At 43.6% G+C, this 144179-nt stretch overlaps 1 protein-coding gene across 1 annotated transcript; it reads left to right on the top strand.

Annotated features, from left to right (window-relative positions):
* Positions 1-27619: 27619 nt before the first annotated feature.
* Positions 27620-115333, top strand: bnc2 (basonuclin 2). Its single transcript, XM_034545444.1, has 6 exons — positions 27620-27920; positions 28844-29200; positions 75855-75957; positions 77264-77499; positions 105213-107614; positions 113983-115333. Exons 1-6 carry the CDS (start codon positions 27654-27656, stop codon positions 114809-114811), a joined length of 4194 nt encoding a protein of 1397 aa, XP_034401335.1. The 5' UTR covers positions 27620-27653; the 3' UTR covers positions 114812-115333.
* The last annotated feature ends 28846 nt before the right edge of the window (positions 115334-144179 follow it).

Below are 144179 nucleotides of genomic sequence, written 5' to 3'. Positions count from 1 at the left end.
TTGTGTCTCCAAGTTGAGAGCTGCTGGCACTTGGACTACATTCTGGACATTGTCTTTTCTTACTCAACCCTGCCTGACATGTCGGTCCCATGGTCCCATGGTCTGTGTGCATTAATTTATTTGCAAATGTGAATATGTTTGTGTATATGAGTGTAAGTGTGTGTGTGTGTGTGTGTGTGTGCCAAGCCCCTGTGCCCTCCCCTGTCTCCACGCGTGGATGCTAACCGCTAGTGAAGGCTAGCCAATTATCCCCAATCAAGCTACCCTCTCTGGAACTGGCGCGAGAGGAAGCTCCCACTAGAGCTTATACTAGTCATTATGGGGCACATCCTGACATTAACTTTCTTCGTTTTCCTCCTTGACTACATCTCTCCTTTTTTTCTTTCTTTCTTTTTTTTTCTTTCTTCTCTCATCCCCTCCTGCTTTGTCCCTCACTTCCTCCAGCCCCTAACTGAAGGCCTGATGCGGCCATGGCTGAAGCGAAGCAGCAATCAAACACACAAACTGAAAGCACATGGGTGCTAATTCATGCACTCCTAATAATGCATTAAGGAAATTTGGGGGGTTGATGATGGAGGGAAGAAGCGTAGGCCATGTGTGACGTAAGTCTAAGGCAAAAGAAGAATCTGTGTTTTTAGTGTTTCAACTGGAGATGCAGAATTCCTGTTATTGCTTGAAAGAATCTGACTGTGTGTGTGACTGTGTTTGTGTACGTACAGGAAATAGGGCAGGGAGGCAGTGAATTCTGGGAAATGTCACCCCCACACACATTATCCTCCCTTCTAGATACTAAGAGACAGATTGGACTGAAATCAACTCAGGTAATTCCCCCGCATGGAGTCAGTGATTACCTCTTTTCTTCTCCCTGTTCACTTATTTTTTTATACTATTTCAGGTCCTTCAAACTTTCTAAAATCTTTGCTCCGGGACCTAATTTGCAGTCCTCAGTGCTGTTCAGTGAGAGAGCTCCACATGTTTGATGTGAACTGTAGGGTGACATTGCCTGGTCTGTGCACAGCCAGATCAGCAGGCAGAGAGAGAGAGAAAGAGAGAGAGAGAGAAAGAGACCAGGTGAGGTGTGGTGCCTCTAGGTGATCCACTTCATTCTGCTCCTGTCTTGTCGTGACAGGACCGGCATTAAATGGAAGGAGTCAGTGACGGAGCAGTGACAGGCCCAACCCTCCACCCTCCACCCTCCTCTGGGTGTATGTGTGTGTGTGTGTGTGTACAAGCCAGCATACAAGCCTCCATATGCATTTTTCTGTCTGTCATTGTGGATCTTTCAACCGAGAGGTACGTGAATGGCACTTTTTGCCACTGCTCATCAAGTGGTGGCCATGTTGAGTTAATGACAGTTCTATCTACTCGCAGTAACATCAACTTTCATTTAATTTCCATATATAGTACTTGGTGTGTCAAAGAGCAGGAGGTCGTGTGCAAAGCTACACTTGAGATCCGCTTATCAATCATCACATCATTTCTGAAATTTTCCCCACGTGTAAATGTCATGGAGGGTTATATTTCACACGCGAGATCAATGAAGAGGTGAGAGCCATCGAAGCAGATGAGAGCTGATAAAAACACCTCCGCTTCTATGCGTGCTGTTCAATAAGCACTTCGTAGCCTCTTTCCTCACAGTGATTGTATATGTGTATTTGTAGTTGGTATGCAGCACGTTTGAAGATATACTTTTCTTTCTGCTCCCTCCTCTTGCTCTCTGTCTCTGTTTCAAGCCAATTAGGTGTGTCTTTTAGCAGAGAGTTGGAGTATAAGTTGAACATCAACACTCTTCATTGTTGAAAAGCACATCTCAAATTAGTGAGCACCATAACACCCCCCCCTCCCCCTTCTGCCTAGCCTATCCCCATCCTTCCCTCCTTTGCTCCTGTGAAGACACAGAGGCCCCCGGGGCCCTGAAATGTCTCCACACGCTGGAAATTGAATCAAACGGCATCAATCAGGACACTCTTTTTTCTCCCCCCCCCCCCACCCCTTCACTCCTTACTCTCCCCTATTTGGGTCTGTGTTTGGTGTCTCTTATCAGTCAGCTAGGGCAGAGGATAAACAGCACCACTAGGAAGCACGATTGCATATGAACTGAAACAGAAAGAACCATAAAGGATATTCTTTGAGCCTGCTGATGCTTTGAATTAGTGTTCGTTCATGTAAGTCATGTTGCAGACGGCACTCTTTTATTTTGTCGACCCAATGTCTTATAAACACCATTCTGCACACACACACACACACAGACACACACACAGACACACACACACACACACACACACACACACACACACACACACACACACACACACACCGTGATATTATTATCCACCTCTTCTGTGGCTCTGCTGTAAAATGAGTTTGCCCCAACTCCATTAAAACCCGCGCCAGCCGCTCCCCTGACGCTGCTGCCCTATTTGCATGTGCTAGTGAGCCACTCCACGGAACAAAGGATCTCCTCTCTTCCTCCTCTCCTCCTTCACTCGGTCCCACTGGAATGCGTGATAAGTGGGCAGATGACATTCACGGGGAAAGACTGCAATAAAGTGACTCTCCATCTCTTCCGTTCCCCTTTTCTCTTCCTCTATCACTCCCTCCTCTCTGCGCCATCCCATCAGAGGCGGGAAGGAGATATTGCAAATGACACGGGCAAATCAGCAGTAAATGGGCTCTAATTTGATTGACATCTGGGCTGCTGTCACCGAGGTGGGCGAGGACGGGCCCCAGCCGGCAGACAGGCAGCGGTGTTTACCCAGTGCACAAAAAGCCAGCTTTCAACTAAATCACTTCTTGTCCGGTGGGCCCTGCCACCTCGCTCCGCTCTCCCTTTTCTTTCGCTTCTCCTGTATCTCCCTCCCCGCCACCCACCACCAGATTCTAATTGCGTGTGTCCTTCCTCTCAGTGCAATTTTCCCATTACCGCCACAAGAGCAGCCGCACAGCTCATCTGAAGCGAGGTTGTCTCTGAAATATGTACCTCCAAGTTAACCCTTCGCGAGCATGACAGCCTCCTGCAGGCACTGGCTGCACGGTGGAGGGGACAGTGTGTGATTGTGTGTTTATGGTTTAGGCTTTAATGACATAAATGACATAAATGTCATAAATGTTTGTTTTTTTTGTGAACAAAATGAGTTAAAATAAAAGTCTAACTTCTCTGTTTTCTTTCTTCTATGTGCATCTGCCGCGGTCTCCCCTTTTACAAAGGTACGTTTCTTTTATCTGTTTTTGTTCTCCCAACAGGCGAGAACCACTGTTAGCTGTCATGTGACATTCAGCATGGCTCAAAGGTGCAACGGTGCATGTTGACTTACACACAACCATCTCCAATCACAATCAAAGCATGTTTAATTCAGACCCTCATGTCGCTCTCTCTCTAATTCCCCTCTTCTCTTTCTCTTAGTCCCCCCTCCCCCTACTTCTTTATTTATTTCTGTGATGTTTGAATTGTGCCACCAGCAATGCCCAGGGCAAACAGCAGAGGCACCGATGCAATGAAATGCTAATACGTGCTGTGTCATTTCACACAATTTACAACGGTTTTTTGTGTGTGTGCATGCACAGGTATGTGAGTTACATTTTCCCGTGCATGTGCACGGGGTTGTGTATTAGATAAATGTCATTGTGTAAGTATACAATATTTTCTTTAAATTTGCCACAAATGTCAACTTGGACTCAAGGATGACCTGATTAGATTATGGCGGTCAAAGGGCAAGGACCTCACAAAACACGTACATGGCCTCAATGCATTCACGATAATTGTACATAAATGTCTCATAGGATAAAATAATAAAGGAACAGAGATAGATGTAAACTGCAACTTGACTGACTAGCGAAGGCGTACAACCCGGCGCAGTAATTCTAGTCCCATCACTTGCCATATAGAAGGGAACAGAACGTTTTTGCAGAGAAGTGGACTGTTTCCCACACTGTCAGATATTGGAGGGCTGGAGACATTTTAGTACCGCTTTGAACACGCGCTTTTTTTTCAGAGCCATAAAAATGCTGAAGACAATTAAAACTTCTCTCAGTTCTACATCAGTGGACTTCCTCAGGACCACCTATCCCCACATATCCTCTGCCCGTATCTTTATCCCAAAACAGCAAGTTAGCGGAGTGAGAAGGAGAGGAAGCTTCATGCTTCACCAGCCTCTTTCCAACATATCTGGCAAAAGTTGGACGGGAAGCGGCATTCTTCTATTACAACAGTAGAAGTGAAGTCGAAATAACAGACCCGATGTATTAGTATGGCTGATTAAAATACTATACATTTCATACAGCCTTCACCAGAAACTAAACTAAGTGATCTTAAACTCATAAACTTAATGTTTGTGGACCATAATAAGAATTGTCAGTTTATGCACACGGTTTTGTTAGATTTAGACACATCCAGAATGTTCAGGTTAGGGTTACTAGCATCAGCACCAGCCTTATTTATTAACTAAATTAACTAAAATAATAATATGTGCAGTGAACTGTGGCCTAACTAATCGTTGGTTTAACTTTTAGAGTACCTGCACTCAGTAAATAATGTCCTTTGACTCCTGTGACATGTTGATTTATGTAACAAAGAATCTCTTCCCTACTGGAACACATAAACACGGCTCCCGGCTGCAGAAACATTTTGTGGTATGTTTTTCGGCGTAAGAGGGTGAATCACACTCTCTCAACAGTATCTGTATTTTAGAGCTTACTTATTTTGGATGTTTGCAGTTCCTGATTTTCTTTTTTGTGGACCTATCCATACAGATTTATATACAAAATTACTTATTTGCTCATTGTCAGGCAGTGTTGTCCGCGTAGACCAAACACTGTCACGTGTGTGGCGTAAGCTCTGAAAGCTCAGCCTTCTTCATTAGTGGACTAGCGCACTTTTTGCAATACATAAAGCGCATGTCTTGTGTGTCCTGGGGAAGTGTTGCAGGGGGAGGAAAAGAATGGGGGCGGCATTGGGGACGCATTGCCCTGGGGCCAAACCTGCACTAGATGGAGGAAAGAAACAACTGTACACACACATGTACACACACACACTCACATGCCATTAAAGGAGAAAAAAAGTATATTGAATACTTGAGAGCTTGTACAGATAAATTCAGGATGTGAGCGAGCGAGGAACAAGGTTGTCCATTAGTCAGCGGCTGTGATCGTCTAAAGAAGCCACCCCTGGCCCTTAATGGCTTCTCAGCAATAATTGCTACACTATCTCCTCTGTTCCTTTTCACCACTCCGTGACATACTTTTGCTGGAGCCACTGCTGCACATGTCCGCACGCCAGTTCTCGTCAAAGCATCTCCGAGGAGCATTGTGCTTTACAAGTATTGCTCTTAGAGAGAGGGTCCAGGTAAAGATGCGACTCTGAAAAGAGAGGGCTTTTTCTTTTTGAAGCCTCAGTCTCTTTCCTGCCCTCTACTGCATTTACTTAGCTCTCTCATGTAGTCTCTTGGCTGCAAGCTGTATTGATGGAGAAAGTTAGAGGCTCTCAACGTGTGAAGGGCCACATTTCCCATGTCTACTCAGGTGAACCCGATGGTTTGGGTATGCTAACTGTTTCTGGGTCTCTTCAGGGTTCTTCATGAAGTTCTGACCCTTTTGCCCATCGTCACACAATGAAACAGCCTACTTCTCTTGCAGCTTGTGTCACTACACGGTACTTATGTGATGTGTGTGTGTGTGTGATAGAGAGAGAGAGAGAAAGAGAAAGAGAAAGAGAAAGAGAAAGAGAAAGAGAAAGAGAGAGACAGGACTGAATGGAGAGTCTCACAGGTCCTCCAACTCAGCCCAGGTTAATGGAAACCATTATCACACACAGCCACTCTGTCTGTACAATCAGAGCCTCTCTCTCTGAGGGAGGCACTTTGTCACGCACTCAGACACACACAAACACACAGCATATATTTGTGCCGTATTCTTCAGCCTTCCTTACTTGTTTAGCTTCCTACTGTACAAGATGCTGATGATGACTGTGCAGGAGAGGCTCATTGTTGTAGCATGTAGCTGCCACTCTTATTTTGAGCACTAAGGAACACTCAGGGTCATTTTCACTGAGATGAGTCAGTCACTGTTCCGCTAGCAGGCCTGACTCAAATCTCCCCGCTTTCTCTTTTGTTCTGTTCAGCAGCCTTTTTTTTCTCCAGCTTCCTGAACCAGAAAAAGCTTTCATATCAAGCAGCAAATGTGGCCCAACAAACAGTTTTTCTTATGAAAAAAGAAAAGAAATAAACGCTGCTGTGACATAGATTTTACATTTGCTGCAAGGCACAAGGCAGCATCAAACATTTAGCAATAGTTGAGGCACACTTAAAAGAGCCTAACAGTTGTTTGCTGTTGGAGATTTTGGTTTTGGTTTTCTATATTTGTGCCACTGAGCAAAAGGTGTAAAAAAGAAAAGAAAGGCTGATTCTTTTGAAAAAGAAACATGCTATCCTCGGGCTTGATTGCTGAAGGCACAGAGAGGTGGAATGTCATATCCAGTCCAACTTTGAATATGCCATCTTAAGAATATCTGCATGGCATTGAATCAGGTATTCACTGTATAAAGCTACAATGGAACTCCAAAAGGTTCTGCAAGAAAATGTAACTCAAAATTCTTATGAATATTTTTTGTGGGGGCAGAGGAGCATTATCGATCACCCTTATATCTATGGCAACAATAGAGAGGTGACAGGAAATGAGGTGACAGAGAGGAAAGATGAAACTAAAACATTTTAATTGCATGGTCAGTGTTGTCGACCCTTAACAGCCCTAGTTCACTCTATTTGTCCAGGGAGGTATGGTAAATCAAATATCACATCGTCATTGTTTGCTTAGTGTTTATGCTTTGAGCACCCTATAATGAACCTCATTTGCCACAAGCTCAAGAACGTTGTGGATTAACTGTCACCATCTTGACAGACTGAGCCCAGTTGAGTGACGAGCTATGAGCTGGATTACCAACCCCAGCAAATTGTGCACCTGCCTTAGGGTCCCAGGACCCTAGGGTCCCGGTTAGGAAAACAAAACTGTATGTCTGCTAGTTTGTGGTAATTTGATTATTGGGAAAATATTGAGATTATGTTCCACAAAAGCACAACATCAGATGATATGAAGAGGGCCCTTACGGTTGGGTCTTGCTTTAATTTCTTATCTTGAGGCCCTATCTTGTCCTTGTCTTCCTGTTGTGTTTAATCAAATTACCACACAACAAACCTGGGGCCAGGTAGTATTCCAGTATGAGGACAGAGTGGGAGGAATGGGGGATTCACGCAGCCCAGCAGCTAATTATTGCCTCGAGGCTAAAACAGGCCATGAAAGGGTAGTGCACGTGTTATTAGACAGCAGAGATAACAACAATACATAGGAAAGATGACATTAAAATAAGTTGTTTGAGGATAACTTTGCTAAGTGTGAAAGTTATGATGATGTATAATACACACCGTGCAGCTCGAAACACGTTTCCTAAAAGCTAACAAATCAATATGTTAGTCACACAGGGTTACAGAAATACCACTAAGTTCTGAGTGTATTCTTTATCTTAGAATGGACTGTAAATTTCCGTTTTCCCTTTTTAAAACTGATGAAAGAAAGCCTCAGTGAGAGGTCACGTGACTCGCACGTGACACACGAGTTACACAAGCTCTCTGTAGGTGTGCGTGCTGAATACAGTTGTGTTCGCTTCAGTGTCCAGCTCCCTAACTGTGAGCAGCATGTATATTTGTGTATGGACACTGTCTCTTTGTTGATCCTGTCTCAATCAGAGAGGAGTCGACTCCTCATAAAAAGCCACATCATTGTGTTGTAAACACACACACACATATGGAGCAGTAACCCCGCGTTCCCCTGTAAACAGTTTACAGTGCCTTCTCTCTCCCTTATGCAGACACAGGCCAAAGCGTCAGTGTTGTGTTCAGCTAATCCCACTGTTTAGGCTTTGTTGGCGGCCTCTAGCTAGGACTACGCATGACCTAGGGGGGGAAAAGTGCTTCATCTGTGTGTATGTGTGTGTGTGTGTGTGTGTGTGTGAGAGTGTTTATTTATGTCACATACATGAAGGACCCCCTCTTTATACCCTCCCCCCACCCCCCCATCCTGCACTTATCTTCATCTATATCAATCTTATAGTTTGTTTGGGTTCTGTCACTCCTCTGTGAATCTCTCTTCCTCACCCCGACCCCATTTGTTTAGCTGAGCTTGTGCTTGTTTTCTTGTCGTTCTCCCCTTGATTGAGGTTGACCCAGCCATCTTCACAACCTCACAGTATATAGACATATATACACACACACACACACACACACACAAACACACACACGAACACACACACACACACTATGTGGTTTTGGCTTTGTGTAGCAACAGCCCAAGGTAGGAAATGCTGTTTGGATTAGTAAGTGTGTTCTGATGTCCTCTCCAGCCTCGTTCCTGCTGGATCAAGACCCGTTTGTACCACAAACCTCTCTAACACTACATGCGGAAACACCGGTGGTTTTTGGCTTAGGCATAGGACAGTGGAGGTTTCTGTTATAGGATTTTACCAACTTCTCACCACATCCTCTGTGTGACTCTGGGACTTTGAGCAAAGGAAAAATGATCTGACCTTTGCTGGAGAATGCATTATTCAGAGACAAATAATTCCTGTTTTTGTGTGCCTATTAACTCTCTTGTTTATCTCTTGTTGTAGATGTTTCTACTCCCATACATTTAATGTCTCCTCAATTTGTACTTAGTTTTCATGTTGCACCATACACAGATCAAATACAATCTTGTCTTATATACGTGCAGGTTTTGAACCAGATTCTTCACTTGATTCCTTTGAGGTGCTAACGACTGCCAAACACTGAAGTCCAGCCAACTAGGGCACCTAAATAGCAGCTATCAGAAATAAAGAGCCGACATCTGATGCCTGCTCTTTGTTTTAATAGTGGAGAAAAGGAGGAACAAAATCCTATCCTTAAAGTCAACTGTGGTCTCCTTATTTTCTCTCACCAGGCAATCCTTAGCTGTGAATCTTTCCATTTACCGGTAATCATCTCTGCTTGTGGAAAATTACTTGAACTAATACATGTTTTATTATTATTATTATTATTATTATTAGTAGTAGTAGTAGAAGTAGAACTAATACTAATAATATACTAAATAATGTTGTGATTGTTCTAGTTGTTGTTTTACCCTGAATTAAAAAATATTTTGAAAGTTACCACATTTAATAATTTAAATAAAACTTGTCAAACACCCAATTTGCATTAGATTATTTAATTTATTTCAAGAAAACTTCATTTTCAAGTAGAGCTGACAAGAAACACGTGTGAAAAGCAAATGCATTGTCACAATAATATCCCAGACATGAACAATAAGAGAACACAAGATGTTTTTTTCTTATTTGAAAAAAGATCAGACCAATCTTAAAGGAGCACTGCAGAGATTTAGTTCTAACTAAAAGTTACCACTTTTGTCAGCACACACACTTTTTTTCTTTTGTGTGTGAGGAAGTTGTTGTTTAGTGAGAAAAGTGTGTGATGTGAGGTGATGAGATCAGCAAGAAGCATCAGAGACGAGGTACACTTGTCTCAGTGGTCCCAGCATCATTACCAGCACCACCGCGGTACACTGCCTTATCTACTGTGGCAACTGATACAGTGACAGCCACTCCTCCAGGACACACACACACACACACACACACACACACACACACACACACACACACACACACACACCAATCTATCGCAGTCCTCCCTATGGGTCCTGCAGTCTACAATGTGTGTGGTGGCAGAGGGAAGGATAGTTATTTATGATATCAAATCTGCTGTAATGTTTAATGTTTGAAATCAGATAATGAAACATTATGCCACCTTTGAGCTTCCATATATGATGAAGTCAGGAGAGAGCAGTCAAGCCTTTCGGTTTTGTAATTTACACACACACACACTTGCACAGCATAAATTCATGCAGACTTATGTTCTGCCACTTCATTGGAACTCTTCAACTAACCCCATGTGCCTTTGATATGTGAGCTCAGCCAATTCAGTCACACGGACTCACGGTCATTTTAAATGACTTGATGTGTGCGTGTGTGTGTGTGTGTGTGTGTGTGTGTGTGTGTGTGCGTAAGGCATGTTGGTGACTTCATTCATTTAAGAGGCTTAAAACTGAGCACACACCTGTTCACCTTCTCATGCTAACACTCCCAAGTGATCTTTGTCACATTAACGCTGTGAACCTCAAACACACACACACACACACACAGTCACACAGTCCATCTGCTATTTAAACTCCAGTAGAACCCAGTAAAGTTAAGATTCATTTTTAATGCAGTTGGCTCCTTTGTTTAGCTGTTCGAAGCCTCTACGCTTGAGCTTTTGCACTTGGTTAAGTGGCTGTAACTGGTTTAAATGGCAAAACGGATTTCCTCTCCTCAGATTGAAAATATCTCCCTCCCTGAATACCTGCTTCTTCCATCTCAACCCTCCTATTGAATTATTTCTTTCCTTTCCTGACTTCATGTCTGTCTCCTTCATTCTCCTGTCTCTGTTTGCACATGGAGTTATGTGAGTCGATTCATGATATGTATGCGGAAATGGGAAAAATATAATTTTTTTCTTTGTTGTTGACATGAGAGGTAGTGCATGACAGCCTAATGTAGCCACAACCACATGTGGTTACATGTGCCTTATACTGTATGCTTTCTTTTGGCAGCGGAGCAGAGGATGACTATTGTTGCCCCTCTCAGACCCACTCCTATTAATCATGAGTATGCGTGTCTGTGGGTGTGTTACTGAGAAAGAGTGTGCGTAATACTAACTGTAAATACATCAAACTAGAGCCTACACTGTCTATGTACTGAAATATACACATTCACAGTGATACAAGAGGACAGGGAATAAGAAAACAGATCTGTAACTGAGCTACTGCTCTGCTCTGTGCCAGTGAAACATATTTGAAATGTCTGTACAATGGTTGAGCATCTCTTGAAAAGTCCTCCATAAAGACATGGATTTGAAGGATTATTTTCATTTTGCTTCTATTATTTAATATCGTAATGTTTAACTATTTCATATATTACATAAATACATTAATCTACACCTGCTGAGGTTAACCGTTGCCATAGCAACAACCGCCGTAAGCAACAGGAGACAGAAAAGCTCTGAAAAGAGAGACGTTGACTGGCGGAGGAGAATGTTTGAGAAAAGTTGAGCTTCTGTCTTTGGTTTGAGTTTACATCCCATAAAGACAAGAACATCACTGCAGGTCATGTTTTGTTCAGTGTTTAATTTTGATCCACTGGTACATTTGTTTTAGACTTAGAAAATGAAATAGAAAGTAATAAGTACCGAATGTTGTTATGGTTTTGAGAAAGAACTTCGACACTCTTTAGCTTCATTATTATCATTATTATCAAACTCAAATTTGGTTTACAGGTAGGCACTAGACCAAACAGATCACAGGCAAACACTGGTGACCATGAACAGCAACTATATAGCCAAGGACACCAAGCCAGATTCAATATTCTTCATACAAAATGTAAAATATATATGTATCAATAATCTCTGTTGATTGACTTAATGTCAGGGGAATTTAATGCTCTATTGTCCCATCTCATACTGGTAATCTGTTACGGTGCCTCATCACCTCCTGCAGCAGCTCCGTGGCCTCCACTTCATTCATTTCATGACTCATTCTATGACAACCGGATCCAGTGATTAAATAAACGCAAACTTTTAGTGTACTTTCACGTACCGTAAATTACAGTTTTATCATTTCTTTCCGATCGGTGGATATTTATAGATAAGTATCTGCTTGTACATTTTGGACTGTGTATGCGTGCACATGTGTGTGTGTATGTGTGTGACCATGGCTGGGTCCTATATGGAAGCAATTACTTGCAGCGAGGGCCCTCAGACACCCACAGTGCCTCTCACTCTGGGCCAAACGGAATGCATCTCCCTCCTCCCCCTTTCCCTTTCTGTCTCTCCATGTCTCTTTTTCTCCCTCTGTCTTTTTTACTACCTCTCTCTGGACTAAATTACTTTAGTGTGAGCCCCAACAAAGGGACAAGGTGAAATCCCCATTCCATTTTTTTATTGGGAACAAAAACCCCAGCCATATTTGAATTCACATCACACAATTCCAATTTGTGCAAACAAGCCCTGAAAATACCAGCGCTAATTAGACTAAACCTCATGTCTGTCTGTGCTTACATGTGTGCATGCTCTCATGAAAAGAGAGGCCATCTCCAGTTGCATTACTGTACCCCCTTTGGGTGCTGCGCTGGCTAGTTAGTATGCGTAGCCAGAGCTGTGTAGGATATGGCTTTTTGGGGGGTCCTCGCATCATGTGGTTTGTGGGGAGGCGAGCTGCTACGGTGGCCGCTGTCCTCCTCATACACACTGCGTGTGTGTGTGTGTGTGTGTAAGTGTGTGCATGCGACTTTGTTTGATAAGGTAAGCTTGCTTTTTCAGGACATCCTGATTTAGAATGTAATGCTTGAAACACCAGAAGAAATTGAATTAGTGGTAAAGCATCCAGTGAAAAAGAAGGGAAAAAAAGCCTGCAGAGAAACTGGCAGCGAGCAGTGACAGGATTGCAGTTGTCAGGGTTTGGCAAACCGTTGTCACCCCCTCTCTTGTTACAGTAAAGAAAAGCTCAATGGAGGAATATCGTCAGCGCTGCCAGCGGTCTCTCGTCCACCGTCTGTGGGAACTGAGAAGTCGGCATTTGCCATGTGTATAACCCTCCAAACTGACTCTAAATGAGATAAATAAGTTCAGACTAAATTGGCAGCTTGCGTCCAAAATGATTACTCTTGCCTTAATGTCTCCTCGTTGGAACGGGAGAAGACTTGGCCTGTACGGCTTATACTGCGGGGTGTGGCAAGGCGGTCTTTTTCCAACACAAAGAAGTGACGAGTGACGGCAGCCAGAGTTTACTCGTCAAGGTTTTTTTTTTTTTACACACGCACACACGCAGCGCTCTCATGTGCTAAACCCCGTCCTCTTCAAACAGTTTGTCTCTCACTCCACACTCCTCCAAACTTGGCCGGGGACGGGGGTCTTGCATTCCCTTCCCATGAGTCCTAGCGTGGCCAGTCAGCAGAAGGACCCCAGATTGTGCCGGCTGCGTCGCCGCCTGCCTCGTTTTGGGAGCGTGCCTGGACCCTCTGTCTCGGTAACCTTGGTTTGCCCCCTCTGTTTGTGGATTCCTGCCGCTCCAGCAGGACCACACTGTCCCCCAGAAAAAGGCTCTCTGGTAGCTAGACCGCTGGGAAATTGAAGGGAACGCTATGATTGTCTTTCAGGCAAATAAATAAAGCATGGTTGTAGCGTTTAACCTCAGAGTCATTTAGTCAGATTGCTGGACAAAAATGGAGAGCTGGAGTGTCTCTGTTATGTATAACGCACATAAGAGCCACGAGCATGTGGCGTTTGATGTTAAATAATCTGTCACAGTGTTAGATATATATCACAGGTCAAGCTTATCTCATCAGATCAGTACTTATCTCCTTACTGTATGATGCTGGTTAGGATTGGTGCTTAAAGTTGAGCTGAGACTCGTGATTGGTGATTCAAGTCCTGCCCAGGGTTGCGATTGGTACATTTTGAAGCTTCAGATTTCACGCTGTGGCGGTGTTTTGTGTCTGCCAACACCCAGACTCCGGAGTGTTTAGCCTTCACTGCTAGTTCTGCCGTCTGAGGAATTTCACAGGCTTGAGGAATTCTCAGTTTTGTCTCTCCATCTCTGTATACTCCTTCTCTCTCTTTCACTCGATTCTGACTGAAATCATAGCTATTTGTGGTGCGGCGCTGGATAGTTTGTGGTTTTCAGAGCGGCTGTATTATTCCAGTATTAGGCAGCTAGTATTTCACCATAATGTCATAAGAGGCTTCCTTGGATTACAATATCAGATAACCTGAAATAGTATACATATTGGTATCCTCCCATGTATTTCATGAAGTCATTTCAATAGAGTTACAGTTTTGGAGCTTCTATTGTAAAACGTTCATTTTTTTGAAGGGGAATTGCGCTGATTTAACACATCGAAGTCTGTTTTCCGGTCTTGGGGAGTAAATCTGCATAAGTGAAAATAATTAGAATAAAGCCTTTTGTGGCTCCAGGGGGAGCTGTGCAATGTAAATCCTGTCGGCTGGATTGCCCCGTAGAAAGCTCTTTCGCGGCGTGCAGTCCGCAGAGCCCGGTGCCAGGGTGATTATGCAATAGCCTCAGAAACGGTACATAAATTGCTAATTTAATTTTAGCCTATCTATATATACAAGAATCACATTTTTCTGAATATATGTAATATTTCAAAATCAACTTTGTCACCTGTTAATATGCAAATGTTCTAAATCAATTAGTGGAAACTCAGAAAATGTATCATCATAAGTATTGATAATCAATTCATCAAATTTATCGAAGTAAAAAACACTTCTTAGACTTAATGAGGAATCGATCACTAGTAAAAAAAAAGAAAAAGAAGATAATTAATGAAAGCAATCGCTAGTGTAATTTCAACCTGTAAACCGATTCATCTGTTCTCCTGCCTGCATGTGGGCCCACCTCCACTCCGGTTACTCCGCCCGTCTATCTGTTTGCTTGACGGTCCACTGTGTCACTGCGCTACTAATGGCCATTGCTGAGCCAGCCACTTTCTAAATGACACCCTCCTCCGCTCAATACAGCTGCACTCACTCCTTCTTCCACCACTTCCTCTCATGCACAGCACAGTGGCTTCCCTCCCTCGTGTGAAAGAAAAGCAGTTTCTTGTCAATTTTCCCCTCAATATTTTTCACTCAACGTGCCTCTTGATAAAAGAACCGTGTCTTGTATGACACACATACCCTTTCATACATCACATTTTACCGGCTGAATGACTGACTGACAGCGTATGACTGGAGCATCTTCTGCCCGCTGTTAGCAGCGCTCTAACCATCAGGATGATTTGTTCATTCATCATTCATTCCGCTCCCCCTTCTCTCGCTCTACCTGTCTTTTAATCTTTTTCTCCCTCTTCTCACCACCTCCCTTCCTCACCTTTTTAATCATCTTTATCTTGTTGTGTGCGTTTGTGTGCCTGTGTGAGTGTTAGCACCAGAGGGTAGCGTATTGTAAGACAGCTGTAGGAAAAACACAAGGAAGCCAAATTAAGTTTGGCCTTAGTTTGACTACTAGCATGCCAGACTAAATCCTGGATGAAAACACTCTCCTGATCACTCTCATCCTGCACACACATCAGCTCTCCAACCTCTGCATACCCGAGGTGCCACTTGCACTTAAAGTAGTTCACCTGACTTGATTTATTCTCAGAGGGAACACACTTACACTCGTCATCACCGGATGTTGGTCTCGTCTTTCCTCTGCACTTTTGTCCTTGGACACACACTCACTCACAAACTTCCCCCTCAAAGTTCATTGGTTAATCAACCAGGGGGGTCCAGCATCCTAAAAGATGGTGGTGGCAACATTTTGGCAGTGGCAGCTCATAACTGGATTGCTGTAATTATTCATTGAGAGAGTGATGCCTTCCAGGGGCTGAAGATTGATTAGGTTTGATATGCGACTTAGTGTAATCTGTCTTTGACCAGGGCGCCTGTCCAAATTGGCAGGAATAATAAAAAGAGAGGAAGTTCTTTTTAAAGAGAGAGGAGAAACGAGTGAGCAAATGAAGACGGGAGGTGGGTGGACAAAGGGAAGAGAGAAAGATTGAGGCATATCCTGTGTCATGTCTCTTGTGGCATCCATTGCCATACACAAACCACCAGTCTGCAAACAACAACGGCAGGGCAACCATCTTGTTTACAGTTGAGCAAAGCCATTACAACCTTAAAACACAGCACTTGTTATTGTCAGCGGTACTGTGTACTTAGTTCAAAGTGTTAGTTTTATAAGCACATTTGAGTTTTTTTATTTATTTTTTTTATGCCGTGCTTGTTTTGTCAGCCAGACCAACACGATCCTCGGTTGTCTCATTTTCCACGACTAAAGTGTGTCTTCAGTTAATCCTCCAGTGTAAGCATGGCAGAACTTAAAAGGCTCTGATTAGGCTGTTGTGTCCCACAAGTTGGCTCGATATAAACTCGTGACACACTCACAGTGCCCATACGTACCCCGGAGACCTCTCTTTGTGTTAATTAAAGGAGTCTCAACTGCAATTAGCCGGCTTTACAATGAGCGTACCGTACCCACAGATAGACACGCGTGCACACACATACACAAACACACACAGAAACAGATACATTCAGACTGTGAGCACATTTATGGGCCCACAAACTCTCTTTACAGTTGCTTAAGTATCACTGTGCCGGTGCATTGAGATGTTAGGTCAGACTGCCTGCGCTGTCTGCTGGTGGTCGCTGTCATTTAGCCAAATGATGGCATGAAGATTGAATGCTATAAAGAACAATCTTAATTTGTTCCATTACTGTCTTATTATCCGAAAAACAGACAGCAAAACACATTTGTTTTTAAGAATGTTCTCGCTTCAAGTAATACATGTTTGTGTACTTATGGGTCTGCCTCATTGTGTTGTTTTAGAAGTGCTGCTGGGAAGAAGTACACTCACCTCACTCCTTAAAGGATAGGTTTACCCAAATAACAATGATACAAAAACCTAAAACTATTATTTGTGTACATTGCAATGTAGAGAGTTTTGGTTTTATTTGTCCAAGGGTTTAAATATCCATCACACTTCCAATACAATGGAGGCCATTCATTTGTTTGAGCTATTGTATACTGTACAAAATAGTTGCTTTGAACCTTTGACAGGGCTCAATACTGTTAAACTAAATGATATTCAACTCTATCATGACATTCTTTTTGACATTGTACCGCAGATGCATTGAATGCCAACGTTTCTGGAGCAAAAATAAGGTTCATATCAGCCTCTTGTCACGCTTGCAGAAATGCACGATGCACAACGCCGCGTGGTTAACATTGTGAAACGATTGGTTCGGTTTAGGCAACAAAAGTACTTTGTTAAGGTAAGACAAAAAGGTCACCGGTTGTGTTCAAATAATGACGTAATGAAGTAACGTAACAATTATAACGTGAATAAATAACAACCGCCCAAAGCAGACTTTCTTACGTAACGTTACATAACAAGTATTACAACGTAAAATCGCTATGTAATAAGTCTAAATTAACCGTTGCATGTTTTACTCAGGGCTTAAAGAGTGTCCACCAGCCTCCCACCTGCCCTGAGTGGTCTCGCTTGCTAAACTTGTTTTCATATCACATAACTTTCAATAACGGTCACTCAATATAATACTAGGTCACTTGCTATGACCGAATATAAAAACGTCGATATTCAACGTATCCTTGATTTGCAGCAACGTGCAAAGACATATTTCTTTCCTGCCGACAGGAATGTAGTTTTCTTTCTTCTATTTTTGCAACAAACTAATGTGTAATATCCCGTGTCTTGTATCCGAAAGAGACAATTACACTTGAAGAGTGAACCTGGATAGAGGAACTCAGCTGCGTAATTCTGCTGCCCCCTCCCCCCAAACAAAGAACTTAGTGGCTGGGCTCCTCTCCCTGTTAGACCTAACCATAGAGCCTGGGTCCATGGTGGCCAAATGGCCCATCATCCTGTCTTCTTATGTGCCAAATTAGACCAAACTGTCCCAGTGTGCTCCAGGCTTGTCTACAGGAAATCAAGGCCAGTTGGAATTTAAGTGAATGAAGCCCCACTTTGGCACATTCTAGCTGGGGAGATGGTGGCGAGAGCGAGCCCCCCCCCTGGAGCTGGTCAGAGGTTGGGAAAGGACACGCACAGGTGCGAATACCTCCTCGCTGGTGTTCACACAGGGGCACAAACTCACAGTGAATGGGTGCTGTCAACTCTGCGGCATCGCTACTTAGCCACTCCACTCCCATATTTACTTATTTATTGGCAGCGATGGCTGCGATGACAGGGCCACTCACTCTCAGAAAGCCTCCGAGGCTTCGCTCCACGACGTCCCTTCAAGCGGTAGCGTAAAAATTTTAAGAGCCCCGGGCCTGGTTTGATGATTTTGACGTGAATTAGCGTGTAGTCGAGTTGTCGGGTGCATTCAGGGGGCTAACTGTTCTAATGCGTTCACCCGCTTGCCTTTCGAGTGTGTCTGTGAGTCTCAAAGCGAAGCAAAATGTCACTTAATAATTTAGTCGTTGGTTTCGTCCCGCTTCGCCATCCATCCATCCATTCACAGCCCTTTATGTCTTGCCTCTGGAAATGCGGTGGCCATCGCTCTGCCTCTCAGGGAGTGAGAGAACGAGCAGACACAGGTGACAGAACCCGGTGTGGTGGTTAGTGAGGACAAAGTGAGAGCGAGAGACTGACTGCGAGAGGACAGCTGAGTGAACGTAAACGCTCACAAACGGACAAGAACTGTAAGAGCATGAGGTGATTTATGAGTGACTGCAAGATAATGAAACAGCATCCAATATTTTTTTAATCAACATTTTTACAATGCTGGTTTGTTACGCAGAACCTTACTATCGTCCTGTCATGAAATCTGTCTTCTGTATTGAAGCAATGCCACGCAGACACGTGAGATGGAATATACGCCCATGCTTTACACACACACACACACACACACACACACACACACACACACACACACACACACACACACAGCTGGGTTTCTGGCCCCTGTGCATGCCAGATGTAGACATTTCTTTTTTTCTCTCTCATCACAGTTTTCAGACTAATAGGTTCTTGTTCTCTGTGGAAGTGGTTCTATGGCGAGAGGGGGAACTCAAAGCCTGCACGCCAAACCTGTGGCTACGGGTTGTAATAATCAAATAATGTAACTTGGCCACGTGTAAGAATGTGTGTTAATACACAAGAGCTTTCAATGCCAGTGGCCTCCTATATACTTTAATATGACTTGATGTTCACTTAACCCCCCCCCCCCCCTCTTCTTTGTAATTGATACCCGATGGTGGAATAATAATCATTTCTTCATATATTTTGTTTCTGCTTTCTGCATTCACTAAGCATATTTGTGCCTGTGCTGTTGGATAGTGTTCAATTACAAGAAGTGTGGAGGAGGGCATTGCACTTACAACCTCTCCTTGGGCTCACTGGAAAAGAAGATACTATGACTTTAAAAAAAAAACTTTTTTAGATTCGGTGCATGCAGAAGTTAAAGAATAAAAAAAAAAATAGATTGAATTATTTTTCCTTGCAAGTGAAGTCCCAATCGGAAAACTTTGTTGCGTGTTCGCTAAGTGGTTTTACTACCATGGGGTGATTTGTGTTACATTTATTTGTGAGTTTTGTTTGGCAGGCGAGAGTCACAAGTGTTTGTGTGTTTGTCGTGTTGTTAGCGGTTAGGCTTCTTGTCATGTGTGTGCCATGAATAAAAGACTCCCCTGGCTAATGTAACCCACATGTTTTTGGGGATTTTTTTTTTGTTCCCACCTCCCTCTCAGCTCAGCATTTGTTTTCGATGGTACACACGCCTCTCAACTTTTTGTGAGATCATTCAACTTTTAATTTCTTTATCAAAAGCAGTCGTGTACTTCCTTGTTACTCACAGAGGATTGCCATTACTTCACTACCTCACCACTGAGCAGAGACACAGCTGGTTACTGATGACCTCTCTGGGAACATTTAGACACACAGTCATATCCAGACTGCTACATCCCTGTTTGGTTGGATTTGGTCTCAATTAAACATAAATTAGTAATTTCACATGCCGTATTAGACCAAATTTAAGATGACCTCCGACCATAAGACAACTCCCCTTTTTCCAACATCTGGTTTTGGAAAAAAGCTTATCCTCTTGGGAATGTTTCCCTGAGAGGGCTCGAGCTTATTCTCTTCTTTTCTTGTAAAAAATGTCAAACTTAAAAAAATGTGTAGCTGCTTAATTTATTTCAGACTGTCCTTTTGAGCTTAAATTGTGTGACACAAGTACTTCCTGGCTGCACGACAGACGGTTTGGTCCCAAGCTTTGGAATTGATTTCCTACTTGGCGACTCAGCAAGTTACGTAAGCCCACACAAGCCTGTCTCTGAGAAATTAGAGCAATACAGCAACAGCAAATATGTTTTTAAGGAGACGTAATGCCGGCCAGTTTACATTTTTTAATAGCATAGTGAAGAAATCTTCATGACAAAATGTTGTTACTAAATTTATCAGAAAAGTATTCACGGACAAATTTCGTTAGTTTTCTGCCAAAATATGTGGTCTTGCAATACAATGTCAGCTTGAATAGTTTTTTATGTTTCAGCTCTATACTTGAGTGAGGTTAGGGAAAGATCATGCCGTGGTTCAATACTGAAAAGTGGGCAGCAACTTAACATTAAACTGAAATCACACCTTTACTAAACGTAATCAAAGTGTGTTTGCCAGAGCCTGGATTCAGACTGGAGTCAAAGTTCTGCTCTTTTTGTAATATATAAATGTAATGGTTAAGCGAGATGTTTGGCCATCAGAAACTCCCTTAGTTTAAAGCAGGCCACAAAAACACTTTAGGGATGACTAACTCTAAAAGACACAGTAAGGATCAGAAGAAAACCTATTAACCGAGCAACATTAAAGCTACAAACAACCCATAATGCGGCACTCTCTGTCCTCGAATATAATACAACATAATACTCACATTATCAAATGTAATTTCCACAAATAAATGTCTGCTTTTTGAGCCGCAACGGTCAATTTTCCTGGTGATGTATTTCCTGTCAGTATTTTGCCCCACCACAACACAAACAGCAATCCTCAAGCCAACAGTTCTGGAGGGGGGGGGGGGGAGGGTGGGGGGGGGGGGGGGGGGGCGTCGTGAGACACGAAGAGTAAAAACAAAATAATGAGAGACGTAGGGATGGGAAGTTAGCAAAGAGAGGAGAAGGACTTTGTCAAACTCTCTGTGCTGAGTTTGGTGTAGATGGGGTTGGTGGTGGGCGGGGGGGCCTTTACAATGGGGGCGCTGGCAGGGTTGCCACAGCAGCGTTCCGGATGGGCAGGCGGTCTCCTCTCAGGGGGTGAGGGGGGGACGTGGGGCTGTCAGGGAGCCTGGCAGGTAGAGACACAACGCCCTGTGACTGGGGGGGAGCACGGGTCAGTGAGAGAGGACAGGAGCGAGGGGATGGAGGCAGCGGAGGGGTGAGGTGGAGGCCTGTCTGATGAGGTGAGGCGAGAGAGAGCGTAGAAGGGGAGGGAGACATGAGGGAAGTAAATGAGGGTGGAAGAGCAGGAGAACTAGAGATGATTAGAAGAGAATTATCCAAGTGTGAGTGTGGATGTATATGGAGTTAGAGGAGGAAATAAGAGGGAGAAAAAGCAATAGACACTTGACGGAACTGAACCACTTCTTTCACGTCTTCCTCTTCTCGCACGATATCCCTCCACCTCCAGGCTCAAACGCTTTGTAACCCTTTCCCTGATGCTCCACACCTTTACTGGGGTTTCACACAGTAACTTTGAACCAGGGAGAGCAGAAAATGAAGAGCAGCGAGCGAGGATTCTACAGACTGAAGCAGAATGTAAACAATGCCGATATTAATTTCCTCTCCTCCGAAATGTTCTGCCATGTTTAAAATCTTCCTCTCAAGTCCTGGTGGGATCTGGAGTCAAGTTACAGAACTCCTGAAATTCAGAGATGCAGAAATGAACTTTAACTCCATTCTACTGTGCCGTAAAATTGTCTCCATCATAAAGCCCACCTCCTATTGATGTCAGAATCCCATTGTGGGGGTCAGTGTATTTGGGTTAAAGTTACATTTCGTCAAACTTTAGCTGTAAAACCTAGTGGGAAAATCAGGATTCTGTAGTGGTCTTAAAACTTTTGCTGAGTAAAGGTCAGTCTGTGGAGTCCATGTTGGATTGACTGGCAATACGCAAACATATCTTCGGAGATGTCTATATTTAGCTTCGTACTGTAAATGCTGCCAGTAAAATTAAAACACTGAAAGGCACTTTTATTAAGACTGTTTTTATTTCATGGGGACTTATAACAAGCTGCACAACATATTTCGGTTATTTGCAGGCTGTAAATTGAGAAGCTACCTTCTTCAGGTATACAATTAAGTTGAACAATCAATTGTGGACATTATTTTTTAAGCAGCTATTCCAATTATTCACTGTTTCCAGCTTCTGATTTTTGCTGGCCAAATATTTCCCGTCTAGTAAATTAGATGTCTATGTGCTTTGGACTGGGGGAGGACAAAACCTTGGGCTCTGGGTTTTTTTGTGATGTGATCTTTAATAATTGTCTGACATTTTATAAAAGAAACGATTGTACCAATAATTGAGAAAATATTCAGTTGCAGCCCGATTCAATTCTCTACAAGATTCACGTGAAATATGTTATGGGACGTGTTATTTTGGGAGTAACGGATAGCCTGTGTGTGTGTGTGTGTGTGTGTGTGTGTGTGTGTGTGTGTGTGTGTGTGTGTGTGTGTGTGTGTGTGTGTGTGTGTGTGTGTGTGTGTGTGTGTGTGTGTGTGTGAGTGAGTGTAGTGAAAATGGAGTGCAGTAAAGGTAAAGTAAGGGAGGCCAGTCGGTTGCTGTAGGATTTGCTGTAATTTGGAGTGAAGAACAATGATCTGGTCAGCTCGGTGCCTGCAGGGTCAGAGGTGCTGATGTGTAGTGTGTGTGTTTGTGTGTGTGTGTGTGTGTGTGTGTGTGTGTGTGTGTGTGTGTGTGTGTGTGTGTGTGCATGGCTAGACAGCGTCTGTGTTAAAAAAAAAAAAAAAAAAGTACTTTTGTCTCCTAACCTCCCATGAGTGGAGTCTTCACCTCTTGGCAGAAACAAACCCAGCATGTGGAGCACTTTATACACAACATGTGTCATTAGGTCATGAATTGACAAATAGGCATAAGCAGATTGGGCTCTCAGTCATTAACCTTCGTTACCACAGATACAGTTCAAAATGTTTAAATAACTCCTGAGACTTGAGGAAAAAGCAAATGCCGCTGTCTTTTTTTTTTTTTTGCCCTTCTTGTCTTCTCACAAAGGTGCACTTATTAGCGGAGGCCAGCTTGCAGTGATCAGTGACCCAGACCATCATGTGGCTCTCTCTCGTTTCCTCTAAGACCTTTCGGTGCCCCCCCCCCCCCAACCCGACTGTCTCTCTGTGTGTCTCTCTGCTGTTATCACAAGTGGAGGGCTGTTCCTGTCCGTGTCATATGATGTCTTGTGGCCCTTCAGTGGAGGCAGAACAGTGACAGTTCTATCCCTGTGCCATCTGATCGACACGCCATTCCTTGTCACATGCAGACTGTGAACTCTGGATGTTCCTTTTTTCGCGTTGCAACCCAAAGTGAACCAGTGTTCTCTCGCTGCGTTCGGGGAGCATCCTCCCCAGCAGAGAGAAACTCACTCAACCTTTTTCTACTGGCCTTAATCATTTGTTTTCTGCTGGCACATAATCACTATCACTGCACACATTATGTTGTTCCACTCTCTTCTCCGCCTGCTTCTGTCCTCGATTTGCCCTTGTTTTAGTGTCTAAAAGGCCAATTTCAGTTCGATTTTTGCTCAGGTGTGAGTTCATTCCACGGAAAAAAGAACAGAAGTGAAAACGCAGAACGCTAGCACAAAAGTCAATCATCTTAATTATGACTTGTTGATGATTTTTGCATCTTTTTTGTACTCGCTGTTTCTCACTTTACATAGAAAGTGAAAAGTAAGGTACTTTTCCTCCCAAGAATTAGGAGCGCGTAGAGAGGGGAATTGGTTCTCTTGAGAACAGTCTAACAACTCAGAGCGGTCGCACCTAATTTCTGGGCTATTGGACCCATTAGATGTCAAAGTTTGGGAAAAAACAGGCAGTGCTAAGAGGTTTGATGGGTAGAATAATATGGGCTAAGTGACGGAGGAGGGCGCCTTCTGAAACACGCTCACAGGTTTTTCTTGTATGACTTGTATACTTAAAGAAATACTTCACCCACAAAATGACCACTTGCTTATCAATTACTCGCCTTGAATTCTTGAAGAAAACTTTTTTTTTCTTGCTGCCGCCACGAAGGAAAGAATATTTGAAAACTGAATGAATCCATGATGCATTGAAGTATATGGGATCCGGGTTTAACAACGGCAAAATTATATTAAAAAATGTTTATAAAAGTCCCACAAGCTTTTTTTATAGCAATTACTCTTTTCGACACTGGCGCCACTATTCTTGAAGATAAAATGCATGAGAACCGCGTGCATGAAACGGTTCTTCAAGAATTTAAGGAAACAGACAGTAAGTAATTGATATACAATGGTCATTTTAAGTATAGGAAATTCCTTTGAGTGACGCATATTATATCCATTCACACCAAATTAGCAAAAATATTTTGTATTTAATTATTAGGATTGTTAAAAATTAAAGTTTAAAGATTCATCATCCTATGCCCAGAGGAGAAGTTGTTCTCATATTGTACACATATACAGAGCTCATTGTATTGTACAATCAGATTTTAAAGCAAGTTTTCTGTTCTGGAAAGAACCACAATATATGAAGGGAAGGAAGGAAGGCAGCAAGGAAGGAAGGATTTACTCATTAACTCCTATATGTTTTATCTCCCCGAATGGGAGGTGAAAAAATATTTTTACTTCACTCTTTTACAAACAAATATAGTGATAGCCACTTCAGAGGATCTCTCGAGATTATTTTTTAATAAAAATCATTTTAAAAATGTGTGAAATCTCAAGTCGTCATTCAGTGCAGAATTGATTATTCAACATACTTTTGTCAAAGCATCGAGTACTGTACTGTGCACCTGTGCGCTGGATCATGCTGCATGTCTTACGGACAGTCTGACAGTTTCTTGTCCCCTTATTGTAACGATTTGTTGATCTTTTTTTAAAAAAATGTTTATGTCTTGTGAATATTTGGACAAATGTGTAGTGCGTATGTCTTTAACAGAATCAAATCAAATGAACTATACCTATCTCTTTTCACATATCTGCTCTCTACAGAGCCATGGAATAATCTCACAGACATCAGCATTTCCCAGATGAGGGTAATTTATACATTTAGGTAACATATTCCTCCAATTCTGACTCTGGCTTTGCTCTGCGACTCTTCAATCTGAACAATCCACTTCTGACTGCTTGGATTGTGCCCCAGACTGAACGTGTGAGTCGCCGGGGAATAAGGATGCAATGGCGGAGCTTTAACCTCGTGCACACACATGTATTGATCCATACAAGCCTCAGTGACTATTGCTACAGAGCAGACTGCCCCTTGTCACTGGTCACAGGCTGCTAAGAAGGACTACAGCACATCACACCATCACACACCAGTATCCAACCCACAGCCGTCAGCCTTTGGGGCAAACAAACTGCCACCGACCCTGACCTCCCCTCTTACACCCCCCCACACACACACGCACACCTTTTTTCCTTTCGCTCTTTCTCTACCTCACTTTTCCTCTAATGAGTTGCAACACTGATAACGAGCCTGATGATCTTCCATTGATTCGGCTATCACTTGCTTGTCTGGTAATTGATCCGTAGCTGAGCCTCTAGTTAATTATATGGGCTTCGACATGGACCCCTGGCCCGGGGGGAATTCTAAAGTCCTGCGCAATAATAGTTTTAATAAAGCAGCCTGCAAATCTCCTGCATCAATTTTTGTTCTACCCTCATTCTTACTTCCTAGCATTTATTTTTATCTTTCTATTTCCTTCTTTCCCTTTAAAATGTCTCCATCTCCGTATTTTTACTTCTGTGTCTCCATCTCGTTTCCTCTGTCATCACGGCCATTACCATCAGCAGAGGTGTGTGTGTGTGGTGGGTGGGGGTGGGGGGGTGGGGGGGGGAGAAGAAAAAGAGGCAGCCTGAGCAATATTGGCAGAGTCCATTCCTCCCTCCCACAAATAACAGCCATTAACCAGCCGGGTCAGAAGCTGAGCCACCAGCTTGACTTGAAACACTGAGTGCCACTCGAAGAAACCCACAGACTCGCACATTTACAGGCAAGAGGGAGGGAGGAAGCGAGCGAGGGAGGGGAGGAAGCAGGAGCTGGATAACAAAAAAGAACCGTAGCCGCTAAATTGTCCCTTTAATATAATTAGCCTAAGCCTCGTGCATTACCTTTTCAATAAGTTGCTAAGCGGCGTGTACAGTACATGGAAAGGAGGTGACACATTACGCCTTTTACGACAAGGCTGCTTCTGGCTTCTGACAAGGCGCAGGCCACTATGCCACAGATATATAAAAAGGGGAGGGGGGGGGGGGGGGGGGGGACAGCAAGGTAAAGAGACCTAGAAGAGTAGAAAAAACAGCACAGGAGACAAAAGCAAAGGACTAAGATGTAGGCATGGGAGGAGATGTAAATTGAGCTTGAGACAAAAACACAATTACACATTTTCAAAGTGGTAGGACACACAGTGTGTACTTTTCTCTCAGAAATCCCATGAACATCACAGCACCGGTGTGATAAATTCAGCAAAGGTTAACAGTATACTGCCATTAGTACATCGTACAAAAGGCTTTTAACAGAAAAACCAAGCACCTGTCTGCAGCAATTTACCACAAGATGTGAAGTGACTTAATTCATCAGAAGCCATTTAATGTAGAAGTTCTCTCTCTGTCGCGCTCTCTTTTGTTCCTCGGCAGCGGAGAGAGTGACATCTCCCGCTCGCTGTGGACTGGGGCACCTGGTCTGTCATTCCTCTAATGATGGTGGTGAGGAGACTCGTGGAGAGGAGGAGATGGGAGATTTAAAAGGAGGTGTGGGGGGGGGGGGGGGGGCTGTCTTCATTGTTTGAGACATGTCCTGTGCTGTGTCAAAGGGAGCATAGATCTCCTTCCTCTTTTTTTTTCTTTTTTAGTTTTATCCTCCTGTGTGTCTTTTTCTCTATGTCTACCTCCCTTTACTCCTCCATCCCTCATTTTATTCCCTTACCTTTGCGGCTGTGGGGACCAATTTGGCTAAAATGGAACCTCTTCCTCATTTTTTTCTTAATTAAAATCTGAGAGCCTCCGCGGGAGGGGGTTTCCTGTGTGTGTGCGTGTGTGTGTGTGTGTGTGTGTGTGTGTGTGTGTGTGTGTGTTCGTATGCATGCTGGTGGCAGATTGCCTGCGTTCCATTAGTCTTTCATTAGAGTGGGAGAAAATCAAACAAAGGCACCAGATTTTTTTGCCGATGAATTGATATTTTCTTGTTTATTTTTGTTTGTTTATTTTCTATTGCTGTCAAGCTATTTTCACTAGTTATTACAGAACATGTCTGCTTTTCCTCATTTTTTAAACAAAGAAACAAATACTTAACAACGTGCTTGTAACGTTTATGCTTTTTGTTCAAGATATATATATATTTTTCAAAGTAAAATGCTCTTTTGCTGCTAAGCACCGTGTGTGCAAGTGTTTGTTTCTGTGTGTGTGTGTGTGTGTGCGCGCGCGCGTGCGTGTACGTGTGGACACGTGTGTGCGTGTGTGTGTGTGTGTAGCGGGATGGTCCCTCAGGGGAAGTAAGTTGCTCTGAGACGTGCCGGCCGCTTGAAGCGCAAATGGTAATAAGGCAGGGGGACAAACGCTCCCCCCACCTTCTCCTGCTCTGCGATGGCGCTTGCCCCCACCTTCCTCCCCTTAGCAGAGGAGGGGTGTGTGTGTGTGCGCGCGCGCGCGCGTGTGTGTGTGTGTGTGTGAGGAAGCGTGCAGCGCGATGTCACTGAGCATCTCAGAGTGGAGCGGCACAGTTGACTCAGTTGAGCCTGCACCGGCCCGACACACACACTCGCTCGCTCGCTCGCTCGCTCCCACATGCTCTCGCTCTCGCTCTCTCGCGCACACACACATAGGCGCTCAGTCCAGTTCCTCAGCGGCGGCAGCGGAGTACAGAGAGAGAGAGAGAGGGAGAGAGGGAGAGAGGAAAAGAGAGAGGACCGGCGGCACGGACGTCGAGAGAGGGACACGATCTCCGAGAGGGAGAGAGAGAGAGAGAGAGAGAGAGAAGAGCGAGGCAGGGATAGCTGGTGGCTCACTCCCACACCTCATCTTCACTTTGCTGGGACAGGCACAGAATTGATGGTAAGAGACATTCATGCATTTTATGCGCTCTTGCCTTAGCTGTGTGGCGCTTTTCATGGGACTTTTTTGTATTTAGATGATCTTTTTTTGTTTGTTTACTTTTTAAAAAAAATTCTTTAAAAAAAAAATGTTAACACAGATTTTGTGTGAAACTGTTTCACATTTGGTTTCTGTTTCAATATAGTATACATTTTATATTCAAGCTTAATTTATGATATGAGAAAAAAAAATACATGGATTTTTAAAAATGTTTTTGATGTCCTTATGTGTACATGTGTTTAGTGCTGAGTGCTGATGGCAGCTCCCAGGTTCTTCAACTTTTTTCTCCCCTATTCTTTGGAAATGTCTTTAATATTAGAGGTATTGTAGGGCAATGTGTTAGATTGTGTGTTTGCATGTAGGTGTTTGCATTTGTGTTGAGTCCATGTCCAACGCAATGACTGACAGATGGATTAAAGCAAAAACTGAGGCCACGGGAAACATCTAATTCCCATACACCCCGTCTTTTTTAAAATTTTACTCCATTCTTGCTCTCCTTCTCATCAGCCCCCCTCCTCACCTCCATCCTTCTCCTCATCCTCATCCTTCCTCACCTCCAGTTCTCCGCTCATCTTGCCCTGTCCAAGACGAGGCCCCCAAGGAAATTCAGTGCAAGCCCTTTTTTCTTTCTCTCTTCTTGAGAATTAACTCCACACACACTAGTCTGCCATCAAAGCTGCCAAGAAACCTCACACACACATCTACTCCCTCAACTCTCCTCTCACTGTTATCCTTCTGGGGAAGCAGGACAGAGTGAGACCAAAAAAAAGAAAGCAAGACAACCCCAAAGAACTCATGCACCTTCACTAAATTTTTTTCTTCTTCTTCTCTCCTCCTTCACACTCCCTGCCCTCCCACTCTGTCTCTCCCTCTCTCGGTCTAAGTCCAAGGAGGCAGAGTTGGATGTGAGAGGCAGTGAGTGCGACGACACCGTCCCACAAGAGCCAAGCACAGACCCGGAGCCGCCCGGGCCATCTCCAGCTAAGGCTAACGGACCCACCACCACCGCCACTGCTGGCGTTTGCACGAGCATCCCCGCCAGTAGCCACAGTAGCAGCAGCAGCAGCAGCAGGAGAAGTGGTCTGGGTGGCATTAGCATCGTTAGCAGCAGCGCTGAGGGAGCAGGCGAAAGCTCCATGCAGTTCAGCACCAGACCGCCTAGTGCTGAGCAGCCGGGCTTCATGGGGACATGGCAGCAGCAGAGCACTGACAGCAACCTCCTCTACAGAATGTCCCAGCAGGTACGTCAGCTCCGCCTCACCCCTTCATCCTCTCCCTCTCGGCCTCCTCTCCGGTTCACTCGCTCCACATGTGCAGCCAAGGACTAAACTTTTATGTTTCTTATCTGGCTTTATGATCAAACATTGGCTTTTGTGATTCTTACTTGGTCAAGAGAATGTTTGTTTGTGTGTCAGTGTGTGTGTGTGTGTGTGTGTGTGTTTGTAATCTATAGGTGGTAATGGGGGGATGTGGGAAATGTTTTGTTATTTGATATTTCGAAATAAGAATCCTTACATGCAATTGCATTTTTGCAACTTTTTCACACTTTTGGAACACATCAGGTTTGATGTTGTGTCTTAATGTCGTTGTTCCACACAGTGTTTTCATTCATGTATGTTTGCTGTGTGTATGTGTGTGTGTGTGTGTGTATGATTGTGTAGTTTTTATTTTTATTTGAGTCATTTTCTGCCCCATGAAAAAAAAAAAATTCCACATTTTGTGTATTTTTTTTAGAACACACATTTTAATGCAAAATGTGCACAATATCAGATAGGCCGAATTCATTTATTTCAGCATTTTATGGATTATCGCATGTCCCGATTTGTTACATACATGCTTAAGTCTCCGTAATTGGTCCATGAGCGGTGTGGAGTTTTAAAGCAAGCAATAGCAGTGTTTTGGTAACCCCAGTGCCGATAAAGACTCGGGAAGGGGCACCCCTCTGGGACCGGATAATTGACTTCATGTGGCCGAGGCAGGAAGCCCATCGCGCGGCTACAGAACTGCAGAGGAGCCGCGAATGAAAACAGGCTCGTCTGGAAAAGTAATGATGATAACAGATCGCCTCCACCGGCTGAGGGAAAGTTCACAATTCATCCCGACATTTATCGCCTGTTATCGTGGATGTTACACTGAATTTCTCTCTTGTTTATTTGATTTTTTAAAAATTATTTTAAAGTTATTTTTACGGGACGGGGGGATGTTGTGGTTTCGTGGGATAAATGTCAGGTAAGGAGAGTGGAAGAGGAGTTTGTGCAAGCGTGTGTGTGTGTGTGTGTGTGCGTGTGTGTGTGTGTGTGTGCGCACGTGTGTGAGGGGGAGACACAGATAGAGGACGGTTGTTAGGTCGCAGTTAATCATAGCGGGACCTGCAGGCTCTCCGTACCATACACATGCTGTTACACACCCAGACCACAGCGGCTCTTGCGCAACAGCCGCGGCTCCTGGTTGTAAATGATGAGAAACTTATTCTGTCACTTTGACGATAAATATAGTTGTTGTTGTTGTTGTTGTTGTTTTTTATCCCAGAGGTGTAATCATGAAGGTGAAACCGCTGTGTTGATATTAACATATCCCCTATGTAAGTTATCAAACATCAAATTTCTGAAAGCACCTTTTCCCGATATTGTTCTTTTTTTGCTTTTCACTCATCCGAATATACCAAACAATACATTTCTTTCGATGACTAGCATCCCTGCACTTTTCATTCAAATCGTAATTTTTTTCTTCTTCTTCTTCTTCACAAATCCCTATCCTTACATTGCCCTGAAGAAACTGCTAGGTGACGTGAAAGAGCCGCACAGAGAGGAGAGGAGAGGGCTCCTCCTCTCTCTCTCCGGTGTGAAGCAGGTGGATGGGCCCCACGCGCTCATCATCTGCTGGGACCCCATGTTTGCATCCCCAATCCTTTTTACAAATGCGCACCGTTGTTTCAATATAATCAGCCGAGGGACTCGCTGTTATTTATCCTTCCTCGCACCACTTATAAGACATCTTCCCATGTTTAGTAGGCATGACATAAATTCTCCGAAGGAAGCCTGTTCCTTGACAGACTCGCCTTCTTGGAATCTAACCGATAATGACTTTGTGTTTGCCGAGGTTGGCGCACCCTGGGGTGTTGGAGGAGAGAAATGCGGTATGGGCTTGTGTTTCTAAATCTCCACTCTCTCCCTTAAAGATCAATCAGGTGACACGAGGGATGCGCTAGTTGATCGTTGTTAGCCCAAATTATATTTCTATCGGATCGATGGAGACGCGAAACAGCTGCGCGCGCGGTGCGTTGAGGACAGCCGCGGCATGTGGAGACGAGCAGGGCATCGCCAAGCCCACACGTTTGGCAAGACTTCGGACGTTTCTTGTAACACACACGCACGCACGCACGCACACACACGCACACACACACACACACACACACACACACACACACACACACACACACACACACACACACAAGGCAAGACCTTAGAACATGTCAAATTAAATGCAGGTATTTTCGTTCCACGATCGTAATAAGGCCATGCTTTACAGCAGGTGTCTGAACATATCGGTGCATAAAACATCAGCTGACCGATGAAAGCAAAAGTCTCTTCGATGTGTTTTTATAACACAATCAATCAACAACAACAACAACAAAAAAAAAGCAGCACTTGTCTTCTCCAGCGTGAATAAATAAATAAATAAATATTGATGTCAATTCGAGAACGAATTTCACCTCAGAATTTATTGATTTCCTTTTTTGATTGATTCCTGAACTCAAGACATGTTCTTGTATTTTAAATTAAAGTCCTGACTTCGAACTATTTCAGATTTAATAAATTAATCCATTTCCATATTTACGTTTTTAAGACTATGAAATATCCCCCCTCCCCCCGAATATTTTGCTAGAGGGGATACTGTTACAAATGAAAAATAAAGGTGAATTAAATGCCTTTTATTATGTTTAATCTAGTAAAGATTGCATATTGATAAACTATCTACATTCAATCGCATTTTATTATTGCGGGTTTTTCTAAACTAACGAAAGTAACAACCGTCGCGATTATGGCACAACTGCAAGCCAATAATTTACACCTTCCATAAGAGGCCTTAATATAGCAGGAGATTCTCAAGCTTCATAATCCATGCGAGTGTCAACAGGAAACAACACGAACTGCATGCAATTTAAATGAAATCAATGAAATGGATTCGATAAATACTGCCTGTTTTCTCAGCTTCCTAATGCTCAGAAATCGGTGCACATTTTACAAAACAATGCAAGAGGGAACTTTCATAATTGTTTTTATGGAGAAAAAAAGAAAAAGAAAAGACAAACATTAATTAGGAGTTGCATCATTTCCCAGGCATTACGGAGTGATAATATTGTGCGCCTTAATTGACCCGCTGCTGTACATGCGTGGCTATGAATATCGACCCTCGCAAGTTAAAAACCCCGGAGTTAAGTGATGCTACGAGCCTAATTGGTTCATCAGGGATAATTCCTCCACAATACAGCAGCCGCGTGCCGCGTCTCTTTTTAGATTCATATTTTCTTCTCTGCTTCAAGTCGCAGGAACGAAGGAGCAACACAAGGATTAGAAAAGCTCGTAAAATAGAAGTGCCTTAAACTCCACCTGAGGATCTGGTTTGGCCACCCAGGCTCACAGAAGAGAGAGGAGGGGTGAAGAGAGAGAGAGAGAGAGAGAGAGAGAGAGAGAGAGAGAGAGAGAGAGAGAGAGAGAGAGAGAGAGAGAGAGAGAGTACAAAAAGAATGTATTCCAGCTAAATCTCTAAAATCGCCTTTTCCTTTCCTTTTCTTTTCACTGTGCTGTAGCGCGGCTTCCTTTGAAGTGCAACAGGTCGACGATGGGCCGAGACCTGGAAGAGGTGCAGCGGCTTTACTGCTCTTGCATCCACATATCAATACCAGGGTTTACAATGTGGAAATATTCATTAGAAATAAATGCAGATTTTGAAATGAGAATAATATTAAGAATAATAGGAATATACATTTAATAATAATAATAATAAACTGTTTCTCATATTTGTTTATTTTGAGTTGTTGCATTCTTCCATGCATTTCACATGCATTTGGCAAATAAAAAAATAAAAATCTTTGCCTGCACAATTGTCCTTTCTCGCACATCATGCATTTGCAAATTTAAGATCCTGAAAAAGAAAACTTTAATAATTCAAAACTGTAAGGGACTGTTACACAAATCCTATTTATATATTTCAGTCGGTGATGCAATTTTTCCCCCTCCATAGTAAAAAGAAAAACTGTGCTGTGATTAGTTAAAAATATCTGTTTTTATTAAAGAAACAAATCATTGGCAAAAAAAAACCACCCTGTATATAGCTATACTCTGATTTTCTAAAATCTGTCTTCGGGCCTTCCATTTCGTTTTTTCTTTAATATCTTCTGGTGTATTCATGTCGTGTGTGACATTTAAACTTTTTGTTTGGATCAATTTTACAATTATACTGGTTGGTTTATTATTGTGCAGTGCAGCCTATACACACCTCTGCATGCTGTTAGCTGTGAGGACATGATGACAGACGTATTAGTGGAATAACATGCTCGGCTTTGTTTTGTCTGACTGAAGAAATGAGGTTGATATTATCGTCTTCAGTGCATATCACAGAACGCGCTAATCTGCCTATTAACACAGTGATACTCTTACAGTGGTGAGTGTGTGTGTGTGTGTGTGTGTGTGTGTGTGCACCGGTTGTTTTACACAGTGGGGTACAGGCGTGTTGCATATGTGGTGCACATGCATTGCTTCTTACCATCGTGTGTGACTGGGAGGCAGTGATTTGATACATATGTGTAAAATTATCCACAGTCAGTGAACGTGTATGTGTGTCGTTACACTCGACTGTTATTATTTCCATGTCTGTCTTTGATGGGTCGTTGCACACAGAGCATATGGATGCCTATACGTCCATGTATCTGGTGTCAAACGTGCATGTGCTCTGACACTGAAGTTATGTGCATGTGTGCGTTAGGCGTGCATGTCTGTGCTTTTGCCATTTATTTTTCTGAGTGGGTGGCTAAATACTCATATTCCAGTTGTGTGAGTGTGTGCGTGCGTGCGGGAGAGAGAGAGAGAGAGAGAGAGAGAGAGCGTTTCTGTGTGTGTGTGTTGGCTCTGCCTCCATGTGTGTGTGGGTGCGAGGTGAAGTGTCTCTTGGCTGGCCTTGGCTGGAGAGCTGGAGGAGAGCAGAGGTGAAAGAGGAGATTTGCAGAAAAGACATGCACCACTTCCCCCATTACTACTTTTTCTTTTTCTTCTTCTACGATGTCTTTGTGTCTCACGGCCTCTTCTTCTCTCACTCGCATTTCCTTACTCGTCTTCTCGCTCCCCACAACTCAACCCCCTCTTTTCCTCGACTATCTTTCCTAAAACTCCGTCTCCACCAGCAGTCCCCCCCCACATGCTAAATCAGAGTGTTTTATGAGACATTGAATGTGTGTAACAAAGGGCCACGTTGGGCGTTAGGATTACCGCTTTGAATGAGGCACAAGGACAAGTGTCAGAAGGAGCACAATGTTTCTTCAATAAGAGGAAGTGGCTGGGTGTGCCTCTCAATCAGCCTGATTTAAGGAGGTTTAAAGCTACGTCTTCACCAGAACAGATCCAACCTGCAGTAATGGTCCCTCACTGTAAAGTGGTGGCTGGCTCTTATATTGTTTAATGCATTTATTGCACTGTAACTGGCCTTTTTTGAGGGTCCAGATAACATAAGCAGCACTGAGAAAGGCCACTGGGGCATTCAGTCAGCGGGCATCTCTCTCTGTCTTTTTGCATATGCAGTGATGATGATATGAGTGTTTCCTGAGCATTATTTCTACAAGAGAGAGCACAGAAATGGGAGAATAAGATTGAGTGGGAAGGTGACTGCAGCTACTTGTATATTTACTGTGTGTGTGTGTGTGTGTGTGTGTGTGTGTGTGTGTGTTCTATTAAGAAGCCATCTAGTTTGACGGAGTAGGAGGATGTACAAGGTCCCATTCATGCTGTGGTCCCCACTATATTTACCCAGGCACCAACCAGGGAGATATGACGTCCACAACATTTTTACTTTTAACTTGTTTCAACAGGCTTTTAAAATGTTCTTTTTTTCTTTCTTCACATGTCCTTTCATTTGTATCAAAACCTGAAGATAGATTTGTATTTTTTGTTTTCTTATTATGCCATTTGATAAACGTTTTTTTTCTGTTGCATCTACGGTGCACGTTAACAGTATATTTTTAAGTGGATGAAAATCAATATCCATGATATTATTTCCAAATCTTTTTGTCAGACTGTTGAGGAAATCCGTCAATAAGACTCCTCATGCAGACGCCCCCATTTTGCTTTTTTTAATGCTCGCTATCTCTTACTGTTATAGCCTGAAAAATAAAATTAAAAAAAAAAATGTACTCTTTTATTTTTATAGTACATGCACTGATCTTGCCAAAAAATAAATCAGCTTCACACATGGCCGTGATCATGTGTGTCCCGGGTCATACAATAACCTCTGTTGCCGCGTAGTAATGCCCTGCAGGACAAGCGTTATGGGTAAGCACCGACCCTGACTCTGTGTGCGAGACCCGGGGCATCCAGCGATCAATAAGCATCATATGAGCATCACTCACGGGTTCTATGTCAGCTGTTTCCTGTTTTTTCCTGAGGAGACGGCCGCCTCACAACTATGGTGAATGCCCGAATAATAAGGATGAATACAGAACGTAGAGAAGCTATCATGGAAGTCAAAAGGCTTTCTATATCATATGTCTGGCAGGGCAGTGTGTTGTGCGTTTTGTGTGTTTGTGTGTGTGTGTGTGTGTGTGTGTGTGTGTGTGTGTGTGTGTGTGTGTGTGTGTGTGTGTGAGAGAGTGTTGAGGAACGATAGAAATGCAAAGCCATCGCCTCTGCTCTTATCAGAGGGCCGATTGGTGAAATCTACGATGCTTGAGTCTTTCCCAGGGACTTCTTTTCGCCCCGTGTGGGCATGTGCATGAACAAGGAGAGCAATACAATATTGTTGCTCTTTAATTACTGTTATTATGTGAGCTGCTTTTACAAAATAATCAATGAAGTAGCGGTAATGTGAATAGAAATCTCAACATGTAACATTAAGGAGATTCATGTGGTATTTAAGGTAGTAAACATAGTGCTGAATATAGTATTCAGTATGGCAGTGGCATGTGGGGTTTAATAAACCCAGCCATGGCATGTGATTAGCACCTTACTGCACTGAAAAAAAATATTTTTACAAATACAAGAAATACATATTTATTGTATGGAAAAGTGTAAAAATTATTTGAATTTTTGCACATCTTTTTGCATTTTTGAAGAATCATTGGATCAATATTTTAGTTGATCAAATATATAAATATAAATATATATATATATATTTTTTTCTTTTTTCTCACAACAATTTTTTCCCTTTCCCTGCTGATGTCTGTTTAAGCAACTGAACGCCATTCTTTTCACTCTCTTTTTCCTTTTTTAATTTTCTACATTTCTCCTTTCAAAAGTGGGCTGTTGGGTATTTGTCTTTGGGTAGTTTCCTGCAGTGGGGAGATGTCGCCGGTGTGAAGAGGAAGTGTGTGTGTGTTTGAAGGGCCAGTCGCTCAGGATGTCACCACCCCGCCACTGGCTAATGAGGGGGACAGAAGCACAGGGCCAGGGCAACACACACGCACACACACACACACACACACACACACACACACACACACACACACACACACACACACACACACACACACACACACACACACACACACACACACACACACACACACACACACACACACACACACACACACAAAGACAGTGACACTCTGACACGGCAAGAATGCAGCAGCTGTCACCAAGGTCCAGGCAGTTATGAAAAGGTTGAAGTATAATTGTGTCTTCTGTATGTGTGTGTGTGTGTGTGTGTTTGTGTGAAGTGGCAGTACCAGGGGTCACAAGGGTGTTGAGAGCTGGGAGGGGCTCATGTTGGCTCTGGTAGCCCAGAGATCACCAGCAGCGAGGATCATCACACATATTGACTCAAGTGAAAAGAGAAGGACTGAGTCGGAGGAAACATCTATGTGTATATATAAATATATATATATATATATATATATATATATATATATATATATATATATATATATTGCTGTAGTATTTTAAGACATGACCAGATGGCAGAGACATTGTTGTCAGAGGCTGTTCTTTCCCGTCCTGTATCCAGAGGAAGGTGACATTAGGAGTGACCTGTGCTAAGTGACAGGAACTTGGGCATACTTTCACCGTGGCTTCTCCCTTTTCCTGTTATTCCTCAACTCCTGTTATTTTGTTTTCCTTGGAGCCGCGCCAGCACAACGGGCAAATCAAACAGCCTACTATTTTTACATCTGTCTTAAGGACCCCTGTCTGCTCGCTCTGCCTGCCAATTTGCCCCATCAGCAGTGGCAGCGAAGACGAGCTCTCAAGGCGCTGAGCCTTTCATTTTTCTGTTGGCAGTGTGGCTAATGCTGTCACTGTTATTTGAAAAAAGCACTCAATGTGAATTGCTATTATTATTGTGAAAACCATCATCATCATCATCAGGCTTATTTATGGCTATGGATAATTATGGTAATTTTGTTCGGGGCTCACAGTTGACTCTTTCCGCTGCTAATCCGTACTGTTGCGTGTGTGTGTTTATTTGTACTGTACATTTCCGATGTGCTGGCAAATTACCAAAGTTGTTGTGCAGAGAAAATGTTTTTCCAACAGGTAACAGTGATTTTTCATGTCTGCGGTTCACATGTGAGGTGAGGCGAACACAGGCAAGAATAAATGTGGTACATCTCTTAATGCATATAGGTTGAACTCTGTGGCTTATGTGTTTGTGTGTGTGAAGGCGAGAGAGGCTTTTCTCCCCACTATTTTCTGTTTCATTCCCAGTGCTATTCTCCGTTCTGTTCTATCTCCAGCTTACCATGGAGATTTGATTGCTAGAGGCCCAGGGAGGATTTTAGGGAGGTTCTGGAGAAGGGAGGCTAGTGGTACAGGCTGTGGTAGGCTTGTAGCCAACATACACACACACACACCCACACACCCACACACCCACACACACACACACACACACACACACACACACACACACACACACACACACACACACACACACACACACACACACACACACAAGCTCAAGATATTCAGTCCCAGACTTAGATACATGCTTTCACACACTCCTATTATGTATTTTCTTTATACTTATTTAAGTGTTAATTGCTTCCTCTCTATGCTGTCATTTTAACCCTATGAAAAAACTTGAGTCTAAACTCATTAGCTACTTTTTGTTGTGAGCAAAGTGTTAAAGCAACATGTGTAAGCGTTTGTTTGTGCTCTCTGCTGACTTTGTAAAGATGTTTGCGCTGTTGGATTAATAACATTTAATGGCCACTGTTAAATGCAGCTGCCTTGGCATCCCACAGCTCGTGTTTTTCTGGCACACTGAGACTCTGGGTGGCTTTTTGTGTGTGTGTGTGTGTGTGTATATATACGCAGTGCAATGAAATACCACAATGTGTGTGGCCTGGATGGCAGAGGCATTGTGTGTGTTGTCACTGGGCATACCTGTTAACACTGCTGAATCCAAACTGCTTGTGAGCCGATCACATATTGAGCAGCATTCCGTTTCGCTTTCTAACAATCTATAATATCAATTAAGTCACAAATAATCTAATTAGCCGACTGTGACACACATGAATTGGTCTGACCCTGTATCCCTGGCAACCAACTGAGAGGGGTGTCCACCATGCATGGTCTCTGGACCCCACGCATTGTTGCCCGTCCACCTCTTGTGAAATTCATTGTGCGATTGAAGCGACGGCTTCAGTCTTTCAGAATGCGACAAAGTGAGAATTCTTGTAAAGAAGAAAGCTGTTTTTCTGTGTGTGTTAAAAGATATATTTTCTGTTATCGGGACTGACACACACACACACACACACACACACACACACACACACACACTTGCTTTCTATGTTGATGTTTACTTGTAAATGGCTTGAGCCGCTTCTTCCATTGTCGGGAAACGCACTCAGCGATAAGTGCTTTGTTGGAGCACCATTCGCAGCATGATGCGTGTGACTCTGACTGGCATTTAATATTTCATGGCATTTAATCCATTTGATATGTTTCCTCCAAATACAAAAAAAACCCATAACAATCTGGAGCTTTTGTTTCCCTTATCCAGGCTATTACTTCACAGCTTGTTGATCAGTTTAGATGTGTAAAGGGGTGGCAACATGGGATTAATCACCCAGATTTACATGCATTTTTCTGGACCACCATAAAGCTGATAAATTTAGCCTCTTGATTGTGGCTAAAACGGGGCCTCATAAGGGCAAAGGTGATCCTTTAAGCCCAATCAATGGCTGACCAGATACAACTCAATAACATGAATAGGACAAGTATCGTAAACAAATGGCTGTGAGATTTATTGCAGTAAAACGGTGAAATGAGAGCACTTAAAGTTGGATGTAGCAGAAAGAAAGATATAGCGCATTATGACAAAGAGGAGCAAGAGGATCCGGCAGCTTGTGCATCATTCAGAAGGTGAGGAGGAGGCTCTCGTTGAGATCAATTGGTAATAGGCTGAAGTCACAGAGGCGATTAGAGGCGTCGACTTGCCTGTGTTGTAAATGCTGTCAGATCTGTTAAAGGAAGCCTAATACCTCTCAGGTTGAAAGCTGTAATAACATCAACTGTAACTGGATCTGCGGGGAAGTGCAAGTGAGTCTGCGTGAGTGGAAAAGGAACGGGAGGAAGACGAAAGTGTTTCATTGTGTGTGTAACGTCTAGGTGTGTTTGTGTGTTAATGCGCGGTGTCGAGCAGCAGCACGCACAAAGGCGAGAGCCGCGGGGTTGCTCCTGGCATTTTTTCGGCCACCAGATGCCTGTCACTGCTTTCAGAGGGGAAAAAAAAGAGCAGGAGACGAGGACAAAGAGGAGGGAGGGGAGGCAAAATGGGGGGGGGGGGGGTGTACCGCTGTTCAAATCATGTCACGTCGCGCTAATTCATCCAGCCTCATTAGAGAGAGGGAAGGGACCAGAGGGCCTCTCTTAGGACAGGGCCCGGGCTCAAACACACACACACACACACACACACACACACACACGCAGATATATGCATATGCTCATTGTCTCAATTTTTTCTCTGGCACATACTTACACACAGATGCAATTTCTCTCTTCCACACACACACACACACAAACACACACACACACACACATATACATACATACACAGATGACACTGGCACATGGCGCAGTGCGGGGGCAGTTTGGGGAATAGAAAATTGCCTTCTCAGGAAGGCCCCGGCCAATTAAGGACCTGACCGTATTGAATGTCAAGTGTTAATTTAGCCCCCCCCCCCCCCTCCACCTCCCACCCTCCCTCCGACCCCACCCTCACCCTTCAATTTCCCAGCAGCGGTGGGGGGAGAGTGTGCGTGTGTGTCCCAGAGATGAGCAAATACATGTCAAGCCAAAGTTGATTGCCTGCTCCGTATTATGTGTCGCAGGCAAGTGGCAAATGTGCTCACTCCTTTTAGCCTCCCGCGTACCCCCTGAGGGATGCCACGATGGTAGGAGGAGGAGAGAGGGAGGATTAACTGTACCGCAGTGATAAGAATGGGGGGGGTTTACACTGGGGAAGAAGGGGAAGAGGGGGGAGAGCAAAGGGGACAGGCAGGGAGAGAAGTAGAAAGAGGGCACAGGGTTTGTTTGATCTCACAGGACTGGGCGGTGACTTTGATAGTCTTTTAATTGCCTTCATTTTCGCAGAGGTGATGTCCCTGGCAGACACTCGCAGGGTACATAGTTTTAAATAGAGAACGAGTAAATTTACGTGAGAGTTTAGAGAGCCGTTTATAGAAAGAGAAAAGGAGCTCTATTAACTTTAAGAGAAACTTTAAATGATGTCAACGCGATGGCTCTGCATTGCACTCCCGGCTGTTGGCATGGTCCAGGGGCAGACAAGGTTGTTTGCGAGTCGGACTGATGGTAAATGCCCACCTCCTTACCTCCATGATCTAATAGACATCCACTTAGTCTTAATGGGCAGATTCCCTTTCTCCTCTCGTGATGACTGTTGCACTCTTTAAAGGTGGAATTGCCTGATTGTCTTTCCTATCCCCCCCCCCCACCTCCTGTAGCCTCTGTATCACATGTTCACTGCCTCTCTCCTAGGATAGAGGGGAGTATTTTTTAACAAAATACATATTAATGCATTGCTCGCATTCACACCAAAGCCAATTCTCCTGCTTTAGCCAGCCCTCTGGCTACATCTGTTAGTCAAAGGCTCTTTGTTTTACATTCTGTGTTGTATGTCGACATGTGTGCCCGAGTCCCTGTGCGTGTTGGTGTGTGTCCGGTGATAGTAGTGATGTTGTGAAATTGAATAGAGAGGGTGAGTATTGATCATTTCCCCCTGTGTGTTATTAGTGCCTGCTGCTACTGACGAAGAGAGCATGAGCCACCCGCACAAACACAAAACTGATAAACACATACGTGCAATCTCACTCACACACACACACACACACACACACGCACACACACACACGCAAGAGCCATGTTTACTCAAGAAATACAGTGTGTTGTTTGCATGTTTTGACAACTGTAATGCATTGCTTCAACAGGAGAAAAGTATTCTTTCCGGCAACATATTATTTTATGGAAATATCAACATTATTGCCCAGAGGTGGCGGTGGAAATCTGTAAAAATATAGCTCTTGCAGTGTTATGACAAATTGGGTAATGTGTCACTGACTTATATGCGTCAAGGGTCTTTTCAAATAAAGATAATTTTAGTCCTTCCAGCTCACACACAAAGTTACATTCTTTATCATCACACTTTTGTCATTCTGCTGAAAGGGATGACACATTTTAAGGTTAACAAAGGTCATGGTGAAGTGTAATCCAATCTCTGATCACTGATATCAAAAGAGCCCCCTGTACAGGCCTCCGGGGCCAGGGGGGGGGAAGAGGGTGTTACAGCCCAGTATAAGTGCTTCGTCTATGGGTAGATAGTGATGTCTGCTGGGCCTCTGGAGCTCCAGTGGTCAGCCAGGACTGAGAAGTCTGTCATGTCAAGCCCTAATTGATCACCCTGACCTGGGGAGCTGAGGATAAAAGGAGCGGGGTGTGGAAGGATGCAATAGATAAGACTAAAGGGAAAAGAAGGAAGGGGAAAAAAAGAAGAAATTGTGCGACCGGTGGCTTAATCTCTCTGGACTGTTCATTTTTCCCCTCTGGATGATAGATATGGTAGGCCTAGCATGTGACACAGATGGATAATGCAGGCGTCTGGGGTGATAGAGTTATAAATTAACACATTACTGGACCTTAATGTGGACTACTGTGGATGACCCCACACCAACATCATCAACCCTGAAGGCACACACACACACGCACACACGCACACACACAAACACGCCTACAGTCTCACTGATGCCTCTAGCTGAGCTCAGGGTGCGGATTGTACTCCTCAAGTGGCATTGATTTGTTAAAGTGCTGAATTAGCAGAAGTCCAGCTGCTCGCGCTTCTGTACTTTTTTTTTTCTTTCTTTCCTTTTTTTTTCCTGTATTTTACAATTTTCCTCTCTTGGCTTCTCCTTTTTGCACTCTTTCACTCCCTCGTTGTTGCTTACTTCTACATGCCGAATTGTTGATTTGTCCACTCTTTCTATTAATTTCTAGCCTCCTCTCTCCGTATGATTGACTCCTTCCTTTACCCAACAACACACCTTTCGTTCAGTCACAAGTGCTACTTCAAGCACTTTTGCTCTCCTTGGTTTCTACTTTCCCCTTCTTCTCCAGCTGGAAGGTTTCCCTGAAAAGAACAGTTGTTTTTTCTCTCCTTCTTCTTGTGGCCCACACAATACTGCCAGCCAAAACTGTTATGTCCCTGACTTTGAGACTGGAAGGGAAGTGGTATGTGTGTGTGTGTGGCTGGGGATTGGTATTTAATAGCCAGACATACAGAAGAACTAATATCCAGAGCTGCAGTAGCCTGCACATTGTAAGGCCACACACAGTGACAAACTCCTGCACAGCTCGCTGTATTTAAAACCACCCGACTCCTGTAGTGCAAAGCAATGACTTATATATCTACAAGCTAACCGCAGTGAATTCCACTGGTGTAAATGTCATTTAAAAACAAATGAGTGCTTCTGGAGACAGCAGCGTACAGAAAGGGTCATTGGTGCCTCTGTCTGCTGAGCATGTAGTGGTGTGTTGTACTTGGGCTTGTGACTTGGACAGACTGTCTGGCTTTTTGAGTCCGAGTCAAGGTCCCAAGCCAAGAGGTGCAGAATTGTTAGTGTCTGCTCCATTATCACCCATCACTCTCATGGTCTGTTGTGTGTGTGTGTGTGTGTGAGCATGTGAGAAAGGGAGAGAGAGAGAAGGGGAGAGTAAAGAGACTGTCCCCCTCTTTATCTAGCTTGCTGTGGTCCAGCCCAAACAGTTACCATCTGGTGACCAGTGACTGACCCTTTTTTGTGACACACACACACACACACACACACATAGAGTGCGGGACTTTATCCAAGTGATGAGTGAGTGACCACCCGACTCCCGTGCCGAGTGTCCTTCTCTGCCAGACCTCCCAGGTCCCTCCCCTCACTGCACATGATTGGTCGATGAAAGGTTGATGGGTGACTGATCTGTCCACAGCTCCAATAAAATGCTCAATAAAGCACAGATCCCGGCCCTGACAGGGCTAATAGAAAAACACCTAAAACGAAAAAGCACCTAAACATACATTCAGCTCACACAAGTGCACGGATACACACATAATTGAGGCCAGAAATAAGCACATATCTCCTGGCTAGTTTAAACAACATTGGTGTTTTTCTGCTTTTTTTGTGTTTATTTGAATTAGGCCCCCTTGTGCTACTGTCAGTGTGACATCTAGTGCTTTTATTTCATTATATTTTAATCTCAAGATTAATCAAAAATAAGTTTAGAAATATATATATATATATATCTTAAACGGCGGGTTTGTGACATGGAAAAATGCCCCAAAAGGTTTGTATAGACACAGTATTTTTTGTGGTTTTGGATGGTTGGTCGGTATTTTATAGATCAAGTGATTAATTGCTGAATTAGGAAAGTAATCACAAGATTATTCGATCGTGAAAGTAATTGTTTGTAGCAGCCCTATTCCACATATGCTTATATAGTGGCCTTAAAAACACTAACTTGGAATCGGAAGTCTGTGGTTGAGAGGAAAGACCAGGTTTTTTTTTTGTGTAGTGAGGCGCAAGAAGAGTAACAAGGGTGTGTGTGTCTACTCTGCCTGGGTGACAGAGACGTGAGCACCAAGGTCAGAGGCAGAGAAGAAGTGACACATGCATCACAGGGTTGTGACATGCCAGGGTCACGACAAAGGTCACGCTGGCTGTCCAGAGAACACACATCTCCTTTCGCTCCTCTCTTGATGCATGTGTGTAGCTGTGTGTAAATGCGTGTCAAGAAGTGACCGTCCCTTCAAAGGAAACGGGAAGTAGAAACAAACTCAACCTCTGCTTCTCCTGGGCAGTGTAGTCAGGGGAACAAGGGTTGAGCGGAGAGCAGGTCGGAGGCAGGGCCTAAACGCAGTGTGACGCTGTGACGTTGTCCCTTCAGTTTAAATACAGAGGGGACAGAGAGAAAGAAAGAGTGAAAGAAGGATGAAGTGGAGGTTGTTGGGAGATGGAACGATGGGGGAAAATAGAGTGAGAGTCCAAGTGGAGCATCTCAGCAAGAAAAACACTTAAAGTGAGGGATAGTAAGCGGAGAATGAGGGGACGCAGCCGGGGGACTGAAGTGGGGAGGAGGAGGACGAGGAGGAAGAGGAAGGGCGGGGGAGCGGGTGGGTGTGTGTCCCTTGCCTGAGGCTGATGCATTGTGACAGTCACTTAGAAGGATTTCACTTCCCTTAAACTGTGGCTTGCAGGAAGAAGCACCATAAGTTTGGACAATTATGGGCTGAAGGAGATATGACAGGACGCATGCAGAGTGAGCCGCAGAGGGAGGGAGGAAGTAAAGCGAGGGGGGGGAGTGGGGTGGGTGAGGGGGGATGCAAAGGCTGTGTGTGTACATGTGCGTGTACACAATCATATCTGCTTGCATTTGGCAGATTGGTCTGTATATGTGCAGACCAAATACTGTGTGTGTGTGTGTGTGTGTGTGTGTGTGCGTGTGCGTGCGTGCGTGTGTGTGTGTGTGTGCTGGCCTGTGGGGGCCAGGCTCGGTGCACGCCATGTCAGGGAGGGCCGGCGTCTCGCTCCTCATGGTACCGTATGTTACCACTCTGCCTCCCTCATTCCTGCGCCTCATGTCTGTAACTTAACCTGGTGACGGAGGGTAGGAGGGAGAAGAAGATGGAAGAAAAAAAAATAAAGTTTGATTTAGTCGCTGCCAAGAAACATTCCCTATTTCTTTTCTAATCTTTGGTTGATTTCATTCCTTCCTGGGATTTTTCATTTCTGCATGTTAATAGTTTTTTGGTGCCCTTATAAGTGTCTGTCTTGCTACACAGTACAGTGTATGTGCGTGAGCTACTGCAAGCTCGGCCAAGAATGTCACTGCAATTTGAGTGTAAGGGGATTCCAAAAAGTAGACTTTTCCTGTTTCATGGAGTCGTTTTGCTCTCAGCGCTAATGTGTCCTTCGTGCGAGGGAGGTGCTGGTGAAATTGTCTCTCGCTTTTTCTCTGGTTTGTGTCTTTCCGCGTGGCACCTACAGTTACAGTCCACCTTCTGTTCTCTTAATTCTCTTCATACTTGTGTCCGTCTGTGTGTGTGTGTGCACAGTGCGATGAATAATGACGACAGCAAAAAGGGCTTTCATTTTGAAAGATATACTACAATCGACCGCTCTGTGAAAACCATCTATTCAAACATAAGCAGATAGATGCCTTTCTCCCTCTGTCTTTGTCTCTTTTTTTTTTCCTCTTCCGTTTTGTATGTCTCCTAAATGATTTTCATGTAAGTAAGGCTAACCAGACACCGTGTTTTTTTACAGGCCTTATTACTGGCATTTTATGGATTTAAAATCACAGGCATAGATTTATCTTTGGGATCTGTCCGCTTTATTAGCAGGTAACAAGGCCTGCAGATTCTTAGAATTTGAAATAAATTATAGTCTTCTCAAATGCATTTTGATGGCCAAACAGCACTCTGTATCAGGTAGTAAGTTCATTTGGACATATGGATGAAGATATGTTGAAGATGATGACACACTGCAGTGAAAAACACACAGTTTTCCCTGAAGTGATGTGTACACTAAGATTTAGTCCTCTGTCCTCGCCACGTTCCCTCGCTGCTCTGCTCCCTCCTCATCAGTATGGAAGTTGTGTTTGCTGAGCTGGCTTTTGATAGACTTTCGTTTGGTTTGGTCATCGGAGATTTGGTATTAGCTCTCTTCTTTTCTCTCTCTTCCCTCTTTCACACCTCTCTCCTGTGGGTTTCAGTCAGATTCACCTCCAGGCTGGCTGTGTGAGGGAGTGACGAAGGGATGGATGGAGGAAAGAAGTAGGGAGGGGCACACTGGGACAGAGGTTCAGGGGTATTAGACCCCTGAGCACAGCTGGGACCCCTACTATCAAAGAGATGGTAATGACCGTCTGCTAGCATTAGAGAAGCTGGGATGAAAGAATGGCCGACGTGCCCACTGAGAAGGGAGAGTTTGGCACTTTGAGCACATAACCAATGCTGCCACCTCTGCCTGTCCTATTTAGGGGACTATTGAGTGACAGTAAATGTTGACGGATTTCACTTTCCAAACAATTTAAAAGTCCGGAGTAAAATGAAAGTAGGTTAGAGTCCAAACATATTGATGAATGCTTTCATGGAGATCTTCTCTCAGGCCCCCAAAACAGTGTCTTGTTGTGTTTTGACAAAAAAAAATGACCCTGTCAAAAATACATCCCCCTTATTCATTTCAATGAGATCCCTGTATCGGCGCAGTAGGGGTCCAAACCCACCTCTTGCTGAACTTCATCTTGCGTGGCCATTCAAATACGCAGCAGATAGAACTATGGTCACACAAGATAAGCTTTCACAGTCAAACTGCACTTTCTGGATTGTATTTAATTTTCTCACCAGTATCCATAGCAACACGTCTACGCCAACACAGCCTGCCTGCCTTCTTTTTTTTTTAACACTGCTGTTTTTGGTCTGAACCCCAGCTTAGAACGTCCTTAAACAAACAAAAAGATGGCAGACAATCCCAAAAGTTGTGCAAGTAGTTATGTTTGTGTTTAATCACTGTAGTTTAGACCCACCCCTGTTGAACCACATCATGGTCGTAGGTTAAAAAAAAGAAGATGGGCTGCGTCCAACTTCTTAGCGCCTTTAACCCATACCCCCTTGCAGCGGTCATTAACCATGACAGGGGTCAAGAAGGTCGTGGGCTAAGCACTCCATTGGCTATAGAGTCAATAAAGGGCCTCATGTCTGTCCCCAATAAACCTTATAGTGATCTATTTAAGCAAGAAAGCAATGTGCATTTGTATGTTGGTGTTTGAGAGGAGATTACTCATCAGCAGATCATGCACCCATGTTGTGACTTGCTTAAGCTTCTCCCAAAGAGGTCTGAAGTGAAGTGAGATCTCTTTACAGTGAATCGATACACAAAAATAATAATAATAACACGTTTATTTAGAAAGACGCAACATTGACTGAAGAGCACACTTTTTTCTGCCCCTAAGTCCATTTTTACCACTGGTAGCTGCGGCTCTCCATACGGCCCATGCAGGTTTAAATAATTAATAAACTCCTGCTCTCGCTCGATGTTGCACTCTCTCTCTCTCTCTCTCTCTCTCCATGTCGCTCGCTTTCGCCTCCCCCCCCCCCCGTTCCTCTTAGCAGTTGCTTCATTTATTTGCTTTGAGGAGCTAAATCTTGTTTGCGCGTATTAATAAGTCAAGGCGGATTATCTCCCCCCACCCTCTACCACAGGCCCCCGTAGCATCCTAGCCCGCTCCGCTTACACTGTGTTTGCGGCCGGGTGGCTCTGTTTGCAGAATCCCCCCCCCCCCCCCATACCAGAGAGGCATAGTGCGCTAGGCCTAATTAGATTAATTCCGATGCCTGTAATGATTGCTCGCCATCTATTTTTAATGACTGGTGCATATCAAAGAGTAGTAAAGCATGCTACCAGCGAAGCCTGCTCCCACTCCCCCAGTGTGTCAGGCCCTGTAGGGGGCACTGGCTTAGTGGTAGTGTTAGCATATTGCAATTGTGTGTTTGTGTGTGTGTGTGTGTGTGTGTGTGTGTGTGTGTGTGTGTTCAATTGTGTCACTGCGGGCTAAGAAGGAACATGTGTTCAGTTTGGCCTCTGTCTGGCCTCCTCAAAAAAAAAAAAAAAAAAAAAATATAAAACAAATAAATAAATTAGCATTCACTCGATGAGATGACATTGTGATCTTTTTTGTGGTTGTGATATAAACGCTTCCAGCTGTTGTTGTCTCCCGATGATGCGCATACACATTTTTTAAATTTGATTTAGGAGGGAGTGGAAAATGTAATAGAAGACCGAGGTTAGGATATGCAGTAAAAAAAAATAATAATATCAAATCTAAATAAAGTCTACAGTAATAGCTTTTTTTCTCTTCTCTATTACTCCCATCTGATGTTTTATTTCCTCTTTCGAAACACATCGTGTTTTCTCTGCTTCCTCTCTCTTGTAGTAAATCAAAAAGCAAACCTTCTTCATAGTGTGTCATTGAGCATTAAACCACGGCTTACACCTCGCCATCCTCGAGCAAGTGTGTTCATCACCCCTCTTTATGCATTTGAGATGCTGCTCATCTTTAATAGATAGATCTTAGTCTCTTCCCTCTTTCTTCACCCCTCTGTCTCTTGGCCGTGTAAAAGGGAGTATAAATATTTGAGAGGCAAGAGGTTTAAAAGTGGGGAAAAGAGGGGCGTTTAGCGAAGCCATTTGGAAACACAAATCTGAAATGAGAGACTGTGAAGAGTAAAGGAGGGAAGACAGGAAGGGTGCAAGAAGCCAAGGTCCTTCAGAACAAACCCTGCATATACATCTCTCTTTTCTTCTTCTGTTCCTCTCTCACGCTAAATAAATATGTGCAACTTACAACTCTCTCTCTCTCACACACAGGGTAGATTTCCATAAAATATTAAAGAAGGTGTTTCCTGTAATTATAGCACTGTTTGCCTCTGCCTCAAAGCCTGATCTGTAATTAAACAGGATTGCACACGCATATGCCAAAGTAAAGCACGCTCAAACACACCTCCACGCCCCCCAGACACACACACACACACACACACACACACAGACACACACATATATATATACAGAGCGAGGTGCAGATTTGTGAGTAGATCTCTGTAATTCATACTCTCTCATAACACATGCTCAAATTTGTACACACACATTCAATGGACTCATTCATAGACAAGTCCTCATACACATCAAAACTTGGGTAAACACACATCCTCTACTTCCTCACTCCCTCTCTCTCGCTCTCACTCTCTCTCTAAAACACACACATGCTTTTTTTTTAACCTCATTTCCACAAGGAAAGGGAAAATCAAGAGTATGTAATATGCTATCTCTCCCACACACCCTATTGTGATGTTATCTCCATAACTATCCATATATTGATCCGCCTTCCTCTTTAATTCTCTCTCCATCTGCCCCCCCTCCCTCCCGCCCTTCACCCACCCAGCCCTTATCTAATCTGGCTATGCCACTAATGGCGGCCATTCCCAGCCATGAACAAGTGCCATAATGTTCTCTGGTAAGCCGTTATGATGTGAAATGACCCTATTGATTGGCTTGCATCCCCACTGACAAAAAAAGAAGTGGTGGCAGTCACTTATTACTGTTAATGAGCTGTGGGATGGGCCCTAAGTGGCACACACACACACACACACACACACACACGCGCACACACAAACGCATACACTTGCGTACAGACTCGCGCCCTTTGCATAATTGTAGAGGCATTACTCCTACCTGTCTGCGTCCCGCCACATTTCAGCTCGTTAGCGATGGGAGGTCCCACCGTGTGGGCTAGTGACGAGCTTTTAATGGCCGCCACTTGGCATTATCATGTCGCGTTTTCGATGACTTTTGCATCCGTTTCAATTTTTACTTTTGCGTCTGTAGTACACACCTCGTGTTTCCGTAATGAAAAAAAAAGCAAAAGGCTGCCACTTTTCTGAATGAAACACGCTTTTGCTTTTTGATTAAAGCGTGTTTTAGCACAGAAGCCCAGATGCGAGTTGATGTCGGCAGTGTAATGGGAGCCGAAGCAGCGGTAAGTGTAATGATGGCCAAAACAAAACTGGGAGGTTTGGTTAGACAGCAGTGTGTCGAGGCCACAGGCGTAGATCTGACTCTGACACTGTGCTGTGTAGACAGAGGAAGGGTGTGCACGCCAAGCTGCTTTATGAGTGAGGGGAATCTTCTTCTTGCTTGTGTGTGTGTGTGTGTGTGTGTGTGTGTGTGTACGTAGAAGGCCGCTGTGTGTCTTCCAAGCTGGCAGCGCCTCCCGGGAATAATCCATGGGACACATCCAATCAGCCGCAGTGTATGTGCGACACATGTTTTTTTTATTCAATCTTCTTGTCTTTTCATCTTCCGCCACCACCAGAACGCTTCCTGCTATTTTCTTCCCAGCTCGGGACAAATGAATACCAGATGGGAGAGTTTGGAACGTACCCTCCGCTCCACATCTTCCCTTCCTCCTGCGCTGTGACTAGTCTGTGACAACCTTTGCACTCTCACTCTCTCTTGCTCTTTCTTTCTTCCCAGAAGCCTGCCTATCCCTTGTCCGCTATGTGTGGGACATAAAGCTGCACCCATCTCCCACCCGCTCCACTCTGGATGACTCTCATTCTGAGACTGTTTGCCTCTTTTGTGTCTGTTGTGTGTGACTTGGATCCGTTTAGTGTACATGTGGAGATGGCTCTTGCCTCCTCGGGGTCCCCCAGTTGACGCAGTGAATCAGAGATTTATTTAATTTATGGGTATGACAGCACGGATACTAAGAACAACTGTCATACAGTTGCTTTGATATTTAATTGAGACACATTATTCATTTCTGTGGAACTCAGAAGGGGAACATTTACAGGAAATGTTGTGGGAAGGGAAATAAAAATGCGGAAAAGTGGAGTCACCTTGAGATTTTATGTAATTGTGTTTTTTGCACTCCGAAAGTTTGGAAACATTTTTAAAATCAAGGTTTCTAGTTTTGCCATTGAAGTTTTTTACGGATCTTGTAGCTTATAGTGGGATTTTCTGCTATATGGCACATACAACGCTCACATTTTCCCATATAAATCAATCAAGAACTTTAATAACTAAACTCTAATCCAATACATTTGCTTATTTATTAGCCCCTCAAACGAATAAATCAATGGCCTATCAATGTTGCATACTTGAAAAGATTTATTTATGCAAGGCTGCGGCTGGAACAGAGGATATAGTGGGGTGTCTGGGAAGAGTCAATATTTTCATATGTAAGCCTGTGAAATTAATGACCTAATATCTGCAATGAGAAAGCTCGTTTTAAAGGCATAATCCTCTCCCTGTTTCTTGGGAAGATATGAGCAACTGAATCAATGAAGGTTTAGGCTCTGGGAAATTAATACTGCATACACACACGCACATGTATGGAGTCGCATGGTTATATCCAAGACAACACACACACACACAAACACATACACACATTGGTTTATTCTATCTGGTACGCCGGCCTCACTGAAAGAGAGTGTACACAATTTTGTTCACAATGAAAATGCTTCAAAATCAAAATGCTTTTAATGATCTTTAATTTCAGGTGAATGGAACGTATTCAATATACTTCTGTGTGCAACAAAAAGCAGTGCATTTGCACATTTGGCAGTTCTCAAAAGTAGCAATCAGTTACTGTATTAAATCCGAAGGCCAAATACGAGGGGGAACTGTACCTGCACTTTACATAGTGAAAACACATGTTGAAGGAGTGATTTCTAATTTTACTGAAATATGCTCCAGTGCACAAACTGTACACTTTGAGAATTCACTCTCAGATTATCTAGCAGACCTTGTTTTCCTTTTAGTTCTGAGGGATCATTTATTTTGGGTTGTGCAATTTGTTCACTTGTAACCCGTACCAAGCTTTTTAGTTACAATGCCCGGAAAGACAAAAGCTCTTTTGCATTCACCAAAGAGCAGCAGTTTCCTGTGCACACACTCAGACATTTAGAATTAAAATGTCATTACTTAGCTGTAATGCAGGAGCTCAACAAGACAGAGGAGACGGGGAAAGGGAGAAAAAGAGAGACCAAAATGGTACTTAATTCTTTCATTATCCAAATGAATGAAAATCACATCCATGAATCAAGACAAGGCTGTGCATCTGTCTCAAAATTAACTCACCAATTACGTGCGGAAGCTAATGAAGGCGGGGGCTCAGTGTGGCGATAGTTCGCAGCCGTCAAAAGGCCTTTGATTCCATTTGGAGGAAAGACCTCCGAGGGCAGTCTGGTCCGGTGCCAGCTGACCTTCTTTATCTGACCTCTGACCTCCGTAGTGGCTCGGGAACTGGGCTGATAGCGGATTTGTTGGCTCGCCTGATAGCCCAGAGAAAGAGAGAGAGAGAGAGAGAGGGAGTGTGTGTGTGTTGTTTTTGCTTAACTTCTCTGTATTTGGTATATATATTCATGACAATTACTTGCTGGCTGGATGACATTGTAACAGTGTTGCAGCCCTGCAGCACTCTAACCCAGCATTCATGCAATGTGAGTGCCAATACTGTGTCTCTACACTATGTTTTAGTATCCAAAGGAGGCCACAGCGGCCAAGGAAAGTAGGAGGAATAGAATGGTAGGGGGCATGTAGAGGACAATCATTAGACTGCACAGAAGGAGGGATGAGGAGAGGCTGCTAGGTGTGAGAGGATGAGAGCGGGAAGCTCAGCGGTCCCCGAGCATCTGGCAACGCGTCACGGGGTGCCACGGTCCCTGTCATTAATAGTGATGAAATCATTTAAGCCATCAGGACTAAACGAGCCAGTTAAGAGACACTCAACGCTACACTTCTATCTTGAGACAGAGAGGCATCGCCTGTGTGCGCTGCTGGCATTGACACACGGCGAGAGAAAACAGATGTGTGTGTGGAAGCTGAAAGTACATCATCTATGTATTTTTTATTTTTTTTTTTGCTTAGCTGTGTTTGTGATGAACGCAACAGGGTGTCTAAATGAGGGTGGTTCCCCCTGCTATTTATGGGATTAAAATAATGCCACTGCCAAATTAATTTCAATTCCTGTAATGCTTTGAATTTGAATTAGTGCTTATGGGAAACTATGTTAAGTAAGTTGTCTGTATTTTGTATTTGTGAAATTCTTGTTTTATAAAATGCAGTTTCAAGGAATCAAATTTATTGTCGTAGAAATTGAAATACCACACGAGCCATAATAACTTTTAATTCAACATTCAACATCTGGTCACCGTGAATGACAGTACACATTAGGCAATAGACAGATAATTGTAATGATAATAGTAATAATACATGTTAATAGTAATATTGACACAGTTCAAACTCAACAATCCCTAAAGTTCAAATTCAGAACACATCGTTGACGTTCATTTGGTCTACGCCACAACTCTTAAACCTTGTGGTGTTCTTTTGCTAAAAACTGTGTATGTTGGTTAAATGGAGACCCATTACGTTGACATGAGGACCAGAGGGCTGAAAAACATTATGAGCTCACCACTAAATGAGTAGAACATTAGATGTGGTCCTTTTTAATATCAAGTCCCAGCCTCAGCAACAGCAGCTCTGCTGAAACAGTTTGGACAACAAACAGGTCAATTATCTCATCCAAGCACTACCTTTACATTAACTCCATGCTCTCCACTGTATGCGCAATATCTCAGTGAATACCTCTTTTTGTTTCCACGGTGAGAGGAGCATAAACTGTGTACTGTATGTCTCCGTATGATGAAAGTTGGTGGAATCAAGCAACAGACTGTATTACTGGTGTGCCACAATTTACAAGGGATGTGCCATCATTAGAGCCGTAGCGAGAAGAGAACCAAACCACTGGCTAAATCTGCCATGAAATACTAGACTGCAGCAATAAAACCTGAGCATCTGCACCAAACTGGAAACAGATGAACCCTGTCAAGGATACATTGTGCTTTTCCCCCCTCCTTGTTTCCTACGAGGCTGCGGGTCTTCTCTGGATGAGCGGTGAGAATAGCGATTTTGTGCATAATTACGTGTGTTGATGTGCGTGCACAGTGCGCAGCATTCGCAGATTGCGTGTGGTTGTGAGTGTGTGCACACTGGTGTACTCTTGTCGGCCTTTGTGTGTATCATGTTATGGCCTACACAAGTACTGAGGCCACAAAGGAAATCCATTGCCAACAACAGCACAGCTACTGGCAAGGAGCCATACCACCCCAGAGGCTTATGGGGTAGGGTTTACAACCAGAGACGTAGTGTAGGAGGGTGAAATCTGTACGGGTCACCCTTTGTTGTACTGTATATAGTGTCCAGTTATTCCTCAGGAAACTGTCAGATGCCTTCCTAGAATTCCATATTTCTCCCATTTCTCAATAATGATGTTGAACATGTGGAGATAAAAGGCTACGCTCAGCCTATAGGCTGCTCCGCACTCGATGTACAAATCAGGATATTAATACCAGGTATTACATTGATGTAGAGCAGAGTACCAGAGATTTATAGCATACATTAAGAGTCAGATGAGAACATTACGGTGCTTATTGTGAATTAGGGCATGGGCTTTCTACCTTGTTTGCTCCTGGGGAGGGGTCGTGATATCCCATTACTTCCTCAAACTCCTCACTCAGAGGGGACAGTGTGCTTTTTCCATCATCTTTTTCCATCTCTTAATCAGTAGAAGGCCATGCTCGGTGGCTGGTTATACTATACAGATGGACAATGGTGATTGGTTTATTAACTCTAAAAGCATAAGGATGTGGTGTGTTACTAAAGTAACTGCAAGATGGCCATGTTGGGCCTCCTTGTTCTCCTGGTGGATCAGTTAGATGATGTGTTATGTTTGTGGTAATTTATCTGAGTCAGTGTTAATAGAAAACATACTTTTTTTTTAATGGCATAATGTAGAACAAACAGCCAGAAACCACCACGCTCACCACTAAGCTAGCCTCTCTCCCTCTCCTTTGTCTTGTCATCCGTTTCTTCGCCTTCTCTCCAGTGAGCATCAGTTCTGCCTTTCGTCAGTGGCGGTGCACTCTATTGACAAACCAGTACATTCTTGACATATCTGGGGGATTAAGTTGCAAATTTAAGCAATGGGAAAATCAATAGGTTCCTCTTTTAATTCATGAGAAAGGCTGTCACTGTGAAAAAACAGCAGGGAGATGTGGCTGTTTAGATCACATTCATCCAGGGACAAGCAGAGATGGAGGAGGAGAGAGTGAGGACAGCTTCCTCTAAATCTTTCCATCAAATGGGGGAAAGGCCGATGGTTGCTTGCCAAAGATAAGATAAAAAAATAGAAAAAACACTGGAGAAAAAATAGATCCTTTGTTTCTACCTTTATCAGCGGTCTATGAAGCCATTTGTTTAACTGGTCTTCCATAGGCTAACCGCTGAATAATTGAACGTGATAGACCCTTTATTTTTCTTAATCAGAAAAAAATGCCCTCTGGTTTGAGAGCAAGAGTATGTGTCTTGTCCTTTAAATCCAAGTAGAAACAATAGTCAGCGGTGTTGGGAAAGACTGCAAACGCTTTAAGTACTACCTGGCCTATCAGCCAATAAAAACAGGTATATGCATGCACAGATATATACTTTCACTCTTGTCTCTTGCCAGGGACTTATTTTCACATAAAGCTGAAAAGTCACCCGGCTCTTTTGTTTTCATCCGCAGAGATTCCAATCACAGCGCTTTGTGTTTTGGATTTTCCGCCAGAAAGTAGGACACACTGTGATAGAAGAGAGAAGAGGAAGAAAATCTACCTCGCCATGATTGCAGAAAAAAAAGCATTGTTTGTGTTTTCTTAAACAGAAGTCACCTAATTCCTGAGTCGTTTCTGGGGAACATTTAGTCAAGTCATCAGATCCCTGTGTTTTATGACTCCTCTTTAACAAGTCGCGTTTATCCCCAGGTTACACTCTGGTACTGTGTTTCCCCTGCTGACTTCAGGGAATTTGATCTTTTTTAATGAACAGCTCAATATCTAATTCATTAAAGTGGCTGTTGTATCTGATGCATTTTCCTTACTACAGCGGAATCAAGGGAGCAAGCCGGGGGGATGAGGGGAGATGGCCTGTTGATGGACGTCTAGTTGCACACACAAAATGTGCCGAGTGCGTGCCTGCTCGTGTCCCTCGGAGACTCTGGGACTTCGGTCGATTGTGGCTCTTCTCCACAGCGACTGGGAGTGGGAGTTTTACTCCGTTTGACTGCTGAAGGACGGGAGCTGTAATTGGCCTTGCGCACACTCTCTCTCGTCATTAGAGGCAGGCCAATAGAGAGGCTTAACAATCGGTGTGGGGCGCACTGCCAGGGCTTTCTCTTTTTCTCCGAGCGTCTATCTGGCAGTGAAAAAGCATAAGGAGGCATGTTAGGCTTTAGAGCTGTATTAAAAATGTCGCCCATGGCTCCACTTTGTGTGTGTTGTGACTGAGCAAGACATTTCCCCTTAACACCAGTAAGGGGGTAGAGATCTCACAGTTTATTGGCCCCTCCTCACACTTACTTCAGATGCTTTTTTATCCATTGGCTTGACTGGATGAGGGGGTTGGTGTGTGAGACAGGTGGCATCGGGAGAACTGAAAACACCTGTGGATCTGTAGGAAAATGAAGGCGGCTTAAGTGTCGATTGATGGACTCATGCAACGCTTCTGATCTTCTCTGAACTTTACTCATAAACTGGAATGCTGAACCTGAGGCCGTGCTGTTTCCGTGTTTGGGCTCGCCATGAAAACGGCGGGAGCAGATGGAAGCGCCAGCGTTTTGCGGCTCTCTTCACCACCCTGGTAAACCCACATACCCGCTCCTCCGTTTGGTCCAACCTGATTTCCACCACCGTCTGATCTTTGTAGGTCCGGTCTGTGTACGTCCCAGTATCCTCCACTGGTTTGTAATCAGCACGTCTCTCGTTCAGCAGCTCCTCCGTCGTCCTCTCTTGATCAACTTTCTGGTCTCTGTCTAGATCACACTCTCTCAGCAGATAATCATCTCTCTCCAAGACACATGCACAGTAGCAACAGAGGCGTCGTTCATAGAAACATGCATTGCATAATATAAAAATCAGGGAATCTGATATACAGCAGGTTGGAGGGCCTGAAGAGAAAACAGTATAGTGAGAAAAGGTGTAAAGTGAAACAGAGGGCCTTGGTGGAAACATGAAGGGGTCAGAATAAGAGTGGAAGGGGCTCCCTGGTGAGGGCCTGCGGGGACGGCTGGGGATGTGTCAGGTGCCTGAGCCGCGCTCTGCGCTGGCCAGTGTTGTTGTTACACCGAGGGCAGCGCCACAAGTCCGAAAGTATTGATTTCCCGCCTTGTCGAGAGGCAGATAACTGTCATGTGGAGAGCACTGACCTTGGTACACACACTAAGACAACTATTCCCCTCGGCCCCCCACAGCACGGCATGGAGAGGAGAGGAGAGAGGAGCAGACTCGAGACACAGCAGCGCCATCCAACAAACAACAATAAGCTACTGAGCCTCCTGGGGGGGGGGGGGGGGGCTTTCATAATAAAAGCAGGAGCAGGAAGCGAGAGAAAGAGAGGGAGAGAGAGAGAGAAAGAGAAGGAGAGAAAGGAGCTAACAGTCAAAGTCAGGGCCAGTTCCCTTGAGTTGACAGTGGGCAGCCCAGTGTCTGGTTATCACGTGGTTTGAAATGACAATGGCTTGACTTGTATGTTCCTCCGGAGACCCAACTCAGATCTCCAAGCCAGAGGGAGGGGGGCAGGACGGGTGGGTTAAAGGAGCAGAGAAAAGAAAAGGCTGGTCAGAAAAGGAGACGATAGAAAAGCGAGAGGGAGGTATGAAAGAGTATGAGAAAAAGGGCTGACAAAAAAAAAAGTGATGTGGGAGAGAGTAAGAGATTGACTCTTTTTGCCTCTGTATCACTGGGGCAGTTGTAGCCTTTGACGGCTACAGTGAGAGACAGAGGAAGGAAAAGAAGGAAGGCAGCAGAAGCTGATGTGAAATGTTTTTCATGTGGAAGCTCCATCAGGATTTGACAACAAAAAAGGGCTCCCTGTCACCTGCAGCAACACAGCGGGGCTCATCCCCCGTCACTCCGGAGCAGAGAGCAGCGAGACAGACAGAGGAAACAAAGCCTACAAAGAGCTCTCCTCGGGTTAGATGAGGGTGACAGACACTTAAGAGACCCAGCTTTAGTCACACATCTCTTGCCTCAGATCAGGGTGTTTTGCTAACAAGCTCCGCAGGAAGTTCCCTCTCTTGTACTCTGAAGCTTATGAATAAAGGACACTTCTTCATGATGAAGAGTTCTGTGTAGAGTTGTGAGCTATTCACCAAGTCTCTTTTTTGTGTGAATCTCAAAGATGTGGAGTCCTAATTGAATTAGCTGGCTTATTAGTGTTTGACATCGTAAGCTTGGCTATAAGTAAGGAAGTGGGGACTTGGGAAGTGGATTTAAAGAGCAGTGTTGGTTTTGGTTCTAATTTTACACTCTCCTGACACACATTATTCCCCTCAGCTGCAGTTAGGCCCAGATATGGTAATGCTAATAATATGTGTGCAAGGGGGTTTAAGTGGCTCTCTTACCTAAATTGCCAAGCCTGGGAATCACAGTCCTCTGTAAACCGAGTGGCTAAATCATTGTCAGTGGTGAGGATGCAGAAATAGGGAAATGGGAGTGATTAAAAAAAACTATTCATAAGCAGTAGAAAGGGACAAAAACATGTAGATACTGAGTTATTATTTCAAAGATTAGAACAAGCAACTTTCCTCATCCTCCTTTCAGCATGTATTCAAGGGGGAAAGCGCAGTAAAGCACTTTTGGCCGTAATTCTGTTTGGTAGCCTTGATGCTGTTTTTTTGCCTCTGTTAGTCTGCTTTAATTTGGTAAAATCTGATTCCTAATTACACTTACTTTCATGATCTCAGTTAGTTAAATCCAATGGCTTTATCAGTATTATCTTTACTCACCGAAAGACAGAAAGAACCTTTGATCAAGATTAACAGCATATACTCTCTTTTGGTCTGTGCAAAGACACACATACACACAAACACACAAACGCATACTGCACAAACTTAATGAATCTGTTTCATCTGTCTTTTCGACTTTCTCTCTCTGTGTGTTGTCAATATTCACCTCCCCGTGCCCTGAGAACACAATTTCTTGAAAGTACAACTTCATGCTTTTGGAGACACATATTGAATGACACACAATCCCAATGGATCCTTATTAATCAACTTTCAGTCAAAAGTAGTCTATTATTTATGTTTTCACTAATGTTTTCAGTAAAGTGTTAAAAATGACTGGGGCAGTGGTTAACTTCTTAATCATTTGTTAATTGTCAGCTTCCTTTGGGAGCACAAAAGGAACGTTGTGGCTCTTTACCACATCACCACAAGTGCTCTGACCATTTAAAAATAAACAAACACAAACATTGGCATTCATTGCTCCTCCCCAAAAATATAGCGGGACAACTGGCAGCAAGCAAATTAATAAATGTGAGCCTCCACAATTAGCCCTTGCTCTCAGTGGATGCATAATGGATCTTGCTACATAAAACGATTACGTGCCACTTGAGATAATGACAGATTGGGCTAAAAGGAGCTACTTTACCCACTTAGTCAACCCTCTTTGGGGGTATCAGGCCATTTGTGTCTGTGGTGAAAAGTGACGTGCCAGTGAGGCCTGCAGGGCCCTCAGCCTCCCTCGGTGCCAGAGGGCATAAAGCCAAGCGAATGCCCTGCCTGACACATTATAAACTTAGGGACAGGTGACCAAAGCGAAGCACGGCATTCCTTGCGTTCCACACAAGTTTGCGACTAATGACATGCCAACATGTCATTTTCGCCTCTCGTAAATCCTACAGGGGAAACCAAAAAAACAGGTCAAAACTCTCACTGGTGTCAACAGGTACAATGAATAGAGGGAGCACCAAGGTTGGACATATTGACAATATATTGGCTACTGTTTTTCTCTTCGAGCTTAGCTCAGAGAGAGCTTCATTGTACTCATTTCAACAGGAAATTTGAAGCGTTCTCAACGGCTACAAAATATAGTGTTGAGTGCAAATGCCAGTAGACTATACAGCGACTCCCACGTCACAGTTTCGTCACAGTCTGCCTGCAAAATCCCAAAAAAGAAAAGGCCAGGTTGATTTGAAGTTACAGATTCTAATCCAGGATGAAGAAGATTATATGGGACCAGAACTGGCACTGTTTTAATAGTAAGACACAATGTGTATTCCATGATATTGGGTGTGAGAAGGAACACCTATTTTTTTATTTAAAGTGTATTGTTGCCAATAAATACCTATACAGAGGCAGCAGACTTTAAAATAGAGAGTAAGGAAGAGAAACAAATGAAAAGACTAAGAGATTGGTGTTTGAAAAAATAATTGCCTCAGCACGCACCATAACTGCATTGCTTTTCATCTCCATCCTTGCTTGTCTCTTTTTTTTTGGGCCCTGGTCTTGTATTTATCCCACGTATTCCCCACTGCCCATGACATACTGGAAATGCCTGGTTAAGTGCTGTTCTGACATTAGCTGAGTGTAGTCACAGCATTTGGCCTGGGGACAAATGCTAGAAAAGCCCTATAAATATGGATGCCACCCACCCCTCCTCTTTTCTTCCGCTTTCTCCGGGCTCCCCGGTGAGTTTGCATGTGTCTGTGTGGCACGCCGTTTGCTCTGTCACACCATGTCCCCACTGTTTGTTTACTCACACTGACAGAGATACCCTCGCTTTCCCGTTGGTGCTCACCACCTACGCCTGCTAAACAAGTGCCAAAGAGCTCGCAAATGATCCAGCCCCTCCTGTAAATAATGCATCTGCCAATGCGAGGCAGCTAGCTACCTAGCGCCCCGGCCCCAGCTGTCTGAACTATTTCATAGGCTGGTGAATCCGTTAGCCTCCGCGTCACTCTTCGCTTGCCCGCGTGCACATGTGCGTTAGCGAGTGTCGTTGTCGCCTGCTGTTGCGTCGCAGAACATCACACCCAGAGAGCTTCGCGCTGCATGAAAATGATGCCAACCGGGGCCAGGCGTCGTCCTCTGTGCCCACCTTTGCCCCCGGTGCTGTGGCGGCCATGTGGCTGCCCGGGGCTGCACTGATGCCAGCGCGTTCGGAGCTGCAGGAAGGGTCCCCGTGGGGAGGAAGTGGGCCATTAGTACAGTCCTTGCCCCGGCGTTTTACTCCACTTCAGTACACATCACAGAGGGCCGCCCTCTCACTAACTAGCTAACACATGCTAATTAGTCTGGCGACAGAGCCAGTTCCCTCCTTGCTTTGGGAGCATATGTGTAGCTTCAGAGCAAAAGCTGGCTGCTGCTTCGTTAATTTTTATTTTGTATAACTTTATTGCAGCTCAAATATACTAGGAATGTAGGACAGACGCTTTGAGTTTTAGAGTCGCCTGAACAATATGATTGATGGGGAAAATACAAGGGTCAGGGTTCAGTCTTATCTTAAAACTGGTGTGGGTAACTGACAACTCACTGCTTCAATCAGGCCTCTCAGCTAAATGAACTGCTGTGCTTTCTCACTTTCATTACCTTCCAGATTAGTGTGGTCGTGCCGTCTGCTCTCCAACCAGCTCGCCTCAATCCTGCAACGTCTTCATTTTCTGGAAACAAGAACAACCACAGCCTTAATGAAACTTAATGATGATAGTCATAACACAACAATAATCCAGTGGTCTGGAAAATGAATCAATGCGTCTTCTCTCCTTCCCCCAATGACCTGTGAAAACAAAGCAATAAAAAGGCGGCGTGTGTTTATTTTGGCCAAAGCAACAGGCTGATAAGAGCGTCTGGCTGATTAGCGCACCACACAAAGCTAATGTCACCACGCGAGGTAAAGGTGCGTGCATGTGCATTTCAGAAACTTTCCTCTCGATGGTCTGCGTGACAATTTTCATTTCTCATCCACTCTACTTATCTGTGGGTTGGATGATCATTTCCGGTTTCATGTCCATACACGTTCTTGTTTCTGTAACTGTAGTCAGTGGGGGGTAGTTTGTCATCCCAGTAGTACAATGATGAACACATGTTGTTTTCCTTGTCCTCTGTGAAGTGGCTGACCGGTTGAGCTTTCGTTTTAGCACGCCTCTTGTCTCTGGGTCGCCGTCTGATTCCTCCCAGACTTTGGCCCTTCACCGCAAATCACTGCGGTGTGTTGTGTACAGCTTCACATGTGGACCCACATGTGGCCCTAAAATGGCAGAAAAACACCGGCCTACAGATTGATCTTTCCCTTTTTTCCAGTAAGAAATACAAATCCAATGCATCTTTTTTTTAAACAAGCTTGTGATTACCACAATTACTTTACAGTTGATGTTGTTTGAGTGACCACTTTCATTTTGTAAGAAGGAAAAATATATCGTCACGTGTCAGTGGATGCGTAAAAGCACACCGGCACACTCGTTTTAGCAGTTTTGATCAGCAGCAGTAACCATTTTTGCCACCCCATGCTTGAGCATAGTATCTGCATCTTGCCACTAGAAATAAGGGCCAGTCAGTACATCATTTACATCAGTGGAAATCATGATATGTACATCTGATACATAAACACACAGAGGAAAAGACCATGTTTACACCGTTCTCCGGGGTCCAAACCAAACACATCATATGAATATTGTAGTAGGACACCCAGAGTTTTTTTTTATTCTCAGAATTAAAATGATCCAACAAGCCCTGTAATAAATGTATTTCTTATTCCCTGACCAGATCATACGAATACCTAAACACACAACACATTTCACATGACAACATGGGAGATCAGTGTCAGGTGGATTACATTGAATCATGGGGTGATGGGTCTTTTTTTCCTGCTTGCTGAAGAGCCTGGTGTCCTGATTAAAAATTTCAGCTCTACTGCCTTTCTAATTAATTAGCGAGGCCACTCAGAGGAGCGCTGTGGACCAATTAGTCTCTAGCAAGCCGATGATGCCTATCGCTACAGCATCACTGTACAGCTGTCGCTCCCCGCTCCGAGGACGGCTGGGGATTGACCCTCAGGTGCTCGCACAGGTTCAAACAGCAGTGTGCGTGCATGCATACCACATCAGATGAATGCATTCATTCACACAGTGTAATAATGATAGAAATAAAAAATAACAGAGGAGATAAACAAAATATACATGTATTGATACACTCATGAACACAAGATCACAATCATAAAATTAGCTGATTATTGTCAATCAACAGAAAATTCATCTGTGGAAATGTGGGTAATTTATCAACTGAAAATACATGTTGAGCTATATATAAACAAGTGAATTTGGTTTAAGCTACAGTAGCTGACCTTGTGAGCTGCATGGCTTTGACAAAAGGACAAAAGTCACTTGAAGACACTGAAGTGGCACCTCTTGCATCCTGATGGAACAAGAACAAAAGCGTATGAAATAAGGAGGACCTGTATCCGTTTCTCAGGTCTTGATGATGAGGAATTCATCCTGCATGCGGACCACAGGGCTGGGCGGGGAGGTGTCTGCATTTCTTTAGGGGGGGGGGGGGGGGGGGGGGGGGCGGGGCAGAGTTTGCTGACTTTGTGAGAACGGACTACTTATAAGACCGAGGAAGCTCATTTCCACTTCAAGGGGTCGTCTGGAACATGGCATCAGCAGGCCTCTCTGTTAGCTCTTGCCCGCCACGCACTTGCACGTGTATGTGTGTACTAGCGTATGTGTGTACTAGCGTATGTGTGTACTAGCGTATGTGTGTACTAGCGTATGTGTGTACTAATGCATGTGCGTGCCCTTGCACAAACACACACACACACACACACACACACACACATCATCTGATCGTCTCACATTCTCATAATGTCTCCCCATCGCCTCCTCTCCGAAAGTCTAATGTTTATTCGTACTTGACGAAAATGCGCTGATACAGTTTTTCTTCAAGACTGAAAAACAGCCAAAAGCAAAAAAAAAAAATGGAACTTCAAAGCCCCCAATGGTTAATGAACACATCACATACACTTCACACACACAAACAACCGGCATAACGTCTTGCAAAAAATGCACTTTCTCTTATAAGTTTTATTATAAAATGGAGCGTGGATTGGCATAAGAAAATGTGTGTGTGTGTGTGTGTGTGTGTGTGTGTGTGTGTGTGTGTTTGCACAACGTAGACACACACTAACACGAGTCACTTTGCAAGCACAAACAGTCAATACTGTAGTGGCTGATTAGTATGAGAAGAGGGAATGAATATTGGAGAAGGGCTCTCTAGAGCCACCCATGAAACATGGAGAGGATGTCAAAGCATTTTGTTCCCATTTCGTTCATTAGATCTAACTCAGGCTAGTTGGACGCTGAGAGTGTTTCCAAGTGCATTCACACACACACACACACACAAACACACACACACACACACACACACACACACACACACACACACACACACACACACACAAAAAAAACCCTGTTGGAAACAGTTGTAGTTATTAGATCGGCGTTGTGTCTGACATTTTGTCGAGATAAGTAATTAATTTTGCCTTTCTATTGGGAAAGTCCAAAGAGCCCAATTAACATGGCTAATATTGCTGCATCGTGGAAAAAACAACCTTTTTTTTTTTTAAATACAGAGGGAATATTCAAATGACTTGCCTTCATTATTCAAATGTATAAGCAAAGTCATCACTGGGGAAAGAGACAAGATGGGATTCACACTCGCAGGAGGAAGAAAATGATAATCAATCTTTTATTTCTGCAAAGCAATCAAATAAACAGCATATGTGATTTTCCTTTATCTTGGTTGTATTCGTGTCATCGGAAATCTGAGGGTTTCTTTCAATTATTATCATTGTTTTTCACAAGGAATTCAGAGGATTTTTTTTGTTTGTATTGACTAAGTGCCATGTTGCAGTGATAATTGTTAATTATTCAATTTAAAATATAACAGATTTGGATATCTTCACGGCATGTTCACATGAGCCTAGAAGCAGTTTAGTATTGGTAATGAAATTATACAGTAAGTCAAGTCTTTGGTGAAAAAGGATCTTTGACTTTTACAGTTGGTCCAGTACACATGCTCAAATGAGAAGGCCGGGCCAAGACTCACTCAGTGGCCAAATCCTACGGCTTTGTAAGCAACATGCTGCAGAAATGGAATCAAACAAATAATATTCTTAATTTAGAGAGTGAAACTTAAAAGGTCAGAGGCAGGAGTGAGGGACGTTTTATAGTTTACTTGAAATCTGTTTTTATAGATTGCTATTGTGGTACTGTGTTTTCTATTTTCACGGCTCGTTGGGGTATTTGTTTTCTAGTGAACTCGGGGGCCCCACTACTGCAAGGCCCAGGCTCTTGGCTCCACTCTCCCACTCGTATAGCTATAACAAAGTCAATATTACAAAGAGGTAACACATGTCGAGGTATGCTTCAGGCCTGCCCTGGTGCTGTGATCCTGGATTGGGACACACACACACACACACACACACACGTGAAGCACGGACACACACACACACACACACACACACGTGAAGCACGGACACACACACACACACACACACACACACACGCACTGTAAAAGAATGCATGCCTTCAAAAGTAGGCTTCCTTCGTCCATGAAGAAAAAATGTATGCCACTTTTTTCATCTCTTTGCAAATTTGTTCTCTGGTTGAAAGCTGGTATTTTGGCTTTCACACATGTGAAATTGTTCATGTGTGTGTGTGTGTGTGTGTGGGAGTGTGTGTGAACTTCCTACACAGTGTTATGTGTGAGCGAAAAGTACTCGGTTGGTGTCTGCGCGTCCACATACATTTGGAGTGTGTGTGTGTGTGTGTGTGTGTGTGTGTGAGGGCCAGTTTGTTTTGTTTTTCCCTTACTTCAGCACATCTGAGAGAGCTTTTCTGGAACTCCTGAGCCCTGTCCAAACAAAGATGGCCGAATGTGAGGGATGGAGGGGAGGTGGATCAGGGTGTGCGTGCGTGTGTCTGTGTGTGTGTGTGTGTGTGTGTGTGTGTGTGTGTGTGTGTGTATGTGTGTTTGTGATTTTTCAAGTAATCCGGGACCAGAAGGGCCTTGCAAAAAACCAAAAGGAGGGCGGGAGGGAGGGAGAAAACCGAGCCCCTGAGAAAGGCAGCTGGAAACACGGAGACTTGCGGTCTTTCTCCCCCTCATCCCCCACCTCTCTCTCCCTGGTCCAGCTGCACTCAGATGTGTCTGCCTGGCCCCCCCTCCCAAATACCCCACCACCCACCCACCCCTGCGCTCCCAAGCTCAATGCCACTGCCAAGGAGGGAGAGAAAGAGGGAGAGTGTCGCAGCTGGTAATACTTACTGGCCATTTTGCCGCGGTAGAGGCATGAGATTCATTAGGCCAGGGCCCGCGTGTTATGTGCTGAGTACCGGCCGTGTTATTGTTAGGATGTGGTAAAATTATAAATATGGAGGGGTGAGGGGGATTTGGGGGTGCAGGAATCTAAGTGGAAGGGCTGGAGAGGAGCGAGAGAGAGCGAGGTGGTGGTGGCGGAGGTTCAGTGTGTGGGGGGATGGGGGGCAGAGGAGAAACATGCCAGTCATTAAATCCTCTGCCACAGTCTTGTTTCTCATGATTGGGTGGCGATAAAAAAAGTCTGTCACAATTTGTCAAAGTTAATGACTCAATGGCACACCAGCACGCACCCGCTGGAAGACACGCTAACATATGTCGAATTAGTCAATAGCTTTATAATTGAAGAAATAAGGATTCCGGCTTTAGCCAAATGAAGCGGACTTAGAGGGCCCTGAGAGGGAACTTGCAATTTGGTCAGGTCGATTGCAGAATGGCAATCACCGAGGCTTAGTTAGCACTTCTTTCCTCACGCAACTGTACGTTTCTTTCTTTCTTTTGCTTTCTTTCTTTCTTTCCTCCCTCCCTCCCACTTACATGAGCTGCTCTGTGTCTTCTTTGTGACCTGAGACTCTGGAACAGCGTCTGCCTCCACTTCAGCTCCTCTATCTGTGAACTTTGTAAGACTGATAAAGACACTCAGATGGACTCCTTTGGTCCCCCTCCTTCTCTCATTGTCCCACCACACACACACACACACACACACACACACACACACACACACACACACACACACACACACACACACACACACACACCAAAGACACTCCTCACTACTCTCCCTCATTGCGTGGCTTTGGGAGTGACACACTTGTCATTGCAGTAATGTAGCCATTGGTTAACCGTCTCTCTTCCTCTCCCTCCCCTCTCCTCTCCGTCCGTATCTCCGTCTTGTGTCCTATCTTTCTGTGTCATTTGCCGACTGACACTGTAAATACTAATAAAAGTTTAAGCTGTTTTCTTGGAGTGTTGTTTGGCGTTAACTACAAAACTGAATCAGGAGTCTTCTAACTATGCTGGCTGAGGTAAATGACTGCACACATCTGTAAATAACAACAATCTGGGCATTGATTTTTCTTTGTGGCATATTCTATAATGTCGGTGGATGTAGCACTTGGTTGCAAATAATGTGACGAGAGCAATTATCTCGGTTCAGCATAGATATACATAGTTTAGTACTTCTGCAGCTGTTGGATTTGCAGGCCCAGGTGTTTACAAGTAAACCACCATGCCGACACACTGTTTGAACAAAACTCTGAGGAAAGAAACAAATATTATTGCCCAGTCGTGTGTCTTGAAAACCAGCCAATATGTCTACAGTAGTGTTCGGTTTAGTTGAAAAAACACATATACATAATTTGTAGATTGCTTACACACAATTAGTGCAGCCGTTGTTACATTAAAAATGGTCAAAGAAAATAAAGAGCTATTGGCAAGATTACATCTAGGAACTCTTCCAAGAATTATCTGGCTGCTAGCTAGTTTGAGTAGGGGAATTCACTGAGCATGTGTATGTGTGTGTGTGTGCACGATTGCATGAGAGGGAATGTGGGAGAGTGTGTGGGCGTTTGTATGTGTGTAGTTCAGGAGGTAGAGTCCCACCCCGTAGACTAGTGTGATAACTAAATGTCAATTTGAGGGAGTCTCAGCAGTGCTGGCCTCCTGTCGTCACGCTGCTTTCAAGTCTGCACCGTTTGTGTGCGTGTGCATGCGTGTGTGCGTGCGTGTGTGTGTGTGTGTGAGTGTGTGTGTGGTGTGTGTACCGTCGCCCACGCCAACCAATGATCGCCATGGAGATGTCCCCTCGCAGAGAGGGGTCGGCAATATGTCTGGGTTCTGACTAATACTTTCTGTTTGTGTTCGGGTGTAGATGGGAAGGGAAGTAAAGAGCAGAAGCTGTTGGTCATCTTCTCTCCCCTCTCTCTATTTCAACCAGACCAACCCCCTCCACCACTCCTTCCATTTTTCTTCTGTCCCCTTCCCTTTTACTCCCTTTTTCCTCTCTCAAGCATGTGTCTGGTCGCACTGTGTGGTCATGTCACTCCCTCAAGTCTCCAGGCAGAAAATAAACATGCTGGTCCTCAGTGAGATATTTGCATTCAGCGGGGGCGATCAGTGGGCCAGCGAGTGCAGGTGTCAAGTCGGTCAGGGAGTTGTCCTTATCTGGCAGAGGTCGCTCCTTCTGATAGGCTGAAGGTCAGAGCAGATCTAGGATGCATTGACGACAACAGCCTCTTTCATTTTTGTTCCTTCTTTCCTGTCCACACAATGGCCAGTGATAAGGAAGCGTGAAATCTGGCTTTTTTGTTTTACTTCCTTGCCAAAGCATTTAGGGGGACATTTTAATTAAGTGACATTTGGAATATGTATTCATTGTGGAAGTAATATACAAAGCAAACATATTTGGTTGCAGTCGCTCAATAATATGTCCTGACATATGTGCTGAACAGGCCATCCAGAGTTGAAAAATAAACTTTAAAACCCTCTCCGGTAAACAAACTATAAACCTCAAACATATCTTCGGAATTGTACTGCCCTCTGTTATTTACTCTGTCGACATATACGTTGACATCGATATAAAACGCCATTGATATTGGTCAGGCAGTATAGATCAGTTGGATATTAGGTTGAACTGTAACACTAACATAGAGTTCAGTTTATCATGTAAAATGTGTATACAAACTTTCAATTAGTTAACCTTTACTTCCCCTCATGAGCTTTCCTCTGCCTCCCCCACCTTTGCTACAGCACCTCTTCCCCACCTTTCCGATACAGCAGCTTGCCTGACCCCCTCCTTCTCAAACCTCCCCCCACTGCTCCCCTTGCTATCTCACTTCTCTTCCTTTTCGCCAACTTTCCCTTCTTTCTCTCTCTTTCTCTCCCTCCATCCTCCTCCCTGCCTCCCCAAGCACCCTTCTTTGAACCTGGCCTCGTGTCTGTGGACCCAGAGGTCTGTCACTGGGCAGATGGTTTGATCTCTGGCTGGGGAAATGCTTTGAGGAGAGCTGAGAGGGGCCAGGGGCCTGGACTGGGGGCCTCCGCCTGGACCCGCTGTCTTCACAAAAGATGGGAGAAACTGCTGCTCCCTTGATGCTTGGGTATTTGAACTGACAGTGTAGTCCAGTGTTAGCAGTGAGGTGCAGCGCTCCATCTATACAGGCTGCACTGACTGAGAGCATGGCATATGATAGCGAGATCACTGGGATATGTTTCTGTCCAGTATTGGAACATTATTCCCCTTCTCCTTCTCGGTTTCACAATATCAAAACCAGCTGGGTCCTTTTACCGTCCACTTCATAAACAAGCATGACTGTCCTGAAGTACACGCACAGCTATTCATCATGTGAGTGAGTCAGACGGAGAGTTGATCTGATTTGAAATGTTTCGGGGTGATTCTGTGACCGAGTCAATCCACACAGAAACGGGCAGGAATGTTGGAAGCAGAAATGTTGCCGGTTGGATTGTGCAGTAATAAGATGGGTGTTGTGCCTGTGTATGTGAGTGGGGAGCTTGAGTCACATCTGACGGCTGACAAACATAAAACGACAGGACTGGACCCCAAATTTGAAAGTGGACGTCATCTGGAATGACAGATATCATCACCACTCACAGTCCAGTTGTTTGGATTGTCCAGTTATGAACTTCAGATTTATGTTCCCGATTAGTGATTCTTATCAATGACGGCTGTATTGCAATTTCATTACGAGCAGGCAGCAATCCCACATGTTGCGTGTGCTCACGGAAAGGTAGAAGAAAGGGTTTGATGTGTCAGATGGCATCACAAACAGGCTGAGGTCCAGAGTCCTGCCAAACTGGGACTTTATCTCTCAACAGTAATCTTGTAATCTATTACATTTCAACCAGACTTGTTATTTTTGTATTACTTCTTCCCAAATGAGTAGTTAGGAACCTTTATTCTTTGGATCAGCAGGACCTAACATGGCTACATCAAGAGCAAACCGTGTTGCATTAATAGCAGGTGAAGCGCAACACAATCTGAGAGGCACTGCCAAACATCTGAAACTTGTTTTTCTTAGACACAACATGTTCACAGATTAATTTTATCATTCCGTAGTCTTTGTTTATTTGTCCATGCTCACTTCATTTCCAAACTTCATTTTCAAATTTGGCTCTTTTCAATGTTAGTCTACGTAATTCACAGTAAGTTACTAACATGCCTTTAAATAGCGCTAAATCCAAACATTGTAATAGCTCTTTATGTTTAATGAGATTTGAGGCGCATTGCTGATTGACAAAGAATGTCAAAATCTGTCAAGTGACAAAGAGTATTAATTAAGGGTGCGTGCAAACAACCGACATGGCTGCGTCCATTTGTTTGGCTTAGAGACAGGGGAAAGAAAGGAAGAAAAGAGAGGGGTCCCAGGTCTCCACATGAATACATGAAAACACATGCTTCTCTTCTCCTTCTGTAATCCACCGGGGACTCACGCCCCATTTGGTTTCCATTAGCATAGCTCTGGTCGCTCTGCCCCGTGTCAAAGCCCAGATGCACAGCTGCACAGAGGACAGGGACCTCTGGCTCCGTGACTGCCAGCCGCCAGGCTGAAAAACCAGAACTGACACGGAGGACGGGCCTCACACTGTGGGGATTTCAGAGGGAAGACGCTCGTCTTCCCTGTCGACTACAGTACAGTACAACAGTTTTACACTGAAGGCAGTGCACAAGTGATTAATCGTTGTTTATTCTGTCGCACTTTGTGAGGCGAGAAAGCTCCGCTTCAAGTCAAATCCACTGTATGAAATCAAACAAGCAAAAATTAGCCACGGCATGAAGTATTTGCTCCCCTGTATTTTGTGGCGTGCTGTGTCTGACTACAAAGACTTTCTTTACTCGCCGTGTTTTATTTGTCACCTGTTTCCAATATGGACATCGTGAAGTCCTGATCTATCTGATGGAGCCAGAGCCTTGTTTTATGACACGCAAAGCTGCTGTGCCTCTTTTCTATACACACGTTGGCTGCACATTTCTGGCAGGAAATTGACGGCATTTCAGCAGCTAACTCATGGATGAGATAATATCTTGTGGGTGGGAGAGAGGACAAGATGCTCCCAGTGTTTTACAGTGACCCTAAGCAGAAACAAATTTAAATCCGAAGCTGCTGCTGCAAAGACACACACACACATGCGCATGCACACACGGGGTTTTCATTTAAATCTCGGGCTTTGCTTAACTCACCAAACAAGAGATGTGGTCTGTGGCTGTGTGTTGAACATGGTAAAGGTTTCAATTAAAGTAGGAGGAACAATACCCGACCAGCATCTAGCAGCTGTCTGGGTTGGCTTCTCCACTGTACGCTGTCAAGGGAGGATACAGAAAGGCTGAAAAAGACTAGTGGTGTTTTAGTGGTGTTTTCGGTGGCATAATGTTACAACGTCAACTTTAAAGTATGACACAGGGTAGTAAAACAGTTGTACAGGATAGTAGTGATATGGTTTCATAGTCTCTGTCTTTGTTGACCTCTACATATGCTGCTCGGGACTCATTTGCATGCATCGTCTGTTTAAAATCCTTATTGGACCCGACTATAGGAGTCCAGGCTGAACCCATCTTGTTCTGCAGCTCCTCTTTCCTGCAGTTCTTCAGTCCATCTGTCCCACTAACAGTTTTTTAATTGAGAGTCCTCCCCAGTCTGATGCTGGCCATTGCTGACTGTCAGTGTTTATACAATTGGGCTGGGACAGGGACCGCGAGCCAAGCAAAACATCCATGAAACATCAAGCCTCCAGCTAAACAAAATCCAGCAGTGAAACACACACACTTGAGCCAGATAAGGGCCGAAACTGATGCTTTCTGAACGCAGCTAGGTTAAGCTGTTGACCATATCGGTAACACGGCAGCTGTGGGAGAGTGTGTTGACTGTTGTCTGGGTCTAATTGCTACAGCATTGTGGGATTTTTCTCCACTCGCTGACAGCTTTCCCTTTTCGAGCTGCTCATTTTTCTAGTGATTTACAAAGTCAAACACACTCGTTCACACACATCCCTCTGTCCTTTCCCTCGCCGTCGTCCTCTTTTGTTGTGAGCCAAAGAGGAAACCCTGGCGAGACGCTAGCACAGTGACTAATGCTGTGTATCTGGCCGGGCCTCAGATAGCACAGCCTCCTCCCCTGCCTGCTGTGACAAATATGTGCGAGTGTAGCGGTGGGATCCGGGCCCAAGCATGTCCCTGACCCGGCCCAGGACAGACACAGGTTAAACCACGGCCAAATGCAGCCCAGATCCAAGCTGGCAACAGAAGCAGAGTTTTTTGAGTACGTGAGAATCATTTATGATTCTGTCTTACTCGTTTCCTCTGACAAGCCACACACGCAGGCAAACTCACATCCTTGAAGATGTTGCTTTTGATGGCCTTCTTTGACACATCCATCAGCTGCCTCTCTTTAAAAAAAAAAAAAACACGTCTGTAATCAGTCTGTAATCTTTCATCTTATTGCGTATGATCAATTCTGATGCCGTCATATCACAAACATCTCCTGTGTTGCGCTTCTCTTCTCAAGTTCCCCAACTGAACATGGAACATTGCACGAATGAATCCCAAGAACATAACAGGCACAGTACGTCCTCTCCTTTCCTTTTCCTCCCGTCAGTGCCTCCTCAGTTGAGGGGGCTTGCTGCTTTAATGCTCCTTAATGCTGCTGTCTGCTTAATGGGCCAGATATGAGAGGTGATGCTCGCCAGCGTAATAAGTCAGTGATTAGAGGGCGCCTTGTCACAGCAGCAGCCCCGCAGACAGTGGCACGCTCTAATTGCCGTATTAGACGCCCCTTAACTATCTTGTCAGCTGTCAGACCCCGACTCATAAACAGCAGAGGTGCATTTGATATTTCCAATTGTTTATTTCCATCTGCTGCACAGAGAAGTAATTAGAAAGGGGTTGTGTTGGGTGATATCGCCGGGCTAAATTTAGGTTCTCTATATGAGAGTTTGCTAAATCGTTATACAAGAAGAGTTATATAAAGGGGAAATTCTTCTGAGGCATAATGTCTGACGTGGAATCGCACAAACAACCTTTAAGGTCAAACAAGTGGACAATAGTGGCCCGTGTGAGACATGATTTCTGTTCCTGCTCTATGAACTCAATGATAATGTTTATTGCATTTCCCAGAGCCGAAAGTGAAGTCTTCATATATTGCACATGTTGTCGGACCGACAGTCTAATAGTAACTATTTACATTTTCGCTGAGAAAGATTATCAAAATTGTTGGCGATTAAGTTTCCATCAGTCAACTAATAAAAATGAATCGACATGCATTTGAAAGTGAAGAACAGTATAATAACAAATCTTTCTGAGTCAAATTCTGTATCTGAAAGGTCACGGGGTCGACCCATCCCCGGCCAATGGATGTCTGCTACATAAGTGTCCTTGAGTTGAACGCTGAACTCACTTATTGCACGTTGCTCTGGATAAGAACGTCAGCTCAGGACATAATTTATGTACACTCAAACTGACACATGGTGTGTAATCCTCACACACGGTGAGGATTGCCGTGCCTGCACCTGGAGAGCTTAAAAATGGTGTAAAGTCAAATAATCTCAGCCCGTGTCAAACGGTGAGGTGACATGGTTAGAAGTGGGGTTATTTTGTGTTTAATCTTGGATTAGCCCATGTTCACTTTGACACCTCCAGTTACTAATCTGGTTTACGACACTTTAGGGCGCGCAAGAGGGAGGGGGGGATTCTGATAAATGTTATGGTCCCTTAGTAGATTATCAGTGAGCTGAGCTTTATATCCTGAATTACAGGATATTGGTCTAATCCACAGAGTTGGTAACATCATTTCCTCCCGCTGAACACCAGAACGTGCTCTTGGTTCAATACAGATGCACATAAGGAAAGAGCACAAATATTCTGTCCCCTGTAATCGTGCATTGACGTCGGCCGTGTGACTGAAAGGAGGATCTATCTATCTGTGCTGCGGATCCTTTTCTATCTGGAAGTGCTGATCGACTGTTTCAGACATTGTGAAATATAGGTTTGCTGGCGCAGACATGGACTCCAACCTACGACCCTTTGTGTCACGTCTGTGTCACATTATTGTCACACTGTTGCCTTATAATAATACCCGTGGGACAATATGTGATAGCATATTTAGGGCAGATTGTAAATTCATAAAGATCCATGCTCTGATAAGTAGCTTTGGTGTGAGGGCCTTCCCGTTTTGAAGTGACAAGTTTGCTCAGGACTGGATTATTCAAAAGAAATTAGTCCCAAAAAATAGGCAACCACTCACAGTAGTCCCCTGTACACTACACCCAACCTCCTTTCATAACAAAATGTTCCTGTCATTTTTGTGATTACAGATTTCTTTATTTTTTGCCTAAAGAACTAACACCCCTAAGTCATTCGCCACTGACTCCACACCATATGTACCAAATGTACAATACATGATCCTTTTTTTGTGTGCAATTGCTGTTTTTTAAATATTAAGCTATTAACTACAGACTTACATTACAAGGAAATACTGTATTTGATTTAAAAAAAAGAGATATGTGTTTTAAGAGGGAAACGGGGCCAATGTTTTTTTATCCATAAGCACGGTTTGTCCTCCTACATCTGCAGATTCCTTTTGAGGCAGTTTAGGTTGCAGGAGTGTCACTATCTTTATCCATCAATTCATTGTGATCATATACAAAAAAATGTCTGATAAACAGAGGGGCTGCCAGTGCTTATTTTAGATTCATGTTTCTAAATCCTTTTTTTCTCTTTTGACTCCTTTTATTCTGTCTTCTTGTTCCTCCATGTCAGTGAGAAGTTTACAGCTTGCAGCTGCTGCACTTGTGATGATAGAGCTGTATTCATTTGTGTGCATTTCTGTCTACATCGTACATGTTCTCCCCGCTGTACAACCTCTTTATTGTTTGAAGAATGTGAAACATCTTACCGGATCAAATGACCTCGCTGAAAAATGCACCTGGATTTCTGTTGGAGTTTTTAACAGCCATTGATGAAGGCCGAGGCAGACGATGCATTGTGCTGTACTGAGTTGCCCTCGTCAAGTCTGGACACTTAACCTCTCACTACTAAAAGCTTCCCGGGGTCAGACTAAGTGCAGCTCCAGTGTTGAGTAATGGAGCCTCAGTCAAAACAAGTTACATTTCTGTGTTTTCAGGAAAGGAAGTCCTTTGTCGGTTCTCATGAACTCTGGGAGATTACAGTATGGAGCGGCATAGTCATCGTAGTCGGGATATTGTCGGGTGGTTTGATGGCTGCAACTGCAGATATGCATTTTTAAGGAAGAGTTTGGCGGAGTGATATTTTTTCCCTGTGCTTTTTTGTTGTATTTATGACTGCGGGCTGATAACTGTCCTGTCTTTATCATCTCGAGCTGTGATTGATGGGGATGTGTCTCTGTTTCTGTCTCTGCAGGCCATTCGCTGCACACTGGTGAACTGCACATGTGAGTGTTTCCAGCCAGGGAAGATTCACCTACGGACATGTGACCAGTGCAAACATGGCTGGGTAGCTCACGGTGAGTCAACTCTTTGTTATGGTGGCAGGTTCATCTGAATATGGTTTCAATAAAAATGAAAAATAAATATACCACCTCTTGCTTCTCTCGGTCTGTGGTCGTGAACGTACTAAAATTCATTTTCCTTAGTAGAAGAAACTTTGATTTCATTGCTTTGTTTTTGCACCTCTTTTTGCAAAAACAACAACAACAACAACAACAAAAGAAAAGAAGACAACCAAAAGACAGATAAAGAAGCGAGAGACCACACCTCATGAGTTTTTCATGCGGGTGTAAGAAAAAAGGGAGAGGAGGCAAGAAAGTACAAAGAGAAGGGGGAGGGGGAAAAAAGAAAACACCTGTTTGGCTTGCGTCTGCCACAAGAGCGAGCCATGGGCCCTTCAGCGGATCGCACAAGACCCCATTGACTATTTTTTAATCTCTCCCTCTGAACTGTCAGGCGCCCATCTCTCCTCTCCCCCACTTTTCATTTCATGTCGGCATTGGCAGGGACTCTGACAAGTAGTTCTTCATTTTTTATTATGTTCGTGTCTGGCTGCGCTGTGTTGTCAGGCAAAGCACTCGTCAGCAGGAAAAGCCCGTCCCAGGATCAGAGAGAGACCCAACCAGGTGTCACCCAGACAGACAGAGAAAGGGGGGGGGGAGGCGAGAGGTATGAGGGAAGGAGAGAGGGAGGGATTGAAACAGAGAAAAAGAAAGAGAGATTCGACCAGGTGTCGCACAGACAGCCAGAGAGGAGAAAGAGGTGACTGAGGTTGCAATAGAGGGGGCAATAACAAAACCCGACAAGGACTCACGATCAAGCTTTTTTGTAAACCTTTGACTTTACTGTGCCCCCACCCACCACTTCTGAAACCAAACCTACACGCTTGAATTCATAGTACATAAACCATTTGAGCAGAATAAATACATAGGATCAAATAAGTGAGGCAACAAGAAATGCAACTCCAGCCACAAACAGAGAGGATTAAGATTGACAACAGTTTGGTTGTAATGGAGGTTGGGGTCGAGATGGAGACAGAAGAAGTGAATAAAAGGGAGCTTTAAGAAAAGCATGAATGTGAAAGAGAAAGAGATTAGATTAAATAAAAAGAATGGCAGATAATTACATTAATGTCATGTGCTTTTATCTGATTGATATCTTCTTATCAGCTAGTGCTGACCGCGCAGTATCCTCCAAAGGAGGATTTGAGATGAGAAGGAAACGTGATAGTCATTGACCGAGCCTGTCTGCCTATGTGAGTGTGTGAGCGTGTGGTGTGCATTTTCTCTTGTTTCTCATCTTGTCACCCGGTGATTCACGCAGCTCTGGACAAGCTCAGCACCCAGCACCTCTACCACCCGACCCAGGTGGAGATCGTTCAGTCCAACGTGGTGTTCGACATCAGCAGCCTGATGCTGTACGGCACCCAAGCCGTACCCGTCAGGCTCAAGATCCTTCTCGATCGCCTCTTCTCCGTGCTGAAGCAGGAGGAGGTGCTACACATCCTGCACGGCCTGGGCTGGACCCTCCGAGACTACGTCAGGGGCTACATACTGCAGGTCAGTGACCAGCAACGAACACATGCAAAGCATCATATAGGGTTAGTTTATATGTCAAGGCCAAATATTAGCGGCACTTACTCTATACTTGCTCAAATGCGTCCCTGCCCATGCTTTTATTTGCTGCCCATTTGCAATGTTTTTTCAAAGTGGGAATAATGTACACAGTGATCCACTACCATTACTTATCACAAGTGCATCGGAAATTTCTTCTGCACTGCAGTTATTTTGAGAGGTATTGATCACAAGCACAATAGTGACAATCCAAGCCACTTCAGTCCCATTGCCCATCCATTTTCCTCACATTTCCCCCGCTGTTACTTCTACTTCAGTCTGCCCTGTAAACACTGGTCCGCTCGAAAAAGGGAAAGGAATTTATAAAAAAAGGAGAAAAAATGTCATGCCAGCAAACTATAAAACCACTGTAGTGCGTTTCCACTCCCCATCTATCCTTCCTTCCAACACTCCCTCCCAAATAATTGCAGTCAGACACATTTCTCAATCAAAGGTACGGAGGTTTTGGTGTTGAAACCCAAACCAAAGTGTTCCTGAATGAATTAGTTAAGAGCAAGTGAACATGTGTATGTGGTTAGTGTGTGTGTGTGTGTGTGTGTGTGTGTGTGTGTGTGTGTGTGTGTGTGTGTGTGTGTATGTGTGTGTCTGTTGTGTGCACATGTGCTTATCTGTATGTGTATATGGTTTAGTGTTCCAAGAGTGTAAGTGGAACAGCATGGTGAGGAGAGGGTGGTTTGTATGTGGAAACGGCTTCTGTGAGTAAAGCGCTCGCAGACCCAGTCCCTTTTTCTTAAGAAATACACACGCACACACACACACACACACACACACACACACACACACACACACACACACACACACACAATAAACAATAGCAGCCCAGCAGTGATATGGAACTACATTTATATATAAAATATGGTTTGCCATATGAGATTACAATTTACAGTAAAAAAAATACACTTATATTTATACAAATATAAATATCGGAAAATTTGGGAAATTAAAGAAATAGAATATAATGTAATATCATATAATAATATAAGTTATTATTTTATATTCTTCAGTAATATTAACTAGTTTGCTACATTTTTACATTCCAATTACATTTGATGAATTTTCCTAATTCAAACATAAACATATTTAATCATCAATAACTCTAACGGAGATGACCTCCTCAAATGTCTTGCGAATCTTAAACCCCAAAATAGTACATGTGAAATAATATGAAATACAGACAAGCAGGAAGTCTCCATAGAATGATTAAATTGTTTGCTTTATTAAACAACTGAAACGATAATCAACTATTATTGCTGGATTGATCATTTTTGACAACCAAAACATTTTTTTCCTCACAACATTTTTTAAATTAAAATATTTTCCCTATGACTAAACTAAATGCGCCAAATCTCCACTGATACGGCTTTGTATTGAGCAACCATCAGAGCACTGTGAGTCTCATAGTCGCAGCCTCTGTGTTTATCTCAGCTGGCTCTAATAGTCAGCTGGTGGGAGCACCATTGCTCAGCCTCATGTCACGCTACTGGCTAAATCCTCTAGATCTCCTCAGAAGGGCTTCAAAGGGGCCGCATGCCGGCGAGAAGCAGCCAGTCACTTAAGGACAGTAAGTAGTCATTGTACGGGCCTATTAGCCTGTAAGTAGCTATGAAATTCAATCATCTTCCTCGAGCCTGCGGGCAACGCTTTGTGTCAGGGGTTGTCCCCCACCACCATGCCGCATTAAAAGAGCGATAAAATGAGTGGAACGCTATTTCAGATGACAGATAATAGGTTGTCTTTTTGATTTCGACGTTCGGCAAATGACTTTACCGTAATCCTAGTTCAAAAACACCTACTTGTACAAATTCTAAATTTAAATAAAGTAGTTTTGGTATGTTAATTCATATTGTATGCTTTAAATTCCTAATCAAATACAGCCCCTATTACTGAATTATATTCAAAAGAAGCACTTACTTATTCACTTACCACACATTTCACCTTTTCTCTATGTCCAAACCCCTCCCCCCGATTTGTCTAATTTTTGTCTGCTACTGTGTCACAATGTGTCACAATACATTTAGATTGTGTGTGTGTGTGTGTGTCTGTGTGTGTGTGTGTGCATTGTGTTTGCTGGGTGTCAGTGGTTATGGGTGTCAGTGATGCGCCAGAGAACTCAGGACATGGAGCTGACAGAGTTTACCTGCAGCTCCTCTGATGCCTGACCACCTGAATGTATGCAGTGCGGGCAGAAGGGGAACACACACTTATATTCGACCAATCACACAGCGAAAAAAAAAACAGAAAACACAGATGCAGCTGGGCGTCAGTTGTCTGCCTTCAGACCAACACTTGATTTAAATAGCGAGCAGGCCTACGGAGTAGTGATATTATAAAGAGAAGGCCTCGTTGCTCAAAATCACGTGTTACACATTTTATTGTTAGTGCCATCATTTAGTGAAGTAAATGTTTCATTCACTCCTTCTCATCACACACAGCACGAGTGAGCAAACACTCACGTACTTTACGTATACACGGATGGGCAACACAAGCCAACCACTCTATCACTCATACCAACGCATTTTGGACAACTATCATCATTATTTAGTAGAGGTTACCTGCAGAATCAACTCTCCACAAAGTAAAGTAATACTACAAATATGTTACCAAAGCGTTTTGGTTTTGCTTTCCAGAAGGAATTAATTCACGTCCACATCTGAGATACACTTTGCCCTCTTCCGTCCTCACTGCCGTTCACTGCATGGAGATAGCAAATACATTGTAGAGGTGTGACTAAATATGCGTACACTGTGCAATTTATCTTTGTAATAGGCTCCTTTAACTGAAGAAATGAATCAATATTATTAAACATGCAATGGCTTATCAAGCGGTAGGAATTTTGATTTGTAAAGGAGAGGAATTATACATGACATCAATAACCATTAAAATGAATGATTGTCTTTCTCTCCCTCTCTGGTTTTTCCTTTCTATAAACCGTTTGAAGCTTGACCTTCAGTCCACAAACTGCTCTTTCGTGGCATTAATACACTTCTACACCAGCAAATCCAGTTGCTGAAGTATTGCCATAAACAAATCATCAGCATCTGCACAATAATATGTGTCGAGCGGCATCTAAGTTGCTGATAAACACGTTCTTGCTGTCAGAAGAGAATAACTCCCTCCCGTCTTCACAGTTTCGAGAGTTTAAAAGTTATTTAATGACCTGTGCCGTGCCCGTTACCGCGGCAGTAGCTGGCTTATGCTCTTGGAAATATTCAGAAAACGTACACAGTCAACTTTACTTAAATAATAAATGGTTTTGTTAACCAAGTGGGATCTGCCCCTCCTTTGGCTCGATCAATTGATCCCAGCTCTCCACGACGTATTCAATTGATATATGCGTTGAATCTTTTATTTTCTGCATGCACATCGACATAAAAATGCCTAAATTATAGTCATACGTGGGGTTGTGTGAGTCCGAGAGGTTAAGAGAAATATCTCAACGAGAGTAATCGGGGGGGGGGGGGGCACGGACGGACGGACGGACGGACGGACAGAAAGTTATGTGTGTGATATTTTATTCACTGCATTACGTCTCTGCTATTTCACCCTCGTCGCCCCGACTGCAGTTCAATCCGAGGCATTATGTGAACAACGCAGACGCATGTATCAGTTGCCAGAATAACTTGCCCTTCACTTTGTCCACTCTTCAGCCCCTCTCTCCCTCCCTCCACTCATCCCTCTCTCCTCTCCCGCGGTTGTTTCCAGACAGACCCACAGCCAATGTGCACCAGATGCCTCCCCACCCCCCCCACCCCTCTCCCGCAGCCTGTCACTGCTCACTCCTCTGTTCGATACCGACAGATGGAATTGCTATCAGTCCTGGCTCCTCTCTCTCTTCCTCAGCCAGTCTCCCACACTCCACTCCACTGTTGTGCCTTCCTCTTTCTTATCCTTTTACCAAGTGAAAAATAAGTGGAGAGAATGAGTGGAAAGAGAAGGAGGAGAGAGACGCAGCCTTTTCAGCCAACATATGGCACGAAGCCCTGGGTTTTCCTGAGCGACATTCTCAGTAATGTTCTGTCCTTGTAGAACATTGGGCTGCCTCCACTTTTATGAGATGTGGTTTTCCTGACTCCACACGGCTTCCAGGAGACCCAGATGGAACCGCTAACAACCCCCACCGCCGCCACGCAACCGCACGCACGCACACACACACGCACACACACACACACACACACACACAAACACACGTGCACACAGACATACTGTACTCACACAAACAGTCTTAACCCTAATTGCACACACACTCGGAGGAAGGCTTATTCAAACTATCGGGCGCACACACACACACACCGCCACAAAATCACGCTCGTCTAGCATGGGCTTTGTTTCAGTGGCAGATGCCTGTGCATGAGGGTGTGTTTCAAGTCGTTAACGCGGTAAAAAAAAAAAAATCTTTCATTCTTGTTATTTACTTATTGGGTACATATATTGTTTTCTCTAATGAGCATGAACATTGGTGGTAGTTTTGGAGAGCCACAGGGGAGCTGTGCTCTTATTTAACCAAAAAGAACATGTGACTATAATGTTGTACATGTGTACTTACACATGTGGAATATGAGATGTAATTACATGGATTAGGGTGCAACAGCATTTGTGTAAGACAGGAAACCATTTCCAGTTGCAGGTGGGTCCTGAGGCCTTGGGAAAGGTACCACTATGCATCTCTACAGTGGTTTAGAACGGTATTTATTGAGTTAGAGTCACATTTCAACATTTCTGTCTTTTTCTTCCCCCTCGTTGCACTCCCCCTCTCTCTTGTCTGTCTCTCACTCTGTCAACTGCGAAGGGCACCAAATCTCTTGATCCTCGTCTGAGAAACTTCCATTTTAGGTAGTCAGGCTCAGTGCAACAACATTTTTTGGACCCAATCCCCTTCTCCAATCTCCTCCATACGGCACACTTGTAACCCCTATTTTCCTTCTGTCCTCCTCTCCACCCTCCATCACCTCCCCTTCTCTCAGAACCTGTTTTCTGTTATCACTACTTAATGCCTCACCCTGGGAGATGGACGGGGGAGAAAGCATTCTCCTAAGGTGGAAATTCTTGCGTTCATATGGTTATGATTTGGTGGGGAGGTCAGGCTCGATCTTTGTTGGATGGCTTACGGTTGGCTCTGTGCTGGCCGTGCTGGGCTCCAAGCACTTCAAAGAGGGCCGGTGTACTGAATCAAGGTGATTCTTTCCCCCCTGCACACACACACACACACACACACACACGCACACACGCACACACACTTTATGTAAAAGAAAGAAAAAAAAAACACTGCTTTATCGACAACAAATATTATGTATCATATCATAAAAAAACAATATGAAAAAATCATGTAATGTTAACAGAATTTGCAAGCCTCTTCACGGACACTTTTTTTTCTCACAGCTTGCAAAGCTCACAGCCAGCTCCTTACACAAAGTCCTGCCCAAGCCAAATCCTCAGTCCCTCACTTGTGAATCCTGAACCCGAGCCTCAAATGAATTCAAGCTGGAGAAGCAAGGTTATGAGCAGGTTACATTGTATGCAGGAATTTGGGGAATAATTCTCCTTGTATATTGGATTTGGAAGGGGGTCTGCATTTTGCCATAGATTCTACAAGGCCTCGCAAGCTGCTGCAAGTTATGTATCCAAAACATTGGAATGAAACCAGTTTGGTTTGACATGCGTATAACACCTTTCAAGTGGAGGTTGAGGAGAAAATGGCTTCCAAAGAGAATAAGTGAAATGATTAATTAAGTGTCCATCTTTTCATTCCTCTAAAGGCCATGTCTTATTCCTTTTGATCAGCAGAAGTGCATTTGTTTTTCTGTGTATCTCTGATTCTTCGTCCGCACAGAGGTCTGAGGTGAAGTTATGCTGACTGATTCTTTTTTTGATCACATAGCTGTCTAGGTGTTACGGTAGGACTGCCGATGCAAAACAGAAGTGTGTGCCGTAGCTGCTACTGCAGGATCATGCCCTTGTGTTTCTGTGTCGTGGGTTGATATCTTTTAATCATACGCTCCTTTTTCCTTTTTACACCATATCATTCTTTATATTTTCTGTGGTTCAACACTTTACCGTCAGCCTCATAACTTCTAGTATCATCTACAGTGTAAGACACGTATTATCTTTCCCCGCTGTCTTTTCTTCAGGGTTATTCACTGATTAAAACACACATTTGACTTTAATATTATTACATGCAGAACAGGCCTGTAGCAGCAGTTCATATACTAGTCGAGGATCATGGATGCTGCATCGGAGAATGTGATAAAGAGCCAATAGACATGTCAATTTCTCCTCAAGAGAGACTTAAGTAATTACACCACATTTGAAAATCCCTTTACTGCATCCATTACATGCTTGGTGGCCACATGTATATTTCAAAATGTTATTCAAACCTAGGATGGGTGACCCCTTATCTGGTCAAATTTAAAGATCATGAATATTCTATGCCAACACGTATGGGAGTGAGTGGCGGTGCTCTAATAAAATCTGAATGGAGAGTTATCATGCTGTGCAGGGCAAACATTGGAAGTGAAAATGATATGTTTAACATACATGGTCAGGTCTAGGAGCTCCCATGGGATCCAATAGGGTTTGATCAAACTACACTTCGCTAGGCTACACACACACACACACTATATGGACGCCACCTTCTTACCCATTTCCCTCTCAAATCCCCATGATAAAGCGGACTTCAAAGCCTTATATCCAATCCCACAGCTTTATCCGAGATGCTGGTTTGATTCTCTAGCTGCATCTCTTCCCATGGCCCCCACCCCCCTCCACCCCAGCACAGACACACAACCGTATTCACGTTCAATCTATACCTGAGAAAAGTAGCTCTCTCTTGTCAGCCTCATGGTGTCTCCAGATGTAAGCGAAGAACAGGGGCCACCAGTGCTTTTCTTCTCCCCTCTAAGTCCCACTGGCATGTCATAATTAGAATAAAAAGGAATATTCTCCCCGTATTAATAGGTGCTCTCTTTCTCCTTATCCCCTCTGAACACCCTGTTCATCCCTACTCCTCGCCTGCTCCATATGCACTACACTGATCAGTGTAATGGGATCTCTGGTTCTCTCACTGCACATTTGCCTTTCTCTTTTTACCCAGTGTCCATCCCCCGGGACAATTCCCTCAACGGGTCCTCACAGCCGCCCTTGTGCTGCCGAAGCCCCCCTTGGGAGACTCTCAGAGTCAGCTACGCACCCTAATTGAAACTGGAAATCTGCCAGCCTGCTTGTCAGGAATTTGTATTTACTTCTGCCAGGCTCTGCCCTCTTTACTTTTGGAAGAGGGTCATGTTATAATTACCTCCTCAAACAGAATCCCTCTCTTTCTGTTTCGGCATCCCTCGCTCCATATATCCCTTTTCATAAGTTATAATATCCTGTCTCGCCTGCGCTGGAAGGCGGAAATGGCTTCTGAATTCTGAAGTGGCTTTTCAGGGGGCTATTGGGGGTTTGTTGCCGCGGAGGGAAATTGAATTTTACTTCAAGGTCAACGACACTAATGATAGTGTGGGAAGGTGTTGATCTCGTGCAGAACCCCGCTGTATCAATCTGCACGGGAGATCCTAGTCCTATATTGATTGTCACACGGAATTGTTCGGGAGTGTGGTGGAAATCACTAGGGTAGTATAAGCGGTGATTTGGGACTGTAGTCACTCTCAGGGGTTGGGAAAGAAAAATAAATGAATGCTTCAAAGAAAAAACAATGTGTGAATCTCCCAGAATAAGTGAAAACCTGGCGCATGATAATGAACAGTAAACGTAGATACAGTACAGTGTCCTGAACTGCACAACGACATTATGATTGAGCCTTAATATAGCAGTTACAGGTATATGTACACTGTGAATACCACTTGCGAAGCCATAATTCACACATATTGTAACTTCACAGGCTCAAAAATAACCAACCCCTACACAGCGCACATTTTTATGATTCACTGCTGCTTGTTCGCAAAATGGTTAGTTATGGGTAGGTGCCCTGCGGTGAGAGTGAATGTGTGTCACTTCCCCCACAAATGGAAACATTTAGACACTGAAGTGTGTCCTGAGGTGAGAGCTGTAGAAGCTCTCACTCATAAAGTAGCGGGGAGGCAGCCTGTGGAGGAAATGAGCTCGGCAGACTGGTGGAGGGGAGAAACGCGTGACACACACTGAAGGACCTCACACACATGCACAGACACACACAGACACACACACACACACGCCCGGCGACTGCCGCGGCGGTGCTGCTTTGCGCCGGTGGCTGTCACCGTCTCGTTTTTCACCAATGGCTCCAGCTGTGTTTGACTTCCTGTGTTCCTACGTTCCTGGTGCCATTGGCAAAAGGCACACAGCCGGTACTGTACCTCCATGTTACGTGGTGGTGGTTAAAAGGTGGACTGACCTCACCGTGAACCAACACCGGTACTGAGACACCTGTGGAAGTTCACCGCGGAGTACAAAATAATATGCGATGGCTGCTGACACATAATGGAGCGTCTTATTCTCGACTAAAGTGAATCCTTATTTTGTATTCCATTTCATTTAGTCTCCTACTTTAGTCTTCTACTGTACCTATTTTTCTCCTTTCGTTATCCTCTCGTTCTCTCTCTTTCGCCGACGTGTTGTGCATGAGTGCCTTTATTAAGCAGGATGACCTGTCATGCAGGTGTGAGGAGAAGGTGATGACGACCTCCGCCCTCTGCACTTCCTCATTCTCTCTCTTCTTGGGTCTAAAGAAAGACACCACCTCTCCTCTACCAATTGGTCTGGCTTCACTTCACCTCAGACAGGAGCAGTGGACAGGGAGGTTTGAGGAGGAGGAGGTGTATGTGTGTGTGTGTGTGTGTGTGTGTGTGTGGGGGTAAACTCTAAAGTCAGTTGAATCCCGTCGTAGGTCAGCCTGTTTTTAATGGCGATTAGTATTAGCATGCGTTGCAAGCTTAAATACATATTTTGTTTGTTTGTTTGTTTGTTTTTATCCCCAGCCATGCCAATAAACAATCAGAGCATTAAGTGGCGAGCAAATGGAATCAATTCATCCAGTTTTGCGCAGATGAGTGCAGAAAACGAGGCGTGAAGCAGCCGCTCTCTGTGTTTGTAGTGGCTAATTAGGAGCCCATTATAGGGCATCTCAGCATGGTGCTACCTTGATTGTTTATTAGAATTTCACTACGGTTAAGGAGCGCGGGAGACAGAGCGAGAGAGAGGGAGAGAAAAGGGGACTAATAGTAGTAATAAATGGATAATAAATGGATACCTAGGACATACACACACACGCAGCCTCGGTGAATGCCAGCCCCTGGGCCTCCTACAAAAAGGGTTCTTGTAAAAGTGTGGGGGGGGAAATACAAATCTCTACCAGCACCGTGCATATGCTTGGCTCCGTCCTCTTAAAGACTGTCTTATTAAATGGGTAAGTGGCTGAGTGCTGGGACCACCAAGTGAGCCGTGCTGTCACTGGCACATTGCTCTCTGTGGGCTGAGTGCCGCAGGCGTAGACAGGATATGATATAGGGTCACCAGAAATTATGGTTTAACACTCAGTGATACATCAGTTCCCAGCACTAAACTCTCGGCCTGCCAGTGGCATTTCTAAGACTTCTCTAGTTCTCGATATTTTTTTTGTACAATACTTTGCTAAGTTCTAGCCTCCCACAACTCCAACAACTCCTGTGTGTGTCTGTGTACGCGTACGTGTGTGTGTGTGTAATCAACAAAGACAACAGGGCCTTCTGAAGAAGGAAGATCAATAGACTTACACAGGTGACCCACCTCAGTGAGCTCAGACACATGCATGCAGGCTAACAACACACAAACACACACATTCAGGCGTAGACACATGCACCAGTAAGCATGCTATCCTCTGTGTTGTCTCCACCTAACCACTGGTTTACACGGGATGTGTGTGTGTGTGTGTGTTCACACACAACCAAGTCTTGCGCTCTCATCTTCAGGATCTAAGGCTCATTGCCAACTGGCTTTGGTGCCAGGCACTGCCTTATCACCTCCCCAGCACACACACACACACACACACACACACACACACACACACACACACATGCACACCAACATACTTGCATTCCTACTCACATGTGGATGTGCACTTAAAACAACCTTGTTGCAAGAGTTTGTGCACAGGCACTCACACACAGTTGTACATGATGATCTACCCTCCACATAAACAAAGATAAGAGCAGGAACGGTCAGCGCAAGGCCCCAAGAGGTACAAAGCTATTACTGGGAGACCACAGTCGCGTGGCTGTGTGTGTGTGTGTGTGTGTGTGTGTGTGTGTGTGTGTGTGTGTTTATGTAGTGTCAGTTGCAGACCAGAGCTCTTGGAGCAGCAGCTCAGAGTTGTGTGCGTCACGTTGCTGCACTAACCACTGGCACTGAAACGCTTAACGGGGAACTGGTAGCGTGAGGTGATGAACTCCTCTCTGACTTGCTGTCAAAGTCTTTGCCACCAGCCGTCACGGTTTAGAAGTTACCCGACAGTATAATCACAGCAAGTCACTGAACAATGTGCCAAAGGGCTCTGACAATTTGACAATGGCTTTGCCAGCTGCAGTGTCTCACATTAAGCCCGGAATAACACCTTCGTCAAGCAGTGCGGGCCTGCTTCGGTATGGGGTGTGCCGTCTCCGTCTTGATCCCTGACAAATATCCAGCCCATTTGAGGTGACACAGTACAAAGCGTTTTCCCACTTTGCCAAGCTGACAAACCTAATTACCGGGTAAAAATTCCTGGGATCAGTCCTAGATCAAGTCTCCTTAGTACTGCGAGCTGCACACCCAATGTCCCTCAGGGAAGGAATTTTCCGGATTCCATTGATTTCACAGATTCACAGTTCTGAGGGCAGAACATGTCTCGAAGCTTGTAATTACTCACTGAAATTCCCATAGTGTTACCTTTGGAGATAGGGTAGAATATATATATTTTGCCTGTTGAGTGAGGAGAAATCTCATTACTTATTTATTAGCTTTAATAACCTTGAGGGGGAAGTCGTAAAGTTAGCCAGTAGCGACATCTATGATTGAACTTGCCGTTTGTTAATGTTTTAAGAGGTTTTTATACAGGTTTATATTCTACACAAAATCAATCTCTTTTCAACACAGTATGATTTGAGAGCTAAAAATAGACCGTTTGAGGCACTTTTCTCTGGCAGGGTGACAGAAGTTCGCCTTCGTGTAGCAGTGGAATGAATTCCACAGCATTATGACCGCATCAGTTCCTTCAGCTCTTTGAAAGAAACGCAGGAGTCCGTTGTTATCAGAGCGTAGGCCCAGCCACCTTCTCCCTTTATGGGCATGTTTCGTTAATCTTGCTACTGGCCTCTACTTTTTAAGTCGAAACAGGTGTTGCACTCATAATGCAATCTTGTATTAGTGCAAGCACCTCAGCTCATACTCCTCTGAGGCCGTGTTTTCTTTGCAGATTCCTTCCTTGGCTAGGAAGCCTACACCTTGTTTCATAGGAGTTAGAGACTCCGAGAACGAGAGTCATTAAAGCTATTTTGATATGGGTGTAATTTTAAGATGGACTTGCTCGGGGTCAGGTATACTTGTTACAAGTCGGTGCTTCAAAAAGCAATGAAGAATTCATGCGCTGGCACTAAACCAGTCAAACGTCATATCCGTTGGGGGTCACACAAGCCATCATTCCTGTTGTTGCCATCTACCGTGCGTGTTAGCAGGTAAGGTGAGTTTTATTGTCTGCCTTAAAATAAGAGCGATACAAAGTAAAAATCAATCTGGCACAAGACCCAGCAAAGGTATCTGCTTTGGTCCACTCAGCCACCCTCCGCTCTGCCTTTTCTTCCATTTCCATGTCTAAGGATAGAGAGATTAAAGGGAGGCCATGTCTCAACCCTGAAGAACTGCCATCACTCACAGATGAGCAGTGCCAAGCTCCTCTCTCTCTCTCTCTCTCTCTCTCTCTTTTTCCTGCTCTCTTTCTCTGTCTCTATCCGTTAGATACGCAACATCCCATGGTGCTCTTTGGCCCATCTCTTCATCCTAAACCCACTCTCTCTCTCACTGACACACACACACACACACACACACACACATCACAAGCATGATATACTGTCATAGGCCGCTGTATGTGCCTGCATGTATGCGTGTGAGTAGATGTGTGCTCACATGTGTTCTGTGTGCATGGAAGCGGCCACATCAAATACACTAAAGCAGACATTAACCCATCCATTCTCATCCCACCATAGTGATTCCAATACAGAAAAAAAAATTCAAAAACTGAAAAAATTACTAAATAAAAGTAAAGGCAGACTACATCTGGCACAATGTCTGTACATAAGGTTTCCAAGTATGTGTCTGGGGAGGAGATCTGGTGGGACAGAGCCTCAGTCGGCTTGGAAGCAGTAGAAACGGATGTCACACTGGAAATTTATACGGTGCGGTTCAGGGAGCAGCGGCTGTAAATTGACAAGTGATGCTTGTGAGCAGCGTTACCCGTCTGTTTCCCTTTCTCTCAATCTTCTATCTTTTTTTTCCGCTCATCTTTTTCTTCTCTAGCGGAGCTGTTACTTCATACATCTGTGCTCGCCCCGAGCATTATTGTTAACGGGTGAGAGATACAAAAACAAGCCAGAAAAACTGAAACGGGGAAGAAGTAGCTGTGCAGAGAGACGTGGAAGAAAATCACTTGTGTTCCTTTTGTAATATGAAATAGTGACAGATGGGAATTACAAAGTACATCTGAAGCCAATATCTTTATCTCTCATCACTGTTTTTACTGTGATGAGAGACTATGAAATGAAGGGGAACTGTGGCACAAGTCAAAAACATATAAATACAATATCTCCAGCAGAACATGAACATGTCTGAAAACAGTGCTTTTTAGAAAAGATTATCAACATTAACTATAATCCCTGTCATTTCTTCCTGGAAAAATGTTGAAAACATCCAGGCTATTAGGCCACAGTGTGAGGCTGAGTGAGTGTGCATCTGTGTGCACAGCGGCACGCGTGTATATCTGTGCTATAGTTTGATCGGGTCATTCTACTGTATAAATGTCGCTAATGGCACCACTCTTTTTAATAATGCAGGAAGCTCTTTTCTCTGTCCATACTCCCCATCACATCATGTTTGGAGTGACAGCCACATGAGCCACCGTTCCCATTGCACTCAGTCGACAGTAAGTCACAGAGAGACAGAGAGAGAGAGAGGGAGAGAGAGAGAGAGAGAGAGGGAGAGAGGGAGAGAGAGAGAGAGAGGGGAGCTCGAACCAAGACCATGAGACTCGCATACAATGATGAAAGAGATGCACACAAAGACAATTGGCTTCTTGAAGTAATTTAGCAATTCAAGGCGGTTTTTTTAGTGCCTGAAGACAAAGATCAATTATTGTGTAACGATTCCACAAATCTAGGATTTAATTTGCAATTTTCTTAATGGAGGATGAGACCACACTTATCATCAGGCTTCAGTTGTAAAAGCATGTTTTTTTTGTAAAGCCTTTTATCTGGCGATATGTTTTCGTAATATGATATGAAACAAAGTCAGAAAAACAATGATTAGTGAACAGTGATTAGTACGCGGAGCAAAGTCCCCGGTTTGGACCAGGGATCGTTGTTGCATCTCGTATCCTTCTTCGTCACCCCATGATGTCTGTGTCTCTATGTGTAAATTATTCTTAAACAAATTGGTGTACATGCACAGGAATGTTAACTGTCCATTGAGGTGAAACATACTCCGGTTAAAAACGTTACATAAATACAAAGAATTAGACATCCAGAGGATATCGATAAAAAAAAAAAAAAATGAAAGGTCAAATAATTTATTTTCATTTTAAAAATCTAAATCATCCCACGTGGAGGATTCGTCTTGGTGATACTGTACAAGTCAGCACTTACAATAACTGGGCAATGTTCATCCGTGACATCTGGTAGACTTTGCTTTTCTCCTTCCAGCACCGCCACACGGCAATTGAGAACAGACAGATGCCAGAGACCACTGTGGCAGCGCTCCCTCTCTTGCACACTCTCTTGCTCCCTCTCTTGCTTCCTCACTTGCTCCCTCTCTCAATGTACAAATGATCTCTGATACGGGGAACATGCTGTCACATTTGGGCCTTCCAGAGAGAAAGAGACGTGAAGGGAGAGATAATACGAGACAAGGATGGGTGGAAGGATCATCAGGGCGCACAGAGAGGAACTCTCACACCGCTGCTCTCCTGCATTCACACACACACACACACACACACACATGAGATATGTCACACACCCAAACATCAATGTGGGCGCCGGAAGGATGATGCCCCTTCAGGGTGACAGCGTGATAAGAAGGCAGTATTATATTGTAGCACCAGTGCAGCATGGTGCGCGTTACTTGCCGCACCCCTACCTCGTCTCTTCCGCTCTTTCCTCCTCTCATTAACCTCGGCTCTGATTGCCCCCAGGACTCCCTTGTGCTAATTAGAGGGGGGAAATATGTCTACGATGCATGCACTATTGTACAAACACACACACACACACACACACACACACACGTTGGCGCAGCTGACAGAGAGGCTTCTGTAAATGGAGGTGTGAGAAAGGCTTGAAAGGTCTGCTATTGTGTTTCATCTACGTTGTGAATGTGTTGGCAACCGCCGGGGTTAACCCCAGCAGGTGACAGTTAGCAGCACTGATGATTCCTTTTGCACAGGCAGCCTTCATGTCAGCGGCGCTCAAAGTGTTCACTCCTTGATTTAGCTGCGTTAAATCAAAGAGTGAACACTTTGTCTCACCGTGACACAATTAGAGCCGAGCAGGGTAGGATACTGCGAATTGATCATTTCACTTTTTTCTCCGCCTTGTCAGTCACCTATGATGACGGCCATCGCTATGAAATGTAATAGCAATTATTAAAGAGACAGTCAAATAGGATCAGACCAACAAAAACAATAACATATTTCATGTAATTCCTTCATGTTTTAATGAGGATTGACCTTTTGCGGTGAGATGTGTAGGATGCAGATTAACCGACTGCCAAGTTGAATCGCTTCACACGCAAAGACTCACACAATGACTGTTCCCAGATACATGCCGAGTTAAAGACTATTGACAGCGAAGCTGTGGGACTGCTTCCAGCACAGACATTTCTAATAGCACGTTGACATCTTCATTCGGGGGGCTTTTGTGTTCTGGCGAGCAGTTTGCGGGAAGAAAAAAAAAGAGAAAGGGCCCGTTTTCTTTTTTTTGTTTTACATGCTGTTAGGGACAAGCACAAACATGTTGTGGGACTTGTACAGCAAATAGCCATTTGTACCTGGACTGGACCTGGGGAGAACTGGTGAAGAAAGAAAGAGAGGGACGAGGAGGGGGGGTAGAGATAGAGGGAGGCTAGGGGGAGATGGAGAGTGAAAGAGAGAGTATTTAAGAGCACTTGAGTGCCAGCATAGATGTAGTCACTTCTCCCAGTGGACAAAACCAGGCCCCTCTGCACCATGGCATGATTTTTCACTTTAGCAAGCACCACTCAGTACTCCTCCTTCGGTCCCCCTTCCCTTTCTCCTCTTCTCTCAGTCACTGCGTGCTTCAGTGATTCCATCATTCTCTTTCATTCACTCTGACTACAAGGGCCACACATGCACACACTCACAAACACAGACATACACACACACACACACACACACACACACACACACACACATACACAATTTGACCCATTTGCCCCCCTGCCATGGGTAGTAAATAATTCCATTGTGAGGGCCATTAGCGAGTATCTCAAGGGTTAAGAGGGGAAATACACAGGCAGTCAGATGGGCGATTAGACAATAAGAAGATGAAATGTCTACTATTGTTTTGTTGCTTATTGTTTCACAGAGCTCACATTAGACCTGTGGCTAATTCAAGTGCTTAATGCCCTCTATTTGCCGTTTTTCTTCTCAAGGGGCCACATACTGTGGAGATGAAGACATTTACACACACATGCACTGGCATATACACACATTATTTGTATTGTTACCTCCTTCTCACATGTGGCAGCATGGTTACTCTGCCAAAACCTAATGATCAACAGACCCGGTTCCCATCACTATTTAGGATTCAACATCCCTTCAGACTAAAGGAAATGTAAGATACAATTATGCAAAGTATAGAGAGGGCCGAGCCAAAACTCTTCTCCTGTCCTCATGCATTCCAACAGCAAAACCAAACTGTTTATGTTAATGTACTTGCCTGTGTGTGTGTGTGTGTGTGTGTGTGTGTGTGTGTGTGTGTATGAGTAGGGCCAAAAGCAATGCAGCTTGGCATTTTAGTTGAGGACTGCACCTTACATGGCTACATTACAGTCTTGCCAGTGACATAGCCTTTTAAGAATTGGTGTCACCAAGCCAGAAACCTCACTAAGGAGACTGACTATGAACAATGCAATTCTTCTTAATTGTGTCTAGACGTGTGTCAGTGCATGACTTGTACGTGTGGTGTGTGTTTATGTGTCAGTATCACCACATAGCCTGCAGTCCAGCCAGAACACATGAACCTGTGGACACACTAACTGGTCCTCTGAGCATTTAGTTCAGCCACTGTCAGAGGGATCCTTGTATTTTTCCACAGGCATGTCAGAGGATTACACAGTCCCTCTGCTGTCTCACTGACCTCCCCCTACAGCACACACACACACCCACACCCACACACGCACACACACACACACACACACACACACACACACACACACACACACATACACATCAAAGCAGCTCAGCGTAATGCCCAGCACTGAGCCAGGGGCACACTGGCCTACTCACTCAGCAGGCCATTGGCACACACTCCACATCTGCCTGCAGGGATTGCCAATGGCAAGCATGGCCCCTGTGTGTGTGTGTGTAGGTGTGTGTGTGTGTATGTGTGTTTATTTATAAGAACAAAAAACAGCATATGTTCTAAGATATATATGTAGTCAGAAAGAAAAAAAAGTTTACTACTTACGTGACACATTTTGTGAGGCTACAGTTTATATTGTTTTATAATTTCCAACTCCAATAATGTTATAATATACGAAAATGAAGAACACAGCTTCTCTCTTCTACTTGTGATCAGCTATCAATCAAATGTGTTTTCAATAGTAGTTTACCAAGACAGGAGGAAAACAATGAAAGCTTAAAAGTGGTGTTAAATCAGATAAACAGGTACATGTAAATGAGTGTTAGGTAGCAATGTACAAGAGTTATACTGCAACATGAATTATTAAAGCATCTAGGCACATTGGTTGAGAGGAAGATATGGTGCATGTGAATTATCTCTGATCAATATATAGAGTTTAGGGGAAACAAGGTTCCTCATTACGCCCCCGTTTGACCACACGCTCACCTCTTCTCCAACCTTTTTGTTTTCTTCTCTTTCCAAGCTCTGCTAACATCCCACTCTTCCTCTGTCAGGCGCTTTGGCCGACACATAGGGCAACTATACAAGTACAATACAAATCAATGGGTTAACACATTAACACACAGACAAACAGCAGACAAGGTAAGGGTTTCAAGACCTTTAACCCAAACACCTTTAGCCCTCCAGGTTGATCAATAGTCCGAAAAATAGCATTAACAACCCTTCCATTCCATTCCTTATTCACTAATCATTCCTTCAATGTTATCTCCCTCACCCCTTCCTCTTTTCTCCAGCGGCAGAGAAGGAAGTTTATTTCCCAGAGCTCCTTAGAAGTCCCTGAAGCCTGTACGCCCCCATCTCACCTCCAAGCCACAGCCAGACACCCTGTTAGAAGCTATTACTATCGTTAGCTTCCCCCCCCCCCCATCCCAACACGACTCAGACAGAACCTGGACATTAGCTAATCCATACTTATTGCATCTGGGTTCCTCTCACAGCCTTGTAATTCATATGGAGAGACATATTAGCGCGACATATTAGGCTGGCAACAGCTCTACAAGGTGAGATGCTACACTGACACTAAATTGACTTAGCTGAAGCCTCGCGGGACGTTGCTGCGAGCTGACGACTCGGGCCCAGTCTGCCTGTATTGAGTTTCTGTGATGGCTGTTTAGCTTGTAGTGCTACACGGGGCAGAGAGGGGGAATGGAAGGTGCTCCGGCTCATCGCGTTTACTGACAGGAACCCTGCAGACCACAAGGCTATAGGGATCAATAGCATTGCACTGCACAGCCAGACTAGGCCAGACCCAAACACAGGAAGATTGCATTACACATGGGCTTAAATCCGGACAAGACTACAGTGTTATTAACACAGCGCAAACACAGTCAGTTTGCACTTCCATACAAACACTATTCTATTGTATTGTGCGATCTGTCCCAACATCTGTAAGACAAGCGCGCAGGTTATGTTTGTGTCTAGTGATCCTGGACCTGAGCCTCCAGGTGGCCCTACATCCCTTCTCTGAACAAACAGAGGTTCGCTCCACTTCCCCCATGTCACCGAGGCCAGGCCAAGACATTGTGCGGCTCACCGGCCTGCTGACACGGCCACCCAGCCTGCCAGGGATTTGCCGCTGGGTCAGAGAGTTGACATTTATTAAAGGAAGTTGCATGGAGAGTTTACAGGGAGTTGACAGTCCTCTCGTCACGTCACACTCCAGAATTCAGAAACCTGTGCAGTCCACACCCCTCTATGTTTCCAACAATAAAAGAAACAATGAAGCTGTTAAGCGCCGTATGACCCTCCCAGGGCCCACTACAATGAGGATGACAGCTTTCATTCCCCGACTTGTGCCACTGAGTTTCTTGCTGAGAATTACAATTTCTAATCCATTTGAAGAAGGAAAAAAAAAATACGGATGTTTGATGAGGGACGAATATTAAAATCAAAAACAATAGAAATTCGAACATACAAAAAAGCCTATATGTTAAAATGACTAAGTGGGCAGTATGAATGATTGTGAATTACTATTTGTGGGCCACAAGGGATTGTGGAGTTTAGTGGACTGTGAAGAACCATGAAAATCTAAAAGGAGAAGTCGAGTGAAATGGATTGAGTGTGTTGAGGTCCAGATGTGCCCGTGGATGGATCAAACATCTGCTGAATCTGCAAGGCCTCAACGGTCTTGAATGACCTCCATCATCCAACCTTTCTCCCCATGCGTCCCAGTAAACTTTTTGTTCTTCACTATTTGCCTCCTCATATAGAATGAGTTGTTTTTATAACCAACTGTGTTTAAAAAAATGGTTTTACTTTCATTCTAAGCATTTAGAATGAAAGGTGTTGTGTGCTCACACACATTAACAGGAATACGAATACAATTTTACAGTGCAGATTTCATTTTTTTCCTGTTATTCTTCTCAATATGGTGTGTTTTGATGGTCTAGAGCATTTCTTGGTGTATAAGTTACAGTACAAAGAGGCAGCACCAGATGGTAATGGTGTTTATTTTTGCAGTAAGTAATCACCATTCTGGAACTTATGACAGTAGACAGACCCAGGGACCTGGAACCATGCCCCGAGAGACCTGAGCACCACTTCCTGTTGTACCCGCATGATCGTGGACACACACATACACACTCATGCATGCACACATAAACAGGAACATCCTCCGGGCCGCTAGCGATGCTGGCCCCCCCCGGGCCACAGGGCTAGATGTGTTCTGGCACATGGGTCGGGGCAGTCTAAATTACTCTGCAGCCACACTGGCACCCTCTGCCTCCAAGATGAATGAGCCAGCTTGCCAGGCAACAATTCCATTGAGGCAATTTAAAAACAGGGATACTGCACTGTTCGTAATTTGGGACCACTTTACCCACTTAGTGTACTATTTCACTTACTACTAACTAGTAACTACAATAATTTTGCCTACTTCTTTAAAAATAGCCCGGCCTGAGGTGCCACTTCTAATATTGTAATTATCGTTGTTCATAACATAACACAACTTACAATTAAACCCCATAAAGAATTTTTTTTAAATATCTGATTAATTTGCCTATTATTTAATTATACCTATAGCTTATAATGATAGCTTCTTGAACTACTTTCGCCCTAAATTGCAGCATTTTATCTCATGCAAAAAGACTTTTTTTAATGCTTTTCCAAAGTACGTTAAACTGCAGTTGCTGACATTAATTATGATACCATTTTTTTTAAACTAGAAATTAATAGTCACTTGCTCAGACAAATTAACTAATTAGGTAGCAAAGTTGTTTATAATTGTTGCAAGGTACCTTGTCTCTACATGTATTTGCACCTTAGATCATATTTCATGTCTCTCTAAGGTGTGAGAAATGTCAGCACCTATTTTATAATTTCTCTCTTGTGACTGCACGAAGCTCACCACATATATGTGTTTTCTAATACTAGTTTTTCCCCCCTCCCAGATTGTTCATTCAAATATTAATTGTAGGCACCCCTGTTTTTAAAAGACAGGTCAAAGTAACAAGAACAGGAAAAACTGAAGTGACAGCATGTAACAAGAATAAAACAGACGGATTTAAAACCCAAGATGTTGAATGTGCACGATAACAGCACCATCAGGACATACAAATGTGTCCAGCAGTCACTGATTTCCTCCTATAACTTCTGATACAACAGCTAACACTACACATAATGACTGATTTACAGTTACAGTCCTGAGCAACAACTTATTGCCAATTCTCCAAACAGTCTGTATCATAGATTCCTAGTTAACATGACAGACACAGACTCCTTTGGGGCACCCAGACCCCCTAGTGGCCCTTCGTTTGTATGTGAGTCAGGCTGCCAGTGAAATACTGTCAAGGAAAGGAGCGGGGTGGAGGGAAGGTACCAGAGAGAGAGAGGCTCCAGTTAATGGTCTTGCATCTTCCTGGCAGCATGTCAATAATGGCTCTGATCACATTAAGTAAAGAGTCCATTAGCTTATTCTCTTTCCTACTGCATGCTCCACAGCAAAAGCACAGGAGAAAACTGAAAAGCTCCCCTAATGCAGTGTGTCTGCATGTTACAGACACCTCTATCTGTTCCCAGCCAGACCAAAACAAAAGGACTTGGGAGGTACAATCCATTATACATTCACATCTATTTCCTTTAACACAGGGACGGGAGAGCAAGAACAAAAAGCAATTGGGTTTGCAACTATTTAATACTTTATACACAGTATAGTCCAAAGCAATGTGTCGCATATTGTTTTTATGAGCTGGGACTCTCGTGTAAAGTTTTCATTAGCAATAAATACATCGTTTTTTATCAGGTTCTAGTTTCACTTTTTTTTAAGCCGAGTTATTTATCAAAAACTGTGATTTGCTGCCCACTACAAGCCTCGGAATATAATGTGATAAGGGGCAGGTATAACACAAAAGAGTAACAGAAGATATTGTTGCATCAAGACACTACACACATGTGCAGTGACTATCTGGCGGAAGAGCAAATTGTGGGCATATGTTCATGCTATGTCTCCTGCCAAAATAGTAATCAAGACAAAGGAGATGTGATTTAAGAGGGAAATAAAAGCAGGTCGTCAGACACCTCCACACATCCATCAACACACATACACATACACTGGACAGACAGACAATTTCTCAGCCGCCTCACTGCTCTCCTTTGGCCCTGGAGGGGCACAGAGGCCCCCACATCTGTCTCCCAGGCCCACGACAGACCTGGCTGCCGCATCCAGATCCAGCAGATCACACGGATCATCCTCAATTAATGTGAACCATCAGGCGTTCCCTCGCTGCTTCTATCACTCCACCCACCCCTCTTCTCCGAGGCATCCCCTCTAGCTCGGTGCTAGGTCCGATGAGTTTTACACATCGACCACGGCTACGGTTCCTTAGCACAGTTGGGTGAGGCCAGCCAATGTTATTGTGTATGCTTTGTGAAAAGAAACAGGTAATCAATACAACAGTCCGGACCCAGACGTTGCTCAAATGTAAGTGCTGCGAGGCGGCTCTTCAGAAGTTCTGAACTCAGAGAAAAGCCAACTTTGCTCTGCAGCCTGGAAAATGGCTTCCATGTGCCGCCCCATCTGCACCTCTCCTGGGCTGTGGCCAAAGGACTGTCCTTTTCACTTTTTAAAGATGCCGAGGGACAGCTTTAAATCTAAAAATGGTGGTGGTGGAGGTCAGGAGTGTGGATGAATCGGAGGTTAGGAGACCTTTCTTGAATATGACGGGTTGGTTTTCAGAAACAGATAATGAAAAAAGACAAGTCAGAGGGAAAAGAAATGGACACTGTTTACTAAAGGCCACCTGGAACCAGGGATGTGCCAGATTGTGACTCACCCGTCTGTGATCCCCCCCCCCCCCCACCCCACACACCTCCCACCCCTTCCTATCCTAGCAGTCTGCAACTGCACTATAAATCTCACTCCAGTCGATTAGCGTGCCCTTAGCAACAACTAACACACAGTCATGAAATTTTAACCAAAGCCATGAGTTAAACCAGGTTGAGAGGGGAAGGCCCTGCCTGTTGGATGATCAGTGTGGCCTGGTGAAATAAGCCCTGTGGCTTATTTCCTCACACCAGATTCCAGGAAGCTCTTCTTTCTGGCATTGATAAGCGTAATATTGATGGTATGGTTGTTAATAACATGATCAAATAGGAATCCAACTTGATTAGAAGAGTTCCAAGTTTAATCAGGAATATGAGCTGGTGCAGAGGGTCCTTTCTGGACTTTACTGAATCGCCATGTCAGCTGCACTTTTAAAGGGGTGCACTCTCCTCTGTCAATGTTGAAATTAGTGGCTGTTATCCCCCAACAATTAAAGATTGAAACGATTGTATTTGACATATTAACTGAAGCTTGCACACAAAGGATGAACATAAGTGGTCGTAAAATACAATACACTTTAACATGATGTTGAGCCGTTTGATCTGGTGTATCTCATTTCCCACCAAAGTGTAACAGCAAATTGTCACTTATTAAAACCAGACCACAATCAGGAAGGCATCAATGCCATCTGCAGACGTACAGGTTTTGGCTGTTATTTTTTTGCAATCTGATTTAAAGAAAGACATCTGTTAACCACACAACATTGTAAGCTCCGATATATATATATATATATATTTTTTTTTTTTGGTGGAAATTATTTAAGAAAAAGTATGGGGCAGTTCACAAAGAAGATAACTGCAAAAAAGCCTGACCCTGTAATAAGCAACCACAAGGTGACATGATTGTGACCGATCAGTCCAAAGGGATACTGCTCTGTCCGTCTTTGATGACAGGATTATGTGGTTTTACAGATGCCTTGTACGGTATATATTAGTGTCATATAGTACCACAGCAGACGGACCATGTCCAGTATATATTTTTTTATCTACCTATAAGTCAATGTTTCCGCAGTTTAGAAAACATCAAACCTCCAAGGTGACACAAGGTCACATCCAAAAGTAACAAATACCATTGATGTGCCGAGCATAAAGGAGGAATTCAACATGATCACAGAGTGCAAATTTCAACCTCTATGATTCTCACAAATGTCCTCCACCCGCATCTGGACATAGCTACTGATTTCCCTGTGGTCCATCACAGGGGAAGAAGTAGAGCTAGTTGTTCACACATGACCCCTGACCTACCACTGAGGAGCCAATGGGGCAGCGTCCTGTGTCTTGGGAGCTGTTGCCCTCTGATGTGATGGCTCCAGGCAGTGGGCTTTGCGTGAACCCATCCCCCATGGCACCCCTCGCCACTAGATCCTCTGCATTATTCATACAGCCCGAGATGGGTCGGGGAGAGAAACAGAATATGGAAAAGGAAGCACCAAGGTTCAAGACCTTCTCAGATCACAAGGAACTTCTGCTTAACCTCCCTTGAAGTGGCGTACACAAGGATAGAGCAGTTTTTTTAAGGAACTGGATCTGAAAGCAGGACTCGGGATCAATGGGGATTGCCTGGAGGCTGGGTGGAGATCGTATTCACTGAAAGGTGATTGGTGAATCAATGTGGTTCCCATGGTTCACTTTGCCATTGTGAGAACCGATCCATCCTATTGCAAGTGATACTGTCTTATGATCTTTCGAGATGCCCTTATGTTAATGTATAACCAGTGTAGCATCACCCTACACAGACTGTACACATGTTAACATGAAGATGTAAACATCAGAGGCGTTAATGACACAAGCTCTATGAGGGTCAGCGATCTCCCACTTGATCTACCGAAGATGTATTTATGGCTCCTATTTTCCTTTTTCTAAGTGTGTGCCTAGCATGGCATTTCTCTCCACTACTTTCTAAATACATACATACATATCAGTGAGTATGATAGGTGATGATTAGTGAAAAGCATATACATGTTAAGCTGTTAATCCCTAATGCACACCATGCAACCTAACAACGCTGCACACCCAGGCTCTTAATACAGCCCAGCGCATAACCCACAGTACTAATTGCATAATTGCCTGATTTGTTTTAACTGACAGAGGTGCCCTGGCCCATGACAAGGCCATCATTTGCTCATCCTCATTGTCAGCAATTTGCAAGGCGGACACCCCACTACACACATCCACTACACAACATCCAGCACCACAGTATTAAGAATTAAGAATTCATCGCAGCGGCAGAGAGATGAATAAATACAGCCGGTGCTAGATTAATTCTGAGAGACATGGATGCAGGAAGATAAAATAAACTAACAGCAGCAGGCTGTCCCCCAGATAAAGTGGGTACTCCATCGTCTCTCTGCTGTAATTATTGGCTAATAGTCATTAACCTGGCAAACAGAGGTTTAGCTGTATTGTTTAAAGGACTCTGGGATGCATAATGACAGACTAATATGTCATAGCACTGGGGGAGATGGGGGAGGGGTGGATTAATGAGATTTTACTGGAGGGATTGTACAAGAAGAGGTGGGGCACGCTTGGAAAATATAGGGGAAAGAGGGCCACATTAAGCTAATTGGAAGATGAGTGCCTACTTGTAAAAGTGCTTCTAATGGCATATTTGTTTCTCTCACAGCATCCCAAAGCTAATGCAGGGAAGTGAAGTTGTGAGACGTCCTGTTGTAAGGACTAAAGGGTGTTTGTCTGCAAATGTGTCAACACATTTTTGGGTCTGAAATGTAACATTGCGACTATAAATGTATAGCTTTCAAAATGAAGTTACTGTAAATGAGGTACTGTGTGCTTTTATAAGAAACAAAGCCATGTATTGAAAGGCTTCTTGGCAGTAGTTTTTTTTCCAAATGGACCGAACCGTAATCAAGTTTGTCCCCTCACATCCTTCTTTGACCATTTTTGAATTTGTGTTGACTGTGCTCCAAGCCCGAATCCGGCCAAAACGTCTCCAAAACTCAATTGTCCGTTGAACGAGGAGTGCTTGGTTAGCCTCCTCTCAGACAGGGTCCAGTGCATAGCAGAGCTGCTGACCTGTTCTGACAGCTGGCTGGCCCTTCCTAACACTAATAGGTTGCAGTTTGGCCTCTGTCACTGTGTTTTGGCTTTTGTTTGACTTCATGAGTGGGGAAGTGGAGGCACAGGTTAGGACTAGTAGAGGATAAAATAATCTGATCCCTGTTTGATTCAGTCAGTGATGAAAACGGGGCTGGATAAGGGCATGTGGGTTGGAGAGAGATCTTGTTGATGTGTATAAGCTTGCAAGCTTTGTAGTTTTTTTTAATGAATATCATCAGAACTCACTTATAACTTGAGACTAATCCCTCAACATTTCTTAATGCAACCATCAAAATTACCTCCATTTTGTTAGCTTGTCGTTCTTAAAAATTGTGTAGTGTCAATTAGACCAGCAAATAATAAAGGGGAGCAGTTAGGAAATTGTTATGAAGATGTCTTAAACTGGCTTAAATTGAATTAAATCTGGCTTACCATTGATTCCCAAAACACATGTACTCTCTATTCCTATTAAATACTAAAAGAATTATACAATTAAATTGCATTTAGAATTGTGCATACAATCAGAGTTGTAATTGTAGGCTACATGTTCATGTATTACACTCACTCACAAATTAATCATTTTTTGTGTCACTACAAAACATTAAAAGACTTTTCTCAAGATCTTTTCTTAAGAAATGCTCTGGTTGTAGATCTATTTAAAGATTCACTTTCTTATCTGCTTTCATTTTTTTTGTTTCAATTAAATCAAATGGAAGTACTAATGCCCAGATGGCCACGCAGTATAAAATAATAGTGCCCAGGCTAGAATTTAAAGTCATACCTCCAGGCAAAAACTCCAGAGCGCACACAGAATGAAAGTGTAAAATGTTTTTTAATGTATATTTAAGAACAAATACCCCAGTGACTATTGATGTTTCGTCTCAGAAGAATCTATTTCTTCAGTATATCTGAGGGCATGATATGAAAACACTCACACTTTTATTTTCTCTGTTTTTCTGCTCTTCTTCCTCTGTGTCTCTCCTGTAGTATCTCTCTTTCACTGCCACTCTTTAAACATTTATCTTCTGTATTCTCCTTACAGACCCTTTGTGCTTTGTGATGTTTGTTTTTACAGCTTTCTACTCCACACCAGAGTTTCCATTTATCTTTTATAGATGCCAGTAGCTAGGAGCACATATGAAATGTTACCATTTCACTGTGACTAATTGTCACCGCTTGCGTTATTCCCTTGATGTCACTGAGCCTGGTTCCCCAGGAACCTGTGTGTGAAGTATTGACACTATGTCTCTCTGTCTAGCCTTTTCGGAATTTCTATCTTGTTCACATCTTAAAATCTTATATAACAACAAGAGGACAATTTTGTTAAGCGTTCTGTCCTTGTTGAAGTAACGCATGAAGTAATGTGGTTTCATGCAAGAGGACACGGCAAGGGTTTCTGGGAAACCCTTGCCGTGTCTTGATGGAGGAGTCTAACCTTCTTCTTTTTTCCCCCGCTATTTTTAAACATCTCCAAAAGACACCAACAAAGTCAGGTGCTTTATCCCATCGTAATAGTTCTGGTCTCTCATGATGGAAACTTGCTTTTCACCATTCCTAAGTCTCCAAAATAAACTGGAAATTATCTTTTGTTAATGTTTGTAAGTTCACATATCTGCTGTTTTTCATTGGTAGCCACTGTCAACAGAACATGTAGCAGTTGACAAGTGTCCTCAATCAAATTAAATAATTAAAGATATTATTTAAGGTTGTGCATCTGTCAATCCTAATAACATTGATCATTTTGACTACTCACTATTATACAAGCATGATACAGTAAATATGCAGCCTGCCAAATGAAAGGATCACAGACTCAATGCCACTATCAAGGCATACGCAAACCCAACCTTAGTTTTGTTCTTTGAATGTCCAAAGCCACTCCATGATACATAGTGTAGCAGTCCCATCCTCCCTCAAGCATTTCCCTGCCTTAGAGATGGAGAACACACTGAGAAAAATGCTTGCCAACGAAGGTGCGATTAGTGGCTTGCATTAATTATGCTATTATTTCTACCATTTCCTCTCTTGCTCACACAATGTGTGTTCCCCTAGGTGCAGTTTGTGTACAGAGGGAGTCCTAGAAAGAGTTCACATCTTTTACAAAGCTGTTTAGTCAGTCTCCCAGATTAATGTGCCCACAATGTCACACAGAGCTACTAATCACCCAACCTTTGTATTTTATTGGCCCAGACTCACTCGGCCCACTGTCATCATCTTGTCATTAATAATCAATTTCTCAGGGATGATTTCTCGAAAAAAGTGATTTTCAACAAAGCTCTGTTACTTGTCGCTCCAGGAGGAGCTTGCCCTTACATACTAACCGTTGCACTACCTTCTCTTTTGACCAAACTGATTATGCACAATAAATAATGGTTTGCATTTTGTCTTCTCTCTTGTCTCTTCTGGGGCATCTAGGATACTGCAGGCAAGGTGCTGGACCGCTGGACCATCATGTCCCGAGAAGAGGAGATAATCACCCTACAGCAGTTTCTGCGCTTTGGTGAGACCAAGTCCATTGTAGAACTGATGGCCATTCAGGAGAAGGAAGGTCAAGCAGTTACAGTTCCCTCCTCCAAAACAGACTCCGGGATTAGGACATTTATTGAAAGCAACAACAGGTCCCGAAGCCCAGGGATCCTAACCCATCTGGAAAACAACAGTAGCCCATCAAGCATTCACCATTTTGAGAATATCCCCAACAGCTTAGCTTTTCTCCTGCCCTTCCAATACATCAACCCAGTCTCTGCCCCCATGCTTGGCTTGCCCCCCAATAGCCTGCCAATGGAGCGGTCTGCTCTCCGGCTCCGGGAGCCCAGCCTGCCAAACCAAGGTGAACAGGTGGACACCAGTGAATCAGAAGTGTCCCTGTCACCCTTCCGCCAGAGCCCTAGTCGTGGAGCCATGGGAGCCATGAACAACATTGAACCCAAAACAGAGCCCAACCACAGGGCATCACCCATCTCACCAACCCCGTCTACCCAGCAGGCTCAACAGCAGCAACAGCAGACGCAGCTCCAACAGCAGCAGCAGCAGGGCCAACAGCAGTCCCAAAATCAACCTCAGCAATCTAACAGTTTGAGTGACCACCAAGTACACCACCAAGTCCACCACCATTACGTGAAGGACGAGCAGTCAAAAAGCATCTCCCATGCTTCTTTTTCCTCCAAGATGCATCGCATGCGCCGCATGGGATCCACCTCACGCAAGGGTCGTGTGTGCTGCAATTCTTGTGGCAAAACCTTTTATGATAAAGGCACCCTTAAGATACATTATAATGCTGTACACTTGAAGATCAAACACCGTTGCACCATTGACGGGTGCAATATGGTCTTCAGCTCACTACGCAGCCGCAACCGCCACAGTGCTAATCCCAATCCACGGTTGCACATGCCCATGCTGCGCAATAACCGTGACAAGGACCTCATCCGCTCTACCACTGGTACACCTGTCATCTCAAGCACCAAGAATGGTAGCTTTAGCCTCACCAGCCCTGGAAGGCCACCACTGGGCTTCACTACCCCACCGATCGATCCTATGCTTCAGTCACCCCTGCACAGCCCACTGGTGTTCCCCTCCATGAAGTCAGTGCATCCTGTCCAGCCAGTGCCCCCGTTCTACCGCACACTACTGTCCCCAGCGGACCTTGTCAGTCCGCCAGTGTCACTGCCCACCAGCCCCATCCTGCCCACAACCACCAACAGTACCACCCTGATGGACCAACAACAACATCTCCTGGCTGCTGCAGGAGCTTCACACAATAATGTTCATATGTCAGAGGTGGGACCCATGTCCCACCGCTTGCATACACATAATGCCAATCACGACCTCAACACTGGCAGTTGTGAACCCACGCCCAAAAAGAAACCTCGTAAATCAAGCATGCCAGTGAAGATTGAGAAAGAAGTGATTGATGTGGCGGATGAATACGATGACAAAGATGATGATGACGATGACATCCACCATAATCACCACCATCACTCAACGCTTCTACACAACAATGTCAAAATGAATGGTAACTGTAACAGCAACAACAACAGTGGCAGTGGTACTGGAAACCACAGTGGTGGTAGTGGGCAGCAATCCCCTTCGCAGGATGAGATGAGCCCCGGCCTAGCTCTGAGAGGAATGATGAGACAGAGTGAAGATGAATGCAGGGAAGGGACTGGTAGTGAAAGCAGGGGTGGAAATGATCTTCAAGGATCTGGCGAGCTTCGTTGTATGGGCAGCTTCACCTCTGAGGACCAGGATCATGAAAGAGACTTTGAGAACGAATCCGAAACCTCTGATTCCAAGATGTTCTACCGCGATGAGCTGATAGATGTGGACGAACAGCAAAAACACAGTCGGGGTGGAAGGTGTATGGACAAGGAACAAGACCATGAGGGTTGTGAGGAAGCCCAATTGAGAAAGGAAATGGAAGGCAAGGGTCATTCCTCACCTTCCCCTCATCAGCCCCCTATCAGGATCAAGGAAGAACTCAACGATCCTACTTACGACATGTTCTGCATGGGCCAGTATGGCCTCTATAATGGAGGGATAGCGGCGGCTGCTGCTGCTGCAAGCATGGCTGCTCTACATGAGAGCTTCATCTCTTCAATGGGCTACGGTGCCAGCCCACCCAAATTCCCTTCTTCTCAATCACCAGAGGGAGACCCATGCTCAAGTCCTGACCCCAAGATCTGCTATGTGTGCAAGAAGAGCTTCAAGAGTTCCTATAGCATGAAACTGCACTACAAGAATGTGCACCTCAAAGAGATGCATGTGTGCACTGTGGCTGGCTGCAACGCTGCCTTCCCTTCCCGGCGGAGCCGAGACAGGTTAGTACAAGAACATTTTATTTATTAATGCAATCACAGGTAGGTTCAATTGAAATGCTTAATTCAATATTGATCATCTATTATAATTTAAAGCATTTTATAAATCTACAGAACATACCACGTTTTTTTTTTATTATAGGGATATAGTGGTTTCATAAAAGTCATCAACAGATATTTTTGTGAGAGATGTCACTTTTCATTTCATGTTAAAAATAAGATGTAGCTGCAGTATTTCAGTACTGTATGACATCTAGGCTATCACTTAACATATGTTAACTAATGCAACACACAAAAAAAATGGTTTCAGGGACATCTGCTCCTTGTCAAGTCAGAGTTCAGAAGAGTAGGGTGTCAGGATTAAAAACACATACACACACATTCAAACAAGCATGAGGCTGTACCCATCAACCCTGCAGCTGCAGTGTGTTGTTTACCTGCCCTCCCTACCTCACCTTGTGATAGAGAGGTGGAGGCGCATATATTAACATAGACAGCGGTTTGTCAAACCACTGCATTTATTAGCGCATTAGGAGGTGAGGCTAGCTATATTCACCTGGGCTTGTTAGCACATATCAGTCCCACACACTCACTCCGCAGAATATATTGGAGCAGAAGTGGCGGCAGGTTGATGCCATAACATATGCTGGAGGTACATAACATCACTAGTACCCTGGGCAAGCACAGACTCCTTCTGGGATTACAAACCGCTGTTTTTGTTGTTTTTGCATCATGGGAGCACTTTTAAAAGTTATATTGGCCAACATCCAGACGTAGTTAATGTGCAGAATTTCTCAATCCTTTACATAGACTTTAATAATATCCTTTAGAATGTCAAACACCTCTCATGCTTACACTCTATATTTGTAATAGAACTTAGCTGTGTTGTACTCAATCAGTTTTCATCAGGGGACTAGAAAACAAATAATACGCAAAATAATGACAGGTGATACTTTAATTTAAAGAAGGGGACAGTTTCATCATACCGGTTGCTTCCAATTGGGTAAACACATTTTTGCAGAGGGAGCTTTATATCTTTCCTCAGGGTGTTTTGCCTCACCCACACACTCTTGTCCTCCCCGCCCCCCCCATGACCTTCCCAAACTGCTCCTTTTCCAACCCAAGCCTTTGATTACATTTGTTTTTTTCGGTGGCATCTGTTCCTACCACGGTTTGTTCATTAACAGCATGTAAAGGGAAGCAGGTGATTCTGGGACTCTATTAGATGGATGTGAAAGGGGAACAGGGGGAGCAGAACAGGAGACAAGGTAGCGTTAGTGAAGGTGAAGCCCTGCTGCTCACCTGACGCAACTGTGCCGACAGCAGCAAGATGACAGGAAGGGTTATTATAGCATGCATTGCTCAGTGTGGTGTACTGCCACCGGTTTGTTAGCTCCCTTCTTTTGACAAGGGTTTAGGAATAAAGGATGCCTGAGGCATGACCGGCCTGCTGTGTAACATGTGTATGCACAGATACACACATGCAGATACACACACACATGGACAAACGGATAACAGAGAAAACTATTTGCTCTTCTCTATACCTTATCTCTTTTATAATCATTTTTCTTAATGCTGTCAAACGGTTGTTGTATTATTAATTGCCTTACCTGTATTTTAAAAAGCAGGATGAGAGCTCCACTGTACATTATAGGGGAATCTAACATGATAACATATTTCAATGGAAGAGTTACAACTTGTATCTATCCTGAATCTAGCTCCATTGGTAAACATCAGACAGTGATCAGAATTGTATTTGGTGCGAAGATGGATACAGTGATTCAGACTTTTTGGTCAGTTATGTAACGTAGCCCCATTATGCTGGAATCGTCTGTCATGACCCCACGATGGCTTATGGAAACTGTCACTAAACAACAAAAAAACATATACAATAATCATCCTGTGTCACCTGGATGTTTGTATTTGTGTGACAGTTTGACTTCATGATGAAACACCAGCATGTAAATCAATTCTAACATTAAGTGGCAGAACATATGGGGGATAGAGACCATTTTGTAGCAATTGCTGCTGTGAACATGAAGCACCTTTAAGGCTGAGGGTGTACAATATAGCTCCAGGTGGGTGAGACCTAAGCACACTATTGTTTCCATACTTTTTCCGTGGGGGATAATTCCTGATCGCATATGGGACATATTACTTTGCCGCTGGTTCAACCAGGGAGCAAAAAAGCAGAAAGAAGGGCATTACAAAGCTCGAGGAATCCTGGAGCTTTGAGACAAGTCAATACACAAACCGGACTCGAAGATATTTGCTCAAAATAATGTTGAGAAGCATTACACGAGATAAGTCAAAGTCACCTCAGATATAAAAGAAATGGAACATGTAATACTTAACACAAAGTAATCCTCTTTAAAAAAGAAAAAGAAAACATTAGATTAATAGCCACATTGACTTTTAATAAGAGGACGGCAAATCAGGATTTATTTGTGGCTCTTTTTGCAGCTAAATAATATATGCTAAAGCAGTATTTTAATATGCAACCCTGCCTGGCTTCCTCTTCTCAATTCCTCCCAAACACAGCTGTTGACATCCAGCAACAAGGAAGTCCAAGTACATCTGCATATCTGATTAGCCCATTGACCGAGTGAAAAGCCAAAGGCACGTAAACACACCATCAGACACCAGCATCAAAAGCTCTCGTATCAAAGTAAAGAAGAAAAAAGGAAGAGAGGTCATTTGATCTACTGAGAAAAACAACCAAGAGCAAATGACATTGTCAGAGTATAGGACAGGTTGTGAATGTGCTGCCACGGCAACAACGTGTCACTTTGGATACCTGCCCGATTTAGAAGAAACAACGCATTAGAGCATGTGGGTATGTCTGGTTTTTACGGCGGGGTGTTCTCCCAGCCTCCAACCTGCCTGCTAGCCGGTGGTAAATGATTTAATATTTATTATGGGGAGCGAGCAGCGTCGGCAGAAGTGTTGAAGAAGCTGCATGATTAACTGCTGCATACCAGCAATCATCACTATTATTGGCCTCGTTGTTCATATTGTTGTTAAACCTTTGACGAAACTTGCCTTACTTATCTCTTTTTCAACTGCTTGTCCTGCTTCTCTTTTTTAACCTTCAAGCCAACACTTTAACTCGCTCCTATGTCGCTGAAGCGAGTAGCTCCTTCCACATTCCCATGATGCAGAAGTGCGCAGCCCCACGATCCCCGGCATGGGCCACTGCAGAGAGAGTGAAGGTTAATTATGTTGGAGAGTCTCTTTCCTCCCCTCTCCTTCCTCTCTCTGTCTCCCTCCCTTTCCCTCGGTCCCCTCCCGGCATGGGGCCCGGCTCCACCGCTTCACAATTAGCTCTCTGTTTGTCTCTTATAAACAAAGGGCACGCTGCTCATAGAGAGAATATGTAAGCAAAAGCCACGCACCCCAGATCAAAAATATCGGCCGATTCAAATGATATAACATCCCTTTAATTTATGAGAATAAGAGGAATTATTTTATTCTGAGATAAATAACGGAATTAATTGAATTCTAGAACAAGAAAAATGTTTTTCATGTTATTTTTTAAATGTATATTTAATGTCTATGCAGTTATTTATTTGAGAACCCTTAAATCATTGTTTGCAGCCCTCGCTGTTGAACACACAGAAACAATGAAAGAATGCAAAGCAGATATAACAGTGACAGAGAGTGATAAATGTTGCCAAAACTCTTGTCCTCCCACTTACACCTAAAACCTCATAACACACCCCAAATGACAGGAAAGACAAAGAACCACTCGTGGCAGTTTAACACAACTCAGCTTTCCCTCCCTCATTTACACATTATGAGTAATTTAGACAACACACACACACACACACACACATAGGGAAAAACAAGGGCAAGGGCCATCAGACAAACCTAAAGATGATTAACGCTGGTTGGGACGGACACACTCTCGCTCTACCTCCTCTGCACAGTCACAAATGGGCTCTCTGGAGGCCTCCCCCATCTTTTGGGCAAAGATGAGACTGTCAAATTGGTTTGCCAGCCACATTACTGGCCAACAGGGAGGTAGAGATGGAGGAGTGAGCGGGGAGGGGTTGGGGGGGTTGGGGTAGATAGAGCGCGCAGAAGTGGAGTGATGGAGGTGGAGGGGAGTGGGAAATGGGGCATAAAGTCTAAATGTGATAAATGAAGGGATAAGTGCATTATGCCCACTGTGTGTGGATTCAGCGGACTTATTTAGATTTTTAGGGCAAGGAGGCATTACCAACACAGGACTTAAATAATAATCTTTATACAAATAATCATGAACTGGGCTCTTCTTCTCCTCTTCATCTCTTGAGATTAAATCATTTCCAAATGGTTACAAATGATATACTGTGGGTCATAAAATGCCTTTTTTTCCCCTTCCATTTATTTCATTTTTATTTTCATATACCTGTACAGTAGAATACAAATTGTAGTAAATGTGAATATTATTTCTATAGATATTGCTGTAATATTCTAACAATATGGTGTGCATTTCAGAGTATTTAAGATGGCTATAGCGCAGACTACTTACTGCATGATATTTAGCATGTTTAACTATCATATCTGAAACTGAGCTAGACATGGTTAACTTAGAGCTTATTAGCAGTGAGACGGTGTTGTTATAGAGATGGAGACATGTTGCAAAGGACCTGCCTACCTGAGCATCATCAACAGCATTCTGAGCTTTAGGCTTAACTGAGAAAAGCTGTGGCCCCTCTTTATGTCAAAGCCTGTTTGGTATCCCTGCAGACATTGTGCCCATTTCCTTATATACTGATCACTGACTACAGCATATTTCAGACTGTTTCCAAACACTCTGCCCTCTCACAGCCAAGCGTCCACACATGTGTTTGACAAGGCTGGGATTCAGCGCCACAGACATTGAATCATGACTCCAATATATTTGAGCCATAAGTCAACACCATATGGGTGCAACTGTACTTTCAAAGGACAAAAAAGAACAAAGGATTTATAAAGTCTTTTTGATCGAAGTCCCGCTATATAAAAGTAATATATTTTCAGTTGTTCACACCTTACACACACAGACATGCATGCAGGTGCATACACACACACACACACACACACACACACACACACACACACACACACACACACACACACACACACACACACACAAGCACACAGTGACAGCCACGGCCAATCGATTTGCCATGGTCTTTCTCCTCAATGCTGACGATGCTTGAGTGGACGGGTTCCTGGTTGCCTGGTTCACAGAAAAGGGTCCCTCAAATGAATGTATTTCTACCTCTTGCAGGACAATGTCGGATAGGGAAGTAAATAATTAAAGGAAAGGGACCCTTTTTGACTGCATCAACCCTGCCACTGCTGGTAAGCTCTACTATCCATTGTGACTCCATTTTTGCCCATCCTGCAAAGGATGACCGATTTATTTTCTTTTTAATTTTTTTGTATCTGTTTTACACAGTCGTGCCCTCCCTGCATGGAAACCCCTCACATTAAAGGAACTGAGTGTTTGCATATTTTTTTCTTATTTGATGTAAGTGCTTACCCGATATGAGAGGAATGGGCCTTGTGTATGTTATACCTGACACAGTTAATTAGCTGCTTAAGTTTTGTTTCTGTGTTATGCAGTTTGTTTTTTTGACATGAGTGCAGTGGGTCCCCTTTTTCTCAGTCCGACTTGGTCACTGTGAAATTGGAGCGAAAAGGCATTGACTCAGATCTTTTAAGCTCATTTCACCTTGCATCTTGGAGCATGGCTTTGTTTGCTATCTGAAATTCTCCCTAATTGTATCTTGGCTTAAGCTGTATCTTTCATCAGCTGTAGTACATTGTGTGATACAGTTAGCTTTGTGTTTGTGAAAAATGCCCATCTTAATTAAATCCAGGGCTACATAAAGACATGTTCATTGAGGTGCTCGATTAAGCCACCTCCAATAGGGAATGAATGCGATAATGCTGTCAGGGCCTAGTGCTAATATGCTATCCAGTTCCCCTCGATTATCACATTACCACAGCTCGAATCAATTGATAAACTCCCATTCAATATGGTGGAGTATTTAATTGAGTCAGAGTCTATTGGATTTGAGGGCTGTGCAGTGCAGACATGCTGACAGCGGTAAACACTGGCAGGATGCTCTCTCTGTGCAATCTTTTTCTGAGGAGAGCTGCAGGACGAATTTCTGTTTCTGTGTTACTGTCTGTGTGTGTACATTTTTAACAATAAATATTAAATATTATAGCCTAGTACAATTTCACAGAATTAGGATAAGTTGACAATATGAGAGTAGAAATATATGTACTTCAACACTATATGTACTTCAAAACTATCTCGTATTTGAGAGGTAATCTAAATTGCTCATTCACTTGAGCCTTCTGATTAACAACTATGTCTCCCCACACAGGCACAGCTCCAACATCAACCTGCACCGCAAACTGCTGACCAAAGAGCTGGACGACATTGTCCTGAACCCCCAACTCCCGCCACTGCCCAAGGACCTGCGAGCTGAGTTACTGGCCAAGATCTATGCCGGCCACCACATGGGCTTGGACCCATATGCCGGGATGGGCATCGGAGGCGCCAGCCTCCGGCCCACTGGCCTGAACCACCATGCCCGTTCCCTGATGAGCAGTGAGTATCCCCACCACCCTCTCAACCATAACCTTAAAAACCACCACACCAACGGCTTCTCCCGGGGCCAGCCAGACGACTACATGGTGTTGGACCTGAGCACCACATCCAGTGTTCAATCAAGCAGCAGTGTCCACTCCTCACATGAGTCAGACGAGGGCTGCGACGAAGGCATCCTATTGGATGACTTGGAGGAGGAGGAGGAGGAGGGAGAAGAGGATGAGGAGGAGGGAAACAGTGAAGGGGAGGACTGCTCCCAGCATGCCGAGGGGCAGGCTGAAGGAAGGCATCGGGATGAGATTGGAGAACTAAGAGGTGAAGGACATGGTGAGGGGTTGGAACCTTCCCCTTCACCATTCCTCTTTTCGTCCACCGGGGGCATTAACAGTGGTAGCAGTGGGATCCTCTGCAACATCTGCCATAAAATGTACAGCAACAAAGGAACCCTGCGTGTGCACTACAAGACTGTGCACCTGCGCGAGATGCACAAGTGCAAAAGCCCCGGTTGTAACATGGTGTTCAGCTCTGTGCGCAGCCGTAACCGACACTCTCAGAACCCCAACCTCCATAAAAACATGCCCTTCTCTACAATGATAGACTAAATAATGACTTGCTACTCGACCCTGCTGTCAGTCGGCCCACTCCTCCCTTCATTCCTCATCCTTATTCCTCCTCAAATTAGCTTTTATTCCCAGCCCAGGGCCATCAAATGCAAGCTAAATGCCTGTATGCCTCCTGCCCGTCCTCTGTAAGTCATCGCAAGACATTTCTATGTCCCTCTATAAAAATTCATGGACTCTAAATACAGTTTATTATTGTGACCTTTGACTTTTCCTTCTTTGGAGGAACAGGAAGACGCTCTCGCGCACGGAGTTTGCTTTATAACAAAACTCCAGTCTTTTTTTCTTTCTTTTTTTTTTTCATAAGCTCCTCCATCTTTGCTTTCAGACTTCTCCCCCCTGTGTTTTTATGTCAATCTCCAAAGAATCTATTCAAACTCTTATTTGTGAATTTGCCTGCAGAAATGATAGTATTGAAAAAAGAAAAAAAAGAAAAATCTTCTTGTTGTATTTGTGTAATGATAGCTTTTAAATGAACCCGTTAAAAGCATGACAGCTTCATTTGTAAATAATGTCCCAAGAGGCTTTTGGTGTAAAAGAGTTGTGTTGATGGTTGTTTGCTTCTTTTTTCTCTCTCGTTATGGTTTTATGTTACAGTCCAGTACAATACTTCCAGCTATAGGCAAGAAAGAGGTAGCATCTTACTAGCTTGACTCATTTATGTTAGCTCCAAAGACACGTTTTAAACTGAGTCCTAGGAAAAAAAAAGAATATCATGTGACTTGTTTTATCTACTTGTTAGATATTCAGAGGTTGCCGGCATGCTTTTTTAGGCTCCCTACACTGATATCATTCTCCTGTATTTCTATTTTTTTTTTTTTCTTCTTTTTTTTTTGGTCTGTTATGTTTATGAGCTTTAGTATACAAATTCAGTTTTTGCACTTTGCATCTATACAAGGGGATGTGTAATATTATTATAATGAGGACTTTTGCAATGGTGAGTGTAGGCGTTGTTCGGGGTCATTGATGGCGACAGTGCCAAGGTATAGATGATAATACCTTCAACATACTTGTGCCAGTTTGTTTTTGCACGTGCTCAGTTTCAAACACAGTTTCACAACAGAGAACGTCTTGCCTCCCTGAACAAAAACCCTGAGATCTGCCCACGTCGCTAAACAACGTGTTCGGAAAGCGTCTCCAAAGTCTCTTGCCTCAAAACAAATCCGAGTGTGACAGAACATAAACTGCTTTTTCACAAACGCAAAAGGAGTTAAGTATTGATAAAGTCTCTCTTCCTTTTTTTGTTTCATTTGTGTACGGCTGCCAGTTATGATCCCGATAATTACTTCAGGAAATTTGGTGGGGAAATCTGTGTAAAGCATGACATTATTGTGACACTGTCAAACTTAGTTATCGATGCAAGAACTCCTGTTTGTTCTCACAAAAGGCATATTAATGAAATATGACTGTCCCATAGATTTGACAAAAAAAAAAAAAAGAGATGAAAAAAGATGAAAATAGTCATTCAACTGTGACCAAAACAAATATGTTTGCTAAAGAAGAGCTCTTTTAGTGTGACACCGTGTACTTAAATCATGCCCCATTGGATTAATATGATGCACTTGAGTCTTAAATCTTTTGCTGTAATATTTTCGGTATCGGTTGCCATTGCTGAGTGTCGGCTACAAATGTACTCTTTGAAAAATGTTGCCATTTTCCTGGCTGTTTGCAGACATTTTTAACTTGTCCATGACTGTCTTACGGTACAAATATTTCCAGTAACTGGGCAAAGTAGCCAAGGGAAGGGGTATTTATTGGTGGGTGATGTATCTTCATGGAGATGTTTTTGTCCAGTATAAGAATATTTTTTGCAAAAAGACAAAAAATAGAGATTGTTCCTCAGTTTGACTTGTTTATCAATGTATTAGCAATGCGTTGTGTTACTATACAAGGAGATCTTCTCTTACTTGACTGGTGCTACACACAGAGGGGAAAAATATGCAGTGTTATGTGGTGTGCTGTACAGTATTCACAACACCTTACATCCATAACAGTGTTGAGTTCCATTTATTTCATTCTTAAGCCATTTTTCAATATAGACATGACCTATTCTAGTGAAATATTTCATTTCTTTATTTTTTTTAAGACTCCACCTTTATGACACATGCAGGTTTCAGTCCTCTCTTCTCCGAGATAAAGGGAGCGAGACAGAGAGCTGAGGCTGATGGAAAGGTTGCGGAGGTGGAAGGCTGACTAGGGAGGAAAGGATGACAGCAGCGATCATTAAAAATGTGCTGCTTCTCCGTTACCTGGAGGCGTCCCTGCCATTCCAGCTTCTTCTGTCTAATAACTCACTTGTCACTTGGTTACACTGCCAGGCTCCGAGGTTGCTGACAAGACTGTGACACTGACAGAAAGAGAAAAAGAAGGGAAGATATTGTGTGCTCTGAACAATTCAATTTGACCCATTCATTTTAGTTGAATCCAATTCATCTATTCCTTTACTATGTGTGCTTATTCTTATTCGGGGTCACTGATAATTTAATTCCATTCCTTGCTCTCGTTCTGTTTTTCTCTTTGTCTGTCAGAGCGCAGTCATTTAACAACCACCTTACCCATTTCTTCAACCCGCCACTCACTTACCACCTCCACACCCCACAGCGCAGGTCCTACAGGGACACACACTATAGTGTATGCTTAAGTTCACCGGACGGCCATGGCATAGGAAAAAGGGATGGGTAATTGCCTGTTTATCCCAAGTGAAGGGAAAATTGAGTACAGGAACCCCTGCCTTCTCCCAGGAGTGGGTTTCACTGAGGCGCTTGCTGCCTCATTCATTCATTCAATCCCACCGGCCCTCGCTATGGCAGGGAAAAAAAGTGCTACGCCAGGAACCATGCTGACAGCTGTCTCTCTAACACACAACCATACAAACACACACACACACACACTCATGCACACAGAGAGTGGCACACACTCACACATGCTTTCTACTTACGGGCAAGAAAGATGACGAGAAGAAGATGACTTGTTAACCTCTAGTGGTGGAGGAGATGGGGGCAGAGAAATATTCTCGCCACCGGAAATAAAACTCTTGCATCAACATTATAGCTGCCGCTGCAACTACATAGAAAGCTAATATTATATTATGGAGAATGATGTGAGCTAGCACTGAGTCAGGAATGGAAAGTCCAACGCTTTTTATTATTATTATTTAAATTTAAACATCCAGACGATAATTATTGGAGACGTTTTACCGAAAGAGGACACTGTTTAATTAAGAAAATCTAATAAAAAAAGCCAGCAGGCTTTTTGTTTTGGACCTCATATAATTAAAGGAGCTGTACGTACCCAACATATCAAATGTTATCTTAATGTAAGTGCGCTCTGCTCGAATAATCTCAGCTTCTATGCCCTTCTTGATTTGAGAAAAGTTTTTCAGACTCTACCACACTCTTTATGTTCTGTCCTCGCTGTCCATTTCTCAAGCAGCAGCTGCAGTGCATGACCTCTGCCTGTGTACTGGTGTGTGCCAGGCTGAAAACTGAATATCATAGAAGAGATTACAGCACCCTTCTCCCACCTCCTACGGACTCCTTATGAGTCTTGCATGGTGTTGGTGATGCCAGCGGATCTCAAGAGCTGCAAAAGGCTGAAAACAGAGCTGAGAACACATGCGAACCTCTGGGAGACAGGGAGACTGACGGCAAGAGAGAGATAAGGGAGAGACTGTGGAAAGGGTTTGGGCTTAGAAAGTGGTCTGGCTGAAGCCTTGCGGCAGTCACTTAACAAGGCAGGGGAGAAAGAGAGGTACACAGGGAGAGGAGAGAGCAAGAGAGCAGCAGGGCCAGGACTCCCCAGGAGTCATCGCCAGCTTCTTCTAGATTGCCTGCTGGAGAGCGATCGAGCCACCCCTCACATTTGCACCCCCTCTCCCTCTCCCTCTCCCTCACGCTCTCCTCTCCTTTGAGAAATGACCACCAATTTCCCCCCTTCTCCTCTGAGAAAGCCCCCCAATCCAATCGTTGCCTTGCTCACAAGCACAACGGCCCAAGTGCATTCTGCTACCAAGTGACCGGGCTGTGTATGATGCAAGAACACGTCACTCAGAGCGCCTCATTGGCCGAGACCACTGGAGGGAATCTTTAATATTTGATTAGAGCGTCAGGCATCAATTATTCTGTAATTCTACATAGCACACAGAGAGGAGGAGTGGATGGCAAACGGCTGAAGCGGCTGACCTGTTAATCACGGTCCGTTTTGTTCACGTCACGGATGGAGCGAGTACAATAGGTGTAAGCGGAGAGGATAAGAGGTGACGTCGCATGCAAACTGTCCAGTTTATGTAGCTCATGGAACAAAGCGGGATTAAAATGTTTGACGGGACATCATAAGAAATATGCAGATAGAGGAAAAATACACATTTGTATAGATGCTTCAGTCTGATGTGAAATGTTCTAAAGAATATACCCTCATTAATTTGAACTGGAACCTGTGAAATGTCGAGAATTAATTCATTTATTGTTTTCCATTGTGCCAATTATATTTTACAGTCTTAAAGTATAAATAAGCTTGAAGACCTAGTGAATTTAGATTTATGTTTTCACTTGTGTTTTTGTGTATACAATGTATTTGCGTCTTAAAAAGCCTGTGTTGTGGCACTGGCACTCGACAGCGTTGCATGGCTACATCGTCGCACTGCAACGAACAAACAGCAGAGGAGCTGGCGTCAAAATGGTGATTTGGAAGCCTCATGAATACTGTATGTACCTAAACAGGTGTTTCCCATTTGCAGACAGGAGGGAAAAAATGGTCCTCTTTTTAAAAGACTCTTGTTTCTTTCTTTTCTTTCTTTTTTTTGCCTTTCTTGTATTTGTTTCTGTATTATAACTGTCTATGGTTTTTGCATAAAATGCATAAGGGTTTTGGGATGTAAATGGAATTTTATTCATATTTTGTCCAAATACCTCTTGTAATTTGTATCAGAATTCTTGTACAATTTTTATATTAAAGATTTATCAGTCACTGGCATTTTGTCATCGCAATTTTATTCGACTTTTGTTAGATTTTATTTTATTAGAGTTGCTTGAAAAGACACCCTTCTCCATAATGCAGAAAAAAAATGCAGAGCCCCGAAACAATGTGTCAATCAAGCCATTTTAACAAGACACTGATTTCAGCAGGTTTTACCGGGCTCTTAATTGCTCTATGATAAAAATCACAAGGGAAAAGGCTATCTTGACCAATTAGTGGACGATTAGATTAATAGAGTTATTAAAAGATGTACTGGCATGAGGAGACGGTGCTGCTGGTCTTAGCAAATTAGTAAGATGGTCACTGACAGAGGGAAACAAAGGACATACAGCATCATATGCTGAAATTAAATTAAATACCCTTGTGAAGCAACTATGTTATGGGAAGAAATGTATACTAAAAGTACTTCAAAATGGCCTAATTTCTATTTATTTTTAAGGCACAGAATATGCAACAAAAAAAAACAAGCTTTCCTCACTGCATTAAAAAGATCTAGCAAACCATCAATAATTTAATTTATGGCTCCACATGAAATGAAGAACATTAACATCTATGAATATTAACGTCAGTCAAAGAAGAAGAAAGTGACATCGTAGACAGAGATTGACAACGACAACGGACAAATGCAGGATCATTTTTGCAAAAGCGACCTGTGGTGACATCATTTGCTGAGACTGGGGGTCAAATTACAAATTGATATGAGCTCCAGCAGGGATGTCATGTTTGCTCTGGTAACCAACAGGAACATAACGCCTCCTCCCTCCCCTCTGTGAATGTGAAGGAGTGACACGGGCCTTATTGACCTTGAATTAGACACCGTTCCTCTTTGTCACACACCAGTTCCTTGAGCCTGTCATTGCTGATAACTACGCCACACACACACACACACACACGCACACAAACACACACACACAGAGACACACACACACACCAGATTTCAGAATAATAGCACTAGATGGTATTGATTATATGCAGGGTTAGTAAAAGATACTCCCCCCACTTTTCACAGATATCCTTAGCCACCCGTCTTCAACACACACACAGACACACACGCACACACACGCACTCCGTTTCTCGGCGACGAGGTGGTGGGCGCTGTCCGCCGCTAAGATGACCTCCCCGCTCGTGTGCATGTTCCTGGCGGCGGCAGGCCATCGATTGGCCTGACAAACACGCTCGCCCTCGGCTGACCTTTGAGAAGCAGAGCTCTTTGCTGTGTCTGTGTACATACAGACAAACAGACAGACAGCGCAAGCTTTGTTGTGTCTGAACTGGAAAGGGTGTTGCCGGGGGAAGAGGGGGGCGGGGGTGTAGACAGGGCAAAGATGTCCGTCAGTCCATCTGTCTGTCTGACCTTAGAGCCAGTCCATTGAAGAGTCTACATCAGTCAATGATGTGCTGGGTTTAAATGTTTCCAACACAACGAAGCCAATTGGAAGAGCATATCATAGTTAAGTATGGTTGACTTAGAATAAGTTATAACATTTGTTATTCGAGCATTGTAGAAGAAGACAAATCACTAGCTCACATTCACCTTCACATTTAGGGGCAAGTACAGTATATAGGACAAAATATAGGCCACAGCTCCCGTTTCCAGCCACGAGCAGCAGTGAAACTCAAGCGACTGAGACATGGCTACATGTTACAGAGGTTATCTTTAAGTTTCAAATGAAAGTCAATAGTGCCTGCGAAGCATTTCATCCGTAAATGTCTACACGTATCATGTACTCTCCAGTCTGCAGTTCAACAGAATTGCATGTCTTTTCACTGTGGAAGGAAGTCAGTGCTGTCAGAAAGAACCAATTCAACTACAGACGGAACATGTAATGTCATGCAAGAGGGGGGTTGCAGAAAAATCAAGCCGTAAAGTAAAAGTGTTACCTTAAACTAGGCACACAGAGAAAAGAACGCCACCCTAAAAGCCTGTATATATACTTCTTAATCAAACCAAATCCCTATCCCTTTCAGCAACAAATGAAGCAACATTCTGAAAAACTTGTTTTAATCTATAAGCCATATCAATAGTAAACATCAGTCAGTGAAGGATGTATAAAGAAGTGATCATATCAAACAGACAGTATTGCAGCCCTCTGCAATACTTCACTGTGTGAATCTCCCACGGTTCAAAACGGTCAGTATTTGATTCTGTTTGAAATTATCAGTAAAAACAGTGAGGATGTGAAGGTCGTAAAAATACAGACCGATAATTCTGTAAGTGAACACAATATACACAATACCCAAATTCCTAAATGTGATTTCTGTATTTCGTTTCTTCCAACATGTGAAGTGTATCGTCAGAAAAATCACTCAAATATGCCCACAAATCATCCACCATCGTCACTTCACTGAAAGCAAAAATCTATTGTCATTGAGGACAAATTAAATGTAATTGCCCACTATAATTAAAGGTAAATTACCATAATTTTGTGGAAAAGAGCAGTAAAGATTCATATATTCCACTACTTTATCTCAGAGCTGCTACATTTTAATATCCATATTTAATGTAACAATGAACATAACAATTTATTTCACCTTTTTGAAAGGTGCCATTCATAATTATACTAAAAGATACATGATGACTGTGAGCAGAAGCACTTAATAAATACTAGTGCATTGCTCAAAATAATGTGGGGATAAAGGGAATAAAATAGATGGTCATTCCTGAATTCTTATAAAAACGTGTCTGTGGTGACATGAGCCTTGGCTAGGATGGACCACATACACATACAATATTTTTTACTGGGCCTTATTGATTTGGTTCTACACCAATGAGGCCTGCAATGCTGGCTAATGCTATTGACGAGCCATCAGTCTTGTCCAGAAGTGTGGAGGCATGCAGCTCCTTTTCCAAGACCAACCAAGGAAGGAGAGAGGAAGAGGAGAACAGAAAGAGAGGGGGAAAACATCAATGGACAGTGATGGAGAGTGGGGAGGAGTGCGAAGATGCAAGCACAGCAGACAGACTCAGACCCCTGTCCATGGTTTGGGAACACTAAATTAGAAAAAAGACAAAAGGGATGAGAGAGGGAGAAACTGTAAACAGCTGCATCGATCCAACTAGTGTTGGGCAAATCAAACCATTACAGCCAGAATCTCATGCCCTGGAGATTGTGTGAATATCTATACACTGCCCTGGTGAGGAGAAAAGTTTGCACCAGCACACGCTGGATCTCTTTTTAAATTGTTGGACTTACTAACTCTTCAGTTTGCTTCACCCGCTAAATAACAAGGTGGAAGTGCAGCAGGATAGGAAGGGGTTAACTCCGACGAGGGTGGAAGAGAGGATGAAAAAAGCCCTCTGGCAACCCAGGGACAGAGGGAACGCTGAACTCATCACAAACCCCTCTCCTGGCGTCCGCCAGCACATAATGACCCCAACAAGACGGGAATCCCTTTTAATTAAAGTGAAGGGAGATCAGTTAAGCAGATGGTTGCCGACAAATATTAGGGGAAATAGAATGTTTAATGGTCTGTGCACTTATCGCAGGCTATTTTCCACACCCAGCCCCAAACTGATAAACAGGACAGAGCCTTGTTAATCAACCTTACAACCTTTAAAGCCCAAGATAAGAGAATAATTCGGGATCTTTGTAAATTAGCTTGAGATGTGGCTAAGACTCTGGCCCCTCGCGTACTCAGGGCCAGACTGCCGAGGAGGGAGAAGAATTTCTATCAGTGTAATAGCCTTGCGCCATGGTGAAGAAGTTAGGGGGGAAAAGTACTATTTCTAGGGGATAAAGATTTTTTTTTTCTTCGTTGTTTTCCTAAGTTTTTTTATTCCCCTTGTGGTTTGACCCTCTTGCCACCACCCTACTGCGCTCTTATCAGTGACACAAGAGAGTCGCCCGCCTCCGTGGAAATAATCTAAACAGAGAGGCGGGGAATCAGCAGCCCGAGCCGGTGGCCTGTGAGCAGGTTAACAGGCGCTCACCCCTCTAAGTCAGACACAGGTGGGGGTGGCCTGTGTTTATTTTGCAGATGATGGATTGAAGAGGAAGGGATTATCGACAACAGGAGCAGCCCGTCGAGAACACTAGCAGGTACTATTTTGCTATATAAAGACTAAAAGGAAAAGTTTTTCTTTAGATAGCATACTGCAGCGATTTCAAAATGAATGTGGTCCAAGGCTCAAGATATTTATCTTTACTCTAATTCTATCACTGCACACGGTTTAGTTTTTTGCCGCAAGAAAAAATAAATTTAAATCCGACCCAGAACACGTACAGTAAAACTGCTAAAGTTTTACATTTTTAAATCAACACTAAATGGTCAAAAATGAGAATTAGCTCTTTTTTTTTTCATGTGATGAAATAATATTATTTAACACCACGGTGGTGGTGTTTCATTTTTCTGGGACATGCTTTGAGTACTGCAGAATGACAGCATGCTTTTGGTAAATCCAAACAGCTTTTAATAACAATATTTCAGCTGTGCAGTAATTATGTCAATATGTCAAACAACTCACACATAATGTGGTTTTTGAATGTATATAACTGGCTAAACAAAATCAAGTGTCCACTGAAATCACTGATCTTGTCTTTCAATATTGTTTATTTAGTTCATTAGAGGTTCAATTCAATTAAATTTATTTTGTATTACAAATTACTAATTTGCCTCAAAGGGCTTTACAATCTGTCCACATACGACATCCCTGTCCAAGGACCTCACATCGGATCAGGAAAAACTCCCAAAAAATACAAAAAAAACTTTCAAAGGGAAGAAACCTTCAGGAGAGCAAATTGGTCTATACTGTATGTTGTGACCACACTGATATTAACAATAAAATTAAAAAATCCTGCAATGAACTTAAACAATCTACAAACAACTTATGTCCCCAGTAACCGTCGACCTTTCACCAATGCAAATGTCCCCTCTAGTGTATTTGACCTTTTTTCGAATGAAAAGCACTGTCTGAACTCGACTTTCCACCCCCGTCTTTTTCTTTTCTATTAAATCACACACAGCAGAACCATACTTCATTTAGCAAGCATTCAGAGCATTTCTGTTTGGTTTTTCACCAGTTAAGCTTTGGAGCCGGCCTAAGCTCTGTTGTTTCCTTCCGGGCCCCTTGGAAAAGGGACACTGGATTGAAGGTAATTGTGTAGAGAAATGCAGACATTTATCAGTGCTTGTGGTTTGGGACCTTAAATGGTCCTGCTGACAATTTTCCCTTACAGTAGGCCACTGTGGACCTGGCAGAGTCTGTTCGGAGCCCCAACGCTGGGCTTGAAGGCTCAGAGTGCTGCCATATGTTGGACCTCACTGGTGCCAGCAGCAAAATGTGCTGAACAACGAGACTCAAACCATGAACTCCGTGCCTTGGCAGAGGGTGGGGTGCACGGGCTACTTGCAGGAGTTGAAGAAATACGCAGTTCACAAAAAAAGATTACGTATGAAAGTATGTGTTTTTTTTCTGTGTCCAACAAGTCGGTCTCTACCTGGCTATTTGTCTGTCCAGTGTCAGATTGAGAACATATTGCATCCCGCTGTATCTTCAACACACGCATGCATATTAGTCTCAATATCCATGGAGAACATCCCAGATTGCAATGGGTCACACCTGGTTATGCTTCTTCCCTGTCTCCCCTCTTGCTCCACTCCCCGGTTCCCACACCGGCGGCATCTGGAACCTATTGGCGGCAGAGTCACACCGAGCCATAAAGCCCTCAAAGGCTCACAAACGCACTAGGGGTAGAACGTCAAACAATGTTGGCCCAACAAGCTGCCAACAGACACAATGCATCTTGAACCTGAACAAACCCCGGTGCTCATTTTTTATCCTCTCCGTCTCTCTGTGTGTCTCCCCGAACTATTCCTCTCTCTCTCTCTGTCTCACAAACACCACCTGGGAATGAGTCGTGGGAGAATTGTCACATTTTTACCCCTAAATGGAATTGGTACTGATGCTGAGGGAGCTAAATGCGGCTCAGGCGACTAAGACCGTGGGGAAACAGATACTGATGAGGCCAGAAACTGGCTGTCAAAATAGCGTGTAGCAGAAACACAACACTAGCAGCGCATCCAGATCTTGGTGTATTTAAACAGGCTCAGGCTGGATGTGTTTATGGTTTTAATCAAACAGTCTGTTCAGCCACCACGCTCTGCCCACAGTGTCACCAAAGGGTTAATGACCACTTATGCCACCCGGCGGATAATCTGATCTGTCCTGGGTAGGATCTCAGGAGTGTGAGCGAGACCCTTTGTCACATGGTCATCCTTTTAGACATGAGAGGAGCGGGGGTGGGGGTCATTCTGTCACAGCCTTGTAATGCTCTTATCGATTCTCCATATCTGTTACGGAGGCTGGGAAGCACGTCCCAAATTCGATATGCTTTTAATAGGGGCCAAGTTCTCCGAACAACACAGTGCCGATCAAAATGAAAAAGAAATAAATATCTGAAAAGATGACAGCAGCAAGAACAAAGCTTTTGCAATTGAGCAATTAAATAAAACCAAAGTATATGTAGTTTGTCTGGCAGTTCCATGACATGCTTTATATATTGCCTTCTTTCTTCCAGCCATCTCCCCTTTTTGATTTCTACGGCATAAAAATGTTGGCCCTGTGTTGAAGCACAAAAATCTGTGTTGGAGCTATTTCAAACCCGCGTTTTATTGCAAACAAATGTTGCCTTTGATACTGGCTACAATGGGTGATACTTCACTGTTTGTTTGTGCTGGAGGTGAAAATGAGTTGCTCACATTTGGAAGGGAAAGCTTGTGAAATATAACGCAGCAACAACACACAGAGGGGGGAAAATGGCACTCTTTAATGTCGTGCGGGAGCCTACAATGTTTTTCCACTCATTAGAGGGACTTTGAAGTGCGTGTCTGAAACTTAAGCTTGGGAAACCTGACAGAGACAAGATTGCGGTGCGCACTTTCCGCTCCAAGAACACCGCGACTCAAGGTAACATATCCACATCCCATTAGTTTGTGGTAAACTTACCAATGGGATGCAGACATACTGTGGTATTAGGCAGTACAGAATTTGATCATGTTGCCCATAGTATAAAAAAAGAGTAGATGTGCATGGTGAGATAACTACAGCTCTGTCAAATTAAATTTCACCTCATGACTATTACCACTACAGCATTATCAAAAGGAGACAAAAAAAGGTGGATTTCGTGTGAGAAACAATATAAGTGCTTTACTGGGCTCAAGTCTTAAGGACTCCAGTGAGGGGTGGTGCAAAGACTTGCCTCTTCATTGTCAGACCCTATGTTGCTGTCTAAATTAACTGGGACGAGTGGATTGTTAGAGGGATGACCCTTTCCCTATTCATCCGGTTCCTCCTGCTCCACACACACACACACACACACACACACACACACACACACACACACACACACACACACACACACACACACACACACACACACACACACTTCATCACACATACACACTCTGAACGTCAACCACTAAGCCTCAATAAATCTGATAAGCCACCCTGGTGGCTTCTGTGGCCAATCCGCACAGAGAACAACAAGGCCGGTATCAGGAAGCTGCAAAGCCCTCGTCAAGAGGGACTCCAAAGTACTCCGAAGGGCCGCGCTCGCACCCCTGAAAGCTGGCCCGTCTCTCGGCTCTCCCTTACCCCACCCCAGCTCCTACCCACTACCCCCACGCCTGGGTGATGTCATTATTGAAGTCTTTGGCGTGCTATCCGAGGAGTAAGTTACCACTGACAGGTTCAGAGCCTGGCTTGCTCACCCATGAGGATTCATGACTTTGAAGCTATTGCCCTTAAGCTGCAAATTATTCTTTTCAGGCTCTCTCTGCTCTACCTACGGCTTTAATCCACACTCTCCTTCTCCTCAGCTGCACCAGACTGCACCCACTAGCCTGAACACACATACAAGTATTTTAGATAGTGGTAGAGAGATACGGACACAGAGAGAGAGAGCGCAAAGGCAAACACATGCTCACTCGCTTTCCTAGATATCTGGAAACACATACTTTATTGAAAAGCCTCATCCCGCCCTCCTCAGCACAGTAAAGTTAATAACACCAGCAGGGCAGAGCAGTACCAGGCTCCAGCAGCACCGGCAAAGATCCTCTTAGCCCCAGCCCATCCATTCCTCACTCCCTTCATCAGCACTTAGTGGACATCTGTGCAGTGCCAGCCCTCTCCATATGCCACGGCGGTCAGAAGACAAATGACCATGTCAGCATAGTGGCACGCCTGTATGTCTGATGCCACACTGCAGGGTGGGTGTGGTGAGGGACAGAGAGATGAAGAAGGCCAGGCCCGGTTAGGAATGGGCTGGGTGTGGAAAGCAGCCAGCACACAGGGAAAGGGGCAATAAGTTATCTAAACTGTAGACACATGAAATACCAAAACTAAGAAAGGGCTCATGTGGTCAATGAGGCCTGTGTGGAAAACAAAGAAAAACACCTTTGCCCTTGCAGTCTGCAGGCCATGGAGCTGGTTTTGCTCGTAATGGCCCATTAACTTAGCACATACAGTGCGTTATGTCATTGCATGCTAACCTCTCCCAAAAGAACATCATAATTTCTTTTGATTAATCATCTACCTTCTGGTCAGTTTCAACTTGCCACCTATCCATCCATTTTTCATATACTCGTAATTTGTGCAGGGTCCTGTGAGTTGGAGGCTATTCCAGCAGAAACTGGGCAGCCAGTGGTTTCCATTCATTTTGCTATGTTGATGAAATGAGTTCTACAAAGTAATACAAAGTAAACACAGCCTTAAGTATTACTTATATGCAGCTGCTGAAAAATAGTTTAGTGTTTTATGGTGGGTGCATTACCACACTAGGTATTAAAGTTACCCTAATATTCACAACCTTTGTAAATTATCCTAACTGATATTGGGTTTCTGGGCCCAATATGAGTTTAAAAAAAACTACAACTTTGATTTGTTTTTAGTTTTTTAAAGAATTGTGACCAAGAAACATAGTAAGTGACAAGTAACAGATGTCACTTGTCACTTAGTATGTTTCTTCACTTAAGATGTCACTTGTCACTCCCGATGGACAAACTATACAATGGTACAAATTACCTCAAACCTAGATGGAATTATTTTAGCTTGTGTTCAGCTGGCACACCAATATTGATATATCTGCATTCATTTGTTTACTAAGTTCCTTAGGTGGCTCTTCATCACATTTCTCTCAAATACCTGCATGCTGGTACATCAACGAACACCATACCAAGAGATCTTTCCTCGCTACCAAGTATGCTAAAATGCAAAGATAATAACTGCAAACTATCACTGTGATAGATTACCTGTCCCAAGTCTCTGCAGGTTGATTTTCATATTTTAAAGAGTGAAAATAACCAGTCCGACTGGACAGTAGTAGTGGTACTGTACTATTACAATGAACTCCACTGGCCCTGGCAATAAGGCTGGTATGTTTCTTTAACATAAAAATGACCTGGAGAACAAAATGTTCTGTCATGACACAATCACAATGTGATTTTAGAGAGCAGCTTTCTCTCTCAGACAATGATGTGGAGCTGACAATAATAAATGACATGTGTTATACGGCGCATACCGGCGAGCATACTTTTACAATAAATCAGCAAAGTTGTCCGAATGATTTCATTGTGCAAAGAATGATCCATATGCTTTCCACTGCAAAATAACTGTGATGAAATGAATGTGACTGAAAGGTGACTATCATAATTCAGCAACACAAGAGGTTAAACTTGTCCTCCTTGAAACCCGAGGCTTGAGTTTCAGATGTAACGCTATGACTCACATATCACCCTCATGCTCCAAAAACAAAAATCTGTGTCCAGCCCAGGTAGAAGTGAGAGGGATGGAGAGGGGGGGGGGGGGATGAGAGATGAGAGAAGGTGTGTGTAGAAAAGTATGGGAGGAATCGCAGTATTCCCTGGGTAACGGGCTCTGGCGAAGGAACTGAGAGGTGTTTTGGCTTGTGTTGCATTCAGGGAGAGTGCAGCGTCTCCCAGAAGGAGGCTATAAAAAGACAAAGGAGGCAGGAGGCCATGTGGAGAGACTGTTGAAAGGGAGCAAACACCCACTCCATAATCCCACCATTGCCACCATCACCACCACTGAGGATGAAACGCACACTAAAATTGAGATCATATAAACACTAAATTGCCATTCCGAAAACAGATACATATTCACAAACATACAGCAAAGCTTAACTTTAATGGTCGTAGTGGTGGATTAGTTCTGCAGCATGTATTAAACACAGCAATACATCAAATACAAAAGACCTGCACGCCAATGCCAATGCTGACGGAGAGTGCCAGTTACATGTGTGAAAGATCAGTATCGCAAGAGGAAACCGGAGATGTGGCTCCACACAATGGTCTCAGGAGGCAACAAGGCTTGTACACATTCACATTCAGTACTCAAAACCAAACAAAACCTGAGGCGTTAAGTCACAGCTGACACTTCGTTAGACATTGACACAAATACATACAGAACACGTAATCACACAGGCATGCTCTCCTCCTGCATAAGCCCAAATATCTAAGCCATGAGGTAACACTGGCTTTTTTTTTTTGTGACCAACGAATGTAAAATGTAAGTTTGAAGTCCTGATGCAATAGAAATCAAAATCAAATGAATCCAAGTCCCTTCCCTGCTTTTGTTTTGCCAACGTGGCCATTGTGGCCAGTCTAAACATAGACATTCTAATTTGAGTGACGGGGATGAGATGTGCGAAACAGAGAGGAGGGGAAAAAAAGGACATAGAAAAAAAAGAGAGAGGATGTGCCACATCCAATTCTGAATATTTACGTGTGAAATGTGCTCTGCAGTTCTTTCCCCTCGCAGGTCCATCGGAATGCAACGCTCTGGCCCTTTGCCTGGGTAAATGTGTTCCCTATGTGTGGCCTTTCTATCCCTCGGTGTTGTCTTCACTAGAAAGGGGTGCAACTGGGCAAGGTGCAAGAGAAAGGTGCCTCTGGTTAAACAGCTTTTTCTCTCCACTTACACATATGGTCAGAGAGAGAGAGAGAGAGAGAGAGAGAGATGGGGTGGGGTGGGGTGGGGTGATAGAAAAAAAACATGGCTCTTTGGTTGAACCTGTGTATGGGAGGTCCAGAAATCTCCCCACCCCCCCTCACCACCACCACCACCACCTCCACCACCACTACTATTAAATACCTTTGGAACATCCCGACTGGCTTTTAAAGAGAGCTGCAGAGGGTAACTGGTGGATATGGAGGAAACTAAGCATGCCCAGAAGGGGGGGATGTTGTGAATCTCTGGGTGTCCATGACCTGGCACTGCTCTAGCCCTCCAGCTCATTGTTCTGGGCCCAAGAAAATCCTTTATAAGCCCATTAGAGTGTGAATTTTACCAATCAAATTGGAGTGTCTAGTACTAACAAATGCTAGCATTGGATTTTATTGCTGTTTGAGCCCTCCTGGTGCAAGTCTTATGGACTATGTGGTCAAGCTGTTAGCCATTACATTGACAGGCATGCACACGTTTCTACATCTGGCCCTCTGCAGTTCTAACACACCAAGCCAATTACATGTTGTTGTTCTTTTTGACATATAATGTTTTTCGTAATCAGATAATTGCTCTACCCTTCAAACTCCCCCGTTCCAGTGTTTTTTTTTCTCTCTCTCTCTCTCTCTCTTTCTCTCTTTCTCTCTGCATATGTGCTGCTGTTGAAATGCTCTAACAAAACTGCTTCTTAAAAAGACAATGTGAAGACGAAAGAGGTGTTTCTACATGTGTGTCTAGATGTGCTGCATTCAAACAACCACTCTTATTCAGGACAGTGTTTATTAAGCCTTTGCAAGGACTAAAAGTGAATTGATGAGGGATGGAAAAATAACAATTACTGGAAACCCTCAACTTAAAATTCTTCATGGTTCCACTTTGAAAAGTGAGCACACATGGAGAGGTTTCCTGAAAACATGTACTCCATAACAAGAATCTGCCAATTTCTAAATAATTGCATGTGAAACGGCCACAAAGTATGCTGAATGTGTCAAAACCTTGATGAAGGGAGGAGATCTCCTGATTGAGTCATGTGGTTGCATATTATCCCTCAAATCAACCAGCATGTGCTCTGCACTCACATCTGCACAGAGCACTCCAATCTACTGCCCACCACAGCTCTGCCATTTAGCCCAACACACTTCACACCCTCTTAAGGATATAAACGTTATTGTTGGAAGACCTATAAATGAAATGTGATCCAATGGTCAGGGTGAAACCATGATCTGTCTTTAACATCAGACCTTTCTTCCTCTAAGATTTATTTAACGGCCTGAAACATTATGTATTTATGGGAAACATTTGCAGAAACCTCAGGAATCTGGCCTCCCATGATTAAGACATTTCCATAAAACTACTTTCGTCTTTATGGATGCAGCTGCAATGTATATGCATAACTAAAATGCAGAAATGCAGAATTGTGTGTAAAAAAAAAAAATTCTATATAATAGCAATTTGAGATCCCTCTATATTTCATATGCATATTTTCTGCTTTATTGAAGTATGCTCATTAGGAGCAATTGCCATCTGCACATAGAGCTCTACCCAGTGGCTGGGATAATTGTACTGCTAATTGTCATGTGGTGTCTGCTGGTTGCCAAGAATAGACAATGCCATGTGGCCGTGTGTCTTGGGGTTTGTTTCTGGCCTTGATAACTTGATGGGGAAGATGAGAGGGCATTGGTCTCCTCGAATTGAATTAAACAGTAAATAATGTTTGTGTTTTTGTCACGATTTCCGGTTTGTAAGTAGTCCCATTTGGGGTTTATCTTGGAGCATTTTCTCTCTCACACACCTCTAACACTCTGTCTCTCTTAGCTCTTTTAGCACTCTCACACACACACACACACACACACAAACACACACACACACACACACACGCACACAACCACACGCACACACAGGAAAGAAACACAGTCTATTTTATGCTCTACAGATGAAACGCATTAGCGAATGCATGGCAAGGGACACTGAGGGAGGGGCAAACAGGCCTCCTCAGTTCCAACGACATCAGCATTTTTTCGCAAATTTGCAATTAGTCTTAAGGGCCAGTGTAAATTAGGTCTCCTGACAAATGAGCTACCGGGACAGGACATGAAGTTTCAATAAATCTGAGGGGCTGCTCAGGGCATTGGTGTCCTCTTACTCTAGCATCAAGAAAGAGTCCCAACAGACAGCAGGGGGAGATCCATGGAATAAGTCCAAAGAGTACTCACCACAGGGATTCATACGCCCAAACTTCTGCCTCTCCCCTCTCAATGCTCCACGAGGGAGACCACTCCATAGAAAAGAAAAGTATTTCATGATGGAGATGTGAGAAGGGGATGAGTCTCAAAAGCCCCGATAAGGAGCCTCTAATGTGGGTAAACTAGCACCGGTGCCTGTGTCTACGCTCATAACTTCATGGATGAGACCACTTTACGCTGAGACACTGAGAGTGAGAGTGCCGTGGTCCCATTCAGGGGAGTCTAGAGTTGCGTCTCATCAGTGTTTAAACATATTAGAGCGGGGCCTGCGCTGTTGCTGATTTGATCTGCTGCCTCGGAGGGAAGACGTAAAATATAAGGTTTTACTTTTTAAAGACTGTGCAGTTCTCTCACCAAGGTTATTGATGATGAATCAACTTACATATTTGGCCATTGCACAGGAGGCCTTCTGGACAAGTATGACAGTTAATGGAGTTGGCTGAGGAAGCTCGAGCAAGGATCAGGTTCAAACGGATTCCTAGTTACAGTCCGTTTAATCCAATTGGACAAAATAACACGCCACAATAAAGTGCTGCTTAAGGTCGAGAAATGCGTTTAAACGAGAGGCAAACTGATGACAAAGCGAGGGAATGTAGGATGGGACCGTGAATAGCATTAAAGCCCCATTTGTCTGCATTACCTGTATGGATGGGAGTTGAGACTTCCACGAGAAGGAACAGTGATGGGAGAGAACAATAATGTGGTTGCAGGAGGGACTGCTTACTAGGTTACACACAGATGAAGCCCAAGATTGAATTGGGACACTTGGAAAGTACAGATCGAGACATCTGCCTCATGTTACAGCGTGATGCGTACAGTATCACATTATGTGACCATGTACTGTCTATTAGATCGGTTTCATGGCGCTGGAGAAGGAGCGGTAGCAGTGCCTCAAGCATCGGGACCTCCTAAACAACATACCAGTGCTTTTGTCAGGCATTTAAAGTAACATCTTATCTGATTCACCGCTCAGAATAGGAAATCATTCAAGTCAAGTCCCTGCATTGAATTCACTATAATTCAGTTTAGTTTAATTCATTATTTTAGTCAGCTCACTATTGCGTTATTTACCAAGTGAACGGGAAAATGAGAAAACGTTCTTGGAGTTGTGGGCTCACTTGGCCTCGCACTGCACACTCTGCCTGTGTTTGCACGTTTGCTTGGAGGGTTCATGGAAGTGGACTGTGAAATACTCCAACAACGCATCTGCTGCGGTCCTTCTTGATACCCCTTTACCCTCAAACAGAAGTGCAAATGTCCACGAATCAACAAAAACATCATTCAAAATGAAGCTCCTTCTTGCCACTTCGTCACACATATTTAGTTTTGTTTTAGAAAAGCGCTATATACATTTGAAGTATTATTATTATTATTATTATTATTATAGATATCGTACGATTTGGTGAAGCTCCAGATATCCTCAGCTGTAATGAATCTGTATTCCACAACAAATGCTGCAACACGACAATAAAATGTGACAAAATGTGCAGCAGAAGATTGTGTCACATTCAGAGGAAAAGTGGTCCAGGTTAGTGAGTATCTGAACAAAGGGAAGCAACAGGGGAGGCCGGTAGTGAGATGAGAGGAAACATGGGGACAATATGTTGAATCAAAGATAAGTATGTTCTTCCTCTCCAGAGAAAATTATCTGCAGACCTGCACTTCTTGGCTGCCGCTGAGCCGGTTGTGTTTTGCAGCCACTATTGACACAAAGCAAAGCTGATAATTAAATTACATGTGTTGTGGCCGTCTTGAGATACTTCGAATTATTAGCACATGTAGGGGGAGGAAGGATGCAGTCGCAAGAGGCAGCGTGCACGCTCAGATCAAGTTTGCAGGATTCTACGTGGGCTATCATGGGCTATATATTTAGCTCGATGACAAACAGAGTGTTAATGATGGTGGTGTAAAACAGAAAGGAAGCTAGTGATTTCAGTAAGCCTGCCCACTGACACGCTGACATCCTTCCTGGACTCGGTCCCGCGCATCACTTTCAGGAGGGAGAAATAAAAAAGGGAAGGGAAAAGATCAAGAGTTTTCCAGTTTGGCGTCGGCCCATCCATTACAACTATAAAGGCTTTCACACAATTCCTTTGATGCGCATCACTGATACGTGCTTCGGGGGCTTGTACTGCTTGCATGGGAACAGTCTATCTCAGTGACAGCTACACAAGCTCTCTACCATCACAAGCACACCAGCACACATGAGCACGCACACGCACACACACACATACACACACACACAAACATACACACTGAGTTAGGCAGTTGCTTAAAAACATTACACCTCGTTTGATGTGGGGATAGAAAATGTTTCCAGATAGTAAATATCTTCAGTGAAACTGTGTGGTGCCGTGTCCTCTTAATTTACAAAAAGACATTTAAATGCAACTAACAGTCCATTTCTGCAGCACATTAACCTGCAGCTTGGGGATGAACTCTCTCTCTGACTGCGGGCTCACCAGTCCAGTCCCTGTCCTAATTGAGTCAGCTCTCCTCTGCTGCTTGGACCTTATCGTATCACGCTTTGTAATTGACCTGCGCTGCTTCATAAGACAATGCGCCAGGAGCTTGACAAAAGTTATTAATTTTCACTTTGTCCAAGGCTCTGTCCCAATTAGGTCCCCTGGCTGGGGCCGACAGGGCGGCTAACGTGATTACAGGACGAGCTTATTAGTCTGCAGCAGCATCGAGGAGCAGGAGGAAGACCCGAAATGAGAACACACAATGTCGTGGGCGATTACTAGAAGGCACACTAGGATTGTTCTCTTCTGATCTAAAACACATATTCATACTCACCATATTGAATGATTTTGAAATGTATCCTGTTCCTATAACGTAATGAATCATTTACTACATTTTAGTAAGATCATAAAACAGAACTTAAAGTTAGAAGACGCTTTATAGATGCTTTATTTAACTGTTTGGATTTCAACACATCGCTGCGGAAGCATATTTCTGAGACTACACGGTCCTTTCCAAAGGTGAGCAGCTGTAACTGTGAGGCTGCATTGAGGCGGTAGTCACAGTGAGGCGAGGGCTTGGTTAAGGAGAAACCATGCGAGCCAGTGCTCAGTGAAAGTTCACCAGATGCCAGGAGCAGTGGCATCAATCCAGTGCTGACTCCCAGCCAAATCACTCTCAACTGGGAAGTGAGTGGACAAGCTGAAAGGGAACCAATCGGACCCAATTAAGTATAATTGCCCCAAGTCCATCACAGTTTGGTCTGAAGCGTCTACTTTTGTTTTCTCCACCACCTTAAACACGGGGGACCAAATGAAAATAGTAGCCACGAAATTCGACAACACAAAAAGACAGAATAAAAGGGTGGACTTTGCTGTTCTGTTCTGCTCGATCCACTTATTCATGTATGGTATCCATGTGTCCGTTAAGTGCACAAAAGAAGAAGATCAAGGATTTCAGCACATTTTGGTTCCTCGAGCGTCCCGGAAAGTAGCTGATGCTACTTCCAAAGAAGAGTCACAACAACAGCATGTATTCTGAGCCCCCTTTCAAGTTTAGTTACAGCGCTGTCACGTTCAATCAAACGAGCATTAAGACGGGGGAGATTTGAAGCCTGCTTGTTGAAAAGCGAAAATAAAGGAGTAAATCTTTAGATGGCGACTTCAATAGCCCTGAGTGGAAAATTACTAGCGCACCACCATGCCCGTGGGGGCCGTTTTAATGACAGCTCCCGAAGATTGGCTTCACCCACCACGATTAAGGTTACCCTTCATGATCAGAGGCAGAGCAAAACAAACAGTTAGTCCAGGGAAACAAGAGAGAGGTTTCACACAAAGACACCTGCCCACTCAGCAAATCCTTGTGCAGTTTAAACCGTGGGGCCTCGCCTGTAGCTACCTGGCTAACAAGTCCAAAGTCCTGTGAATGATCGGAGAGTGACAGCGGCCTGGCAATCTACCTCTCTGATTAATATTTCATCTTGCAGAACTCTGGCCCTAAGATGTATCATAGTTGTCTGAGTCTTAGATGACTTAGTGCTGAGACTACAAAACTAGGGACTTCAACACTATTTAAAATCTGTCTCTTGCAACATTCTTTGACAGCATGTCAAATGTTTTCACCAACAAAGAAAACTGCTTTTGCTGCGGTGGTCAATGTTTAAACCTGATGGTCATAACTCGTATTCATTGTATTTTCAACCAGCTGTATGTATCCAAAATGTATAATTTTAGAGGTATGTCCATAACGTTGTATTAATATAATATTAATTGAAAAAACACTGAATAACACAGTATTGTGGCGAGATAGAAAGAATTCAAATACGACCCATTTCCAATTTGGCTGAAGATTCTGGGCCACAAATGTCACGTCTGGAAAATGAATGTTGCGCTCTGCCCTTTGCTCATTCATCATTGGAGGTTTACTGGCAGAACTCTCGAGGTAAATATTTCTCTTATCAGATTTTCCTGGCAAGCATGCCTGGAATATATAGAACAATTTATCATATCCACTTACAGCACAACATAATGAGGCATAATAAACAAGGCAAACCTTCATTTGATTATTTTCACTTTGTGGAAAAATACATTTCTGAGGGTTTGAAAATATGTCCTGTTCAGGGACGCTGCGGTGAAAACTGCGTCTCTGTTTAGTGTCCTGGCCTGGCTGGAAAGAAATATGATTAAATGAGTGTGAAACCAAAATCACTGACACACGTGGCTGCGCTCTGCCGGGTGTGTGTCATTACCTGGCGGTCTCAAAATGTGTTTCTCATTCTCAGACGTGGGACGTGTGTTTGTGAAGTGTGAAGTGAAGATTTTTTTCCCCCAAATGTTTTAATAAAAATATTTACCCATGCTGCTCTGTCACTTGGAGAAAATGAGAAGACAAGGATGCACAATCAATAAGCAGCAAAGGCAAAGTCCAATTATGTAAAAGTGTAAATTATAGATTTGGTGTGATGCCAGGGACATGGACACTCTATTGCTCTCTTACTCATACTCTCTCTCTCTCTCTCTCTTACAGAAGCAACCAAGAAGAAAATATGAAATTCTAATGTTTTGTGCCACAAGCTATTTCAAGTGCAGTGTGACTACATAGTGTACAGTACATGTGAGACCGTATTCAAATTTGGACTCTTCAGCATTGGGGCGCACATTTCTGCTGAAGCTTTATGAAAAATGCATCTATTAATTCATTATTTCGATTGAACCTGTATTATAAAACCCAACACTGAAACACAACAGTGATTCTGTCTGCCTCAAGTTTCTATTTCCATAATTTAATTGAGGTCACAAAAGCAGCTTTGAAGAAAGTCAAAAGTTATGGGGCAAAAGCTTTGCCATATGTTTGCATTGACCTTTAATTTTGTGAAATATGTGTTACACAATCCTCAGCTTCCATGGGTCAACCTCAATGATTATTCACAGCGAAAAACTAGCAGCTGTTGACTCTGACAGCCACATTCCTCTCTAGCCTCCTGCGTTTCAATTTGTCTTACAGCAAAAAGCCCTTCCGTTTTTAAATACCAAGCAGGGCTTTTTCCCACACAGGTCCTGCCGAGGTGAAGAATCCCACTCCTGCCACCACAACAGCAGATACGCCAGGGTCTTCTGAGAGGTTAAAACATTCTGCCGATGTTGGAGGAGGAGAGATGAAGAGAAGGGGGAGGGAGGAGGAGAGGGTCTCTCTGACAGTCAGAAAACAGTCCCTCTCAGCGTTCGCCCCAGCCTCTGCTGCAAAAATAAAAAAAACACGTGAATTCCTAACAGCGAGTGCCAGGTGGTCACAAGATGAATTCATCGGGGCAATGCATAACGCAAAAGGCAGAGATTATCACATTGCAGCAGCCCTAGGGCCATGGCAGCGCAGGCTGATTGGAGACATGGAAGGAGGCCCAAGAGAGGCGCTGGTCTTCCCTCTGGCCAGCGGAGAGGTGTCGGTCCACTCCTGGGAGAGATGGAGGAGTAAGGGAGAGAGGAGGGAGGGGGTGGGTGGTTCAGAGTGATGGTTCACCTCGCTACAGGCAGCCCTCCCATTGGGGCAGGAGCAGGCTAGGAGAGGCCTGAAGGCCACACACACACACACGCACACACCACCATTCTGCTTTTCATAAGACACAAACACACAATGATCTTTTCTACCAGATCCTCGGCAAGATTTTTTCTAGTCATGGGACTTGCAGTCCCAAAAAGATAAGGGTTAATATCAAACAAGAGTGCTTGTGTGCTTTGCCACTGTAACCCTGCATTGTTGAATAGTTATGTCTGAGTACTGGTAAACTGTGTGTGTGTGTGTGTGTGTGTGTGTGTGTGTGTGTGTGTGTGTGTGTGTGTGTGTGTGTGTGTGTGTGTGTGTGTGTGTGTGTGTGTGTGTGTGTGTGTGTGTGTGTGTGTGTGTGTGAGGTTGTCAAAGGTGATGGAAATCAAGAATCCTCTTCACTGTGCAAGAACACAATGTAGAAGCAGATACTACTGTCATTCAAGAGCTCATCAAAATGGCCAATTGGGAGATATGTAAAATCTAAAAGGCATCAACACTCTGTCAGGGTGAGAATAATATGTTCGGTTATCTGCAGGGAAGAAGCTTTTTGTGCAAAGAGTCAAACTGTTTTCACATTCATATCGAATGTTGTCCATGAGAGTCTGTGGTAAACGGTTGCTTGTCAGTCATTTTGCATTAACATTACATGATTTGTAATATGCCATCTTAACGTTTGTTTCAGCAAACACCAGCTCCAAAGAACTTTGTGAAAACTGCACAGTAAAAACATTGATCAACGTAAAAAGGTTCAATTACTATTTATTTCATGTTAAAAGCAAAATGATAATGTCAAAAAAGAAGAAAAAACAAACCTTGACCTGAAAAACGATATACAAAAAGCATTTGGGTCATCTGTATCTTCCATATGAATGTAATGTAATGTTTAGTGCCCAAATATGTGATTTGACGACATGCAAAAATAGCACTGCATTATGAATTATAAATTCATAGAATTATAAATATTATATTTACACATCTACTACGAAATAAGTAACATACACTATCTATTTGCCCCAACAAAAACCACCATACTAGGCTCTACCATTTACAGTGTGCAGATTTGATACGCAACTTAAAGCCACTTTGTGAGGTTTTATGTGGTTATGGCATATTTGAAAGTGTGAGAATTGATTAATTTAATTATCATTAAAGTCAAAATAAGCTAGTCTTATTTGAATATATGGTTTTGGCTATAATCTTAATATTAAATACATTTGCAAGGTCAAATTCGCCACATTATATTAGACTGTAAGTCATAAAATAATATAAAAACATTTATGTTGCAATTTTCACGCAGCGTCAAGGCCAATTACAGGAAACATTGTATTCTCTTTTTCTCTAAATCTGATTTCTCATTTGTTGTTTTTATATGAAGGATCATTAGGTACCATAACTGAGGTGATGATAAAGTGAAATATCATGAAATCACTTTACACTATGTCATGTTACATCATGTTTGAGTAATGACTACCCAAATAATCTGATTATAAAAATAGCTTAGGTTATAAAAAGGAACATGATTTTAAAACACCTCTTTTTTTTCTTTATATGAAACTGTTGTGACCGTTAAATGTTGTTAATTTGAGGTCATCAAATCCCAAATTGTGCATATTGCACACGCAGGGTTACAGTGCACAATAGTAAACAAATCAATGTGTCAAGTTTGCCTCTCAAATATCCAATATGGATGGAACGTAATGCACATAACATCATCAGTTATAAAAGAAGAAGAAAAAAAGCTGACCTAAGCGACTGACCTTTTCAAAGCACCAATCAAATCCACCAGTTATTTGTATGTCGCTGACACTTCCACCATGTGTTGTTCACTTTTCTGTCCATGTTTCTTTCTCTTTTCTTATTTTACATAAATTATTGACTGGCTAATTTGGTCTGCTGGCCCTGTGAGACACCGCAGCATCGGCATGACAGCTTTATATCTATTCGACTGAGCCCAATGACAGCCTTGTTCCGGCTGCGTGTGCGTTTGCGTGTGTATTGTGCCTGTTCATGCATGTTCCCGTGTGTGTGTGTGTGTGTGTGTGTGTGTTGGTGTGTGCGTCAGTGCATGCGTGTGTGTCATGTGTCTGTGTGTCGGTGTTGCAAGTGTGGGGGGGGGTCAGGCTCATTCTCAGTTGCATTAGCACAGGAGAAGGACTGGGACACATCAACATCTTAATCAATATGCGAGAGTCAATTACTGAGGAAGCGCGTGCTTAAGCAAGATCTGATTATTGGGTTCATGTTCAGTCCACCAAATGGACCGAATCAATGCGATGCGATATGTGCTATAGGCCCCCCAACTCACACAGACACACACACACACACACACACACACTCATCCCTCCTTCTCTCGCCTCCTGTCACCTCACCCCGTGCTCCCTCCCCACCCGCTGTCCCCCACCCTATCACATTCCTCATGGACACTTGAGGAAAGGAAAGGAGGCTGATCAAAGTGACAAAGGGGAAGGATTTATGCTCTGGTGCGGCATCTAACAGGACCGAGCTCAACTTGTCCAGAAAGCACAAGTGTATGAAGATGAAAAGGCTGGCGGAGCTTCAAGCTCCCAACGACCCTTTTAAATAAGTCATATTTGGGCAAGATTTATGAAGATGAAGAAGAAAAAAAAAAAAAGAGGATATTTGAATGTGCTCACTCCTCTCGACTAAACCAAAGCACACTTTATGGTGTAACGTGGGTTTCGACACGCAGACGTTGTGGAGATTCACTGCAATCTTAATCACACCTTTTTTGTGTATTGTTTCAACTGTGAATATTGTTTCAACTGTGGATTTGAATTTGTCTGCTTTTGATGCTGGCTGCAGATTCTTTGGAGCGTATGTGGTTTCTGTTGCTTTTCGTCATGTCATTCCAGCGCGTCGTAACGATATCTGCAACTCCTCTCAACCATCCCAGTTCAATAACGAGCGAAACACCAGTGCGGAGAGATCTGCCTTTCACGGTAGTACTTTCAAGGGCTTTGTCTTTGTGTTTTAGATATCGGTGGGTGTGTTTCTCTTCTCTTTTCAACATTCGGCTGTCATATTTGCTTTTATTGAGGATTCCGTTTGGTGTGCAGCTCCTGTCCATAGCCCGTCAACCTATCAAGATGGATCACACAGTGGGTTCACCGCACTTCCTCGCAGAGAAAAATCCTTGCCACACCTCAGGCCCCTCCTTGGCCCGGAACCCCACCTCACTGCCGGACCACTTCTTTATTTACCTGACTGAAAAAGAATTACACCTGGAACACTGAGGACACAATAAAGAAAAGAGTGAGGAAAAAAACAAAAAAAAGAGAGTGCGATGAGAAGCTGGGTGGTAGGGAAAGGACCAACAAGGCAAGAAATCAATAGCCCAGAGATTTTTTAACTAAGGTTTTTTTTTTTTCTCTCACTCTGTCTTTTTTTATCTCGTAAGCTGCCAAACATCACCAGTGAAACTTGCACGAGGCAGTCGTTGCCAGAGGGTGAATCATAGCAATATTGATTTGATTATGTAAAAGCTCGGTGGAACCTCAAGCCAGATGCAGAAATAACTCCTCACCTAGGTCCTGTGGGAGAGTACATACACTGGTTTGGAGAAAAAAGAGAGAGACAGAGCGTAGAGAATAATAAAAGAAAAACAAATATATATATATATATATATATATATATATATATATATATATATATTGTTACGGATAAAAGCATAATTACTGCCCTTATACCTCAAATTAATTTCATACTTTCCAAATGGCTCTTCCTTTTGTGGATCCCTGCCTCCTGTTCTGTAGTCTTGCTGAAGGATAATTAAAACTGCTCTACTGTACTGAATTAGGAGCTGACAGTTATGAACTCTGCAGAAGAATAGGCAGCGTGCTACCTTAGTTGATCAGATTTGTGCATGTGTGTGTGTGTGTGTGTGTGTGTGTGTGTGTGTGTGTGTGTGTGTGTGTGTGTGTGTGTATGTGTGTTACCAGACAGCACCACGGCTGATAGAAAAGAAGGAAAAAGAAAAGGCAGAGCGTCCTTGGATTCTGATCTATGGCACCCTCTTCTGGACCCACTATCTCTGACTTTCCTCTCCATGGAGAGCACAACAAAACTGAACTGCAATACTTTTCTTATGCTTTATGTAGAAATAAGTTCAATATCGTTCTCTCTTTTCTTTTTTTCTTTTTTAAAGAGAAAAATTATGTTCAGACCGAGGCACACGTGTAATCTCATATAATGTGCAGTGTACACTTTTAGTACAACAAACCAACAATAATTTTGTAAACAAGACCATGAATTTGCTGTTCAAGAAAAATACACGGACATAACATTTTACAGACAAAAATTAAAATAGAGTTGTAAAGGGCTATGAAAGATTAAGGAACTCCCATACAGGATTTGGCGACTAATTGCTGGCGTACATAAGGCTAGGTTAGACGAAAAACGCTCCTGGGCAACCACTAATTGGGCCACCTTTTTTTTTTACAGTGATGGGAGCCACTGATCCAGCGGTCTGTCTATAACTGCTCTAAATGATGATTCCTGGAATCATAATTTCCTGGACTGGAACATTGTGGTCAGCTCTCATAATTGGCCTGGGCTGGTATCTCATGTAAAATACTAATCAGATCACATGAGTGGTGGGAGTGTCTTCAAAGGGAGATGGGGTTTCACAGAATCTATTTGAGCGTGTGATTAGGTGGGTATAAAATGGGCCGGAATAACAGACTGGACTGTATGCCTACCCTTGCCTTTCTTCCCCTTCCTGAACATTTTACTCGTCTTCCTGTGAATGTTAGAAAGCATCTGTGCTTCTTGGAAGTGTAATGCAAAGCAGAAAGGTCTGAAATGCTATTGTATCTTATTGTCCTGCGTACAGTACAAGAAGAGAAATGAGGGACAGACACAAACAATCTGCTGTTACTTCCACAAAAGAAGTGATGGTTATTTTTTAAAACCTTAAAAAAAAAAAGACAGATTATTTCAGACTTTTTCATGTGTTTATTTTTGACCAAAAAAAAATCATTTCAGAGTTCATTTTATTAGTCATGGACACAACATGTTTTCTGAGGTAGAAGTGAATCGGTACTCAACTCTTTTATATTTTACTCTTTGGTGTACCGTGACTTTTTCTTGTACACCAGCAGCCGGTACTGTATGCTCTGAGTGCACCCACCATCACGTCACGCTACTT

Source organism: Cyclopterus lumpus, chromosome 1, assembly GCF_009769545.1.
Source record: "Cyclopterus lumpus isolate fCycLum1 chromosome 1, fCycLum1.pri, whole genome shotgun sequence".
Classification (NCBI taxonomy): domain Eukaryota; kingdom Metazoa; phylum Chordata; class Actinopteri; order Perciformes; family Cyclopteridae; genus Cyclopterus; species Cyclopterus lumpus.
This window is presented reverse-complemented; position numbering and strand designations above follow the sequence as displayed.

Excerpts from the sequence above, each read along its gene's own strand:
- bnc2 (XM_034545444.1), top strand. The coding sequence starts at position 27,654 with ATGCTCTCGCTCTCGCTCTCTCGCGCACACACACATAGGCGCTCAGTC. Across the intron at positions 27,921-28,843 it reads GGACAGGCACAGAATTGATG|TCCAAGGAGGCAGAGTTGGA; the intron begins GTAAGAGACATT and ends TCTCGGTCTAAG. Across the intron at positions 75,958-77,263 it reads ACATGGCTGGGTAGCTCACG|CTCTGGACAAGCTCAGCACC; the intron begins GTGAGTCAACTC and ends TGATTCACGCAG.